Here is a 144,179-nt window from a genome sequence, read left to right as displayed (position 1 = left end):
GATATATGGAGCTGAGGAAAGCTGGTTTCATTAAAGAAGTTCTGATTACAGTGACAGCGAGGACTGTTTCTTTCTAGTGTTTCAGCAAGGGGGAAGGGATAGATTCTGAGTTTGGTCATTGCTGAGAAACTTTTAAATCAAAGCTGTGCAAGGCTCCAGATTTATCAATGGCCAAAGGACATATAAATCTATTCTAAATCAGGGTTTGGGGAATGAATTTTATTTTATTACTAGGTGCTGAATCAGCTGCCTTATCACATTTCAGCTATAGATTGGATAGAAATATTTCTGAAAAAGTCATCTAGTTTGATCAAGAGATTTAAAAACATGGAACATATTCTGAACAATCTCAATGTTTAAGATTAAAGGAAACTTATTGTTTCTAGAGTAAATGTTATTGCTTTGTAGATGTGCACCTCGTATTCTCGTAAAATACGTAACTAGTGTGGACTTTATTACGCTTCAAAATTCAGTTCCCAGGCCTCTTCACTTATGTTGTAGTCCTTTCACATTACTGCGAAGAACCTGGCACCACTTTAGTAAAATGTAAAATGATGGCTTGTCTATCTGTTTAATCCCACCCCTCCTCCACTGCCTCTTCCCCAGGCCTCCAAGGAAGTTCTGTAAAAGGGCTTAGAGAAACCAAACTGCTTCTTAATCCTCTAATACGTATTAAAATACTTCTGTGCTTAATGAGTTTAAATTCCAAAAAACAAAATAAGGTTCTACAAGTCTTAACTTTAGGCACCTCCTTCCCTTCTGGGCGAACTTTTAACTTCTTCTTCTTCTCCTTCTCCTTCTCCTTCTCCTTGTCCTTCTCCTTCTCCTCCTCCTCCTCCTCCTCCTCCCCCTCCTCCTCCTTCTCCTTCTCCTTCTCCTTCTTTCTTCTTTTTTTTTTTGAGATGGGGTCTCATTCTGTCACCCAGGCTGGAGTGAAGTGGCACAATCATGGCTCACTGCAACCTCTGCCTCCCAGGCTCCAGCAGTCCTCCCGCCTCAGCCTCCCAAGTAGCTGAGACTACAGGCGCCTGCCACCACACCCAGCTAATGCTTCTTATCAGTAATTGACACATGGTCAATTCTGATTCTGGGACCAGGATGCATATTCATTTTACCCTTGGTCTGAGTCAAATACAATTAGGAGAGTTAATATTCTGTAGTAAATTTTAAAAATCATAAGATACTAATAACCTAAACCTACACATCAGCAATTTTATACTGTGCTATGTTTTGGACAGCCTCAGCACTGAAGTAGTGTGGGGCAGCTGAAAGAATATGTCTTTGGTTTCAGCAGTCTTTCCTCCTTCACAGACTCTGTGGCCTTAAATAGCTCTTTAGATACTCAGGTTTCTCTCCTTTAAAGTGAGGGTGAAAAGGTAGTTTGTTAGAAGCCAATGAGATAATGGATGCCAGACATCAAATATTAGTGTTCTTCTTTTCATTTTCTTCCATTATATAATTATGAATTAGGTATATTAGTCGTATCACAGAAAACACATATAATGCTCATTGTACTAAGCATTGTGATACACATACACACACACACATATACATGTATATAAAATTCATTTAAGTAGTCAGAGGTCATACAAAGAGAGAGGATGGAAGAGCTCTTTAACTCTCCCTTTCACCAGTCCTCTTCTGCTCTTTCCATCTGCCTCTCTGATATGGTTTGACTGTGTCCCCATCCAAATCTCATCTTAAATTCCCAAATGTTGTGGGAGGAACCCGGGGGGAGGTGATTCAGTCATGGGGGCTGGTCTTTCCTGTGCTGTTCTTGTGATAGTAAGTCTCACGAGATCTGATGGTTTGAAAAAGGGGAGTTTCCCTGCACAAGCCCTCTTCTCTTGTCTGCCCCAATGTGAGACATGCCTTTCACCTTCCACCATAATTGTGAGGCCTCCCCAGCCATGTGGAACTGTAAGTCCAACAAACCTCTTTCTTTTGTAAGTTGCCCAGTCTTAGGTATGTCTTTATCAGCAGCATGAACATGGACTAACATACTCTCCATCTTTCTGCCTTAGCTTTTCTCTGTTTTCATGCCTTCCCCTTTCTGCTGGATCTTCCGAACCCTTAGTCTCAACATGAGTCCTGCTGTGTCTGTGCAGTCCAGGTCCTCACCTCATTCTACTGTGAAGTGGTTCTTAAACCTTGGACTTCATGGACTATACATCTTTTTTTTTTTTTTTTTTTTTTAATAGAGTGGACCATAATAAGTTGTCTAGTTTCTTCTAAAAAATTTCAAATAGAGAAATTACAAAAAACAAACAACTAAGCAACTACTGTCTATCACCACTTTCATGTTTTCTGTTTGTTTGTTTTTGTTTTGTTTTGAGACAGAGTCTCACTCTGTCACCCAGGCTGGAGTGCAATGGCACAATCTCAGCTCACTGCAACATCCAACTCCCAGGTTCAAGTGATTCTCATGTCTCAGCCTCCTGAGTAACTGGGATTACAGGTGACTACCACCATACCCAGCTATTATTTGTATTTTTAGTAGAGATGGGGTTTCACCATATTGGTCAGGCTGGTCTTGAACTCCTGGCCTGAAGTGATCTGCCTGGCTTGGCCTCCCAAAGTGCTGGGATTATAGACATGAGCCACTGTCCCTGGCCCAAATTCATGTTTTTGAAAAAGGATTCATATTTTAATATCAAAAAATAGTTGGAAGAACCTAATGTCAAAATAAAAGGAAGTCCTTTACATTGAATGATTTACCACTATAAAAAATTCTCTGGATGGCTTTTCTCTTCCTCAGTCTCTTTTAAACTGGTAAAAATTTGAATCCAGAGGCTGGTTTTAAAAATTACTTTCTGCTTTTCTTTCTTTTCCTCCTCTTCCTTTTTGTCCTTTTCCTTCTTTTTCTCTCACCCCTCTTATCAAAATGTAATTTCCTTATATTCTGTTTCTTGAAAGCCTGCCTAGTGACAGGAATTAATTTAAAAAGCCAAATTTATGGTGAAAAATAGCTCAAGATGTTACAGTTCCTTTCAAAGTGTTTCTGTCTGTTGACTTTTCAGCTCAAGTAATAAAGATATTTTGTAAGCTCATGTAACTCAAAATTTCAGAGGTCAGATAGGATTGGTTTGATTTGTAAGTTTTGAAAGATGTTATTAAAGAGCCAGCATATCTGTCTCCTCTCATTGTTCTAACCACACAAATCTGGCTCTCCCTCATGTTCACAAGATTGTGGCAAACAGTATCTGAGGGATGTTTCCTCATCCACATCCGGGGAGAAAGCCTGTCCATGGTTATATTTATCGTTATATTTTCATGCTGGCCTTTCTGGTAACAGAACTGTTTAGAAAGTCATAGTGAGCCAAACAGATCTTTCAGCAGGCAGCTGCCTGTACCACCAGAAGTCCCACTTGCAGGGGGAACATTAAGAATTGACTGTTTTGTAATTGGCCAGAGTCCCATCTTTCCAAGACTTCTTTCCATCAACATGTAATTATTGAGTTCCTGCGCTAAATCTTCAATGAAGCATGAGGGGAAGGACGAGTTAAACTGTATGTTATATTTCCTCTCCCTTATCAATGCTGAATTTTAAACCAAACCATCAAAATGCCTATTACTTAAATTACAAATGCTATGTTATCCTGGGGAACAGAATGAATTATTGGAATATTTATTTGCGTTTTTAAAAAATTTGAATTTTTGTAGGGAACCTCAAGAATGGGATTGTTGGCCGGGCGCGGTGGCTCAAGCCTGTAATCCCAGCACTTTGGGAGGCCGAGACGGGCGGATCATGAGGTCAGGAGATCGAGACCATCTTGGCTAACACAGTGAAACCCCGTCTCTACTAAAAAATACAAAAAACTAGCCGGGTGAGGTGGCGGGCACCTGTAGTCCCAGCTACTCGGGAGGCTGAGGCAGGAGAATGGCGCAAACCCGGGAGGCGGAGCTTGCAGTGAGCTGAGATCCGGCCACTGCACTCCAGCCCAGGCGACAGCGCGAGACTCCGTCTCAAAAAAAAAAAAAAAAAAAAAAAAAAAGAATGGGATTGTTTTTTCCTCCTTTCACACCTTAAGAAATTAGATTCTGACTCTGTGCTCCCTGACATCAGGATATTTTTGCTGTAGAACTGAAAACAGAAGGTGGAAGGTGCTCAGAGTAAGCTCTTCCTTGCCTCACCAACCCTCCAGCTCAGCTTTTGTTCCAGGAATAGAGGACCATCAAGGGAGGCCTGTACTGTGGGTGGAGGAGCCAGAACTGACCAGACAAGGATGCAGGAGTATTGGTTCCAGAACCTGAGGAAAAACTGGCATTTGGGGGGTTCATGCTGAGTGGGTCCTTGTGCCCCAAGAGGACCTAAGACCTTCCTATGAGGTGGCTCATAACTGATAAAGGAACTGAATACTAATAATGAATATTAATACTAATGTCAAGGGGAGTGTACTTATATCAAAGGGAGTATTTCCTGATGTTTCCTAACACATGGAGGGATCTCCATATGAGTCAAACACCTAATCTCTCTCTACCCATAACTGTTGGTCCTCCTAGGCAAGGAGAAGCCACTGCTCTGACGAATAGGTTGGGGGAAGGAACCAGGTCTGCATATCCCAGGTCTTTTCCATTCTTCCCTGATCTCTTCTGCTGTCAATTTTCCAGGCTTTGCCCTAAGGAACAGTGACTGCAGTTGCAGCCTTGACTGGGCAGGTGAACCAGTCTAACTCTGGGATTTGATATTAGCAAACCATTCAGTTATCCTCCCCAGCCTAGTTTTCTCAGTATCTAAAGTGATATTTTGATCTCCATCTGCACTGTTCCTGCACCTGTCTCTCAATGGGTCCTCAATTCAAGTAGCAGAGAAAAGGGAGTGCCATGTATTGACCCCTTCAGACACCAACAACTAAGAATCATGGCCTTGGACACTGAGGTAACAACTCTTCCTGCCCACTTTGAATAAACCATTCAATCATTCATTTATTTATTCAACAAATATGAATTGAGTGCCCGAGATGTGCTAAGCACAGTTCTCAGCAGTGGCAATATGCCAGATGGGTGTCTCAACCACAGCAATGATATGGTGAAGACTAGATACCTTTCATGTGTTTGGGGGAATCATGTAAGTCCTTAGATCCCTAATGACACTCCCAAAACATGACTGATGTATGTAATTTAGAATAAATAATACAATCTTTTGCACATATAAGTACTGTAGATCAAATTTATAACCACTACTAATAATTTAAATTTATTTAGAAAGGGTAGCTGTTAATTGAGGGAGCTAGAGGGCAGGATAGGAAGGGAAAAGATAGAAACTTTCCTTGAACTATATAGAGGTTATACAAACAATGTAAAAATTGATAACCTTTTCACACAAAACTATTCTATCACATGGAGGAAAAAAAAATCCTAACCTCAAGTAAATTGGGTTCAAAATGAGAAAAGCAAAATGTTAAAAACAAAAAAGCTAAGATATATCACTCTTTTCTCTTCATACAAAAATTTTTAAAGCTATTGCACAGAGAAATAAATTAATATATGTTGATTCAACAGTTGTCAGATTTAAAGTAGTCTTTAAATATCTGGATGGACAAAATACCATATTTCTAAGAAGGGAGTATATTAGTCTGTTCTCACACTGCTAATAAAGACATACCAAAGACTGGGTAATTTATAAAGGAAAGAGATTTAATTGACTCACAGTTCCACATGGCTGGAGAGGCCTCACAATCATGGCAGAAAGCGAATGAGGAGCAAAGTCATGTCTTACATGGTGGCAGGCAAGAGGGCGTGTGCAGGGGAACTCCCCTTTATAAAACCATCAGCTCTCGTGAGACTTATTTGCTATCATGAGAAAAGTACAGGACATACCTGCTCCCATGATTGCATTATCTCCTACTGCATCCCTCCCACAACATGTGGGAATTATGGGAGCTACAGTTCCAGATGAGATTTGGGTAGGGACACAGCCAAACCATATCAGGAATCTTAATCTGACAGAATAACAAAAACCTCATAATCTCCCTCAAGATATTTAAATGATCTATTGCAGTCCCTATACCATTTTTATTTCGAAAAATCCAAAGGAAAAAGATTTTGAACCACAGAATAATAAAGATTATTATTAGTCTCATTTAAATTCCTTTTTATAGAAACAGGGTCTTGCTCTGTTGCCCAGGCTGGGGTGTAGTGGGACAATCATAGTTCACTGCAACCCTTGAACTTCTGGGCTCAAGTGATCCTCCCATCTCAGCCTCCTGAGTAGCTGGGACTACAGGCATGCACCACCATGCCTTGCTAGTTTTTTAAATTTTTTGTAGAGATGGGGTCTCATTATATTGGCCAGACTGATCTTGAACTCCTAGCCTGTATTAGTCAGGGTTCTCTAGAGGGACAGGACTGATAGGATAGATGTATATATGAAAGATAGTTTATTAAGGAGTATTGACTCACACAATCACAAAGTGAAGTCCCACAATAGGCCGTGTGCAAGCTGAGGAGCAGGGAAGCCAGTCGGAGTCCCCAAACCTCAAAAAAGGGGAAGCTGAGAGTGCAGCCTTCAGTCTGTGGTGAAGGCCCGAGAGCCCCTGGCAAACCACTGGTGTAAGTCCAGGAGTCCAAAAGCTGAAGAACTTGAAGTCCAGTGATTGAGGGCATGAAGCATCCAGCACTGGAGAAAGATGGAGGCCAGAAGATTTAGCCAGTCTGGTCTTTCCATGTTCTTCTGCCTGCTTTTATTCTAGCTGTGCTGGCAGCTGATTGGATTGTGCTCACCCAGATTGAGGGTGTGTCTGCCTCTCCCAGTCCACTAACTCAAATGTTACTCTCCTTTGGCAACACCCTCACAGACACACCCAGTAACGATACTTTGCATCATTCAATCCAATCAAGTTGACATCTAATATGAACCATCCCATGGCCTCAAGTAATTCTCCTGTCTCTGCCTCCCCAGGTGCTGATATTACAGGTGTGAGCCACCACGCCTAGCTCATTTTTAATTTTTGTCTGTGGCTAAAGTCATGTCCCAGAAGCATTTAAAAATTGTCCATTTTCTTCTCATTTACCATGTTTGCCAAATCCAAATGTGAAGTGCAAGAAATAGCTTTAGTTTAGTTAAGATTTTTAAAATACGTTTAAGAAAAAGACATGTTACCATGCCAATTTCTACCATGCTCTAATCACAGAAAGTTGGATTTAATTTACATAATAGATATTGCAAAACTTGTTCCTTGGCAAGCAGCTCTGGCTCTCAGCAAAGTCATGAAGTGGGTAAATTCTCTTTTGGTCCACCTAATTCAAACTTCTTTTTTGGGGGGTGGGGAACAGAGTTTTACTCTTGCTGCACAAGCTGGAGTGCAATGGCATGATCTCGGCTCACTGCAACCTCAGTCTCCCAGGTTCAAGTGATTCTCCTGCCTCAGCCTCCTGAGTAGCTGGGATTACAGGCACCTGCCACTAATCCCAGCTGGCTAATTTTTGTATTTTTAGTAGAGATGGGGTTTCACAATGTTGGCCAGGATGGTCTCAAATTCCTGATCTCAAGTGATCTGCCCGACTTGGCCTCCCAAAGTGCTGGGATTACAGACGTGAGCCACCGTGCCCAGCCTTCAATTCACACTTCTTAATGCCCAGGCCTCACTCCACCCACTATTCCACTGTGGTCTTCTGATTTCCCTACTAGAAAATTTCAAATTTCGGTGGATAACTCTCTTTAAAAAAATAATTGTAGGAATATGCAGATAAGAAATGCAAGTGAGCAAAATGAGATATGAGAAGGCTTCGGTATAATTCTGCATATACATCTGAATTATGATGTCACATTGGGCTATACTTTATTTGTTTTCATGTCTGACTCTCACACCGGATTAATAATTCTGTAGCACAGACTCACTCTTGTTCACATTTGAATCTCCCCTCCCTAGCCTAGGCTGTGACACACAATAGGTGATCAATTTACTTTTGTTAATAATGAATGAAGGTTTATCACATTTGACAACATATTTGTTGTCCCTGTTCATCTATATTGCTACCTCTAATTCCCATTTCATCTTTTCTCAAAAGGCATTTTGAAATTGGATGAGTGAGCAGAATGGAAATGTGACTTCCATGGAGGGCAAGCTGAAAACTACTTTATTCTTTCTCTTCATTGCCCTTTCAAACCTGTTCTATAAAGGTATTTTTTTCTCTGCTTCTTAGATAAAATCCAAGACAGGCCTCAAGAATCTTATCATAACTCTCAGAAAATAAAAAAGACCTCCAGTTACTTCTAGTCCTATCAGCTTTATTTCAATAATCGATACATCTAGTTCCATGTAGAACAAAAAATCCAAACTTAAGTTAAGGCTTCTTCCTTACCCAGTTCAGGCCTCCTCTGGGCTGGAAACTTGCAGTGGGAAAGAGGAATGTGGTAGTTTCCTTTCGATTTCCTTTACTTTCTCCTCTTTCCCAGCTGATCTGAGGCCCTAATTGAGGATGGGGTATGGTGACTCCAAACTGACTTTTTTCCTTTGAATGCACTTGTTGGTTCTTCAGAGGTCTCTGTGAGACTTCACATTGCCCAGCTTTCTCATGAGGGACTCATTCTCTAACTGAACTGTTGTAACAACCCTCACCTTCAGCACCTGACCCAGTGGTGTTCCCTTGCCCTGATACTGATGGGATCCCCTCACTCAGTTATTCTCCTACATAGGATTCCTTCCAGATGGATCCAGTTACAATCCTCATTGCCCACGTGGTTCGTGGCAATCTCAAGCTTTTCTGCCCTCATACATGGCATCAGCTTAGCCTTTTAGCTTTGGCTCCATGGATAATAGCCAAACACATTACCAACTCTAAGCCACTCTCATCAACCTTTCCAAGTGTGTCTCTGAAGCCCTTCTCACTACACTTGGGGTAAAGATCCCCAAGTCTCTCCCCTCCCCAGTGTCTGGGGTTAGGGGGAGAAAAAGACCTCAGCTTGCAAATAATTTTTTTCAACATGAACTCTTACTCAACCTCAACCTCTTAACCCTTTGGTGGATGTTAGGATGGCAGGGGTTTTTGATCACTTTCTTTGCTAGCTCCATGTAGGAGGCTAAGCACTTCACTTGGGAATATGGGAACATTTGTCATCTATTATTTTTGACCCAACCTTTGGAGACAGCAGTCAACATCAAGAGCAAAGGTGTCCAATATTAATATCCTATGCAAACACAAAAGGCAGGGTTCACAGTAGCCTATTGTTTCAAACTCAGACTCTTAAAAATATGGTGGTTAGGTTTTAGTGCAAAATGCTGAATGAATATGTTACAAATAAAGAAATATAGGGTGAAAACAACTACAACAGGCAATGAGTGGACTGGAGATTTTGACTGGTTTCTAGAATATGGAAAGAAGATCAGGTAGTATTGAATAAGAAGACAAGTAACCTGAGTGCCTTCAAGAGAAGGCTACAGTGGAGGTGGCAGCTGTTCTCCTGTGCAAGCTCCAGGGAGCCCTAAGCTCAGGATTGGCCAGAACAAAAGCAAGAGTGGGCAGCAGGCATTTAAGGCATAAAATGCTAGTGGCTACCTTCACATCTATCTTTTCTAACCCTACATTTATCAAGGAATCAGTTCTACCATGCTTAGTCCCAGGTGTGGGGACAAAAATGACTCCATTTTGGGTGCTAATCCACCATGTTGACTTCTGACAAGCCCTAGTCCCATAAATGCCTCCTGCTTCCTACTTTATTTACTGCCCCTAGTGTAAGAAGAGGTCAACAATGATGCTGTCACACAAGTTATGGGCTATGACGCACATGGCATTCCTGCCTGTTCTGGAGGGCTGTCTTTAATTGTCTTGCTGGAACATGTCCACTCTTTCCCTACTGTATATGAGCTTTGGGTCTGGGAGGTAACTGTGTGGAAATCTGCATGTCTTATGACCACCCAAGATCACACTTCTATCTGTAAGTTCCTGCAATAAACCACCCTTTACCGACAAACTGGATTTGTCTAGTTTTGTTCTTTGATGTATTGACTCCTTTGGCATTTGGGGACCACTTTGCATATATGGCTCTTTTATGAACATCAGGGAAAAACCCCACAGAGATGTGGTTTCTAAAGAAAGTCAATGACCTATCACTCTTGGGCTTAGGGCCCCAGGAGTGGAAGTTGGCACACCAAAGTAAAGCTCTAGCCTTTTTGGCAGCAAAATTGGTCCATTCATTCCCTACAGGGCTTCCACCCCAAAGTAGACCCTATAATTCAGTGCATGTGCATGCATACACAAGCACACACACACACATACACACACACCTCCCACTCCCATGACAACTTGCCTGTTTCGGAAAAAGCTGTGTTGGGAGAACAGACCTATGCAGTTGCTTTGGGAAGCACACCAATCACATGCATTAGTCAGTCGAGCCCTTCATGTAGATGTAAGACACCATCAAGAATCATCAGACCATTGCCAAAGGGGTCAGGGTAAACACCAGAGGTTACAAATGGTGGAGGTTGGCAGCAAAAAGTGCTTGGGACCCATGTCGCCCACATCCTGTAGAGAGAAGCATGCTTGATCCAGGGAGCTGCTGAACACAAGGTGAGTCTCCAGCAGGAGACCCTGAATTCCTGTTGCACTCCCTGTGTGTAAAGCGAGCCCAACAATGGCCTTGAATGTGAGAAATAAACATTTTGACCTCAAGTACTAAGAAGTCTGAGCTTAGGCACCAATTGCCCCTAGAAAATACCAGCTGTCAGCATCTGGAGAATTTAACAGTGCCTGCTACTATGAGAAGTTGAATTTGGGTAGAAGCCATCCCAGTGGATGCAGGAGAGCACTTGAGCACATGGGAAAACTCAGGCTCTTTCTCTGGAAAACATGAGCCATCAGTCTCAACAAGCTTGTTGCCAGGTAACCAAGAACAATTTCCCAAAATTAGTGATTGAAAGAGAAGGACCAAGAGGAATAAACAGAATGACTAAATCTAGAGAAATCAAAGTTTATCCAGGGAACCAAATATAATTTTTTTTTTTAAGTCTAGAGAAGATATCGAGTATACCACACTCCCACAATGACATCTGCCCACCTACCTGCCTTAAGAGTAGAAAGGCAGGCCAGGCGCGGTCGCTCATGCCCATAATCCCAGCACTTTGGGAAGCCGAGGACGGTAGATCACCTGAGGTTGGGAAATCAAGACCAACCTGATCAACATGGTGAAACTCTGTCTCTACTAAAAATACAAAATTAGCTGGCTGTGGTGGCGCATGCCTGTAGTCCCAGCTACTCGGGAGGCTGAGGCAGGAGAATCACTTGAACCCGGGAGGCAGAAGTGGCAGTGAGCCGAGATCATGCAATTGCACTCCAGCCTGGGTGACAGAGTGAGACTCTGTCTCACAAAAAAAAAAAAAAAAAAAAAAAAAAAAAAGAAGGGCAGAATTGTCAAGCAGCCACACTTGAATGGTAGATCTTACCCAGCACCAAACTTCACTAATAATTCAAAGACTACAGGCAAGAACCAGACCAGGGACAGATGTGGCATTTCTTTTGAGAGGAGCAGGAATCTGTCAGACTCCAGTTTAAAAAACAGTATCTCTGTCTCCCTTATGAGTATACATATTGTTTTCAGAGTAACAATTGTCTTCTGAACAATGTATGTGAAATCATTGTTTTCAAAGTGTCAGCTGAAGAATCATGAGGGAGATTCATAAATTTGGAAAGAAGAGCCATGTTTCTCATAAAGGGTTGCAGCCTGCAAGTGGCTATTCTGACAGTCTGGGAAGGAAACACACTTCAAGAGAGGAGTGAAGGGAATAGAAATTTGTGCTGAGTCAGTTGGCTAAGCATACATATTCAACAGGTTGAAGGAGGAGCTATGCATATTCAAGAAGAGAAGGCACATGTGTGTGTAGTGGGTAGGCTAACATGCATGCAGCATGCATCCCATGTTCACTTTGGGGTGGACACTTAACATTTAAATGTATTACAATTGCACCCTTTCCATAAAAAGGTGAAGCAGACGACAGGAAGGCCCTCTGTGTGCAGCCTCTGCTATCCACTCCATGGCCAGTGATCTCTTATCAGGAAGGAATGTTGATCAGTTGTTATGTCAAAACCACAACAGAGAGGGGCGGCATCAGGTGGCTGATTTCAAAAGGGCTGGTTTCTGTTTATCCCTTAGGGGAGAAAGCCTAATAGTAGTCAGTGGGGGAGGAGCTCTAATGAGGCGTGTCCAGCGTCACATTCTGTCATGACTGAGAACTTGGTTTTTAAGTTTTTTCTAGGCCAAAAGGTGTCTGTTCAGTTAGCTGGGGGACTAGAGTTTTATTTTTATTTCTCAAAAGGAAGATACTTAGTTGTGTGCTGTCTGTTCACCAACCAGTCATGTTGCATAACTCCACAAACTCTAGGCTAACTTACAATAAGCAATCTTGGCTTGATTCTTCTTCTTCCTTATGAAATGGCGCTGTTGTCTCGCATAAATACATAGGGCTTGTCATCTCACACAAAGAAGATTAAGGACACAGACACACACAAGAAGTGATTTTAGGAGTGGAGATTTAATAGGAAAAAGAAATAGAAAGGAGAACAGCTCTCTCTCTTGCAAGCAAGAGGGTCTCCCGAATGGGAATTCCAGCCTGGAATGGGAGTGCACTGGATTTTATAGACAGGCTTGAGGAGGTGGTCTCCGATTTACATGGGGGCCCACAGAATGGTTGGACCAGGTGTAACACTTATATAGCACAGGGGGAAAGCTGGCCATCCCATCTTAATCTTATTAGGCAAATGGGCTTTCCACTTGGCTGGGGTCAAGTTGTCTGCTCCTTACTGTACAAGTGGCTGGCAAAGAGAAAGATGGAGCTGCCATTTTGAACATGCCTAGTCCCAGGTAGCCTTTTCATATTGGCACAGCTCCCAGCATTCACCCGTGCAAGCTTCCAGCTTGCTTGTCTACATCTGCAGTTCGATTTTACAGGCTGCTCTTTGTTAGAAAAGAAAATGATTTGGGGGCTGATTTTCATTAAAAAGAAAACCTTACTGAGGACTTCCTTACCCTCACTATCTGTCTAAATAATTTTTTGTAACTCTTATATCACTTATATTCTTTTTGTTTGTTTTTGTTTTTTGATTTTTTTTTTTTTTTTTGGCAGAGTCTCACTGTGTTGCCCAGACTGGAATTTAATGGTGCAATCTTGGCTCACTGCAACCTCTGCCTTCCAGGTTTGAGTGAGTCTCCTGCCTCAGCCTCCTGAGTAGGTGGGACTACAGACATGTGCCACCATGACTGGCTAATTTTGTAGTAGAGATGAGTTTTCACTATGTTGGCCAGACTGATCTCAAACTCCTGACCTCAAGTGATCCACCCACCTTGGCCTCCCAAAGTGGTGGGATTATAGACGTGAACCACCACACCCAGCCCTTTATATTTATTTTAGATTCTGTTGAGGAATAGCCTCAATATTTTCTTTTCAGAAGGATGAATGACAGAAAACCTCTGAGCTAATGTGATATTGTGATATTGGCCGGGCGCGGTGGCTCAAGCCTGTAATCCCAGCACTTTGGGAGGCCGAGACGGGCGGATCACGAGGTCAGGAGATCGAGACCATCCTGGCTAACACGGTGAAACCCCGTCTCTACTAAAAAAAATACAAAAAACTAGCCGGGCGATGTGGCGGGCGCCTGTAGTCCCAGCTACTCGGGAGGCTGAGGCAGGAGAATGGCGTGAACCCGGGAGGCGGAGCTTGCAGTGAGCTGAGATCCGGCCACTGCACTCCAGCCTGGGCGACAGAGCGAGACTCCGTCTCAAAAAAAAAAAAAAAAAAAAAGAATATATATTTTGTTCGTTGTCTTTGGCTCCTGGCATAGAGCTTCTAAAATCCTTGTAATTTCCTAAGTGATACGGCTGATGAAGGAGAACCTTTTGTTATTTATCACAAGCCCCTTTCAACTACATCTGGGTTTATGTTAATGGGGTAACTATTGGAAAGCTTCTGAGAGTGGGGGTTGGTTTGTCAAGGGAACCAACCATGCAATTCGAGGGTTGAAACTTTCAGCCCCACTCCCTGACCTTTAGGGAGGCAAGGGACTGGAAAGTGACTGAATCACCAATGGCCAATGGTTTAGCCAGTCCTGCCTATGTAAAGAAACCTCCATAAAAACCCAGAAGGATGGGGTTTGGAATGTTACCAGGTTGTGGAATACATGGAAGTGCTGGGAGAATGGCATGTGTGGAGAGGCATGGAAGCTGTGTGCTACTTTCCACACACCTTGTCCTATACTTTTCTTTCCTCAGTCCTATACTGTTCCTTAGGTGTATCTTTTTAATAAAGATACCAGTTATCTAATAAGTAAATTGCTTTCCTGAGTTCTGTGAGCCATTCTAGCAAATAATTGAACCTGAGGAGGGGGTTGTGGGAACCTCCAATTTATGGACCTGGACTTGAGACAGGCATCTGAAGGGGGTGCAGTGTTGTGGGACTGCACTCTTAACCTATGAAGTCCACACCAATTCCAGGAAGATAGGGTCAGAACTGAATTGTAGAACACCCAATTAGTGTCTCTAAAATATTACAGAATTGCTTGATGTGGGGGAAAAAACGCACACATCTGATGTCAGAAGTGAAGAAAGAGTAGTAGTAGAGTAGTAGAGGAAAAACAGATTTCCCATTCAGCAAGTGCATGCCTGAAAATGCCTTTATTTTGCCTTCATGCTGGAGTAATGGTGTGGGTTGTTATATAACTCTAGGTTGTCTTAAATGATGACAGTAAATATCATTAACATATTTACAAGGAGGTGTAGTCAAGGTCAATCATGCCCCCCCCCCCCCCCCCCCCCCCCCGCCCGCCAATGTCGCCCCAGGGGAGATAGGCCTCATTCCTGCTGTTGACCTTTCCCTTATCGTTATTCTTCTTCATCTTATCATGGATAACCTATCTATGCTGCTATCTATGGCCAACCTTTTCCCTTGGATGCCAGATCCTATTTCTTCCTATTTATTAAAGGTCATTGCTCCAGCTATTGTCCCCTTTCTCTCCTGTATCACTTTATTTTTTGCTCCTTCTCTCCTGGATCATTAGTGCCTGCATACAAATGTACAATGACTTCTCCTGTCTTCAAGAATCTCTCTCTAGATCCTGCACCCTTGTCCAACACTGCCCCATTGTCTGTGTTTCGCGTAGTAGAAAAACTCCTCCAGAGAGTTGTCCATAGCTTCTGACTCTAGTTGCTCTCCTCTCATTCTCTATGGAACCCACTCTAAACAGGCTTCTACTGAAACTGTTCTTGCCAAGCTCACAATTATTCCATGTCACTACATTCAGTGGTGAATGATCAGTCCCTATCTTTCATGACTCATCAGCAAACAAGCTGCAGTTTTAACATTGTTTACCACTTCCTCTCCCTTGAAATATGTCCATTACTAGACTTCCGGGATATCACACTACCCTATTGTCATTTTCTCCTTACTTCAAAAAAAGAGGAAATCTTATGGGGCATGGATTAAAGGGGAGAAAAGTTTAAAAATGAAAACTAGGTGCATAGGGTAGGGATGAGGGAGGTGACTAGGAGAACTGGGGTACCGTGTATACACTCTGTGGTGGCCCTTCCATGATTCCTACCTATTGGTGTTCATACCCTTGTATAATCTCTTCTTCTTGAGTGTGGACAGAACCTGTGACTTTTTTCTTTGATGTACTTATTTATAATTGACAAATACAAAGATATATATTTATCATGTACAACATGATGTCCTGAAACATTTAAACACTGCGGAATGTCTAAATCAACCTATGTACTACCTCACATACTTAATTTTTGCATTGACATTTAAAATGTACTCTCAGTTTTTTGTTTTTTTGTTTGTTTGTTTTTTTGAGACTGAGTTTTGCTCTTATTGCCCAGGCTGGAGTGCAGTGGCATAATCTTGGCTCACTGCAACCTCCACCTCCCGGGTTCAAGCAATTCTCCTGCCTCAGCCTCCTGAGTGGCTGGGATTATAAGCACCCACCACCACACCAGACTAATTTTTGTATTTTTAGTAGAGACGGGGTTAAGCCAGGCTTTTCTCGAACTCCTGACCTCAGGTACCCACCCGCCTCGTCCTCACAAAGTGCTGGGATTACAGGTGTGAGCCATCATGCCCACCCCACTCTCAGTAATTTTTAGGAGTACAATACATTGGTATTAACTATAGCCACTGTGTTGTATGAAAGATCTCTTGAACATGACTCTCTTCTATTTAATAGATTGTGACAAAGATGATAGAATGTCACTTTTGTGATTATATTACATTATACAAGACCCTTTCTCACTAGAAGGCTAGAGCTAAGGATTCCCTCTCCTGAGTTGGCTTTGAAGAAGTGGAAAGCCATGTTGATATGCCCATTGGCAGATATCTGGGGGTGGCCTCCAGGAGCTGAGGGCAGCTGCTAGTCAATAATCTCCAGTGAACTAGGGTCATCTGTCCTGTAGCTGCAGGGAAAAAATTTCTGCCAAGCTTAGAAGCAGATTCTTCCCCAGTCAGGCCTTCATAGGAAACTGCAGCCCAGGTTATATCTTCATTGCAGCCTTTTGAGACCCTCAGCAGACCAGCTAACAGAAACTGTGAGACAGTAAGTGTGCGTGTGTGTGTGTGTGTGTGTTTTTAAACTGTTAAGTTTGTCGTAATTTGTTATGCAGCAGTAGATAACTAACATGTGGAGGATCAACCCAAAATCTGGTCAAGGGGAGTTCCAGAAATAGAAAATAAGAAAATAAAGGAGATAAAATAATAAATTAAATTATACAATAACATTTCTAAAGTATAAAGAAAAATCTAACAACTTATATTGGAAAGTATTGAGAAACATTAGTAGATGGGGAAAGATTAATATCAAGATATGACATTTCAGAATACCATAGATAAATAAAATGGCTTAAAAGATTTTGAAAGGCAGAGCAGGGAGGGTAAATAGTTTTTCTAAAAGGAACGAAAATCAGGTGGGCATCACATTTTCTGTCCTGACGGCTAGATGCTTGCTTTCAAAGTTCTGAGGAAAAGTTATTTTCAACCTACAGTTGTATGCCAACCCATATCATTACTCAAACATGAAGACAATATAAAGGTATTCTCAGGCATGCATAGCTCAGAAGGTCTTCTACCAATCACTCTTCTAAAAAAATATTGAGGATCTACTTCAGCAAAACTTAAAATGAATCCAAGGAAGAAGGTATAAGAACAAGAAAGGGGAGACTAACCCATGATAAAGATTATGCAGCAAATCTAAAAAGTAACCTGCTCAAATTAAACAAGAAGTCAAAGAAGATCAGTGGATTCACCTTGACAAATATCACTAAGAAGCTAAATGACATTAGCAAAAAGGTAAAGCCCTATGCTTCCCATAGGAAAAAACAAAGGCAATTAGAAACTATAAGAAAAACAAACTTACCTAAAAGAAAGTCAGGGTTCAAATATAAAGCAATCTATTATAAAACATGGCATAATTTTGTGCAATTAATACAGTGTAAGAAAATATATTGTTTGACTTTAAAATTTGGAGTATTTTTTCTTCTAGTGTCACAGCTTTTAGTTACAAGTGAGCACATTTCTTTATTTATCCTACAGCATTACTTTAGTTCTACAGTGAATCCTAGATTTATAATCATATTATTGTAAATGTTGCATGGTGAATCCCAGTTTTAAAAATAAATATATATATATACATGGCATGAATAAATGAATTAGAGCTAGTGAGACTAAACCCACAAAGGCTATAAACATTGAGAATATAAAAATAAGTTTAGTTATAGAACTCAGGAGGTGGTATAGTGAGAACTGAAGCCATGTTGAAAAATCCCACAGAAGAATGAAAAATAACTACAATGAGTTGGGTGGAGAGAAGTGGGCTGATGAGGTTTGTGTAAGTGAAGGATTCAGTGGGAACAGAAATCTAGGCTTCACTCCGCTCACCCACCCCTGTGTGTGAGGGGGCCAGCTTAAGGCGTCCCTTTCTAATTTCTACTAGGACTGGGTGAGGAGTGGAGGGGCAGCCATTCTGCAGGAACCCGAATGCAATCCTCCATGATTTCTGCCATCCTCCGCCCCCAAACACTCAAGATATGTTGGGGAAAGCATTGCCTTTCTAGGTGTGGAAATCACAGAAGCCCCATTCCCTTCTTAGTTCCAGAGGGAAGCTCTTGAAAACCTCCCTCCCCTACAGCTGCCTGCATCTTTTCAACCCGGAGCACTCACTCATTCTCTGTCCCTCTCGGGCAGCACAGTTCCCCTCCATCAGCCCAGGCCTAGGCAAAACAAAAGCCAGGAGGAGGGGTGTCTTCTGGGTGCCTGGCAACGGATACTTCCTGCAGAGCCACACAAAGCGTCCTTCATGCTGGCTGGGAACACAAAGGCCAGGCTATCTTCTGGGAGGGAGGAGAGGAAAACGTACTGTAGCAGCAAGACCTAAACGCAAACTGATATTTTCAGAGAGAGATCTCGCATCTTTCCCCCCAACCTCCCAAAGGATCTTTGAGTCTCTGAAAAGAAAATGTATTCCCCACCCTGATGTCCCTCCAAGAGGGCCAGGCCCCAGTTTCTGAGGATGCTCACCCCCGCCACCTGAAGCCACCTGTTGGTTGGTTAGGGATCTTCCCCAGATGTCCTTCAGGACCAGGCATGGGAGCCAGGGTCTGCAGCAAATGAGCCGAGTTCCAGGTTGGGGAGGCAACCCCCAAACTCACTGTGCATCTCAGTCTTGGAATCTTCTTAGTCTGGTCAAGTGACTAAAAAGCCCCAGCTTTTGGGGAGCAGTGTTTGGTTTAAAGGCATCAGGAGAGGAAAAATGTCAGTTTTCACCAAAATGAATCTGGTCCTCTAACTAGGCCAGTGCCCTCTTCCTTCTCACCATTCTCCTTCCCATTTTAGGACTTCTGTAGCTTAGAGTAAAAGGGAAAACGAAAGGAGCCAGCAGAACCTCATTTGGAGTGTTATTTGGAGTGTTTCCACTCCCTGCCCCTCCCTGATTTTCCAGGATCACCATAAACACACCTCATCTCCCCCATCCAGCTGCCGGTTCATCAGTGGATGCAGTCTACCATCAGAGGAGCAAAAACAAGGCCATTGTGCTTCTGTAAACCTTCAGTGGCTTGCTCTGAATCTTCCTACTAAACAGGGTTCCTGGTCTCCACTGGGACCACTGGAGGCCTCTTCCACGGTGCAGTTGCTTTACTCGGGTTCCAGGCCACTTTTTCAAGGACCAAGTGGGATTCACGTCTGGACCAGACAAGAGGGTGCCCAGCCTTAAATGCCCAGCTTCCAGGCCTATGGAAGGGTGTGCACATCAAGCTCCCCAAGGCCTGCACAAGGACAGTCAGGGTTTTTTGTTGCTGTGGTAAATTCCCATCTATCACAGCAGGCAAGACATGGACTACTGAAGTCAACCCATCCATGTCTAGCTCCTGTATTCGTGGAAGTGAGCAATAGCTTCCTTGCCCTGCTCTTCCCACTCTCCTTCACCTGCTTTGGTGGAAAGGAGAGCCATGGGGGTGGAGAGGGAATACACAGAGTTGAGGGAGGGTGAGTGTGCAGTAGAGTGACACACTCACTGTTGATGAGCCCATGCCTGCTTTAGCAAGCCTGGTCTACAGCTCCTGGGCCAGTTCCTTCTGTACCAAAGACTTGAATCCCCGTGTAAATACAGACCCCATCCTTTCTGAAAACCTTTTAGATAGATGCTTAAGGAGGTGATCTTACGTGTCCTCTGGTTTTCAGTGGACCCTAAATCCTCTTCTATTTCTAAAGTTCTCAGAGATTCAGGTGCAGTGTCTGAGAAAGGTCAGGTCATCCTAAGCAAAGACACTCAAATTGCGTCTCTGCAGAATCCATACATTGAAGTCTGATGCCCAGTACCTCAGAATGTGACCTTGTTGGGCATAGAATCTATATAGATACAATTAGTTAAGAGGAGGGAATCACTGGGTTAGGGTGGGTCTCTCCTCCATATGACTGATGTTCTTAAGTAGAAATTTGGAGATAGACACATGCAGGGAGAACACCATGGGAAGGTTGGAATTATGCTGCCACAAGCCAAGGAACTACCTGAAGACAGGAGAGATCTGGAAGCCTTCCTTAGCACCCTCCAAGGAATTGTGGCTCTGCTGACACCTGGATCTTGGAATTATAGCCCTAGAACTGTGAGGCAATAAATTTCTGTTGTATAAGATGCTCAGTTTGTAGTGTTTTGTTACAACAACCCTAAGGAAACTAATCCATCTGAGATATTTCATCAGTTGGCATCATTTCTGGCCTTAATTATCTGTCACAGTGGTACCATCTACTTAATGTTCCCACTTCCCCCCGGCCTGGAACCTGCTTGATTTTCTGATTCATTTCCACCATGGGCTTCCCTGACCACCAATTCCTGCTACTTGGCCTGCAACTTGAACAGCATGGCCATGTTGGAAGACACTGGAGCTGCCCTTGCATTCCTGCAGAAGGGTTCATTTTTTAAGAGACATTCAGAATCTGAGATAGTGGCCTTAAAGATCACCCTCTGTGTCATTTCCTTTTCATGATGCTGCCCTTGGATAAATAGCAAAATCACTCCAATAAACTCAAGTAAAGTTGTCTTTGGGTTTTCTGACTTGTTTGTTAATATCTCACTCAGTGTTTGCCCAGCAGTCCTGAAACATTTTACGGGTTTTTAAAAAGTGTTATTTCAAAATCCACTGGTTTGTCCCAACTCAACACTTAAGAAAATCCTCACTCAGCCCTGTCAATCAATTCTCCAAAAGAGTTAAGGCCTTGTCAAAACAATCTATGGCATACAATTTTATGGATTTTGACCAGCCATGAATTGCCCAAGAATTCACATAAATCCTGGAATTATTTCTCATGTGTAGTTGTTATGAATTCTGTTCCACATCATGTGGTGTAAGAAATGTCACATTTGTTGAATTCCTATAAATCAACCATATAAACTCTGGTTGACAGAAAATTCAATCTCAACCATCTGGGGCTCTGTTTCTCCCAGGTTTGGGGAATGATGTGGGGGTTTCACATGGTTCACAGTGTTGACAAGTAGCCTCTGGTCATGGATCTACAATGGTCACTGTGGAGCTCTCTACATTACATACTTCATGGTCCCTTTATGGGGTGGTTTTGCTTCTTTGGTGCCATACTTGGGTCCAGGGATCTTTGCTGAGGTGGTAGTCATGTGCTTTGTGTACAAGTCCCTCTAGTGCACCAGATAGCCATGGTGTCCCAGGCCCTGGCACCTCCAGGGCCCCATGGGGGACACAGTTGGAGTCCTTGGCGATTGTGGTACCACAAAACCCTTAGTCTTCTACCTAAATCCTCAAAGCCCCATTTGTGAAAGGGTTGCTTCTGACTCTTTAGCTCTAACACTGGATTGAATCATTGTATTTGTCTGTTCTCATGCTGCTAATAAAGACGTACCCAAGACTGTGTGATATATAAAGGTAAAAGGTTTAATTGACTCACAGTTCAGCATGGCTGGGGAGGCCTCAGGAAACTGACGATCATGATGGAAGGGGAAGCAAACATGTCCTTCTTCACATGGCAGCAGCAAGGAGAAGTGCTGAGTAAAAGGGGGAAAAGCTCCTTATAAAACCATCAGATCTCGTGAGAACTCACTCACTCTTACAAGAACAGCACGGGAAAAACCCACCTTCATGATTCAGCTACCTCTCACTGGGTGTGTCTCATGGCATGTGGGGATTATGGGAGCTACAAGATGAGATTTGGGTGGGGACACAGCCAAACCATATCAATCATGTCCCCCAGAATTCATGTGTTTCCTAAAACTTCAGAATAAAACCACATTTAGAAATTGGGTCTTTGCAAATGTAATTAGGTAAGATGTCATACCGGAGGCAGGTGGGCCCTACTCCAGTGTGACTGGCATCCTTGTGAGAAGAGGAGAAGAAACAGACATAAGGAGAGAAAGCCAAGTGACAACGAAAGTAGCAATTGAAGGGATGTGTCTACAAGCCAAGAAATGCCAAGGACAGCCAGCAAACACCAGAAGCTGGAAAAGGCAAGGAAGGGGTCTTCCCTGGGATTTTCAGAGAGAGCGGGGCCCTCCTGACACCTTTAATTTATACTTCCAGCCTCCAGAATCATGAGAGAATACATTGCAGTTATTTTAAGACACCCAGAGTGTGGTGCTTTGTTATGCAGCCCTTGGAAACTAACACAAACCCAAGTACTGGCCTCTCTTCACTCCGTCAGTTGGACAATCCAGAGCAATCCCCCTCCATCAGTCTGGACTTTGGCAAAACAAAAGCCAGGAGGAGACGTGTTTTCTCAGCACCAGGTCACTGCTGCTTCCCGTCTGCTGCTCAATGCCCCGAGGCAGGGCACACTAAGCCCTGGTTTCCCCATGAGCCCACGAGGGCAACACACTCAATGTCTACATAAACTATTCATGTGGAATTCATACAATATTCGTGAAGTTGATGAGGGAAAAATGTTCTTGGATGAGTATATTCAAATGTTTCAATCTCCAGATATATTTGAACCCCATATATCTGGTGTTGTCACTCACTCATGTAAGACCTGAAATCAGAAATTGAGCAAAAAATATTGCTTTGGCCACTGAAAAGTGCAAGTAGGGTCTGTGTGTTTGACTCACCAGGGGAGGGGCTGACACCCCTTCTGCAGGCACAGAGCCTATCTAATTGTACAGGTGATTTTGGTTTATCTGTCTGTCTTTAACGGCCTTATGTTCCCACTTAGGCTACAAGTGGGGACTGGGGAGTAGACAACATGGAGTGTAGGAAAAAGAGGGGTGGAGAGCTGCAGTCTGTGAGGCCCTTCTGTGAGTCAGCGGGCTGGCCAGCAGGAAGCACTTACAGAGGAGGAGAGAGGGCCTGCCCTTCGGCCCTTCAAGGCAGGGCAGCTGCTCAGCTCTCCCAGCTTTTGTCATGAGGACCTGCCCAGACCCTTGCTTTACCTCCCCACAATCCAGCTTTGGCAAATCTACATCCAGTGTAGACAGAGAACAACTTACAGCAGCTCTCAGTTCAGAGACCCAGGGCTGGCCTCATATCACCTTCCCTGCAGCCACTCGCCTGCCTCCACATCCAGGAGCCAGCCCCTCTCACCGCTGGGCCTCCAGCAGCAATTCCCTGGGCGAAACCTTGACCCTGACTCTTGAACCCTTCTTCTCTAAAGTCCCAAAGAATGAAACATTTCTCTCCCTTCCCACCCAGTTTCTTCCCCCAATCTTGAAATTTTCATTTGTGGTTTCAGATCTGCCTCTTCTCAGGATGATCGTGGGAACTGCCACCTGCTGCGTGGAGCTGCATCCCCACTCCAGAGGGGTTGGCCTTCTTGTTTGGTGCCAGCAAGACAATGTGTCTACTATGTATAGCAGAGCAGACAGTAGACTGAGTCGTCTACTGTGATAGACACCATTGTCTTATTGGCACTACATTATTGTAGTTCCCCAAGCCAGAGTGATTTAGTCTGGTGTCACACCACCTGCAAGACATCGATGGACTAGTTCAGATTGAGCCTGGTCAAATCTAGTCCAGGTTTTTTTTTTTTTTAAATATACTTTTTTTTTTTTTTTGGAGTAATTTTAGGTTCACTACAAAATTTAGCTAAAAGTACAAAGATTTTCCATATACCACCCACCCCCACTACACAGGCACAATCTCTTTTATTCATCTCCCCTACCAGAGAAGTCCTTTTGCTAACATTAGTGAGCCCACATTGATGCATCACTATCATCCAGAGTCCAGAGTTCACATTAGGGTTCACCCGTGCTGTTGTATATTCTGTGGATTTTGGCAAATGTTTAAACACATGTATCCACCATTATAGTATCATCCAGAGTAGTTTCACTGCCCTAAAAATCCCCTGTGTTCTGCCTGTCCATCCCACCTTCCTCCCTAGTTCTAGCAACCACTCATCCTTTTAACCTCTCCATAGTTTTACTTGATCCAGACAGTCATCTCTGGAACCATACAGCATGTAACCCTTCCGGATTGGCTTCTTTCACTTAGTAGTATGCACGTAGGGTCCCTCCATGTTTTTCATAGACTGATAGCTCTAGTTGCTTTTTCACCATTTTTCAGTATAAGTTGGGGGTTGGGCCTGCTTGCTCCTCCTGCAAACTTCAGGTCTCAATTCCAACTCATAGTGAGTCTCCCTCCCTCCCTCTCTTCCTTCCTTCATTCCAGTTATCATCAATTTATTTTAGAGTAAGAATTCAAAAATGAGGATACTGTCACAGAAGATGCACATGTATGTTTTTATCTGAACTTAAAAATTTGCTGGTGGAAAATAAGTATTATTTGACACTTGGTTTGACACCAAGGCTGATTAGCATATGTAGCAGATGTTATCTACAGATTGGATCTGTACTTCCTTGCTTTGACGCATATAATAAAGGAATATGCATTATACAGTACCTTGGAAAATATAGACTCTGCAACTATTTTAACTTATGATAAAATACTTAGATGCCATCCTTAAAATGTGTGAAGATGTGTGGAGTTTTTGAGTTTTTTGGCCAGGTGTGGTGGCTCACGCTTGTAATCCCAGCATTTTGGGAGGCCGAGATGGGTGGATCACTTGAGGCCAGGAGTTCAAGACCAGCCTGGTCAACATCGTGAAACCCTATCTCTACTAAAAATACAAAAATTAGCCAGGCATGGTGGTGTGTGCCTGTAATCCCAGCTACTCAGGAGGCTGAGGCAAGAGAATAGCTTGAACCCAGGAGGTGGAGGTTGCTGTGAGCCGAGATTGCACCACTGTTCTCCAGCCTGGGCGACAGAGTGAGACTCCATCTCAAAAAGAAAAAAAAGAGAGAAAAAAAGAGCTTTTCAAATTCTTTCATGGTGTAAATGAGCAAAATGTTGAGGACTGTATTAGTCAGTGTTCTCTAGAGGGACAGAACTAATGGAATAGATCTATACATCTAAATAAAGGGGAGTTTATTAAGTATTAACTCACATGATCACAAGGTCCCACAATAGGCTGTCTGCAGGCTGAGGAGCAAGGAGAGCCAGTCCAAGTTCCAAAACTGAAGATTGGAGTCCAACGTTTGAGGGCAGGAAGCATCCAGCACGGGAGAAAGGTGTAGGCTGGGAGGCTAGGCCAGTCTCTCTTTTCACATTTTTCTGCCTGCTTATGTTCTCGCTGCACTGGCAGCTGATTAGATTGTGCCCACCCAGATTAAGGGAGGGTCTGCCTTTCCCAGCCCACTGACTCAAATGTTACTCTCCTTTGGCAACACCCTCACAGACACCCCCAGGATCAGTACTTTGTATCCTTCAGTCCAATCAAGTTGACACTCAGTATTAACCATCACAAGGACCATCAACTAGAAGCAACTGAGCGAAGGAGCAAAGGTGACTGTGTATTTGACCCATCAGTTACTCTTCAGGACATCATTGTATGACAACACAATGCACTCATTACCCAGAGTAATTCAGAAGATACTCATTCTGGTTCCTACCATATGTTAACTAAGGCATATGAATTAGGATAGTTAAAATAAAATTTCAGAGTGGTCATCAAAAAATTTACTAATTATCTAGTTCCCTAATGGTGGCAAATGTGGATATACTATACATTTATAATTGCCTACTATGGTGTATAAATATTTTGCCATGTATAGAAGAAAATAGAAAGTATCATTGAGGATAAGGAATAGAAAGATCATGGTAAGATTATAGTTTATATTTAGTGGTGTTTGATATTCATCTTTGTCCTATTCTTTTTTTATTTTTTGAGACGGAGTCTTGCTCTGTCTCGCCCAGGCTGGAGTGCAGTGGTGTGATCTCGGCTCACTGCAGCCTCTGCCTCCCGGGTATAAGTGATTCTCCTGTCTCAGCCCACTGAGTAGCTGGAACTACAGTTGTGTGTCACCACTCGTAGCTAATTTTGCATTTTTAGTAGAGACAGAGTTTCACCATGTTGGCCAGGCTGGTACCAAACTCCTGACTTCAGGTGATCCGCCTACTTCGGCCTCTGAAAGTGCTGGGATTACAGGCGTGAGCCACCGTGCCCGGCCGTTGGCCTATTCTTCACCAACCCCTTGAACTTGGACAAGCAGATTCCCTTGTCAGTCCTTTGTCAGGGTGAGGCAACGTGAGAATTGCGTCTGTAGGGTCCAGGCCACAGCAGCACCAGTTGAGATTCTGCAGCACAAGTGATACAGACTTAACTAATGTTTTTTGATAATTTTAAAAATTAAAGGTAACATGAAAGTAGTAATTCTACTACCTAATAGTTGGCGGTTCACTTTGTACACTAAAGCCACTGAGTAAGTCACTATGTGGCCAACCACTTAACCACGGATGGGGCTCAATTTCTCTATCTGTCAAAAGGGGTAGACGGTCTCTGAGGTCACTTTCAGTCCTTACATGTTGTAATTCTTAGTGATGTCATTATAAAGCTGAAGATAAGAAATGATCAGGAATCATTTTATTTATTCAATTATGACTGCACATCAGAAAAAAAATCTTTTAAAGCCCTAGAATGGTTAGGCTGTGTGTAGAAGACTTTAGAAAAATGCAGATCTCCTCGTCCCGGAAATAGTCTTCTGGAATCCAATGAAGAAAGGTATCTCAATGTTGTTCTTCTGAAAAGTGCTCACTCTTTGATTAACATGTTTGCTAACTCCTTTTTCTTAGCTTTCTTAGACTTATCAATCTTTGAACCTGGGTTTTCTCTTCTTTCACTCTTAAATGTTTAATTAAGGGGTAGAAGGATCATTTTGAGAAGAGGAAAGTGCAGTTTGCATGAGATCAAATTATTATCCATTGGATAATCCATATCCTATGGATGATATTAATTATCCATAGAGTTGATTGGGTTGTGGAAGGGCTTAAAATGAATTATGATGAAGGTGAAGTTTGGGGAGAGGCTAGACTCTGGTTGCTGGTGAGTTTGTTGGTGGAGCACTCGGGACAGGGTCTAGGAGAGGCCGCTGTCACTGCTGAGCTGTCCAGCGAGGTGGATAGGTCCCAGTTCTTCTACCTTTTTCAGAAGGCAGATATAAGGTGTTGCTTACGCCGGTCTAGCAGACATTCAGAAAGCAATAAAAAAGAACAGTTTTCATCCAGCCAGTGAGTCCTAGATAGGAACTCCAACAGTAAGGAATTTGAAAGGCTCATCTGCACATCAGAGCTTCCAGATCCCCAGAATCAGTAAGCTGTTTTGAGAACAGATTTCCAAGTGCCCAGGATGACAGAAGATTTTTTTTTCTTCTACCACTTTACTTCTCATCAGTAAATACCATATATTGATGATGACAAAAGTGGCACAGTACCTCAGCCTGTCTAGGCCACTCTGTGTTGCTTTAAGTGGGGCAAGACTCTAGAATTAGGAAAAAATCCTTAATTGCCACTTACAAGTTGCTGTAAAGTTAGAGCAGCCAGGAAAGGGATGGAAGTGCTAAAAACTGTCTCGTGACATTTGCCTTTTTTTCTGTAGAAATTTTTAAGTGTTCTATTTCTTGTGAACCATCACAGAATAGTGACAGCTCTAGATATTAAGAATTCCATTAAAATTTCTTCCCCGAGTGAATACCCTTCCATGCCCAGGGTAACCCCAAGTAGTGTATTCTGTGACACAGACTCTGCCTCCAATGTCAGTAAAAAACAGAATAAAATAAGGATTCTGGACATAGTGAAAATATGACCTGAAGAGGCCATTTATAACTAAAAACAAAAAAAGTGTCCTTACTAAACAGAATTTGGGATCTGGGAAGCTGTGAAAAGTTGGTTGTTGGATGTGATGTGATACGAAGAAAGCAATCTTAGATCAAAGACTTCAGTCTTTCAGATTCACATTTAGAAAGGAAGAATCTTAGAGTCAAAGAAAGGTCAGGCACAAGTGTAATGAATATAGTCAGCCTGGAAGAGTGTCTGGTCCTTCGATAAGAATGCCTCACTTATCTTTCTCTTTGTATCTCCCTGCATTGCAACAGGCACATGGTAAGCATCCAATATTTGGAGGGAGGGATAAGTTTCTAAATGAACGCCTGCGCCCCCTTTCCTCTAGGGCCCAAACACACCTGGGCAGGCGTAGATAGAGCACAAACAAGCAGCTAATAGGTCACAAAAACTGTACAGAGCAGTTGACAGGAGCAGTCCTGAGGATTCAAGTGACTCTCTTTTTCCCTAATAGACTCTGTTACCAACTTGAAGTCTCCCTCCTCTGTCCATTATATTGGAAGCCTGTTCTTCCCTCCATCTATCAAAAGGGGGCAGCAGACAAGAGAAAATTCAGGTTTGTGGCCTGCTGTGAGCAGAGCTACCCCACTCCCATGAATGGCTTAGTGCAGATTTCCCAAACTCTGTTCGTTTAAACGTTAGCAGCATTTTTTTGGGGTGGGGGGGGAGGTGGGGGCAGGGAAATTAACAATTCAAAATTTAAAAGTGTGAGGAAATCTACACTAAAACTGTTTACACATGCAAAATTTCTTAGACAAACTTTTTTTATGTCCTGAGAACAGCATATAATGTGAAGAATTTCTCAAACTTTTTGAACGATGAAACAGCCTCCTCATTTTTTTTTTTTTTTTTTTTTTTTTTTTTTTTTGAGACGGAGTCTCGCTCTGTCACCCAGGCTGGAGTGCAGTGGCCGGATCTCAATTCCACAGAATATCTATTAACATCTCAATGGTCATACGAGCTCTGCAGAAGATGAGTTTGGAAGCTCTGTCCTAGCAAGTCCCGTCCTATTTTCATGCTGAAGTTGATTCTCTCAGCTTTCATATATCGGCTCTCTTTCACAACAGGGAGAGAAGGATCGCGACTTTGACAAATGCCATGTCATGGAGTAGACTCTCTGAAGATGGAGACTGAAGAATGGAAATATACTCCAGTCCTTTATACTTGCCCTTTCTCCTCCTGGTAGCTGTCTCACCACTCCTGGGAAGTAAGGGCAGCCCCCGGATTTTCACCTGGAGTTAAAAGATCTCACCGGGGGCCTCCAGTTGTGTATGGGCCTCTATGAAATGCTGAGTCAGGCCATGCTATTGTAAAAACTGGAGATGCCTGGACCTTTCTGGTTTTTCACCACTGTTTCAGTTGCCAGTCTCCTGTCATATGCTGCTTCTATCCTTATTTAGAAAGGGAGAGCATGGTTTGAATGGATAAACAAATGGACTAAGCATTAACTTGATTCTCTTCTACAGTTGTATTGCTGTTGCCTTGGTGAATAGTTCATATTTATATAGCACCTTAATAGTTTTTAAGATGTTTTCAAATACTTCAACTGATTTTATCTTAACTAAAATCCTTTGAGAGAGTTTATGTTAGAGAATCTTTGCACTCTGGGTCACACTAGCTAAAAATGAATTTGTTGCTTGGCCTTTGAGTGGTTCATAGAACTGAAGGGAAAAATAAGAAGAACAAAGTCTTGGGCAAAAAACAGAATAACTGAGGAGAAACAGGTCATAGAAACTGATAAATAGATGGTATTTTTTGAGTTCTGCCATTGGGCATGGCTGTTCTATTCAGGTGTACTCTAATGCTACCTCTCAAGACTCTCATTTTTGGGATAGAATATCTAATTGTCATTGCAGGTAGAGGGAGGTAAACATTAATTGGCAGGTACATCAAATCAGTACGCAATACGCAATCCCCCCTTGCCCCGACCCTGAAAAAAAAAAATTACAGGAATATTGCCAAGAGGAGAGAGCTTGGCTTCTGGGCAAGCAATTGACAGCTTTATATGAGGGAAGTATATGTCTCCCTGCCTTAGAGATGATGAAACTGAACCTAAAGGGATTATTAGACTTGTCCAAAGTCATGGATAACAAAGTTCCAACATTAGAATTTATATTCTCTTACTCCTGAACCAATAATTTTTCTCTTTTTTTTTTTTTTTCCTTTTTTTTTTCTTTTTTGATGCAGGGTCTTACTCTGTTGCCCAGGCTGGAGTGCACTGGAGTGATCGAGGCTCACTGCAACCTCTGCCTCCCAGGCTCAGGTGATCCTCCCACTTCAGCCTCCTGAGTAGCTGGAACTACAGGCATGCACCACCACAACTGGCTAATTTTTGTATCTTTTGTAGAGATGGGGTTTCACCATGTTGCCCGGGCTGATCTTGAACTCCTGGGCTCAAGTGATCCACTCACCTCAACCTCCCAAAATGCTGGGATTACAGATGTGAGCCACTGGGCCCTGTCCCAGCATTTTTTCTATTATTTCTTTATACTTCTATGGAGTCCCTTGGATGCAGCAACAGCTGTTATTTATTGCAGATGACTATGGTCAGATACTGTTCTAAATACTTTCTATATATTAATTCATTTAATCCTCACAAGAAGGTTATGAGATGGCTTGTCCTTCTCTATTAGAAAAAAGGAAATTGAGGCATTAAAGAGATTCTAGAGCTTGCAAGTGGTACAGCCAGAATTAGAACCAAGACTAGTCCTAGACCCTACTTTCAAAAGCATGCTGCAATGAAACAACATAATTTGATTGGAAGTTTGGTTGAGTATACCCTTTTCTCCTTCCTCCTTTTCTCCTGGATTTCTTTAAATACATATTTAGTGAGCAACTCAAGGTTTCAGACACCATGCCAAACTCTGAAGGAGTATGAACAAGGTGTGCTCACGGTGTTGACACACTAATAGGGAAAACAGATTTGTGAATTATCACAGCACTCTCTGTTTAATGCTCCATCCGTGAGAGCAATATGTGCTCTGGGAGCAGAGAGGAGAGCACTTGGCCCAGTGCTGGGGGAGGGAAGGTCAGAGAAGACCGAAGCGCCTTGCAAATGGGGATGGGTAGGGACTGAGGGGGGATAGAAAAGAGGATATCAGTCAGTCCCTCAGCATAGAAGGGCAAGTGTAAAACACAGCCAGGGCCAGATGCAGTGGCTTATGCCTATCATCCTAGCACTTTGGGAGGCCGAGGTGGGTGAATCACCTGAGGTCAGGAGTTCGAGACCAGCCTGGCCAACATGGTGAAACCCCATCTCTACTAAAAATACAAAAAATTAGCCAGGTGTGAGTGTGGTGGCGGGCACCTATAATCCCAGCTGCTCGGGAAGCTGAGGCAGAAGAATCGCTTGAACCCTGGAGGTGGGGGTTGCAGTGAGCTGAGATTCTGCCATTGCACTCCAGCCTGGGCAACAAGAGTGAAACTCCATCAAAAAACAAAACAAACAAACAAAAATCCCAAAAAAACCCACAGCCAGGCCTCGTAGAAAACCTGAAGCCAAGACCATTGTCATGGGGCCATAGATTCTCGCTTCTGCTTCACTCTGTGAGTTTCCATTGTCCAGCACTCACCCTTCTTTTACTATGCATGTCCCTTTTGCTCCTGCTATTATAACTTCGGCTTACACAAGCTTTGGCCTGCTAGGGCCCTGACCTGAAGCCCCAGCTCATATGATCTATTAACAGCTGGATACAGCAGCGTGACCCTCTCAACTTCCATCCTGCCCTCCCTCCCACTGGAGAGATTAGAAAGCTACATTTCCCAGGTTTCCTTGTAATAGGGTTGTAGATATCAGTTAGATGCACCTGCACGAAGATGAATATGAAGGGAGTGTTTTTGTATTCTGTTTTTTGTTTTCCTCTTTGGAGAGTTTCTGCTGTCCTAGGGAATCAGGCAGATATGAGATTTTCCTGAGGTGGCATTCCAGTATCTACAGCTTCCTAGAGAATGCAGATATGGGAGCAGAAATGATCTGATCTCTGGGTTTAAACAATGCATTCCTGAACTCATGGCTCTATTGGGCAGCTTAGATGTAGGAGCCCAGCTGATGAGTCAGCTCTGTATTATTCTGGGAGTCATTCCTGAATGCTTGGAATCTTTCAGGCTTTCCAATGAAAATATAAGCACCCAATTCTCTGTGCTAAATTTCTTCCTACTAAAAGTTCCTGCACCGAACTCTGATTGATGTAACAATCCCTAACCTAATCAGAGAGGAAAAGGCTCTGAAAGAGGGGACCCTAGCCTGTCCTATCGGCTCCCTGAGCATGAGTCAGCTACTCCTGGTTAATTTAGTTTTGCTGGAGGCTGGTGGGGGGCAGGAGTGGGTGGGGAGATGGGAACCACAATAAGATGTGAGACAAGAGTGTCTAAAAGAATATCAGGTTAAGGAGGCGATGATTGGCATCTCCACCATATAGTTCAGATTGCAGAGGGCAAGTCAGGAAGTGGCAAGAGATGGACCTGGAGGGATCAGACCATGCAAGACCCTGTGGGGCATTTTAAGCCTTGTGAAGAAATTTAGGCCAATCCTAAGAACAATTAGAAGTTGGAGAAAAGTTTAAAACAACTGGAAACCATTTAAGTATTTAGATTTTAGAAAAAAAATATTGGCACCACTATGGAAAATGGGCTTGGGAAAGCAAGAATACCCACAGGAAGACCTGTTAGAGGTTATTGCAGCTCTCCCCGCGGGAGATTATAAGGTGGCCCGGATTTAGAGAGTGGCGGCGGTGGGAATGGGGAAGACTGAATGGAGGTATGAGGTTTTTAGTAAACATGGTCATCTGGAAAGAACTTCTCCAACATATTCATAGGGGCAGATCCAAGTTTTGTGGGGCCTGATGTTTATAAAATTTGGGGACTCTGTTTTAAAAAATGAGAATACAAAAAAAAGAAAGTGAATATTTATTTTGATAAATTACAATTTTTAAAAAATTGAGACAGGGTCTATATAGCCCTGCCACCCAGACTGAGGTGCAGTGGTGTGATCTCAGTTCAGTGGCATGATCTCAGCTCACTGAAACCTCTGCATCCCAGGATCAGGAAATCCTACTTCAGCCTCCCGAGCAGCTGGGACTACAGACATGTGCCACCATGCCCAGCTAATTTTTGTATTTTTTGTAGATAAAGTTTCACCGTATTGTCCAGGCTGGTTTCAAACTCCTGGGCTCAAGTGATCTGTCCGTCTTGGCCTCCCAAAGTGCTGGGATTACAAGCATGAGCTACCATGCCTGGCAGTAAATTACAAATGGTAAAAAGCTGCCGAGTATTACAAAAATTGCATAATCCAGGAATTACCTGATACACTTCCATAATCCTTTTTTCCCTTCATTTTTTGATTGCATGCATGTTGGTCTTTTTTTCACAACACAATGTTTTTTTTGTGACATTACTTTCTATATAGAGAAAATAAAAGAACCCAGTCTGTCCTCTAGCATGGCCCTCTGCCATGGCCCTGGGAGCTGTAGGACAGGTTCACACTGAGAGATGGCCTCTAGCCCTGTGCTTTTCCATCTTTGTGCCACGTGAGTGATAATGTGGGATATGTATGGCATGAGATGGCATAGTGAGGAGCAAAAGAATTCCTGGAAGTCCTTTCTATACCAAGAGAGCTAGTGAGAGCTTAACTGCACATTAGTTAAGTGCTTGTGAGCCATCTGTAAGAAACCAAAACCAGACCCAGTACAGTGGCTCACGCTTGTAATTCCAGCACTTTGGGAGGCTGAGGCAGGTGGATCACTTGAGGTCAGGAGTTTGAGAATGACCTGGCCAACATGGTGAAACCTCATCTCTACTAAAAATACAAAAAATACAAAAAAAAAAAAGAAATTAGCTGGGTGTAGTGGGGTGTGCACCTGTAATCTCAGCTACTCAGGAGGCTCAGGAAGGAGAATCACGGACCCAGGAGGCAGAGGTTGTAATGAGCCGAGACTGTGCCACTGCACTCCAGCCTGAGTGACAGAGTGAGACTCTGTCTAAAAAAAAAAAAAAAATACAAAAAAAAAATTTTTCAAACTTAACTGATCTTAAGTCAGATCCCAAATATTCCATGGCCACCCTTATGTCACACGACACAAAGGAAATGAGATGTTGCTGGCCAGGTGCAAAGCATTAGTGGTCTTAACTGATTGCAGTTATTTCATTTTAGCAAATTTTACAAAACATATCATTATATAAATGCATTGCTGGGTGCCTCCCAGGGCCTTGGAAGGGCTGGAGTGAGTGAGGGGCCCTGCAGCTTAAACTTCATTAGCTTTCTGATTAATCTGCCTCTGCACACACGAAAAAGGACTTATCTAGTTGAGTCCGGTGTCATTCCTAGTTCTCAGTTTAAAGCAACAGAAACCAACTCCAACTTGGAAACTGTAGTCAAGAATAACTCCCCAAATGCTGCTTTGATCTAATCTAGCCACCCCTGAGCACATACCTAACAGCATATATCCAGCAACTCTGACATTAAATATTTTGGCCAGAGCCACTGCCACCATCCTCGCTGGAAGGTGGGGCCTGTACATCCTGCTACTTTGTGCCACAGCTTCTGATGCAAAATCCAAGGTGTATGAACTGCTTGGCAGAGCCTGGTCCTAAGTGAGAAAAGGGAGTATCAGGCTTTTCCAGCTTCTGTTTAGGAGACAGGTTCTTCCTTGCGGAGGGGGATTCCCAACACAGGAAGGGTCTTCTGATCCTGGGCAGCCTAAAAGAAAATAAAAGCCCACGACAAGCTCTAACATGTCCACCTGCACTGAAATGTAAGGAGTTCATCTTCAGAAGCTGAGCATGAGGTCTCACATTTCAGTAAGCTTTGTGCTCCAAATTTTCCCTGAGTTATTCAGATTATTTAAACTTGGAAAGTAGTCATTTTCTGTGCAGTGTCCTCCTCATTGTCTCGCAAACAAAGGACATGTAATGAAAGTGGACCAGAGCTCCCAACCCAATAGCTACTGCTTGTTGTCATGTATGATCAAGCAACTTCTTCTGACTTTATGGTATCAAAGGCAGGTTAATCTCAAGGAAAGGGTTAATCATTGAACAGCTTTTTGTTAATGCCTTCCATCCAAGGGTCAGGGCAATCGGACTGAGGGAGAGTTTTAAGTTAAAAATACTTTATTTGGAAAAATAGCTGATCAAAGGAAGAACAGTGCTCATTCTATGTAGCTGGGCAGTTCAAAGACAGGCATAGGCCAAACTAATAGATGCGACATTGGTGTGATTTAAAGGGAGCTGAGAATTTGAACAGCCCCATCAGTTGCCCAATGTACCTTTGAGCAAATTAGAAAAAGCTGCCTTTTCTTCAAGATTAGTATTGTCATATTCTGGAAAATTTGCTTTATAAATAAGCAAACGTCTGCTGTCTGCAAATGAGAATGACCCACTTAGAGTTGTACTGTGTCCAAATTGCACAATGGTATATGGAAGCCCTAAGTATGAAGAAGTTTTCTCCAGATTTATATTTATTATATATACAATCTGATAGAACCATTAAGCAAAAAACTTTTAAGAGAGTACTTTTTACACATGACTTACCACCCCAACTTATTAGTTATTTTCAGTTGTTCCAAGTTTCCTTCCAGTCTCTACCAATAGGCGCATATATTTATAAAAAGTATTGTAATAGTAATGAATATGCAACTTTCTGTATGGCCCTTTGATTCACCCACTTAAAATAATTGAAAAACTATTTTCTTGCATGGCTACATTGTCTTTCTTTTAGTGACTTATCACATGTTATATAAAGTGAGCATACCATAATGAATTTAACCACACTTACTTTGTAATTTGAGGAACTTTAATCAACATGTTATGACTGATAATATTCTACACCTAAGGAAAGAAGTCATAATGAAAACTTTCAGATAGAGAAGTTATTTAGATAGTATAAACAGGTGAAATAATAAATATCCTTCCAAACAATCATACCAAAATGAATATTTTATTGGAATAAGGCTAAACAAGAAGTGAATTTGTATTTCGAATTTTTTTTGTTTGCATAAAGACCATATTTTCCCATTTGTGTTTACACTGTAATGAACCATTGTAGAAGGTGCATTCCACATCAGTGTGCTCTGCAGGGTGCACTGCAGAGAAGCAATAGGGTGTAGTGAAAAGCATGTGGGTTTTGGAATCAAATGGACTTGAACTGCTGTGCTCTGAAATGTCATGTTCTGCAAAAAAAGACTTGTGCAAGAATGCTCATAACAGTTTTATTTTTAATAGCAAAAAATTGGCAACAGCCCAGATGTCCATCAATAGAAAAAAGAATAAACTGCGGTACATTCACCTATATAACACTGTTCAGCAATAAACAAAATGAACTACTAATGTACATAAAAACACAGATGGATATCAAAACTACGCTCAGTGAAAGACGCCTTACACAAGGCTGCATTCTCTATGGTTCCATTATATGAATGAAGGTTTAGAAGAAGCAAAGGTAATCTATGTGGAAAAATATCAGAAAATTGGTTGCTTCTGGAACTTTTTTTGTCTCAAGAAAAAGAACCTAAACAAGTATTGAACTCTATTTAATAATATGCATTCTGAAGTATTTTAAACTTACTTTGATATGTATAAAGACTAATATGGATCGAAAGATGGATGGAAGAATTATTATATATAGAGGTGAATGAACAAACATGGTAAAATGTTGAGTGTAGGTTTTCCTGTGGGATTCAAAATTTTATAATTCAACATTGGAAAATTTTTTGATCTTGGAAATGTTTCATAAGCTTCTTGGTTTCAATTTCTGCAAAATGGAAGTAACAGTATTTACTTCACAAGGTTGTTGTGAAGCTTTTAAAAAATTGCCATGAAAATAGGCATGCTCTATGGTAGATGTTTACATGCCCTGTGAATCTGCTTGTCTTCTCTTTCATCCCTTCTTCCCTGCTGTGCCAGTTTATATGTCAGGATAGGTGTTTTTGGATTTGGTAGCATTGCCTATGAGCAGTAGTCTAAAGTGGTAGGTAGCAAAAGTATTGGGGTTATGAAGAATGAACTGTCTGCTGTCTGCTGATTATGTATTCCTTGAGTGGAGGAACAGATTTTAATAATGGAAGTGGCTCAAACTCCAGAGAAGAGGGATAGCCTGTGGTTATACTTGGTCTAAAGGAATTGGCAGAAAGCAGAGAGGAAGGACAAAATGTTATAGGCAATCATCATATGGATTTTCACATTTAAAAACTAAATAGTTATTTAGCTCACTAAAAGCTCTATTTGTGAGCACTCATTTATCTAACAAATATTTATTAAGTGTCTACTTCATGCCTGGCATTGTGCTAGGAGCTGGATGAATGTGCAAGATAGAAATAGGTGCCTGCCCTCTTGGAGCATACATTCTAGTATTGCTAAAGTTAATTGGATTTACAGGGATCAGTCTGTTAGCCAGCAAATACTTACTATTTGCTGAGTGCCAGACACGCAGAATACTATAATAAAGTAAACAAACATAGTCCATACTCTCACAAAGTTTGCAATCTAGTAGAAAAGGCAGATTTAATCGAATCACTGCATGTAACTGTATCAAATACACTATAGTGTGCAAAAGACTGGGAAGGAGAAGTACAGGGTTCTTAACAGAATTGAGGCAGAGTTCCCCCCCTCTAGTCTGGGTGAAAAAAATTTTCTCCCCTAAACTTTTCTCTGAGTTAAGAGATTGAGGTAAGTACAAACAGAGCTTGAGACAGCCAGTGGCCCAGGTCAGATCACCAGCAGAATAAAGAACAAAATTAGGAGCACCAGGAGGTGATGTTGTCAGTTGCATTGCTGAGCATTCTTTTTGAATCCTGGTTGGCTTACTATGCCTGTGGATCTCCTGTACGGTTTGGCTACACAAAACAGAGTGAGAACTGTTGGACTGCTTTTAACCATAGTAAAGTATTCTGGAATTAGGTTTGTCTTCTGCCTAGTCAAGCACTATAGCAAACACTCAAACACTCCCATGGGGCCGAGAAGCTGCTAGAAACACAGGTCGTGGGATAATGAAACAAAGCAATGATACAACTAATCCATTGCAAGAACATTTTACCCCTAATGAGGTCATTGGTTCTGAGCAGAAAGAAGTGAGAAGCCAAGAGAATATAGAGAACTTATGGGAAGCATGTGTCTCACAGATAGAAATTGAGACTCCTATATAATTGTAACCCACCCTGGGAACTAATAAAATGAGTTGCTTCAAACCATCATTGCATTACACATTCTTTAGTGGGGACACTGATGTGTGGGATTCTGAACTTCTTACCCTCTTAATCAGAAGGGGCCTGGATTATGCCTGGACGACTTTCATTTTCCAGCACTATCAGCAGACATACAACGGGTACATAATAAATAATAGTTGAATTATTATAGGTTTGTTTCCATTTGCTACCTGTTTCCCTGAAAGATGAGAAAAATATATAATTATCTAGCGATGAGCAAAGGAAATGTACAAATAAGTGAATTGAGAGCTTTGCGGTGATTCAGCTAAAATGTTGAAAGGAAGTAACAAAAATTTAGCTTCTGCTTATACAAGCACAAATTTGTTTTTCTGTCCAGAGAAATGCCTAGGACTAAAAGCCATATTTCATGGCATCTTCTTAAAGTCAGGTAGGTCTGAATGTGTAGGAAGCCAAGAAAATCAGAAAAGGACAACGCTGGGAAGTTAGAATATAGGAGAGTTACAGTTTTAGACTTCCTGGATTCATAATCTCAGCTCTACCACTGATTAGCTGTGAGACTGTAGGCAGGTTACCCAACCTCCATTTCTTCTTCTATAATGTTGGTACCTGCTCAAAGTTATCATTTGAGTTATTGCGCTTAGCACAATTTCCGGCACATAAGTGCTCCATACATGTTAGTTTTTATTCCAAATGATTTTTAAGATGATCTCAATTTCCTCTATGAGGTGTTTTTTTTTTTTTAAATAAACATGATTTGTTGAATGAATAACTGAAGGTAAAATGTCATAATCTTGTAAGATTTTTTAAATAAATATGTTCACAAATCAGAAAAAGATCCTCTCATGCCCTGATTTTGTTTGAGATTACATGACCACCCCACCCACACAATGGGTCACTTAGTCTGGCCTCTCTGAGTGGGGAGTATCCTCCTCCTACCTAGGCAAACATGAAATCTAATAGAAGATTCAGTGTTAATTTGTCTCTTAAAGACAATTCTGCATTAAAAAATGGATTACTTTGCTATAACCTCAGCATGTAAAAAGTCTAAAGAATCTGCGCATTCTGAGTTTGTGTATTCTTGATCTCAGGCTGTGATTTATCTGACAGGCCTTGGAGAGAAAGATACAGGCATTTGCCTAGATGAAAATCAGGTTGAAACAATAAAGGTATTTTATGCTTTGTGTAAGCTGGTAAATACCATGACTTTTGGAATAACAGTCTTGCTGAAAAATTGACACACTTTTCCTTCTGGTATGTCTTTGCATAAATTGTTCCTCTTTCTGCAAGATTAACTGATACCATCTGCGAGTATTCTATCCCCACTCTCAGCTTGCATTTAAATCTGCATGTTTCTTTTCTCTGCCTCTTTTCAAAGGTGCTAGAGTACAAGAGCTACCCTTAGCTAATGGCCAAATACTCCGTCTGAGCTCCCTTTCTTTTAACCCCTTGCTTCCAACTCTGCATCTAAAGGCAAAAACAATCCTCTGACTCACGGCCCTCCCCCTGCCTGTGATAGGCTGCTTGGAATAGCAACAGCCTGTGTCACCGAAAAGGGCAAAGCCTTCGGAAATAGAAACAAAGTTGGTCACAAATCACATTAGCTTTGCCCGAAGTTTTTCCCCACACTCTTCTTTAGCATGCTATTATGGGGAAAGTGACCACTCGTGGGAGCGGGGGTGGTCGGGGCTGTTCGGTGGCGGGGGAGCGGCTGTAACTTCTACGTGACCATGGTACCTGTTGAAAACACGGAGGGCCCCAATCTGCTGAACCAGAAGGGGACAGCCGTGGAGACGGAGGGCAGCTACCGAGCCAGCGGCAGCCGGCATCCTCCCTGGGCGAGAGGTAAAGTGAGCCTGCGGTGCTCGGGTGACCGCAGAGAAGCAAGCTGTACTCATCTCCCGAGTGTACTGTCTCCTGAGTCTGCGTGTGTGTGTGTGTGTGTGTGTGCGTGTGTGCGCGCGCGCGGCGCACGCGTGTGGGCGCGCTGGATGCGTGGAGAGAAGGGGACAGGGTCTGGTGGGACGTGGGATAGCTCTGAGCTGTAATGTTGTGAAGATCGAAGTCTTGGTGGAACCTTATGTGCCAAGAAAATACAGGTTACACATTCACCGCCGGTATGATGGATCCCCTTAATTGTGTTTACATAATACAATGTATGAATCTTTTTCATATTGGAACGGTCCACCGGCAAGGATAGTCTCATTTGTAAACACACACAGGCACACGCATGCCCACACTTTTTCTTTTATTGTCACAAATGGACACCGTGTAACCAGTTGACATTATAACCACTGTTTTGAAAATCAGTATTTTAAACAGGCTTCATAAAATTATTAGTTATGTAATCAATGAGAACACAAACTTCCTTTTTAAATTCCCAGCACGTTTGTGATGAATTTGAGCGTTATTCAGAGCCTGAAACGCTTGCTTTGCTGGGTGCTGCCTTCTTTTGAAACTGGCCTTGCAAACTGGGGTTTGTTTGCTATGTTGTCCTTCTGAAGGTGAAATTTGGAAAAGTTTTAATTCATTTAAGCCATCTTTGATAAATCAGGGGCTGGTCTTCCCTTCCACATTTACAATTCCCACAAATACATTGTACACTTTTTGCTGCCTCTTCCTGTTCATTTAGTTTGTGCTGAAAGGAATTGAAAGTAATTGTAATATGAAATGACAACACACACAGATAATCTTCTCTTTCCTACTACTTTCCTCAGCTCTGTATTCTTAATCAGATATTACATTCCCAAGCAGCATATAGAAATTTCATGCAAAATCCAATACATTAAACGATACAAAAGACATCTGCCTTTCTCTTGGGAATGGTCCTAATACTGACGTTTGCCTTGTGGGTTTGTCTGATCCTGGGGAACTGAACCTGTGACCCCTAACATCGAGGCATGAAGCGGCCCTCTTCAGGAGTGGAGAAGCCCTCCATCGTCCATGTCTTCATCTCAGTCTTCTCTTGCTTTCACACTTCTCGTCAAGAATGAGGCTGGGCGTGGTGGCTCATGCCTGTAATCTCAGCACTTTGGGAGGCCGAGGTGGGCAGATCACCTAAGGCCAGGAGTTCAAGACAAGCCTGGCCAACAGAGTGGAAACCCTATCTTTACTAAAAATACAGAAAAATAAAAAAATTAGCTGGGCATAGTGGTTCATGCCTGTAATTTCGGGAGGCTGAGGTATAAGAATCGCTTGGAAGTTACAGTGAGCTGAGATCACGACACTGCACTCCAGCCTGGGTGACAGAGCGAAACTCTGTCTAAAATAATAATAATAATAATAATAATAATAATAATAAAAGAATATCTGAGGTCATCTTTCAATATGGCCTGCGGTCTCTTATGCAGAGGTGCCCTTTTCCCTAAGTGTTTGCTACTCATTGGCCCACAAGTTCCCTCAGAGCAGGCAAGGGACACATATTTGGAGATAAAGGGAAAGAGTTGCAAAGGTCTTTTCTCCAAATTCCTGGAAACATGAGCTGCAGTGTAGACTGCAGAGCAAGCTGAGGTGGTGATGTTAACAAAAGGACTCACTAAATAGAGTCAGTGATAGTGTCACAAAGAAGATGAAAAGAAACTGCCTAGGAAGTCCTTTTGTAGTAACCATTAAAAATGGACTGTTTATTTTGATACGGCTTTGAAGGTACAATGTGCTCTTAATAGCTTATATTGTACAAATTCACAATTATCCAGAAGAAAGATAATGTGTGTTTACATTTGCAATAGTTGGTGACATGCATAAAATTCAACTTAAAGTGCAGCTGTTTTCGTTGTTGTAAAGAAATAATAAATGAATAAGTACCATAAATTATCTTTCAAATTTAATTTTAAATTAACTTTCATTATGTAGCACAGAAAGCCTAAATGTTTCCTTAAAATGTCGGAGGAACACAACTTCGATTTGTGCTATATATAATATGCATTTACATGAATGCAAACCTTTTATTTCCTACTTTTGTAAATTTTCTTAACTTGTCTTAAATGTCTTTTGGCACCCGAAAGCAATTATACACACATATGTATAAATGAATGCAAAGTGCAGACTTGCTGTATGGTTTTCCTAAGTTACTCAAAGTCTCCATTCATTAATACTGGGATGGTATCTTCATCTATTTTATGAAGGTGTTGAGATTTAATGAGATCATATTTGTCAAATACTCCCTTTGGCTTCTTCGTATTTTCAACTTCTATAGTTGCTTTCATCTAAGAAATTCAGAGTATTTAAATTATGCTCAACAATGATCATGATATGTCTGCATTTGAAGGTAGCAAGCTTTTCCACCTTCCTAGATGGAAAAATCAAAGCACAAAGAGGAATGAGTTATATAACTCAGGACAAGGTAATTAAATCATGTGAGATACTGAAAAACAAAGCAAAACCAACCCCCTAAGGTCTGCAGTTGAACTCCCTTGATGCTACTGTGCACAGTGAAAAATTTTGGCAGGTCTTTCTTGACTAACCCTCTTTAACTGAAAAGAATGCTTTGTTCCAATGACTAGAAGCTAATGAACTTAATTCATTTTCAATAAGCTATGACTCAAAGTGGTTACATTTTTAGGAAATTTTTTCACTTTCATGGACATGTTCCAATTCATCTTAGTATAGGGCAGGATTAAGCTCAGTTTGAAATTCTTGTGCCTAGAGTTGACAACAGATATAAGTGAAGTGAGATACTAGATGGATGGACCAACTCACACAAGCGAAACCTGAGGTCAGAAGATGTGTGATTGGCCCAAGGTCACACAGAGGATGGTGCAGAACTGACCCTGGTGGCCTCTGGCCCAGGAGATTCAATACTGACTTCTTCAGCTCCCAGGTTTCCTTTATTTCATGATCCAAACAATTGGCTGTGGAGAGAGTCCTCTTAAGTTTCCCTTCACCCCCATCTGCCCAAAGGTTCAGAAACCGAGAACAATATTTACCGTATGAGTGCAGGTTGTCAGCACTGCAGAACTCTCTGGCAGTGGGACCCAGAACATGAAGAACGGGACTCATGAACCCAGCTGAAAGGACTGTCCTTCATCCCCTCTGAAGATGCCCCAGTCTGAAATTTAAGAAATACACACTTCTGCTCAGCAGATGAGCATTCTAAGGCAGTCGTTCTGAAACACTTTTAAAGCTGTGAACTCCTTTTTCCTAAATGGGAGCTGGGCAGGTGGTGAGTATGTAAGATGTAAGTGTAACTATGTTCCTGCTGAGTGCTGGTCTCCCGAGTTTAGCTTAAACTGGGCCCCCTGGAATTTCATCCGGCCAGGCTTTCTCAGGCTTCGTCAGTCAGCTCTAGGGGAAGTCAACTTGTAAAAGAGATGGAGACTTGGAAACAAACTCATCCTCAGGGAAGAGAAAGTCAGGCCAACCAGCTTGAGCAGAGGTCAGAGCTTTGGTTGCGAGAAGACAGATTCTAGTAAGAGGCCAGTTACCTTGGGCAGACCCAGGCATCTCAGAGTTTTTGATGCTGGGCCATTCCCATTTTTCCACACTTTCTATATATTAAAAAAAAATCAAGCATCAAAACCCGTGACAAAAATTATAGTGCTTTAAAAACATATGTATTTAACAAGTCAATATCCGACAACAATGATTGTGTCTACTGTGATACACATTTCCAAGGAAATAACAGGTGTTTTTTTGTTGTTTTGTTTTTCTGAGATGGAGTCTCGCTCTGTCACCCAGGCTGGAGTAAGGTGGCGCCATCTTAGCTCACTGCAACCTCCGCCTCCCGGTTTCAAGTGATTCTCGTGCCTCAGCATCTCAAGTAGCTGGCTACTTTTTGTATTTTTAGTAGAGATGGGGTTACCATGCTGGCCAGGCTGGTCTCCAACTCCTCACCTCAGGTGATCCTCCTACCTTGGCCTCCCAAAGTGCTGGGATTACAGGTGTGCTCCACAGTGCCTGGCTGGAAATGACAGGATTTTTAGATATGTTCATTTATGGAGGACCACTTGCTCCTCTGTGTGGTCACGAGACCAGATTTAAACATAAACATCTCCCCTTTCAGTCCAGTCAGCGTATCTCTGTGACTGTACATTTAAACTCACTTGGAAATCACATCAAAAGTCTAGATTTGAGGCTTTTCACCACTCTGAGCATTGGGCAAATGGCTCCTCTGGGATCTCCTGGGAAGGGAAAAGGCTGTCAACATGGTGGGAGATGTTTCTCTGCAAACTCTGGGTGCTATGCGTCATACTCAGCAGTGGGTCCTGCTCCTCTCTCAGGACGTGTCACCCAGAGAGAGCAGAGAGGTTGCCACAGACCCCCTCCCAGGCTCTGAAGCAGCAGCAGACACATGCTGCAGGAAGCCTGCCCTGCCAGGGCCTGGCAGACCCGGATCAAGCCATCCTGAGAGCAGCTGGCCAAGCGGTGGAGCCCACCTGAGCAGGCTGAGATGAGCTGGTGTACACCAGCATGCCTGAACCAGTTTTTACAGCCATTCTAATAGGTTGGTGCCTCTGTTCTAGTTGTTAAATATTCTCAACATCACCTTTCTGTCTGTCAGATTACCAACAGTTGCTGAGGCAGCTGAGAGCCCAGGAATAGGCCTGGTGGTAGCTGATAGGACCTGAATATGAGCCCACAGGGTATCTTCCTTGTGAATTCTCAAGAGGGTGGTCTTTAGTGGTCTAGCGCTTACACTAGTTAGTAGAGACAGAACTCAAAATATACTGAATCTACCTTGGAGCAGCCGAAGGGAGCTGAGATTTGCATGTGTATACAAAAGATGAATCCACCAATTTTAAAATGCAATTTTTAATTGCTGTAGGTATGTAGGATTTTATTATCATTCAAGAATAGTTCGTCTTTGAATCATGGTTTCATAGGGAGCATTTTCTCTGTACTATCTAGCCTTTGGGTTAAAAAAGTTCTGAGAGCTCTAAAAGGCCCTCCACCACTATGCAACAGTTGAAACAGCTATTTACTCAGTGTATGAGCAAAAATGAGTTATATAAGATTTTAAAATTGAGTAGAGTCAGAGCTCCTTCATTCAGTTTTTTTTCTCATGAACAGTTTTCCCCAGAAGGATGAGTTATTGAAAAAATTAATACAATGGAAGCCACTTAAAAGATACCAAGTTATGGTGATGAGAAAGAAAAAGTTGGAATTGGCTCCTTCCCAAGAGGCTATTTGACCAAATATCAAATGTGGATGATTTCTCATCCCTTCTTCCCTTCGAAAGTACTCAATCTCAGTTAACGTCACTGAACATGACATCCTCAAAATAATTCCCAGCTGAAACTGAGTCAAGTATATTACCATTAGAGTAAGTCAGTAATTCAAATGTTTTTTCCTGTATTATTTTGTTTTGTCTTTGCACACTGGCATCATTTTTCTTCCCATGTTATAGCACATTTACTTATTCATTTGCTAAATGACTATGCCTCAGTAATATACTAATCATTCTTTTTTAAAATTTAAGACAGAGTTTTGCTCTGTCACCCAGGCTGCAGCACAGCCTCAGCTCACCGCAACCTCTGCCTCCGGGGTTCAAGCAGTTTTCATGCCTCAGCCACCCAAGAAGCTGAGATTACAGGCACTCACCACCACACGTGGCTAATTTCTGTAAATATATTTTTTAGTAGAGACAGGATTTTACCATGTTGCCCAGGCTGGTCTCAAACTCCTGGCTTCAAGCAATTCACCCGCCTCAGCCTCCCAAAGTGCTGGGATTATAGGCGTGAGGCACCGCTGCCCACCTAATTATTCTAAACTACTTAGTAGAAATAATAATAAGACTAAAATAATTTATTACATCATTCTAGTTTTAGGAGATTTCATTATTTTTGAACAATGATTTATTTCATACTGTTTTGCCAAAATTCCACGTAGAAAAATGCAATTCTTTGTTTGACTTTCAGGAATATATTTTTTAAGTAAAGCAAGTGTAATTTAATTTTAAACTGTTAAATTGTGATTGCCTTGGAAGTAGCTGTTTCTCAGACAACTCATGACTCAGGTCTGCCTGGCATCCCTGGGCTCTGGAGCTGTTAGCAGTGTCCATTACTATTTTATACAAAATGTTTTGCTCCCACACACATCTCCACACTTCATGGAAGTCAGCGTTGGGAGTCATATGTAATGCTAATTAAAAAGCCATGACAGCTCAGCTTCAGATGTGCAAAGTTTTTAAGAATAGGGGAAACGGAAGTTGTAATTAGGGTCAATTTGTGTGGTGAGAGCGCATCCTCACACTAATGAAATGTTTTATTTATATTGGGAAACTAAGCTGCAGAAACCTTCAGGCAAAATCACAGGAGGAATTTTTCATGCTGCAAGCCCAATTATGTAGGTACTGCCAATTTTGAAAGCAAAGGAATTCAAGAATTTATGAAAGACACAATTGTTATGCTGGAAATAAGGTATTATTTTATTTCTGTTGCTATCAGTAAAAGGCTGTTTCAAAGCTTTACCTCTGTATTATGAAGATTTTACCTTCTAGATTCAGATTAAAGGAGCTTTTGTCAAATGATTCTTGTGGGCCAAGTGGTTCTATTACTGTAATCCCTTCAGATCTTTACAACAACCCAATGAGGCACCCCAGTTCACAGATATGGAAACTGAGGCTAAGAACAACAGCCAACATTTACCAATCACTTATTACCAGGTGCCAGGGACTCTTCTGTCTCATTCATTCTTATAACTCTACGGAGGAGGTAATATTATTATCTTTATCTTGTGAATGAGGACACAGAGAGACACAAATCTTAAGGGACTTGTCAAAGTCTAGCCGGTAACTAATTAGGCCTCTGATTCCACACTGTCCTTCACTTTTAAGCCCAGGTTCCTCCTGGAAAGAAGCAAAGGGACTTGTCCTGGGTAACACAGATATTAGAGGACAGCACAGTGATCTGAACCTCACTTTCCTAAATCCAGTGCAGGTTTGTTCTCTTGACCAATATTACCAGCCAGCAGTGATGTTTCTACTTTCTGATCTGTGAATTTGGGTTCCAGTTACACTCATTTCAGGACTTGTTTGCATTCTATTTTAGTTAATTCCCTAATTTTTTATGTAACTTGTATTTTTCTATAAGATTATACGTTTCTGGATAAAATATGTATTTCATGCACCTATCAGAGCTCTGAGCTGACTGACAGTGCTTGGAAAGTTCTGCGCGATTCATAATAGGCTGGAATCATGCCTTTTTCTCTGTATTTCAAGCCTACGCATGAGGGATCACATCCATGCGGCACAAGTACCACCTTCTAGTGCCATTAAATCCAGATGTAACCTAGGAAACATCTCAACACGATGCTGCCAGCAACCACGAAGGCTGATTGCAGTCGCCATCAGATGAAACTTGCCTGCCAGACAGTGCTGGCACATAGTACATGCTTAATTGTTGAAGGAGTCAATGAGTAAAGAAGCGATTGCTGAACTAAAGAGCATTTTACTTCTGCAACTACATATTGAGTACCTACTACATGAGAGGCACAGTGCTGGATGCTTCAGGGTTAAAAAAATGTATCTAAGACATTATTCTTTTTTTTTGAGACGGAGTTTTACTCTTGTTGTCCAGGCTGGAGTGCAGTGGCGCTATCTCGGCTCGCTGCAACCTTCTCCTCCTGGGTTCAAGTGATTCTCCTGCCTCAGCTCCCGAGTAGCTGGGATTACAGATGTCTGCCACCACATCCTGCTAATTTTTGTATTTTTAGTAGAGATGGGGTTTTATCATGTTGGCCAGGCTGGTCTCAAACTCGTGACCTCAAGTGATCCACCCACCTCAGCCTCCCAAAGTGTTGGGATTACAGGTGTGAGCCACCATGCCCAGCCTATTATTCTTGTCTGTAGGTTTTACCAACTTATCAAAAAGATAAAAATCAAAATAACTGCGAGATAACCATTCAGCAAATACTGAGTGGGTAGTAGGAATCAGATATGATGCCAGGCCCTGGAGTCTGGTGATAAACGGAAGGCATCCTCACAGTGTGGATGCTTATTGCCAAATAGCGGAGAGAGATGAGGGATCAGGAATCCTTTGATGGAGGAGATGGCTTGATATTATAGATAATACTATGATAGCAAAGGGGGAAGTTCAGCCAGTCCCTGAAGACTCCCGGAAGACAGGATGGCTAAGTTGAGCCGAGCATGTATAACTGAGGCCAGTAGTTTTACAGAGCATTCTAAGGAGGGAAAATAGCTTGAACATGTTTGGAGAAGAGAGAATGGCACATTCAGGGAGCTTCACATATTTCGGAATTCTGGGAGCACAGAGTTCAAAGCAGGAAAAGAAAATGACAAAGGAATCTGAAGCTGGCAGCAGGCACAGCTTCCTTAGCTTAAAAAGGATGTCACAAAACTTTTGTGAACTAAGTACCATGAAAGCAGGAATTCTTGGGAAGGAGACCATATTAATTTAGAGAAATCAAGAAAATTTCTTTCTTTTTTTTTTTTTGAGATAGAGTCTCACTCTGTCACTGGGCTGGAGTGCAGTGGCATGATCTCGGCTCACTGCAACGTCTGCCTCCTGGGTTCAAGCGATTCTTCTGCCTCAGCCTCCCAAGTAGCTAGGACTACAGGAACACACTACCATGCCTGGCTGATTTTTATATTTTTAGTAGAGACGGGGTTTCACCATGTTGGCCAGGATGGTCTTGATCTCTTGCCCTGGTGATCCGCCCATCTCGGCCTCCCAAAGTGCTGGGATTACAGGTGTGAGCCACACCCCCGGCCTGAGAAATCAAGAAAATTTCTAAAAGTGATGGTAGTGGTGACAGAAGTAGGGAGTTTTAGAAATCCTCATTTACATGTCTCCAAATTCTGTAGCTTTATGGGGTCACCATTCTTTTAATATTAAAATAAAAATAACCGCAGGTCCCACATGGCTAAATCCACATGCCTCCTTCCTCCCCACCAGCCTCCCATCCAAACACACACAGTGCACTTCAGGAGTTTCGTGGTTCTGATCACCCTCCTGCACCAACTTCCTGCTTTTTCTGGGTCCTTGCCCTCCACTCCAGCAACTGGTCTTTTCTCTTATCCCTGCTCCAATTCATTCTTAGATGACAGCAGCCCTCTTTCCTTCACATTCTCGAATCCCATTCATATATGCTCTTTGTAGATTTTTACTAAGCATTTGAAGAGGGCTGTAGTGCAATCGAATATTAGGTAGGCCCATTCTAAACATTCTCTTGTCAAATCCACCATAAGGAGTTTCTTTTTTGGGGGGTGTGTGTGTTTGGTTTTTGTTTTGCTTTGTTTTGAGACAGAGTGTTGCTCTGTCACCCAGGCTGGGGTGCAGTGGCACAATCACAGCTCACTGCAGCCTTGACCTTTTAGGTTCAAGGGATTCTCCTGCCTCAGCCAGCCAAGTAACTGGGATTACAAGTGCACGCCACCACATTCCGCTAACTTTTTGTATTTTTAATAGAGACAGGGTCTTACTATGTTGCTCAGGCTGGTCTCAGACTCCTGGGCTGAAGCAATCCTCCCACCTCAGCCTCCCAAATGTGTGTGTAATCTGTTGGGATTACAGGTGTGAGCCACTTAACCTGGCCAGGAGTTTCTTGTAAATCAACTTGTAAAAAATCCGCAGGTTTCTTGTCATACTGAGCCCTTGGTGTCTCTCTCTCTCCCCATTCCCCACAACTTGTCAACTTGTCCTGACCTTTCCTTCTATTTTTTTTTTTTTTTCTATTTCTGGGCTCTCTCAGCCTTTCATTCTCTCTTTCTCTTTCTCTGTCTCACTCTCTCTTTCACCAAAATCCCCCCTTTGTATTTGATAGAGCACTTCAGACTTTTCTCCCTCCCTCTCTTTCTCTCCCATAGGCCATCTGTCCATTATCAACATGATAATGGTGAGCTTAACCCTAAATGTTCAGGTGGTCATTCGGGTTATTAATTTTAGTAAATTGCTCTTCCTTAAAGGACCTTCATCCACAGGCTTCACAATATAACTTATATTCTTCCCATTTCATTTCCCTAATTAAATAATTTATAAAGCACTATTGGTGATTCTCAACCATTATTGAGTGCAGGAACTCCTTTTAAAATATAAAAACAACTTCAAATCCTCCCAAAACAGTCTTCGCAGTTTTATATTTATCGATTAGAAAATATAGAGTGACAGAAAGTTGCTATGTACTCACTAGCACATTGAATTTTTTTAAAAACAACTTTCCATCCCATTTATATACTTTTGAAATTGTGAAGTACAGATAAGTCTTTTACTATTTTTTCAAGATTAAATAATGTTTAGTGGACTGGGGATCCTTTCGGAGATGTCAGTTTTCAAACATCCATGGCTCACCAAGGCTCACACACATTGAGTATCCCCTTCCTGGAGATGTCAGGGGACTCTAGGAAAGACAGCTGCGGGTTTATTCTCCAGGTTCCCTCCCTCTTTACCATCCGTCATCGAAAATATCCACAAAAATACAGACAGAAGTGCAAAATCACCACACCATTGAAAGCCCGAATATTTGTCAATGAGTTAGGATTTAACAGTAAATAAAATGGGGAGCCTAATGTATAAGATTGGGGCGTAAAATGTTGGATTCCCATAGACTGCCGCTGTGCCTCCTCATTTGACAGTGATGGAACTTTCACCAGGGAAGGAAGGGAAAGAGCTCCTCAGACCCTCAGAGCTGCTTTCTCTGAGGGTCAGAATTTCTTGCCTTAACACCTGATTGATTCTTCAGTCCCATTCCCCCATCCTGTCATTATCACTTCCGTTTCTCTCTCTCTCTGTCTTTTATTTATTTATTATTATTATTTTTTGTTTGAGACAACTTGCTTTGTTGCCCCAGCTGAAGGACAGAGGTACAATCATAGCTTACCACAGCCTTGAACTTCTGGCCACAAGCAATCCTCCCGCCTTGCCTCCCAAAGCACTGGGATTACAGGTGTGAGCCACTGTGCCTGGTCATTTCTCTTTCTGTATCTCTTCAGGGACTCCCATTTCCATGATTTCAACAACTCTGGGCTGAATAGGCAAGACAGTGACTCATGGCATTTTGAAATATGAAACTAGTGTTAAGAAGGGATAAAGTCTGTCAGAGCCACTGGAACAATGCACTCCAGAAGTTTGTTTTGCACCCACTGTTTTTGGCAAGTAAAGAACTGCAGGCTGCTTTAAATAATCCAGGAATGATCTCCCTCATTCATCATCGGGGGATCAAAAAGTGGAAGCAAAATAAATAAATAAATAAATAAATAAATAAATAAATAAATAAATAGATAAAAAGTTCCCTTCTCGGTTCAATGGAACCACACCAGAAAAATGACAGACAGACATCAGAAAGTTGGCTAGCAGCTGTACACATCAATTGCACCTCCAGTGCAAGAGACCTAAGAGGAGTTTCTAACTGAAACCAGGTGGCTAGAATAAGGTGTGTCACACACTGAATATACAACAGCCTTTCCAACTCCCCTCTGATTTTCTACTTTTCCTACATGGAAACTAACTAACTAAAAGATCAGATACACACTTGTCAGTCTCTCTCACAGCCAAGTTTGACCAGTCGTCCACTGGTTCTGGTCAATGAGATATTAAGTAAGTCTTCCAGGGTGCTTCTTGAAAGTTTTCTTCCTGATAAAAAGAGAGAGGCACAGGAGGATAAACCCTTGTCCCAAGCCTCCTTCTATTGTCTCCTGCCCATGGATGTTGGTTGTGAGGGAACATACTTCCCGGAGCTGCGGCAGCCACCTTACACATATGGTGACAAACCAGGGGACAACAGACAACCCTTTGAGGAAACGGGAACAGAAGGATGAGTACAGTGTGAGTCCTTGGAGATACCAAACCCAACCTGGTCTTTTAGTTAATTAAACAATAAATGCCACTATGATGTAAGCTTCTGTTTTTCAGGGCTTGGGGTTCTTGCAGTCTGTGTTAGCCTGTTCTTACGTTGCTATAAAGAAATACCTGAGGCCCGACGTGGTGGCTCACACCTGTAAGCCCGGCACTGTGGGAGGCTGAGGTGGGAGGATCTCTTGAGCTCCGGAGTTCGAGACCAGCCTGGGCAACATGACGAAACCCCATCTCTATCAAAAATACAAAAAATTGGCCAGGTGTGATGGTGTGCTCCTGTAGTCCCAGCTACTTGGGAGGCTGAGGTGGGAGGATCACTTGAGCCTATGAGGTGTGGAGGTGGCAGTGAGCTGAGATTGTGCCACCGCACTCCAGCCTGGGTGAGAGAGTGAGATCCTGTCTCAAAAACAAAAACAAAACAACAACAACAAAAAAACCTGAGACTGGGTAATTTATTTTTTGAAAAGAGGCTTTACTGGCTTACCGCTCTGCAGGTTATTCAGGAAGCATAGCGGTATCTGCTTCTGGGGAGGCCTTGAGAAGCCTCCAATCATGGCAGAAGGCAAACGGGGAGCAGGTACATCACATGGTGAAAACAGGAGTGAGAGAGAGAGTGTGGGGTGGGGGGAGAGAGGCCACACACTTTTAAACCACCAGATCTTATCTGAATTCAGAGTCAGAGCTCACTTATCACCAAGCAGATGGCCCAAGCCATTCATAAGGACCCCCATGACCCAAACACTTCCCACCAGGCCCCACCTCCAACATCCAGGATTAGAATTCGACCTGAGATTTAGTGGGAATATACATTAAAACAATATCACAGTCTTGGAATGGGACATCAATTGCGATAAAAAAAAACAAACAAACTATGTCACAGTCAAAAATATCATAATTGATTTGGGGGCCAGGTGAAAAGAATGCAGCAAATCTAGTTATTGCCAAGTATGTTTCAAATACAGAGGAAAAGGGTGCATTCTAATATTTCTATTTATAGGAAACATAAATAAATTATGGAAAGCATCTGATTTCTGTTCTCAATATAATTTTTTAAAATAGACTCTGTGGCAAAAGATGTAAACCACGTCTGATGATAAGAATAAACTGAGGTGAAGATAGAGCTTGCTGAGAACTGAGATGCAAATAGATCCATGATGTGTAGAGTGGAAGGGAATGAAACTGCAACAGCAGAATCATCATCTGAAATCTGTGATGTGGGGGATGAATATGAGATGCTCTTCTGGATGCAGATAGAAAGGATGAGAAGACAAAGATGAAAGAGGAAATGAATATATTAAACTAACATATAAATAATTATGCCTAAACAAATAGAACAAAAATACTTGAGGAAATCTTTTCTGAATGGATAAAGAACTCAACAAGTAGCAGAAAAATTTAGAAGAAAATGCACCAGACTTATCCTGGTGAAAGTTTTGAATTGAAGAAGGGAAGAAAGGAGGCCGGGTGCAGTAGCTCACGCCTGTAATCCCAGCACTTTGTGAGGCTGAGGTGGGTGGATCACCTGAGGTCAGGAGTTCAAGACTAGCCTGGTCAACATGGTGAAACCCTGTCTCTACTGAAAGTATGAAAATTAGCCAGGTGTGGTGATAGGTGCCTGTAATCCCAGCTACTCAAAAGGCTGAGGCAGGAGAATCGCTTGAACCCAGGGGCAAAGGTTGCAATGAGCTCGGATCACGCCACTGCACTCCAGCCTGGGTGAAAGAGCAAGAATCTGTCAAGGAAAAGAAAAGAAAAGAAAAGAAGAAAGGATAAAAGGAAGAGCAGAAAGAAGCCAGACGCGGTGGCTCACGTCTGTAATCCCAGCACTTTGGGAGGCCGTGGCGGGTGGATCACTTGAGGCCAGGTGTTCAAGATCATCCTTGCCAACATGGTGAAGCCCCGTCTCTATGAAAAATACAAAAATAGGGGGCATGGTGGCCCACACCTGTAATCCCAGCTATTTGGGTGGCTGAGACAGGAAAATCGCTTGAACCTGGGAGGCAGAGGTTGTAGTGAGCCGAGATCACACCACTACACTCCAGCCTGGGCGCCAGAGAGAGACTCTGTCTCAATAAAAAAAAAAAAAAGGAAAAAGCAGAAAGAAAAAGAATGAAAGTCATACACATACACATAATCAGGCAGAAAAAGTGAACCACAAGTCAAAGCACAGGGGAGTACTAACATGCAAATTTAAACACTGCCTCCTCTTAATACCTCCTCAGCCAATAGGAGTGGAAGAATATGAGTTTCAGGAAAGGATGTCTGTGAAATTGCCACTAAATCAAATCCGTGTTTGGAAAACTAACAAAGAAAGATAGCAACATTTCTATATTTTTTTCCATAGAAAATTCAAATAATAATAGATGTTAAGAGAGGCCAAAATTCCTGTTGGTCCGAGTTTTACTGTGTGCTGAGGAGAGGATCAGGGTGCAGGGGAGGGATGGGAGATAGTAGCTAGATAAGCCTTGTACCCAGTATTTGTCACTACAGGGGTGGCCACGCAGGGCCCAAGGCCAAGGAGCAGCATGTTGGACATTTGGTGGGCTGGAAACACCACACCAGAACTCACCCTGGGAAGTGCCCTCTGGGAGGTTATAGGAGGTGAGCCTTCTGCTAAGCTCCTGCATCTCCTTCCAGGGGCATCCTGTAACCTCTGCTGAGCACTGGCCCCCCTGATACAGACGTTCCTGCTCCCAACATGCTCCCAGTCCAAGGCAGGATACAAACCTAATGAAATATAATCCAGGGTGCTGTAAGACCTTGGACGTAAAGGCAAGAGAGAGAAGGGAGATTAAAGCTAACCTGGCCAGGTGCAGTGGCTCACGCCTGTAATCCCAACACGTTGGGATGCCGAGGCAGGCAGGCAGATCACGAGGTCAGGAGATTGAGAACATCCAGGCCAACATGGTGAAATCCCATCTCTACTAAAAATACAAAAATTACCCAGGTGTGGTGGCATACGCCTATAGTCCCAGCTACTCTGGAGGCTGAGGCAGGAGAATCGCTTGAACCTGGGAGGTGGAGGTTGCAGTGAGCTGAGATCGTGCCACTGCACTCCGGCCTGGTGACAGAGCCAGACTCCGTCTAAAAAAAAAAAAAAAAAAAAAAGCTAACCCAAGAGGGTAAGCCTATGGAGGAGGGAATATTTGAGCTGGCCCTTTAAAAATGAATCAGGGGAGGCCCAGGCAGGAGAATCAGTTGAACCTGGGAGGCAGAGGTTGCAGTGAGCAGAGATCACTCCACTGCACTCCAGCCTGGGTGACAGAGTGAGACTCCTCAAAAAAAAAAAAAAAAAAAAAATTGAATCGGGTTTCCTTGGGCTGTGAAGGGAGGCGAAGGACCCTGTGGTGAGGGGAATAGCGTGAGTCTCAGCACAAAGCTGGGAAAGAGCACAGAAGATTCTGGAAACAGCTAGTGGTGCAGATGGGCTGGAGAGTTGGTACCTGGAGAATGTTGTGAAACCTGAAGACCTGGTCCACTGAAACAGAGCTGCTAAACACTCTGTCTGAACAACTGGAGAACAATTCCATGCATAGGGCTGAAGTTTAATAAAATATAAATATAGTTGTGACAATAAAATACTTTATGGTCCTTGAAATGGTGCTATATCAGCTAGCTAAACATAGTGCTAAAACCTTCATAGAAATGCTAACGGATGGCTATTCAATTGCTAAATATTTATGTGAAGATAAAGTTCTAGATGCTAACCATTATATAACACTACAGATTAACCACAGTCTGTTGATACAACTGTGGGGAGTAGAGGTGTAAGGATCAGTATTCTAGAGTGTTGTTTTCATTCATTCATTCACTCGGCAAACATTGAGTGTTTTCTTTGTGCCAGAAGGCTAGGGGTGAAAGGACAGGTCTCAGCAAGGCAGGGTTCTTGCCTTCAAGGAACTTCCAGTCTAATAGTGAAGACAAGCAGGTCAATCAAAGAGTGCCTTAAAATGAGATGGACTCTGAACACACATTCTGTGCACAGTGGGTGCACACAGGCTGGGGGCAAAGTAACGCTGAGGACTGAGGAGCGGGCTTCAGAGGTAAGGTGAGGTGCTAGTAGAGATGACTATTGGAAGATGAGTTGGGATCAAAGGCATTCAGGGGGAAAGAGCAGAGGAAGGGCAAGCCGTAGACGCAAGGCCATTTTTGGACAACTGCAAGTTTTTCTTGAACAAAATATGAAGTGGGGGTGGGGGAGTCTTTTAAATTTGTGAAGTATTCACAGTTGGTCAAGCTACATAATTACCTGGCTGCCTGCCAAAGAAAGAAAAAGAAAACACCTGTGTGTGCATGCTTTTCAGCTGGCTGTAGGATTTAGTCAGCTGGCAAGTGTTTATTGCGTGCCCATTATGTCCATATGCAAAAAAAGGCATATGGGGAAGAAAGAGAAGAAGAAAGCAGGCAGAAACTCAAATATTGTGAAAAATGGATTGTTTTGTGTTGAGTGCCAGCTACAGTTGTGGTTTCATCTGACTCACTGTGACCAGCAGACAATGCAGCTATTGTGGTGGTGGCTGGCGCTGCAGTCTCGTGGCGCCCTTGGTGCTCTTGCGCTGCAGGTCTCAGCACCTGTTTGCATAAAGCTGCTTGATTGAATCACAGCTTTGATAGGAATGGTTTTACTTTATCAGCTTAATAAAGAATTGTCATTGCATCAAAAGGCAAACTGGAGATCTTCCTCCTACTGCTGCTGCTGTACTTCTAGCAAAGCAGTGTGGAGACAGAAAGGTGTGATGCTGTTCCTCATTCATCAAGGGTCACAGCTAACACTCCTATCACAGCAGACAGAGTGACAAGAGAAAAGCATAACAAATTTAGTTAATCAAAGTTTGATGTGACATGGGAGGCTTTCAAAATGAAGATCTAAAGACTCAGGGAAAAATGGCTGATTTTATGCTTAAGTTTGATGAAGAAAGGATGGGCGTGTCGAAATGTGATTGAATAAAAGGATATGAGTTAATAGTAATAAACTGACAGAGAAACCCAGCAAGGCCTGCCCAGATTATTTTGGGCCTCACTGTGTGGCATTTCTTCCTCCTGGGCAGAGGGCAGGACTCCCATGAAATAAGGTTTTCAAGGGAAAAGGGAGAGAGTGACCTTTCTAGGTTTTACGATTTGCTTTGGGGCAGAGTGGTTCTGGTTTCTGTGACCCACCTTGGGGAAAGGAATTCTGCTTTCCATGACTTGCTTCACGGGAAAATGGGCGAGGGTCAGAAAGACCTTGTTTCTGGCTGAAATCTTACAGCCAGCTGAAAAGCATGCACACACACGGTTTTTTGTTTGTTTGTTTTTGTTTTTTGGCAGGCATCCAGAGGCCTTTCCTATGTTCCTATGTCTAGTTCAAAGTACTCAGCACACCAATGTGCCATACTTTGGGGTATCTTGTTCCGAGCCCCAACAGTAGGAAGAAGACAGGATAGGCATAACCAAACCACCTGTGGGTACCACTTACAAGTCCCCAGGTAGTTTCCACTTCTGTGATGTCCACAGAAAGCCAAGAATTCCCTTTGGCACTCTTTGGGAGACCTGGGATGTGAAGGAAGGGCCCCTGTGAAGCAAAGCCATGAGCAAAATGGCCAGGAATGCTCTACTTCATCATTATTAAGGGCAGACTGGCCTCAGGGCTGGGTATTTTTTGGAAAAGCATTAATTATGAATCCTCATCTTCCTCTGTCCTTCAGCACTGGCAACTTCTCAGTCCATGTGGCTGCCCAAACTCTCACCTCTGTGTGCAGACAAACACAAATGCCACCTTCCTGCCAGTGCTTCAACCTACATTCTGATCTCTTGCTTCCTGTTCACTGCCAGATTTCTTAGAAAAAGGTATCTCTACTTTCCAGCATCCATAAGATAGCATCTTGTTCTTCTTGTCATCGCTAATCAACACTCCTTATGCCTCTCTTCATTGTTATTCCATGGTAAAATAGCACCAGGAAAACTTCCTATGGTGGAAGTCTTGAGGTATCAAAGCCACAATCTCAGAAGCACTAAGGACTAGCCTTATACGGTGAATTAGAATTCAAAATCCCGAATGGGCAGGCTGAGGATCAAACAGCAGTCCTAAGTATCAGTAGGAGGGGAACGGGGAAAGCTAGTTTGCGGCAGTATCCCTTAAAGCATACAATAGGGAAGATATTAAAATTCAGACGACTGAGACCATAGCTAAATTCTGTAGCGTATAAATCCATGTTGGTAAGCCCTCCATGTGGGACTAGGGTTCTAGAATGATCTTGTGCAAAGTTTTAACCTCTTAAAGGCCAATTGCCCAGAGATAGGAAGGTAGAATAGAAAGATGGATAGCAAGCAACAGATATATGTTATCATATAGAAAATTGAAAAAGGTTTTTATGATTCATATAAAAATAATTCTTTAATGTCGCTGCAGAATTATACTCCATGGGTTTCAAGGGGAACATTGACAAACTGGGATGGCTTCCAGACCCTTTGCACATATTCCCATTTGTCAGTGTGCTATGAGTCCTGGCCCGAGAAACCAGGCAAATGATCTAAGTCCAGAAAGCAGCATCAGGGATTGGTTCCCTCTTCTGTCAGGAGCTCTTTTCTCCAGACAGAGAAGCCAGCACTTAGCAAACCACTTCAGGCTCTCTAAGGTAGGATAATGGAGCACAAAAGGAAGGGACTCTTGCATCTCAAGGCATCTTTCTCATTGTAGGGACACAGTATTTTCCATCTAATGAAAGAGGAAAACAAGAAAGGAAAAGGAGAAGTACAGGGTGGCAAGGACAATCTTCTGCTATTAAAGCAGTTACAGCATTGATTTCCCTGTGTCCTTAACTCCACAGCCCCAGGTGCCCTCTGTCACACTACATGCCCTTCTCAGGTCCCTCACTCAGTCTGGCCTCCCAAGTGGTCCATTCTCCAAATTCACTTATTTCTCCAATCAGAATGTCAGAGACCAATCATTAATTGCCAAAACACACACACTAATCAACACAGCAAACATAGATAAAATGAACAATGACAAGTGGAGATAAGAATAATACAATATTCTTATCCAAATGTGGAGATTTGACCTAATTCTCCTTGTGGTAGAGGCATTCATTGTTGAGGATTTTAAGATCACATGGGAAAAAGAATATGGAAACCGTGGACATGAATGAACCTATAAGAGAGTACTTTAAAGTCATTTTGCATGCCAAAAAAGTCACATAAAATTAATAAATAATAGGTAATAAAGGTATCACCAGAATGTTAAGTTTTTTGGCCCCATTTTACTGGGAACACAATGAAAAGTCATAACTGTGACCGACGAGGCCTTATTTGAAGTGCCCCCTCTGTACTTATCCAAATTCACTTTAAGCCCTTTCTGTCCTACCTCTCCAGGCTCATGGTGTGCCCCACATGTTATATGCTGGCCATCTGACAGTTCCTACAACATAATGAGAACTTTCCTGTTCTAAGGCCTTGGAAATTACTTTCTCCTGGGCCTGAAATACTCTTCCCTCTGCTACTTTTTTGTTTTGTTTTGTTTCTATTTTGACAAGTTGCAAACATATAACAAACATCTGTGTTCCTACCACCAAAAATTTATATATATATATTATATATATATATATAATATATATATATATATCAGTGAAACAGAACAAATGTGGTATCAGAGCCATAATCTCAGAAGCACTAAGGACCAGCCTTATACAGTGAATTAGAATTCAAAATCCCAAATGGGCAGGCTGAGCATCAAACACTAGTCCTAAATATCGTAGTAAGGGAAGTGGAAAAGCTAGTTTGGGGCAGTATCCCTTAAAGCATATAATAGGGAAAATATTAAAATTCAGACAACGAGACCATAGCTAAATTCTGTAGCATATAACTCCATGTTGGTATATATGCTATATATATAGCAGTGAAACAGACCAAATATGTATATGTGTGTGTGTGTGTGTGTGTGTGTGTGTGTGTGTGTATTTCTTGCTGTACCCAGGTAAATGCCTGCCATGTAACGGTGCCAAATATTTTGTTTTCTGATTAGCTAGATAAATTGCTGATGTAACTTCAATTTACTAGGTTTTGTTCAAAATGCTCATAAATTTGCTTTATTTCTTGTGGATTATCGCACCTTTATTTGCTCCTCCATCTAAATATTCAGTGCTTTTATTCCCCTTATTTTTGGGGCTGCCAATTCCCATTTCCTACCAGGATCCTGCAGATGGAAAATACCTTGAGCATTTGTGATAGAGTTTTAGATCACCTCACCTTTATTTGACCTGCTTATTTCACTAGAGCTGAATACCATTTTTTTTTTTTATTATACTTTAAGTTCTAGGGTACATGTGCACAACGTGCAAGTTTGTTACATGTGTATACATGTGCCCTGTTGGCGTGCTGCACCCACCAACTTGTCATCTACATTAGGCATATCTCCCAGTGCTACCCCTCCCTCCTCCCCACTCCCCACAATAGGCCCCGGTGTGTGATGTTCCCCCTCCTGAGTCCAAGTGATCTCGTTGTTCAATTCCCACCTATGAGTGAGAACATGCAGTGTTTGGTTTTCTGTTCTCCCCCAACGCCAAAAAGGCAGCCTTAGCTCAGCCTATGAAAACTGTGTGCCGAAGCACATTTCTAACATTTGAGTTACACCTCAGTTCTGATTCTTCTCCATCTCTTTTGCTGGCGCTACTTTTCTAAATATTGGCGTTGCCTAGGTCCCAGTCTTGATCCTGCTTCTCCTTTTCCCCTATTCTATCTTCCTAAGTGATCTCACCCATTCCTGTGGCTTTAAATACCAAATGTGTGCCGCTAGTTTCCAAATACATATGTCCAGGCTTGACCTATCTTTAAGCTCCAAATCTGTATACCCAATCCCCTACTTAACATTTTTATCTGAATGTCTCACAGGTAAAATAAATAAACCATTTTACTAAGTCCAAAATGAAATTGTTGATTTTTGCCTCTCCTCTTACCACCACTCACAACCAGGTCTATTCCTAATCTTCCCTATGTCGGTACGTTGCACTACACAGTATATAGCACAATGCCCTCTACATCTCAATGGGTGTTGGCCCCATATAGTACTGTATTGAGTATATGGAATATTGTAAATCTCCCACCCAACTGCTCAAGCCACAGAGCCATCCTGGGTTCTGACCCACTTCTTACCCTCCATCTCCAATTCTTGAACAAGTGTAATAGTTTTTTTTGTTTTTTGTTTTTTTCGTGAGATGGAGTCTTGCTCTGTTGCCCAGGCTGAAGTGCAGTGGCACGATCTCAGCTCACTGCAGCCTCCACCTCCTGGGATCAAGTGATTCTCCTGCCTCAGCCTCCCAAGTAGCTGGGACAACAGGCATGCACCATCATGCCCAGCTAATTTTTGTACTTTTAGTAGAGACGGGGTTTTGCCATGTTGGCTGGTCTTGTCTCGAACACCTGACCTCAGGTGATCCACCCACCTTGGCCTCCCAAAGAGCTGGGATTATAGGCGTGAGCCACCACACCCGGCCTTGAACAAGTGTAGTGCTTTTTAGCTCCAAAATAAGTCTTGGAATCTGCCTATTTATCTCCAGTTCCACTCTTAACACCCGAGTCTAAGCTACCATTATCTCTTGTCCAAACCAAGGCAAAAACTCCTCCCTGCTGCCAGTCTTGCCAGTCTTGCCTTTTGAAGAACTAATCTCTACATTGCAGGGAAGGTGGTCTTTATAAATAAGAAACCGATAGCATCAATGCCCTCTACACCTCTCAATGGGTGTTGGCCCCATTATACTTGAAACACAATGAAAAGTCATCACTGGGACTGACAAGGCCCTACTTAAAGTGCTGCCTCTGTACTTATCCAAATTCATTTTAAGCCCTTTCCGTCCTACCTCTCCAGGCTCGCGATGTGGCCCACATGTCATATGCTGGCCATCTGACAGTTCCTACAACATAATGAGAACTTTCCTGTCCTAAGGCCTTGGAAATTACTTTCTCCTGGGCCTGAAATATTCTTCCCTCTGCTACTTTTTTTGTTTTGTTTTGTTTCTATTTTGAGAAGTTGCAAACATATAACAAACATCTGTGTTCCTACCACCAAAAATCAATAGTTACTAACTTTTTGACATTTTTCCTTGGATTTGAACATTAACAAAAAAACAATATAAAGGTAAAGTCTCCTTGTTCTGCCTGTATTCCATCCCCCTTTCTCCTTACTCAGAATGAGTAAGGGATATTGTTGATTCCTTACACTACATACATTTCTTCCTTCCTTCTGTTTAGCAAAAGCTTGACTTTGTTAAGGCATTCACACACTGCCCACTCCCACCTCCACCCTCTGCCCCAACACCCTCATGTGTTCAGCAGAGCCATTTGCAGCACGATTGTGGCCCAGGGGATAAGAGGGCAAGTTTCCTGGAGGCTGTGTTTCATTTTGACCCAGGCTATCCAGCAGGGAGCCTGTAGCACTTTTAGAGGCTCCTATTCTCTCTCTCCTGCCCTCAAAGATTTGCCTTTAGAGAACGGGGATGGGACCAGAAGAGTCAGGCTCTTTGAATTTCTGATCCACTGCCAAGGCATGAACCAAATGATATTCTTGTTTGTTCGGTCTTCACCATGTGTCAACTTCTTATCTCAACATCGCTGTCTGATCTAAACCAAAAACATCAACATCATAAATAGAAGGCAACTGGACTTCCTACATGTCTCCATGCCTCTCCTCCCAAAAAAGAAAGAAAAATGATTTCTCCTTCTATATCAAATCATTTTTTGGTTAGTGTATTATTTTATCACAATTGTGTGCGTGTTTAAACTCAGTGCTGTGAAAGACTTCTACAAGGTTAAATCTCCTCCCCAACACAAAATGTTTAAAATCTCAACTGAGAACTGACCTCCCTGTCTCTTCTCTCTGCTTGTAGGTTGCGGCATGTTTACCTTCCTGTCATCTGTCACTGCCGCTGTCAGTGGCCTCCTGGTGGGTTATGAACTTGGGATCATCTCTGGGGCTCTTCTTCAGATCAAAACCTTATTAACCCTGAGCTGCCATGAGCAGGAAATGGTTGTGAGCTCCCTCCTCATTGGAGCCCTCCTCGCCTCACTTACCGGAGGGGTCCTGATAGACAGGTATGGAAGAAGGACCGCAATCATCTTGTCATCCTGCCTGCTTGGACTCGGAAGCTTAGTCTTGATCCTCAGTTTATCCTACACGGTTCTTATAGTGGGACGCATTGCCATAGGGGTCTCCATCTCCCTCTCCTCCATTGCCACTTGTGTTTACATCGCAGAGATTGCTCCTCAACACAGAAGAGGCCTTCTTGTGTCACTGAATGAGCTGATGATTGTCATCGGCATTCTTTCTGCTTATATTTCAAATTACGCATTTGCCAGTGTTTTCCATGGCTGGAAGTACATGTTTGGTCTTGTGATTCCCTTGGGAATTTTGCAAGCAATTGCAATGTATTTTCTTCCTCCAAGCCCTCGGTTTCTGGTGATGAAAGGACAAGAGGGAGCTGCTAGCAAGGTTCTTGGAAGGTTAAGAGCACTCTCAGATACAACTGAGGAACTCACTGTGATCAAATCATCCTTGAAAGATGAATATCAGTATAGTTTTTGGGATCTGTTTCGTTCAAAAGACAACATGCGGACCCGAATAATGATAGGACTAACACTGGTATTTTTTGTACAAATCACTGGCCAGCCAAACATATTGTTCTATGCATCAACTGTTTTGAAGTCAGTTGGATTTCAAAGCAATGAAGCAGCAAGCCTTGCCTCCACTGGGGTTGGAGTCGTCAAAGTCATTAGCACCATCCCCGCCACTCTTCTTGTAGACCATGTCGGCAGCAAAACATTCCTCTGCATTGGCTCCTCTGTGATGGCAGCTTCGTTGGTGACCATGGGCATCGTAAATCTCAACATCCACATGAACTTCACCAATATCTGCAGAAGCCACAATTCTATCAACCAGTCCTTGGATGAGTCTGTGATTTATGGACCAGGAAACCTGTCAGCCAGCAACAATACTCTCAGAGACCACTTTAAAGGAATTGCTTCCCATAGCAGAAGCTCACTCATGCCCCTGAGAAATGATGTGGATAAGAGAGGGGAGACGACCTCAGCATCCTTGCTAAATGCTGTATTAAGCCACACTGAATACCAGATAGTCACAGACCCTGGGGACGTCCCAGCTTTTTTGAAATGGCTGTCCTTAGCCAGCTTGCTTGTTTATGTTGCTGCTTTTTCAATTGGTCTAGGACCAAGTAAGTACTTTATTCTTTATTCCTTCCCTCTCTCCCCCGTGAATATTAATGTATTGCTTTTGACCAGTCAGAGCATCCTACTGCTATAGCACCTCATGCATATAAGTGCTAGAAGGAAGACAAGGATAACATTGGTCATCTGATGTTCCTTCTAATGCAGATGGTATGCTTGGCTTATATCTGCTTCTGAAAAGCACAGGGCTAGTATTCAACTGAAAGATAAGTTTCCCATTATCTGTCACATGAGGATACTTTAATTCCCATTAATTGAGGATGAACCAGACCTGGAAACATATTTATTGCCCAAGGGAATTACATTGCTTTATGAAAGCAAAATTTGCTTTCGTAAAATGGTGTAACGTTTTCCTCCATATCATCTCTGAGTTTCTTCCTATGTAGAAGAAAAAAATCAAGTGTTTAGATTTTCTTAAAGACACAATAGTGGGTGCATTCCAGTGATAGTAAAGAAGGAGGACATTATGAGTTGAGAAGGAGAATGCATTATTATTATTATTATTTTTGAGTACATCTTATTCAGGAGAGTAGCCTCCCATGGCACTTTACTCTTGTCCATTAAACAGAAGCATGAAAGTCTAGTTGCTATCATTCAACATAATACAAACAATTTACAAGGACATAGCTATGAGGTTGTTTTATTTTATGTAACTAGTCTGCTCTAATGACAAAGTATAATCACCTCTCTTGGGCAAACTTTTTACAGATGGATTTACTAGAATAGGCTGTTTGTTGCAGTTATCTTGTCTATTAGCCTTACATCTAAAGCCTGAATGTCTCTGTAGGGAGGCTGTGAAGGGTCTTTTGTATACCTCACTAGAAAAAAAAGGAGGACTTAAAAGCTTAAAGGTAGCCTCTATCACCCCACTTCCTACCCCATTCCTCTCTATCTTTCTCTTTATTCCTCTCCTTCCTTTCTCTTTCTTTCTAAGTCCCTCCCTCTCTATCACAAAGTTGGTTTTGAAACTTGTTGACAAGGATCAAGGAGGCAAACAAATTGACTCAAATAATGGGAAGCATTGGAGGCTTAGGCCAATAAGAAGACATAGGCTGTGCTGAAGAAGGAATTTCGTGGGGAGATGTAGGGCTCTGGTTCCAGGTACTGGACAGGGTTTCTGGAAAGAAGGCCATGTAAGGGGCTTGCTCTAGTCATCCACTGCTAACTCATTAACTATTAATTCAAGCAATATGTATTGAGTGACATATTTTTTTTCATAACCAAGAACTATGCTAAATATTAGGGAAAGGGTAATGAACAAGACAGACACTATCCCTATCTTCAGGGAGATTGTAGGTGAATGGACTGAGTTATACTCTCTGTATCTGCCTCTTTCTGGTCATCAACCAGCAGGTTTGGCCTGCTTAATCTCAATTAATAACTAGACTTGCACATGGCTGATATGGCCTCTCCTGCTCTAACTCTACCTCCTCATTTTTCAGCTTCTAATCCCACTTCTAAGTGCACTCAGTCTCTAGATATTGATTTGTTCAAATTCCAAAGAGAGAGAGAAGGGTTGGGTGAGATCTGATTGACGCTACTCTTTGCTGTGCCAAGTCAGAGATGGAAGTTCAGGCCTAAAGAGCTGTGGCAAGATTGGATCATGGTCCAAGACATGGAAGACCAAGACATGGCCCTTCCTCTGCACTGTGAGTAGACATATTTCCCCCATAAGACTGCTTGGGCAGATAGAGTAAACATTACAATACCACCAGCCTCTGATGCCTCAGACTTGCTTCTGAACGTTAAATCTGCTTTTTAAGAGCTAACAATGATAATTACCATTAATGAACAGTTTCCTGGAAACAGATTTCTACCATTATTTTGGGATTCAATTATCTTGAGTGTGTACCTATGAGATACTTATATGGCTACTATGAGACTTTAAGCTAATGAAATTTGAGCTAACATCTTATCTATTTACATTTTTATTTTAAGAAACTCTTCAAAGCAGAAGGACAAGATATAGGTGCAGTCTTGTACCAGGGAGCAACTTAGATTTGGGTATGAAACTTCTCTATGTTAACAAGTACAATAAGCTTTGCTCATTTGATAAACTTCAGGTGGTAGTTATTGTTCCATTGGTTTCTTCTGCAAGCATCTCTTGTTCTTCTTGTATATTCATCATAAAACTAAAAATATTTCCTTTTTACATTAGTTTTCTTGGTCCAATTTTTTGAAATGTCAAGATTAGCTAAGAGTCTAAGAAAAAGCCACAGAAAAAGAAAGGGATACCCTCTTCTTTCTAATTCAGAAAACCTCTCGGGTTGAAAGGGTATATGTCATGGCACATATCATAATATGAGAGACATTCATCTTAGGCCTCCTGAACCAACCTACTCATGGTTAGAGTCCTTTCAATCTCATGCTACCCATCTCTCTTTAGTTTTGGGGTAATTTTGAAAAATGCAGCAACTCTTCCAGTCTCTAACACATCATTTGATACCTTATTGTATTAGAGCAAGAGTTCTCCTTTTCAGAAAACCAAATTTTATTTTTAAAAAAATTACTGGAGGCAGGGCATGGTGGCTCATGCCTGTAATCCCAACACTTTGGGAGGCTGAGGATGGTGGATTACTTGAAGTCAGGAGTTCAAGACCAGCCTGGCCAACATGGTGAAACCCCGTCTCTACTAAAAATACCAAAAATAGCTAGCATTGTGGCACACAATTGTAATCCCCGCTACCCAGGAGGCTGAGGCAGGAGAATCTCTTGATCTCTTGAATCCGGGAGGCAGAGGTTGCAGTGAGCATTGCATTCCAGCCTAGGTGACAGAGTGAGACCCTGTCTCCAAAAAAAGAAAACAAAACAAAACAAAAAAAAATTCTGGCAACTGTTTGTCTTTCAATAACATTCTATGCTAATTCTTTTAAAATACAGTTTAAGCTTTAGATTCCACTAATATTTATCGACATCTAGTATGTCAAATACTGTGCTAGGCAGTTTTTACATACTTTGGAGTACTTCATTTTACCTTCAAAACAAGCCTGAGAAGAAAGGATATTCACTGCATTTCACAAATGAAGATACTGAGTCTCAGAGAAATTAAGTGACTTGCTGAAATAAATGAAAATATGTTTTATCTTCTGAAATTCAACATTAATCTGAAGTCTAAGACAGATATAGGCAGTCCTGTGTTGGTCTTAAGAGTAAATGTTAGTTTTAGTTCAGTCTTCTTCTTGAAAGTCCACTAGAAGGAAGAATGAATAAAAATAGTGTATCATTGTCCATCCATCAGGATACTAATGGATCATTGTGCATTTCTGCAAAATGGAGAAATAGTCTCTCCTTTTCTGAAGCTCTGCTAAGTAAGTGAACATGTACTTTTTATAAGGCTGAGTTATAGGATAAAAGAGAAGAAGGGTAATAACAAGAAGAGCATTTTTGCTGTGCATTTACTTGCATAACTGAATGTATTAAGAAAATGTTGGCCAGGCACAGTGGCTCACACCTGTAATCCCAGCACTTTGGGAGGCTGAGGCCGGCAGATCACGAGGTCAGAAGATCGAGACCATCCTGGCTAACACGATGAAACCCCGTCTCTACTAAAAATACAAAAAATTAGCTGGGCGTGGTGGCGGGCGCCTGTAGTCCCAGCTACTCCGGAGGCTGAGGCAGGAGAATGGCGCGAACCCCGGGGGGCGGAGCCTGCAGTGAGTGGAGATCACGCCACTGCACTCTGGCCTGGGCGACAGAGCGAGACTCTTGTCTCAAAATAATAATAATAATAATAAAATAAAATAAAATAAAAAAAGAAAATGTTGAATGTAGAATTCAAGCTCAGCAGATGTAACGAGGACCAAAATAACAATGGCTTAAACAAGTGAGAAGTTTCTTTCTCTCTTACTTAATAGCTGGAGTTGGGTAGTTCTGGGGGTTGTGGAGGTGTCCAAGGTCAGACATCTGAAGTCTATAGTTTTTCTGTACATTATTTAATCCTGGTTTCTAGTCTATCATGATGGCCATTTATATAAGATGCATTTAAAAATCTCATGCATATTAATATGCATTTAAAAATCTCATCATCATTTACTAAGAGCTAATGGTCCCTTGGGAATAAGTGAAAATGCACAAGTGCAGTCAACTAAAGAGAGATGGGGTATAGTAGGGCCTGGGTAATCTGTAGACAGCCTGAGCAACTGCAGCAGGGAATTAGAACCACTGCGAGTGATAACGATAAGAAATTTCCTATAGGGATTCGGCATCACACAATTGTAGGAGAAGCTGAGAACACAAAGGTCTAGAAGGGGACGATTGGGGAAGAGGGAAAAATTTATTAATCAAGGCACAGAGGGAAGCTGGTGAAGAAGCATGTGGAAGTCTGCGGTCTTGGCATCTGGTGGTGGCCTTCTGAAGCTTCTGCTTGACAGCAGGGCAGGCCGGAGGAAAAGCTGGACTCAAAGTAGAGAGAAGCAGAGACGACTCACTGAATCCGGTAGACAAACTGGAATCCATGCGAGGAAACTGCAGCACGCGCATCTTTCGCCACATCACTCCAGTGAGGCCGGCGACCTGCAGAAAAACTGCTGCCTTCTCCCAGAGCCCGGTCTAGTGCTTGGAGAAGTTATAGGAGGAGAGCTGGCCAAACCCAAAGGGCCCGCACTCCACCCAGGGGAACCAGTGATCGGCAGCGGGGTGTAGGAGCTGCGGTGGTGGCTAGGGCCCGGCACCAACGCCTCCAGCACAGCACTGTGGGGTCACTTTGGCTTTCCAAATCATGCAAATTTCTCTTCTTTCCAACCCTCGTCCAGAGCTACCCAGGGAAGAGAATTCTGGGAAATGTCCTTCTAGCTTAGCTACGCAACACAGCACAAAATCACCACAGTAACAGACTCTGGCCTAAGAGAGAATACATGTGACTACGGGGGAAAAAAATTTCAAAAAGTCAAGGGCCCTAAATTCAGTCCATTGCTGTGATAGACTTTAAAAATCAAAATGTTAGTTATTCAAATATACGACTAGCTTCCATTCCATCTAAAACAAGAGGTGAGGTCATTTCATTAAGGTCTCCTGGCCTTCTGTTTCTTTAGCTATAAAACTGAAAAACACATTTGCTAATGCATTGTAAAGGCTTTCATGCTTGTTTTCTCAGGAACGTTAATTATCTCCCTTGAGCTGATGACTCTCGCTTATCTCCGGTTCCATCGTCTCACATGACTTCTGGTTCCTTTTTTCCCAATGAGTGCTAAACTTTTCCCCCTGGAAGCTTCACTGTCAGCCAAACACAACACCCCCAAAGCTGAATTCCTTTTCCTTTTATACCAGGATTCTTTACCACTTCCATTCCCTTTCCAGAGGGCAGTCACTCTTCCTGCCACTCGGAGTGATGCTCTGGGGCTTTTCCTCAGTTCAGTCAATCATCACAATGGCTCTTGCTTTTATGGTTTCCTTCCTATTTCTGCCATCCTATGCTACCTCTTATCATCTCATTGTCAGATTACTGGGATACCCTTCCAGAAGTCTTTGTCTATTCCAGGCCCTTCTCACACCCATCCATCCTCCAGACCACTGTCAGCCTAAAATGAGTGACCAACTCTCCAAAGCAAAGAGTTTAATAGGGAGTAGCAGGGGTGTTGCAAACCTGTGATATGCATGCTGTGATGGTTCATAGACATATCTGGGGGTTGGGACAAAGGAGGAGCTTTTAAAGACAAAAAGAATTCCACATAGACTGTAACCAAAAGTTACAAAGGCCAAAGGTAACAGGGGTTTGTTATAGGAGTTGGCATTAGCCAACTTATTGGTTGGTTGAGACAGACTTGCTAGGCAAGTGTCTTTGTGAAAACAGATTATTTGGAATACTGCAGTCTTGAGGGATTTCCTTGCAATAAGTCCTGTTACAGGAAAACCGTGTAGTACCTGCAGAAATCTCTCATGATAAGAGCTCCTTCTTTCTTGCCCTCCTGACTCCATTTTGTTTGTGTTTTGACATAAGTGACTCCATTTTGGTACTGGCAACTTTCACATCAGTATTCCTTAAATACTATTTTCCTCATGTCATCAATGTTTACAAATCTTCAAAGATTTCCTCCTTTCTTCCATGACATACAGGTCAAATGCCTTTCAAGATGAAAAGGAGATTAGAAATGATCTGGCGCAACATTTTTCTTTTCTTTTCTTTTCTTTTCTTTTCTTTTCTTTTCTTTTCTTCTTCTTCTTCTTTTTTTTTTTGGAGATGGAGTTTTGCTCTTGTCGCCTAGGCTGGAGTGCAATAGTGTGATTTCGGCTCACTGTAACCTCCGCCTCCCGGGTTCAAGAGATTCTCCTGCCTCAGCCTCCCAAGTAGCTGGTATTACAGGTACCTGCCACCATGCCTGGCTAATTTTTGTATTTTTAGTAGAGTCGGGGTTTCACGGTGTTGGCCAGGCTGGTCTGGAACTCCTGACCTCAAGTGATCTATCCACCTCAGCCTCCCAAAGTGCTAGGATTACAGGCATGAGCCATTTAATAGAAAAAAAAAAATAAAAGAAAGTCTGGGAGATTGAGGACACACAGATTTGGGACTAGAACCTTAGGTACCTGAAAGCTAATCCATGTTCTTTCTGCTTCTATATCACCTATGTTTCAGGCAAAACCTCTGGTTTTTCAAGACCCTCCATTATCTCACCCAGCTCTATTAGGGCGTCTGTACTACCATAGGGCCACGATTTACTTGTAGTCTAAGTTTTGTGCTCCAGGGTCACCAGAGACTCCACGTAACAGAAAAGTGAATGACGCCTCCTAGGACTGTGCAATGAGGCAATACTTTGTCAGTGTGGGTTTATTCCCCACTGCTCCACACCCAAGTCAATACACACAAAGCACTTGTTGCGGCCTCTTCCTTCCCCCTCTCCTCTATCCAGATCCTTCCTCTTTTTGAAGTTTAATGGAAGCTTTATCTCCTCTTTGAATCCACTCCATTTTTTAGAGGTCTTTATTTATATGAACTACTACTAGTGTGTTTCTAGAGTAATTCGGTTCTGGGCTACAAAGGGTGTAAATTTAAAATCAGAAAACCTCTGTTCTAATCCCAGCTCTTCTACTTACTGGTGGTGGGACCTTTATGTGATTTTTCTTCTCTGAGCTATTTCTAATCTATGAAATGGGCATAGTAATATCTGTCCTATCTCCTAGAGTACAGGTGCACATCAGATGATCTAATGTATGCGAGAGTGCTTTAGACGCTATAAAGTATGAGAGTATGATATAATGTAAGTTACAACGTGAGAACACATCTTAGTTCTTAGCAATAGTGTATTACTTCTGTATGTTTATTTTGGTTTATTAACCAGAATGTAGTTACGGACTGTAAGCATTTTGAAGGAAGAAACATCTCACATATTTTCTTTCTGTCCCTGTAAGTGAGCACTGCATGAGTCTGTTTAAAAATCATGCTGGTTTATTTACCTTTGTGTTTTTAAGAGAGAATGAGGAAAAGGACTTAAAAATACGATGCAGACATAGGAAAGATCTCAAACTGGGCTTCTTTACTTGTGTAAAGATCTGGCTAGTGGGCAGGCTAGGAACTAAGTAAGCTAGAAATACTAGGATGCCAAAAAAACTTCTGTTCCTGCCAGATACCATCACAAGGCTTTTTGCAGAACAATCCATCACTTGGACATGATTTTAAAAAAATCTCTTTCTGATTTTGGCTGTAAGAAAAGATGCAGGAGATTTAGTAGTGTTAAGAAACAATTGGTGGGATATATTTAGGCATTTCTTTGTTAAGGCATAAATACTTATTTGAGAATTTTGGACACAATATCTAACAGTTGTTGTGGATGCTTTTTGGATCCTCTGCTTTTTGCTACAACATGGAGAAGAGGAGCTTCAGAGAACTACTTAGACCAAAAGCAATGCCAGCAAGATGGAAAATCTCAAGGTTGAAGGAAGTTTGGATCTAGGAAAAGGAAATACTTCTTACATCTCATGGACTGTCCAATTTACAATTGCAGGTGCAAGGACTGGCCTGGGTAATCACATGTGAGGCTTGGAGTCATGCTGTCAGAGGCAGGAATCCAAATCACACCTTCTAAAGAGAACAGTCATTTCACATTCTTATCCTGAGGCTATGAATTCCCCTCGTGTTTTTAAAAGAGACCCAAATAATTCTCCATTTTTTTTCTTGCCAAGAGTCAATCCTTTATGTCCATATTCACATTTTAGTTTCTTTTTCTTTTCTAAAGAAAATATACCATAGTAATTTCATTTCAACCCCCTAATTGTATTCTAGGGCATTGGTATAAACTATATAAACTAGTTGGAGCTTAAAGAAGATTTTTATTAGGAACAAGCTTTTCATACCAGATCATGAATGCATTACCAAACTTATTAACCTGATGCGATTAGTGCTCAGGTATTTAGAGAGTTTATTGCTTGTAATACAAACAAATCCTTTGTGTAAATAGAGGTATGAAGGGAAAAGTACTTACTGTTCTAAAGTAATATTGAAAGCAAGATTAAACCATCCTTATTAGACCTTCTTAAATATGGACTGGCTTGGAACAACATTCCTTAATTGTGTTAGATCACAGCATGATTTTCTTCTGCCAGGAAAGTGTTTCTATTCTTAGGTTAAAGCGGATGTCCTACATCATTTTACTTTCTGGTCCCCTGTTCCCCTAACTGCAAAATAATGGGGTTGCCCCAGAATTTAGAATTCAGGAGGGAGTACTCATGTAATCCTATGTACTTTTTTTTTTTTTTTGAGATGGTATCACTCTGTTGTCCAGGCTGGAGTCCGGTGGCTCGATCTTGGCTCACTGCAACCTCCGCCTCCCGAGTTCAAGTGATTCTCCTGCCTCAGCCTCCCAAGTAGCTGGGATTACAGTTGTGCACCACCACCATGCTTGGTTAATTTTTGTAGTTTTAGTAGAGATGGGGTTTTACCATATCGGCCAGGCTGGTCTTGAACACCTGACCTCAAGTGATCCACTTGCCTTGGCCTCCCAAAGTGCTGGGATTATATAGCCATTGCACCCAACATCTTATGTAATTTTAGAATGCATTTAAAATATTATTCTAAGAAGAGGTCCATAGGCTTCACCAGCCTACCGAAGAGGTTCATGGCCCCAGAGAGGCTAAGAGCCACTCCCTTCCATTTTTCTGTAGCTAACATTAAAACTCTTACATCAAATAAAATCAGGATACATACTTATTAAGCACTCTGTTGTCCATATCTTATCTTTCACTTCAAATATGTTCAAAATCGTACCTCAACTCTCCACTGTTTCTGGGGTGCTCTTGATAATCACTTTAGTTCCCTTTAATAACAGAATTTTTCTGACATGGTTCTTTCACAACATAGAATCACAAATTCTTGACATTGTGAAGACACAGAACAATGCGAAGATTTTTGTATTCATGCTTCACAAGTAAAGTCAAGATGAGCCAAAACCCAAGGCATAATGTTATTATTTCATGAGTTCATGTGAGGTGATACTTGTGTAGAAACCCAGCCCTCCTTAAAATAGCCACTGTAACTCAGAAAAATATGTGTGACTTTTTAAAATGATAATTATTAGGGCTTTTTATCCAAAAATTCATATGCCCATAAATTAATTAATTGACCTCTTCTTTCATCTCATGGTGAATAATTTTTCACAGTGAGCAGACGGAAGGCATTCTTCCCAAGGTCACATATGAAGTTAGGTAATAAAGCTGTGACTGTCATCCTTCAGCTACTTTTGTATTCACATATTCAAGTGACAGATGACACCAAATAATCTCCCCTGATCTCTTCTACCAACTCTGAGGACTCAAATGGGCAGAAATTCCAGCAAGAAAACATCTTAGAGTGAGCAAAAAGAAAAGATAGAGAGAGAAGTGGTAGGGATTCATTGATTCACTCACACATCCAGCACATGTGTCTTGCCCACCCACGACATGGCAGGCACAGTACCAGGTGCTGGAGATCCTTATCTTATCTTCACGAGCTAGTGATGGGGACAGGCAAAAAGAAAAAAAAAATGAACACACCTATGATACAGTTTCAGGAGACAGAAGTGTTAAAATTTAGGTGGAGGTAAGAGTGATAAAGAAAAATACAAGAGGGTAAGTGAAAGGGCATACTTGGAGGAGGGTTATTTCCAATATGATAGTGACAGAAGGCGTTTCTGAGGTGGTAACATTTGGACCAAAGTTTGATGAAGAAAGCAGTGTGACAATCTCGGAGGAGGGGGTCTTGAAGCAGGGCTAATAGCAGGTCAGATGGCTTTGAGGACATGAGCTTGAAGGGTGAGGAGAGCTGCAAGAAAGCCATCGTGTTTGAATTTGGACCAGACTTTGCCATTGGACTGCCTGGCCTTGAATCTGGCACCACCGTGTAGGACTTAGGGCAAGTCTGTTGCTCTCTCTAGCTTTCAGTTTTCTTATCTGGAAAACAGGGCAGTTGTATTCACTTGATGGCCTAATTGTGGAGTTAAATGAAGGAATCTGTATAATGTGCCCCTAGTTCAGTGCATGGTGTGTGGCATGGACTTCATACACTTAGTCATTAATGTTATTAAATGTCTGGCTGTGGTCTAGACATGAGGTGAACAGTTCTGATAATGCCAGCACTGACTTCAACAGGCATTTTGCTTAAGTCACTCTGGGACACAGAGGAAGTGCTTCAAGCCCTTTATTGATTTACGATGTTGTGGTCTTCTTTCCCTCCCTCTACACATAAATCCAGCTGAGTCAGGACCACAGAGACCAGATTGTGGCTTTGAGAAGTCTAGTTCAATCCTAGGTCACCTGCAGTCCAGAGGGCTTCCTAGGAAACCAGACAGGTTTTACAGAAAATCATGAAGCTTTGGTAAAAGAAGAGGAAAGGTGAGATACAGGCTGAGAAACAGACAAATGTCCATTCTTCTTTTTTTTTTTTTTTTTGGAGACAGAGTCTCGCTCTGTCACCCAGGCTGGAGTGCAGTGGCGCGATCTCGGCTCACTGCAAGCTCTGCCTTCCAGGTTCACACCATTCTTCTGCCTCAGCCTCCCGAGTAGCAGGGACTACAGGCGCCCATCACCACGCCCAGCTCATTTTTTGTATTTTTAGTAGAGACGGGGTTTCATCATGTTAGCCAGGATGGTCTCGGTTTCCTGACTTCATGATCTGCCTGCCTCGGCCTCCCAAAGTGCTGGGATTACAGGCGTGAGCCACCACACCCGGCCTAAATGTCCACTCTTCTAAGTTGGTGCAAAGAATTTAGACTATATGTCCTGTGCAAACATCAACTCTGCCCTGTTCACATTGGCTTCTCTAGGCCTAACATGGCACCCGGCCCACAACTGGGGATCAATAAATATTTGTTGGATGAATAAAAAAATTCTTACTAGAACTCTTTCAGCTTCCATAATTAAGGCAGAGCTCCCTAGTCTGGGGCTGGATATCCTGATCTCCTCTGGTATGACTCTGACCTAATATCCAGGGAATGAGAGGTGAATATGGCTTGTGTGGAACCTCACACACATTTGGCCAAAAATTATTTCTGAGTAAAGCTACTAAATTGAGGATGCAAGGCCATCTCCAATATTTGGTGACTGAAGAAGTTTCATGTTTTAGATTCACTAAAATGAAGACCATTTTAAAAAGTGTACTGTGTTAGACAAAATTTATTTTAAGTTTTTCCATGTTTTTCTCCAAATATGAGACCCAGCTTCCTCTGACAAAAAGATTGAGAATAGCCCATCCCAGGTAGGATAATTATTCCTACCTTGGTTTCATGTAATTGAATGTTTTTAAACTTGACTCTTTACCAAAAAGATTGGAGGAAATTCCTTCATGGTTCTCCTAAGAGAAATATGTGACAATCTAAAGCTGGAATCTGGGAGGGAAGTGTTTTTGCTTACCTAATTAAACATTAGAGTTTATAGAAATATTTCAATGGATCATCTCAGCCTTAAGAATCACATTAAATCTCTCAGATGTGAATGGGCAATCTAAAGTTGATAACAGTACTCAAAGATCTTTGTAGAAAAATCATACCATAGCCACAAGTAATCAAGCTGTCAATAAGTGTAAGGGGCTGAGATTTTACCCCACTTGCAAGCTAACAAGTTAGCTTGTCACAGTTTAATGATGTTGACAAAAAACACAAGAGTCCTTGGTCAGAGACAAAGGGTAGTTTATTATCCATAGCAAAGCAATAGCCAGAATATCAACACTTGCCCAGGTTCTCCAAGCCGCAATACAGATTAACGTGAAGGGGGTCAGATGACACCTGCACATATTTTCTTTTTTGAGGGAACACCCCAGCCTAGCAAACCCACATTTTTTATAATAGAGACTAAGTCATCCTGATGTCTTCCCCAGAGGGAGACATTTTATTTATTTATTTATTTTTATTCTTTGTTATTTTTTCTTGGAGATGTTATCTTTAGCGGACAGTCAACAAACTTGCCGTTTGTTCCAGAGGGTGACACTATCTCTATCTCCAAGACTATTTATTATGCAGCCTACAACAAGGCTATTATACAAACAGCCTTGGAAAGACAGCTTAGAGCTGTCAGTGCCTTTTCCCACAAGACATGAAGAAATGTGAGAGACCCCTGGAGAACTGGCTCCCAACCCAAACATACTAAAACTCAGATGTCTTTCTTTCTATTCGAAACAACAAACTAGAATTTTGAAAAACTCAAAGACCATAGAGCCTAACTTTTTGTTCTGTTTGGTTTTATGGAGCGGAACCAGCCTATTGGAGGGTGGGTATCAATGTTGGAAGCATGAGTCATCTGCCATAAAATTTAAACTTAGATTTAAACAAATAACTCTGGCTCTTAAAAAAAATTTGTTCATGTGATATTTGCACAGCTAAAGATTATGACAGTTCCAAGGATGTGGAGCAGCAGGTTCTAATTTGGAAGTTTACTTAGTGGCTTCATTTCAAGACCTACTGGGTTTCAGGCAAAGAGGCTGACATTGCAGAAGCACAGGTGTTTCAAAAAAGATTCTGGTATTCTTCAGATTTTCTCCAAGGCTCCAGGTCCTAATATGCAGAACCACCACAGTCAAAGGCTTTTTTCCTGCTCATCTGGCTCTTCCACCATTCTTATGGGATAATTACATATCTTTAGAGAAAAGGCAATTTCAGACACTGTTATTTTTTGAACAAGAGAGGATTATTTATTTTTTAAATATATATTTATTTCCAACTTTTATTTTAAGTTCAGGGGTACACATGCAGAATGTGGAGGTTTGTTGCAATAGGTAAATGTGTGCCATGGTGGTTTGCTGCACAGATCATCCCATCACCTAGGTATTAAGCCCGGCATCCTTTTGCTATTCTTCCTGATGCTCTCCCTCCCGCCACACACTCCTTCGACAGGCCCCAGTGTGTGTGTTGGTCCCCACCACCCACATGTGTCCAACAGTGTAAAAGTGTTAACAGGAGAGTTTTATTATTAAATGCAGCCATTATACAGTAATAGTCACGTAATGAGTTTACGTTGTGCATCTACCTTTAAGATCTTTCAAATCTTATTTTTCCCTTTAAATCTTAAGGTTCAGTTATCACCAATATTTACACAAACACTGTTCATTTTTCTCAACTAATTAAGTCAAAGGTCATTTAGAGTGACTGGAATGGTGAATTATTATATGGAAAATGGCATCCATGTGGTTTTGCACTAACTTTGCATCCAAACAACCAGGAAAACCTTAAAGAAATATGTGCACTTAGCTAATTAAATCCTGTTTTTCCTTTTGGAGTTAGATGATGCAGCAGTAATACCTAATAGAACCAAAGAGTTTAAAACTACATTTTTGTAGCATAAGCACAGCTAGAATTATGGCAAAATGACACCATCAATCCTGTCACCATGGGCAACTGCTCACATGATACATCGGTGTTTAACTTACCTCTCATCTAATACTCTAATTATAGTTCTATGACCTTGAAAATGATAAATATTGGACTGTAAAAGATGTTAAAGTGTCAGGCTAAGGTTTTAATACTATCTTAATAAACACAAGTATTCATGTGTTACTTTACTGTTTTCCATGACTCAACGTTAAGAATTTTTCAAGGATAATTTGCAACACTTGAAACTATAATACTATCCTAATTAAAGTATCAATAATGAAAAATGTACATCAAATATTATCTCCGAAGCCATGACATTTAAGTTATAGTTCAAACTAGAAAAGACTAATTTCTTGCAGCGCCTTCCCTTTTGGCTTGGCATTTTGAACTATTAGTTCAATGGTCTTCAAACTGGAGTATGCATGCTCCAGGGTAGGGGTTCCCAACTCCTGGACCATGGACTGGACCGGTACAGGTCTGTGGCCTGTTAGAGACCCAGCTGCACAGCAGGAGGTGAGCTGTGGGTGAGCAAGTGAAGCTGAGCTCTACCTCCTGTCAAACCAGCTGCAGCATTAGGGTCTCATAGGAGGGCAAACCCTAGTGTGAACTGCCCGTGTGAGGGATGTGGGTTGCATGCTCCTTATGAGAATCTAATGATAAATGTCATGTACTTGAATCATCTCAAAACCATCCCCCCTGCCCCCGTCTGTGGAAAAATTGTCTTCCATGAAACCAGTCCCTGGTGCCAGAAAGGTTGGGGACCACGGCTCTAGGGAGTTTACTTTCTGAAGCGTTCTTCTTCCATGATAATTCAAAGCAAATCAATTTCCAGAGACTCAGGTTCAAAAAAATCTGTTCTTTGATATTTCTCCTTCTGCATCTCCCCAGTTATAACTGTTCTCCCATTTGAAAAAAAGCACACTTGTTACTGTCAGAAATATTATTTTGATACATATTCAAAATTGTAAAAACCTGAGAATGCTAATCAAAAAGACAACTGGAAATATTGGTGTAGGTGTTCAAAAATGAGTCTAAAGCTTAGATAATCATCATTTTAGAAGTCAAGATATTTCTGATAATTTATCAGCACTATATTATTACAAATAACTTCTATTACTTAATTCTTTAATTCTTCTATTACAAAAATTTTTCAACTCCCCATATTTTAATTATTCTTGAGAACAATAATTTTCATCCATTTAAAAAGTAGAACTGTATCATGTTATTCTAGAAATAAGTGACATTCAACCACAGATACAAAATGAAGAAAAAAACTCCCCATCCATCTAATTGAGAGGTATTTCTAATATATTTTCATTTTTCCTGTTTAATAATCATTTCTAAAATATGTAAGATACTTTTATAATTTTGATCCATTTATAGTAATTATTATGTTAATAGTTTAATTCAGACAAATTCTTAGAAGCTCTTAGAGTAAATAAAAAATTTCAATTTAAGGTCATATTTTAAAAAATTATTATTATTATAATTAATATTATTGTTTGAGACAGAGTTTCACTCTTGTCACCCAGGTTGGAATGCAATGATGCAATCTCAGCTCACTGCAACCTCCACCTCCCGTGTTCAAGCAATTTTTGTGCCTCAGCCTCCCAAGTAGCTAGGATTACAGGCATGAGCCACTATGCCCAACCTAAGGTCATAGTTTTTTTGAGAGATGTATGATGGGATGATCAATAAAAGACTTTCCAGATTAAAAATGCAGTACAGTAGAGTAAAATACTAAGTTCAAGTGAAAAAGAAACAATGTAAACTTTCTATTAAATACCTTGTTCCTATACTACTTATGTATTTATTTATTTATTTACTTTCTAAGAGACAAGGTCTTGCTCTGTTGCCTAGGCTGGAGTGTAATGGTGTGACTGATCATAGCTCACTGCATCCTCAAACTTCTGGGTTCAAGCCATCCTCCTGCCTTTGCTCCCTGAGTAGCTAGGACTACAGGCATGCACCACTATTCCTGGCTATGTTTTTTAAATTTTTTTGTAGAGAAAGAGTCTAGTTATGTTGCCCAGGCTTGTCTCAAACTCCTGGTCTCAAGGGATCCTCCTGCCTCAGCCTCCTAAAGCACTGGAATTGTAGGAGTAAGCCACTGCACTGGCCTGTTCCTAAAATTTTTTAAATGGATGACAATGGCTATTAAATAGGCATGGTATTTGAATTCCACAGGAAACATTTAAAAGAGTAATACAACTATTCTACGTTAAATGTTAGAATTTAAATAAAATACAAATTGCATCCTTTGCTATTATTTAAATTTATGGTGAAAAATGTTAGCTGTTGGCTTATAAATTAAAGAAAATTGTTTTTTAAATTCCAGGCCGCTCAAGCAAGAGAGTTTGAAGATCACTGCCATAGTTCTCTCTTATCCCCAATTGGTGCCTGCTCACAAAAGAGTTCCATTTTTGACTCTAGCATTCATTATTGAGGGTTACTCCATTTAGTCCAATTTCCCTTTGTATATTTTTTTGAAAAATCATTTCAGTTGGTTTTGACTAGAAATCTTTAGGCAGAAAGATTAGAGAACATTGAGCCTTTATTTAATTGCCTTTTTTAGTTTGTAATTTAAGTAATCCAAGATAATATTCTTGAAAAAGTATTTCTTTTACAAAAGGCCATGAGTGGATATGACTCAGGGAGACTTCGAATGCAAAATAGAAAAAGAAATTAAAGCAACCACATGACTGCCAATGTTGGGGATGGTATCCTATAGTGGGGTTTATTTATTTATTTATTATTTATTTATTTTTGGGGAGACAGCCTAGCTCTGTCTCCTAGGCTGGAGTACAGTGGTGTGATCTCGGCTCACTGCAACTTCCACCTCCTGGGCTCAAGTGATTCTCCTGCCTTAGCGGGATTCCACAGTAGCGGGGACTACAGGCTTGTCTACCACGCTTGTCTAAGGTTTTGTATTTTTAGTAGAGATGGGGTTTCACAATGCTGGCCAGGCTGGTCTCAAACTCCTGAGCTTAGGTGATCCGCCCACCTCAGGCTCCCAAAGTGCTGGAATTACAGGCATGAGCCACCTCCCCTGGCCTATTTTTTTTTTTTTCGAGACAGGGTATCACTCTGATGCCTGGGCTAGAGTGCAGTGGCATGATCATGGCTCACTGCAGCCTCGATCTCTGGTTAATAACTTAATTCAGAAAAACTCTTGGAAGCTCTTAAATAAAAAGAAATTTCAATTTAAGATTATATTTTTAATTTGATTTTAAAATTAAAAGATCACTCACTGCAGCCTCGATCTTCCTACCTCTGCCTCCTAGGTAGCTGAGACTACAGGCATGCATCACCACACCTGGCTAATTTTTGTATTTTTTTATAGAGACGAGGTTTCACCATGTTGCTCAGGCTGGTCTCAAACTCCTGGGCTCAAGCAATCCACTTGCCTCGACCTCCCAAAGTGCCAGGATTACAGGAGAGAGCCATCACACCCAGTCGTGCACTTATTTTTAAAGAACCCAATTTCTCCACTTCGGCAACTTATGAGGCCAGAATTTAAACATCTGGTTGGAAGGGATGGGCACAGTCCCTCCAAATTCACATTTTAATTACTCCTTTGCAGTCAGAGAGATAGGTGTGCCACTTACAAAGGCAATAAAAACCAAGGATTTTTCACTCCTACAAAGTATAGGGCCTGGCTCCTTTGCAAATCAAGTTGTTGAAAACTCTGCAGCCTGAGTGTAGAGCTTCCTCCAAATTGTTAGTTCTCTGGCAAGACTTTCAAGACCTCTGTGAGCCTTTCAAACCCTGGGCTAGCATGCCAGGTGGTTTAGGAAGGACTCAAGCCAAACGGAAAGTGTGCCTGGAGAGCTGCAGAATTTAAATCTGAAGGCATAGAAGGTTAAATGAAAGTTTCTGTGGGAATTAACTGGGGCAGGAACCTGAAATAGGTAGGAGGGTGAAACACACAAGTGGCAGGGCTGCCATTTCCATTAAATACCCTTATTAATCCAAGTCCATGTCCTCAACCGGACACAGAGAGACTTCAACGTACTTGCCCTTCATGATCTTTTTATGACATTCTGTGTAGCCATAAGCACTCTGTGGATTTCATCTGGATCAGGCAAGTTCTGATAGGCAGCCCTGATGATTTAATACCATGTGAAATATGAGTTTCCTATTTGTTTTTTTGTTTTGTTTTGTTTTGTTTTGAGACCGAGTCTTGCTCTGTCACCCAGGCTGGAGTGCAGTGGCCGGATCTCAGCTCACTGCAAGCTCCGCCTCCCGGGTTCACGCCATTCTCCTGCCTCAGCCTCCCGAGTAGCTGGGACTACAGACGCCTGCCACCTCGCCCGGCTAGTTTTTTGTATTTTTTAGTAGAGACGGGGTTTCACCGTGTTAGCCAGGATGGTCTCGATCTCCTGACCTCGTGATCCGCCCGTCTCGGCCTCCCAAAGTGCTGGGATTACAGGCTTGAGCCACCAGGCCCGGTCGAGTTTCCTATTTGTAAACAATCACCACTCCGACGCCCCCCCACAAATCCAAAACTTCCTCCATCATTGCAACATAGACAAGACCTTCAAGATTCGTGCGGACCCTGACATTTATAAGGTTATGAATTGCTGAGGCAGTCCTGAAATGATGGGATTGAAAGTGGAGTAATAGGAGTCAAGGAGAATCATTTTAGTGCTTGCTGAACTCCAGTGACTGCGCTCACTGTAAAAGAGTTCACTGTGTCTCTGTTACCAGTGCTCTGTGGATTCCTGATGTGCAAATAGGACAATGTGCATCCCCTTTTGGCATGTCATCGGGGTAGGGAATAAAGAAGATGCCCAGAGAGAGTCACTACTTCTTTACTGTGGTAGTGAAAGGGAGCCCTCCCCTGTGGCAATAATTTAATTTTCCTTGGGGAGAAATTGGGCCATCTCATTGGGAAAAGGAATTGGTGATTTTAAGAAAACTCCCACCTGTTACTATAAACATAAACACACTAAATCCCCATGTAGTGATTCATACCTCTATGAATGAATAAGTGTTTCAGTCCTTGCTTATGAACTGAAACTGAGTTTCTCCACTGCTTCTGCTTTAGGTATTGACAGCATCTTTCCAGAGAACATCAAGGCTGGTGAGATTCTGGCACTGTCTTGCTTCTAGGTCAGCCATGGAAAGACTCTGACCCTTTCAGTGAGTCTATCTTGCTGCACATGATACTTTCAGATTTATGTTTCCCTCTCTCTGGAGCTGAAAACCTGTGATTCTACAATCTGGAATCACTGTTTAAATAATATTCTTTCTTTTTTGGGGTGAGGGACAAGGTCTCACTCTGCTGCTCAGGCTGGAGTGCAATGGTACGATCATAGCTCAGGGCAGCCTTGATCTCCTGGGCTCATATGATCCTCCTGCCTCAGCCTCCCAAGTGGTTGGGACTATGGGCATGTGCCACCACGCCTGGCTTTTTAATTTAATTTAATTTTATTTTATTTATTATTTTAAGTAGAGACAAGGTTTCGCTATGTTGCTGGTCTCTAACTACTGAGCTCAAGCAATCCTCTCACCTCAACCTCCCAAAGTGCTGGGATTACAGGTGTGAGTCACTGTGCCTGGCTCAGTATTCTTATTTTTAACTTGACAGGCTCCACATTGGGAGGTTGAACTATCCTTGTCAAAACATTTGTCAATTTTTGTGACATCCAGTTTGTCAATATTAGATAAACCAAGCCATCAATTCTTTAATTCCTTCATTCAATCAAAAAAGAAGTAGACTCTTTCCGCAACAATACAGTTATTTTTGGAAGCATCAGGTGTAGGGCTTGCTTGACAAGTTTCTTTTTGAACAGAGACTGAGGGAAGTCTCTTTTTCAATATTCAACTCACTGCTCGCTGACTGGTGAAACTACTGGAGGACTTGGCTTAGCTGTTATATTGAATGAATGTCTAGGACAGGCTTGCAATGTGGATCTCGAGTTTTTCTAGACAAGCCCCTGGCAGTTCAGACTGAGCACATACAACTGGTGTTTTGTGCAACTGTCCCATCTTCTTGTTGGCGAGGTCCACTTTCTATCACAGCAGGATCAACTCATTTTCATTTGAGGCCAAGATGGTTCTGATGAGCCTAGCAATGATTCTCCCCAAACCTCACTAAGTAATTCCATGGCCACCATGATGAAAGATGAGGAGGGGAAGAAGGAGGTTTGAAAGGTGATGAGGTGAGGATGGAAGTTGAAACAAGAAACCCTGAGCTATCTCCTCTACTAAAAGAAAACGAGAGTGCCCTTTACCCCACCACCTCCTCATGGCTTTTAAAGCAAATGATTGTAGGGACCCTCAGCTTCACCTGGCCAGCATCAAATACTCATGCCAGGAAAGGGTATAGGGAGGTTGGTCCGTGGCATATATTATTTAGCTTAAAATTCAGATTTATATAATTTTATCTTGCATTTGTCCAAGGACAAGTCTTCATTACAAAGGCTTCACCAGAATTATGCAGATATCAGTCTACTCAGAGCTGGATCTTCAGTCTTGCAAAGCTCAAGACAGGGTTACCTGAGCACGAAACTGGTCTCATTAAAAGTAAAGCGATTCCACCAAGGATATAATCTGCAAGAATCTAGTGAAGCTCTTTCAGCATGGATAGGGGCAGGGGAAGAGAGCTGAGGTAAGAGTGTGGCAGACATGGGGTTTCCTAGTTTTGAATTCCCCATTAATAAGAACAATAATAATAATTATACTACTTTTTATTATAATTATCTTCCACGCATGAAAGGTAACCCTGTATAGATTCACTTGGAGAAGATAAGAAAAAAATAGATTTTTCCAGTCTTCTGCAATCAAATTTAGTTTTTTCTTCCTTTAAAGCAGCAAATTTACACCCAGCAGATGTTTTTTCTACAGGGTGTAATCTTGTCAGGAGAGGCAAATTTTAAGTTAGAGGCATGACTGACTGCTGGATTCTGGCACAGGCAACCCAGGTGGTTGCTGGCCAGAGCGGCCTCTCCCTGGCTTCTCGTTTCTTCTTCCCGTCCCTTCTTCTGGGATAAAATTATGTAGTTGGTTGATATATCAGTGCTAGTTTTCTAAAACACAGTGAATCAGCCAACAGTGAGCCTGAGCTGGGGCAGTGCTGAAGGCCTTCTTTCCACTGAATCAAAGATGCTTACACTCCACATTTATTTATTAATTAATAAATATTTATTGAGCCACCATCAAGAAAGCACAGTGATAAAAAAGCATGAATTCCAGAGACTACTAGGGATAATGCCACCTTTGTCACTTACGTGCTCTGTGACCTGGGCAAGTTAACTCTTCTAAGCCTCCATTTCCTCTTCAATAAAAGAGGTATCGTAATAGTTCCTACCTTGTTGGGGTTTGTGAGGATCAAATGAGATGAGGTTGTAAAAATGTTTGTAAAAGCCCACAGTAAGAACTCCTGGCTGTTTTTCATTAGGCAAACTGGGTTTGATAGGCTGTGAGCAGAAGACAAGTTAATTTGCTCCTTTATTGCCCCGTCTGATCCCATCAGCCAAGCCCCATAATGTTCCCTGTCACTCTCAGATAATAAAAAGTCCTCTGATGAATTTTGGTGCCAATAAGACTCTCCTTCTAGTAATGCAAATGTCCAGTCTGGTAAAATAATCAAATCTTGTAGCTCTATTTAATTTAGAACTTCTCTCCACCCAGCTTGCTTCAGGCCAGGACGCCCAAGTCGGAGAAGGGAGAGTAGCCGGCTTCCTCATGCCCTCCTGGCTCCATTTCCTACCCACTCATTAGCTGTGATTTCTGACTCCTCCACGGTCAGGGGGAGAGAGACAAGGAAACAGCCCAGTCCTACAGCAGGTACACCTGGGCTCTGGCACTGAGGCTCCTGTGCTTGGCAGATGTCCCGAGCTGGCTCTCTTGTTGCTGCCAGGCAGGTGGCCCCCGCCTCTGCCCTGTGGTTTGCATTTCTTGGGCCTGTGTCAGATACCAGCACTTCATGCCCCTCACCCTATCTGTGGGGACCATGGTCCAGCTCTCCTAATGTTTCTGTGAGTCCTTTCTTCCTTGGCTGGAGGTGAGGAGGCAGCACGTCCCTGTACTGTCCTGGCCTGCTGAGGTAGGAAATGGCCCTGCTTCCCCACCACAAATGCCGGCAGGATGAGGGCAGGGAGAGATCAGGGCACGGCACTCAGATTCAATGGATTTTCGCTAAGTGTGCCGTCCGCCACCCACTCTTCCCTTTCTTCTAGTGCCCTGGCTGGTGCTCAGCGAGATCTTTCCTGGTGGGATCAGAGGACGAGCCATGGCTTTAACTTCTAGCATGAACTGGGGCATCAATCTTCTCATCTCGCTGACATTTTTGACTGTAACCGGTAAGAAGTCTTTGTTTTCCTCTAATGTCTTTGGTCCTCATAGGACAAATGTTCGGGAATCACACCCACCTAAAGACCATTTTTTCGTGAAAAATTTCAAACACACTTAGAAGGAGGACGGCCATGACCCTGAAGTACCCATAACCCAATTTACACAGTTTTCAATCTAAATCTATTTTAACCCCACCTGCTCTTCCCCCTACCCAATTATTTTGAGTCACATCCCATATGTAATGTTGTTTTGTCTGTAAAATTTCAGCATAGACCTTTAAAAGACATTCAAATATAGCTACAATGTCATTATCACACTTAAAAATATAATCATCCCTTAGTATCAAATACCCAGTCTGTGTTCACGTTCTAATTGTCCTATAATTGTTTTTTATATGTGATTTGAATCATGACCCAAATACATAACTTACAAGTCACCGAAATGTGTCATAATTTGTAGGTTTTGTCTCCATCTCCTCCATCTCCCCACCCCCACTGTACCTCATATTTCTAAAGAAATTAAAAATCTATTAAAAAACAAATGATTTATTTCATAGCATTTTCCAGTCTGAATTTTGTTGATTATAGTCATGTCACGTGTCCCTTTCTTTCTTTTTTTGTTTTTTTTTTAGACAGTCTTTCTCTGTTGCCCAGGCTGGAGTGCAGTGGCATGATCTCGGCTCACTGCAACCTCCGCTCCCGGGTTCAAATGGTTCTCTTGCCTCAGCCTCTGGAGCAGCTGGGATTACAGGTGCACAGCATCACACCCAGCTAAGTTTTGTATTTTTAATAGAGACAGGGGTTTCACCATGTTGGCCAGGCTGGTTTTAAACTCCAAGTGATCCACCTGCCTCAGCTTCCCAAAGTGCTGGGATTACAGGCATGAGCAACCATACCTAGCCTTCCTCTGTCTTTTATGTTTCTTGTAAATTGCTATTAGATTTAGATAGAGGCTTGAGGAGAAAGGGAAACCAATCCACAATAATAAAAGTCATGTTTAGGTGTTAGGCAGAATTGCTTGTGATAATAACGAACTTTTATTTTCAAGGGGAATCTCATCAAATTTAATGATAGAGAGAAGCAGAAGCGAGATTCTTTTTTTATTTTTTGTTTGTTTTTGAGACAGAGTCAAGGGTCTCACTCTCTTGCCTAGGCTGGAGTGCAGTGGTGCGATCTCGGCTCACCACAACCTCCACCTCCCGGGTTCAAGGGATCCTCCTGCTTCAGCCTCCCAAGTAGCTGGGACTATAGGTGCGTGCCACTACGCCTGGCTAATTTTTTTGTATTTTTAATAGAGATGGGATTTCACTTTGTTGACCAGGCTGGTCTCGAACTCCTGACCTCATGATCCACCCGCCTCAGCCTCCCAAAGTGCTGGGATTACAGGCGTGAGCCACTGCGCCTGGCAGGGAGATTCGATAAGGTCAGGCTCATCGTTACTTTCACTGAAGCCTGAAATTCATCCGCGTTGTATAGAAAATTTGAGGATCCCTATGTCGGAAATAAGGCAAGGCATAAAAAAAGTGTTACAAACAAAACAAAACATTGCTGTTTGTCTGTTCCATTCAGCAGCCCCATAAATTAGATTGATATATTATAATAAAATAACCCAATATTAGGGATCAAATCAGAAACAGAAGCATTTGCCTTGTTTTCCTAGCTCCAACTTGTAAACATGGGCAGAATAAGAAGGGAGACCCTTGGGGATTACAAAGAATGATAGAGCTAAAATAAATAAATAAAGCCTAAATTTATTAAAAAAAAAAAAAGAGAGAGAGAGGCTTGAGGAGATTTAGATGTCATTTGTTGGTGAACTCTGTGGCAGCTGCTGCCGTGTGAACTGCCAACAGGACGCACGTGAAGCCTGGATGTCTTGCTGTTTGTCACGTTGGCCTCCTTTGATGATCATTTCCCAGACCTACTCATTATATCATTCCTTCTCCAGTTTTATCTGAAATGCCTCTCTAAAGAGAAATTTCTTCTCATTAGCTCTTTGGCTACCCTGAAGTGTGGATCATATAAGAAAGGTAAAACACGTGCTTGAAACTTTCTCTTTATTTTCCAGTTTTCAAAATAATGTGGCCGTTCCCCAGTATCCACCAAAACTGACCAATGAGTCAGTTTCTCTTTATTTAATATACAGATGAGGAACGCGCAGCATGACTACGAACAAGAAAATCCAGACCGTGGGAAATTCTGTGAAACAAATAACTCATTTTCTTCATTTCATATATATTGTCTTTATAGATGGAATTTTCGAAAGTGGATGTTTGCTCAAAACGTGCATATATATAAACACATATATACACACACATACATACATATATATTTAGTATATCCACTTTTGGAAATTAACCTTTGGAGTTACTATTTAAGCATGGTTTGGGTTTTTATATAACATTTTCAAATGTTTCTAGCCTACCTTTTGAGAAATAGCTCAAGATTAAAGGAAACAAAGAAACTGGTCCTACTCAGATCACATACATAAACACGTGCCCTCCGCCTTCACATGTGCACACATGTACACAACACACACATACCCTCCATCTGCTATTTGATGTGGAGAAAGAAAAATGTAAAAGAAAAAATGGAATTGATGAGGGATGGAAAAGATGGCACACATCTCTGGGAGGGTGATAGCTAATACACTGGAGGAGCCAGTGAAGCTTTAGAAGTTCTGTACCGGCTTTTAGAACAAATGTTAGGAAAACAGATCCACTTACCAAAAAAAGCCTAGAATGATCTAAAACCTTTAGATGACATTTAATCGGAATGCTTGACATTTCCTACTTATTTTCAAAAATCAATTTTCCAAGTGTGGGATAGAGGGATCTAAAAGATGTGAGGTTCTACTTGGCAGCAAGCCCTTAAATACCAACATTTTTATGCAATTTCAGCTGTATCAATAAAAGCAGAATGTTCCAGATAGATAACTGTACTCTGCAGTGGTCATGACACAATTGTAGTATTGCATTCAGCTCTGAGTAAAATATCTTGAGAGAGCCATTTAAAAATTGCAGTGTGTTCACTGAAGGAGGGCGACCTGAATGGCAAGGGCAGTAACCTATGCTGTGGGAAGAATGGCTGAAGAGTTCAGGATGTTTGACTTGGACAAGGGGATTCTCAGAGAAGGGCTGAGGTGCATTCAAATATTTGAATGGCTGCCATGGAGAAGGGGTGGGGAGAGCTGAATTCAATGTGTGTCCTTCCAGAGGACAAAGCACAGCCTCTGAAAGGCAGATTTAGGATCTAAGCAAGGAATAACTTTTTAGCAGATGCAGCTATTTCACAGGGCAATAAGAGGCTTTGTGAAATGGTGAGCTCTCTGTTACTCTAAGTGCTTAAACAAAACTGGGGACAATTTGATGAGACAATCTTTGGGATTCTGACAATTTCTATATTCTGGTTTTATGCTCCAGAGAAGGAAGAAAACCCAATTCTACAAGGCCTTTATTAAGCAATCACTTGGGCAATACCCTGTGCCAGCTAGAAAAGCACAGAGAGACAGGAGTTTAATTAAAATTGCCAAAACAACTGCAGTGCTGTTCCTCCTTCCTGCGTCTCCCAACCTCAGCACAAGTCACCGACAAGTGGTTACTATGCTTCGATTCTTTGACGCTGCATTTACAAACACTGCCTCAGTACACAACTGCTCAGTCAGTTTTCCTGCCTGACCAACTGTGGTTTGTGGCTGCAGCTGTTAAAGGCTATTTGTAAAATCTTGTTCATAGTTGGTTTGAGCCTATGTTCAGAAAGAGCCATCTTCTTTCCGACTACTCCTTGCCACACTAGACCTTCTGCTGCTGAGTCAGGGGCCACCACAATGCAAATAGCAGACTCAAGTGCATTGGGGGCCACTGCTCCCCACTGAATGTGCCTTGACTTGGTCCATGACTACAAAGGGACTGTATCTTTGGCCGGAAGGGGTCAGAGGAAAAACTAGGTTTGCAGATGAGAGTCATCAGAATCTTGAGGATCCTGCTTCTTGTGATGCATCTTGGCAAGTTGATGCCTTTTACTGGATCCATGATCACTTTTTTCTCTGAATCCAGGAAGAAGCATTACAAATACACTGTAAGCTATTAAAAATGATGAAATATTGCCAGCATGAAATGATTTCTTTAAATCAGAGCAAAGAAGGGTGAGCTCATTCCAAGAAAAATCCATCTGTACAAATGTCATTAAAAATGTCCACCATTGGGAATGATAGTAAGAGGGGGAAAAAATTGTCCACCAAACAGAAACTAAACTGCTACCGTGACGATTCCCAAGAGGGGAACTGAGGAGGGGGAGAAGAGAGACTTTACCTTCTACATCATATGTTTCCATGTTATTTGAGGTTCCTTTTTTGCATGTGCTTTTTTATATTAATAAAGACACATTGCCATTTTGAAACAGAAAGACATGCCCACCAAGAAGATGAGATTGGGTGTAAATTGTGATAGTTACAAGACTGCTATTTACTTCACCAGAGAAAGCTAAGGTAGTCTGTAAAAGTAACACTTTCAGAGCTGGCTACATTTTAAATTTGTGATTGCTATTTTCCTGGATACTGCTGGCATGTTTGAAAATACATACGGTATTATGTATGCCCTAAGTGGCTGTTCACAAATGAGATCAAAGCCACACAAAACACATTTATAATCGATTTCTTTTGTCCTTTATAGATCTTATTGGCCTGCCATGGGTGTGCTTTATATATACAATCATGAGTCTAGCATCCCTGCTTTTTGTTGTTGTGTTTATACCTGAGACAAAGGGGTGCTCTTTGGAACAAATATCAATGGAGCTAGCAAAAGTGTAAGTATGACATGCATTGGTTTCTGAACAATACTCTTTGGTCAAAAGTGCAGCTTTTGTATGCAGCAAAGGAATAATATCTGAAATTATTTTAGGACATTCCCTTTAGTGTAAGACTATATCTTAGTGCATAATTCCAATTTCCCTGCCTTATCTTTAATTTGGGTGATGCAGCTAAGGAAGAATAACCATTTCTTCCCAACGAGTGAAACTTTTTTTTTTTTCAAACTACAAAGTGAATGCATTTGATTGGCAAGTGTGAAATTTCATTTATCGATGAAATATTGTACTGAATTTGAATAAAATCTTTACAATTGGATTTTTTTTTTTTTTTTTTGAGACGGAGTCTCACTCTGTCTGTCGCCCAGGCTGGAGTGCAGTGACACAATCTCGGCTCACTGCAAGCTCCGCCTCCCGGGTTCACGCCATTCTCCTGCCTCAGCCTCGCCCGGCTAATTTTTTCTTTTGTATTTTTAGTAGAGACGGGGTTTCACCGTGTTAGCCAGGATGGTCTCGATCTCCTGACCTTGTGATCCACCCGCCTTGGCCTCCCAAAGTGCTGAGATTACAGGCATGAGCCATCGTGCCCGGTCTACAACTGGAATGTTTTTAACATGTTAGTGTTTTATAATTATCATCAAACTGTAATGCTATTATTCATTACTGTGACCAACCAATGTATAGGTGCAAGGTTACAAGCTTTTTCCTTTTACACGAAACAAAAAAAAAATACGTCATTGTAATTAAAAAGCATTAAACCACACTTTCCTTTTTTGTAATGTAATAATTTTTAGTAGAACAAAGTTTAATATTTTCACTGTCTGCATTTCTTTTCTGAAAGAGAAACTGTTATTACTGTTGTTTTACTTGATTTTTTTCTGAAATTAATTTTGTTGTATAGAGGATGTAATTCTGCTGTGCTAAGGATTAAAACTATCTCATTAAAAAAATTTTTTATTTCCGTAGATTTTTGGGAAACAGGTGATATTTGGTTACAGAGTAAGTTCTTTAGTGGTAATTGTGAGATTTTGGTGCACCCATCACCGGAACAGTATACACTGAACTCAATTTGTAGTCTTTTATCCCTCACCGCCCCCGCAGTGCTTCCCCCACCCAGTCCCCAACCAACGGGTGAACGTTTTAAAGCTCTACTCAGTAACCATCTCAGAACTTCTTCCGTCTCTCCAGCTCCCCCTAGCAGGTTTTCTTTGTTTGGGGTTTGGGGTGGGTCCTGGAAATGTAGATATACCATGTTCACCCTGGGCTAGGAGCTTAGGCCTCAGCCTTTCCATTTCTATCAGACTTATGGCTCCTTCTCTGTGCCCTAAACACTTGCTAAGGCTAAGATTAGCAGAAACACTCTCAGGCTTAACCGTCTACAGTTGTTCTAAATAGTGCACTTTTAAGGTAATTTTAAGAAAGATAAGCTTCTTATATGAATAGGCATTTAGAAAACTCGTTAAAAAATTTCACAAGGAGAGATTATTTAAACAATTTAACTTAGAAGTGGAACATTTAATTTAGAAGTGGGTGGCAGAAAATTCCCTTTCCTTTTTTAGTAGCTCTAATTGCCAAAACCATGTCCTGAGGGAAGAGGTGAGACATAGGGGCTAAGAATGAAGGCGAACTTGTTACTCTTCCTAGGATTACATAATTTCATTTAGAAATGCAGGGATACTTGTTCTTGGGTTTTAATATAATGGGAGGAAACTACATTTTCACAATTTGTGATTTTCTTTTAAAAATACTTTGAAAACAGTAGAGGGAAATGTATGATTATAGATACTGTGGGCATAGCGATTCTTCAGCATTTACTTGAAGGAAGAATAAACCTGATAGGTGAATTGTTAGTAGGTATATGTGTGCATGTGTATTTATATTGAACCAACCATTAATCCTGGCTTATTGGGGGTATGGTAAGTAGGATTGTGGAAAATTTTCACTTTGCGCTTTATACACTTTTAGATGGTCTAAATTTTAAAAATATTTTACTTTACAAAAAGCAGAAAAAAATTCTCCCAGTTTAAGCTTAAGATAAATATCAAATTATAAGGCTTTTTTTTTTTTAATACAAATGAGGCCCTGTTTTGGAAAAAATAAAATGAAAATGATTCATTTACAATGGGAAATAAAATTGTGAGGAAGGCTGGCCATATCCTTGGACTAACCAATGCACTGCCTGACTCTATCCAAGTGGAGGTCAAAATGATTGGATTTCTTGGTGTGCATTAGACTCTGAATAATGGCTATCAATTACAAATATGATTTAAAGCATCAGTGGCCTCAGACTTTAATAACTCAATGTATCCACCTGTAAACTGGCAACATTCCTCATGGATTCAGTTTTTTCCATAACTGAGATGCCAGGACATTGATGACTTCCAAATCTATTGATCTTCTTTCATTTCTCATCCTTCCTTGTGCCTGTTTCACATCAATTATCCATTGCTGCATAACAAAAGCATCCCAAATGTAGCAGCTGAAAACAATGGACCATTTCCAATGATTCTTTGGTTTGGCTGGGTGGTGCCTCTGCCTGTTTTGCCTGGGCTCACTCACGTGTCTCCCTGGGCAGGAGGGCCCACAATCACCGGGACTTGATCACATAGGTGGCAGTAGGTGCCAGCTGTCAATGGGGAGCTTCAGTTCTCCTCAGTGGCTTCTCATCCTTGAGGAGGTAAAGTGGCTTCCTCACATGTCAAACTCAGGGTAGCTTTCCAAGGTAGTGAAGGCAGAAAGAAGCTGCAAGTCTCTCTGAGGTTTACATCAGGAATACACACATCACTTTGACCACTTTCTATTGTCAGCACAAGTCCTGAGGCCAGCCCAGATACAAGGGGTGAAGAAAGAGACCTAACCTCTTGATGAGATGAAGGGCAAAGAATTTCTGACCACATTTAATCTACCACACCTACTCTTTCTTGAAGTTCTTTTAGCTATGTGAAACAATCTTTCCTGGATGGCCTCCTAGCTCACGACTCTAATCTCCTGATTTCTCCTTCTGTTCCTACATTTTACCCAGCTTTGAAGATTCAGCTCTACATCCTTATGCTTTTAGACTCAACTCAAGTACTCATCCTCGAAGTCCTGAGTAGCTCTAGCCCTGGAGAGTAATCCTTTGTCCTAGATTTTCAATATCTTCTCGCCCTCTTTTCTTCTATACTGCGTTGGCTAGAACTCTTGTGGTTTCACCTTGTTAATTAATAAAGTTTTAGTTTCCAGGAATGCTCTGTCCATTATCTTTCTTATGTAACTCCTACAAAGCCTACCTAGCTTAATATTGATTTCTGGTAGATGATTAAAAAGTATCCACTGTTCAATTTTATAACTTGTTTTGTTGGCTTCGTGGTAAATCCACTTTGTGTATATGCACCTTTGAACTACTCATCTACTAACTCAGGGAGCAAAATTCCTGTAAACATTTTGTGGCCGGGTGTACTGGCTCATACCTGTAATCCCAGCACTCTGGGAGGTGAAGGCAGGCAGATCACTTGAACCTAGGAGTTCGAGACCAGCCTGACAACATGGCAAAACCCCATCTCTATCAAAAACACAAAACATTAGCTGGGCGTGGTGGCTTGTGCCTGTAGTCCCAGCTACTCTGGAAGCTGAGGTAGAAGGATCATTTGAGCCTGGGAAGTTGAGGCTGCAGTGAGCTGTGATCGTGCCACTGCACTCTAGCCTGGGTGACAGAGTGAGACCCTGTCTCAAAAGAACACAGAAAAATAAGAGTAAAATTTTGTGAATTCTTGTGAACAAAATAACTAAAAAATGGAGGCAGGGAGAAAGTAACAATTAATTAATTGAATGAAACTATATAGGCCTCCTTTACTATCACAACCCACTGTAGTCTCTTAAAAAAGTCTAACTTGAAAGCAGAATGTTCTGCATAAGATTAAGGACTTTCACATCCCTTTTTTCATGTAAGGTTGTCAGAATGTATCAAATTGCAAACCAAATGAAAATTCAATGACAGAACTTAAGAAAATCTAATCTTTCTTTCTAGTAGGCTTCCAGAATAAGATATTCCTTAAGAACGTATGATGTGGGTATCTAAAACGCAACAGAACTTATTAATTCAGAATTTGGGGTGGGGAAAGAATCTGTCTAAATTATTAAAATTCTGACTTATGAAATGTTTTTGAAAGAATCACATTTCTGTTACTTTTGAGTCATGCAATTACTCAAATTTAAATCCAGACCCTCTCCAAGAACGTTATAAATTGCAAATTAGGAGAGGACCAAAAGTCAAAGGTATGTTGACCTCTAAACAGACTACAGGAGAACTGCAAGGTTTGTAATGAAGAACAAAAATACAGGCAATTAAGAAAGATGAGATGGCAAAACAATTTTACATTTTAAAGTCATTACAGCAGTAGTAATACCTACTAGCTATAAACCATGAGGAAGCCCAGTACTGAGGACAAAAAGGAAAAGGTGCTTTTAGAATTTTTTTTCCAACATTTATTTTAGAATCAGGGGGTACACGTGCAGGTTTGTTACAAAGGTTTACTGCATGATGCTGAGCTTTGGAGTATGAATGAATCTGTCACCCAGGTAGTGAGCATAATACCCAATAGGTAGTTGTTTAGCCCTTGCCCACCTCCATCGCTCTCCTCTCCAGTCGTCTATTTTTGCCTCTTTATGTCCATGAGTACCCAATGTTTAGCTCCCACTTATAAGTGAGAACACACAGTACTTGCTTTTCTGTTTCTGCATTAGTTCACTTAAGAAAATGGCCTCCAGCTCCATCCATGTTGCTACAAATGATTTGGTTCTTTTTGATGGCTGTGCAGTATTCCATGGTGTATATGTATCACATTTTCTTTATCCAATCTACTGCTCACGGACACCTGGGTTGATTCCATATGTTTGCTATCATGAATAGTGATGCGATGAACATATGGGTTCATGTGTCTTTTTGGTAAAACGATTCATTTTCCTTTGGGTATATACTCAGTAATGAGATTGCTGCATCAAATAGTAGGTTAACTTTTTTTGGGGGGGGCGGGCAGAGTCTCGCTTTGTCGCCCAGGCTGGAGTGCAGTGGTGCAGTCTCGGCTCACTGCAAGCTCCGCCTCCCGGGTTCACGCCATTCTCCTGCCTCAGCCTCCCGAGTAGCTGGGACTACAGGCGCCCGCCACCTCGCCCGGCTAATTTTTTGTATTTTTAGCAGAGACGGGGTTTCACCGTGTTAGCCAGGGTGGTTTCGATCTCCTGACCTCGTGATCTGCCCGCCTCGGCCTCCCAAAGTGCTGGGATTACAGGCGTGAGCCACTGCACCTGGCCTTTTTTTTTTTTTTTTTTGAGATGGAGTCTTGCTCTGTTGCCCAGCCTGGAGTGCAGTGGCCGGATCTCAGCTCATGGTAAGCTCCGCCTCCTGGGTTCACACCATTCTTCTGCCTCAGCCTCCCAAGTAGCTGGGACTACAGGCACCCGCCGCCACGTCCGGCTAATTTTTTTTTGTATTTTTAGTAGAGACGGGGTTTCACCGTATTAGCCAGGATGGTCTCAATCTCCTGACCTCGTGATCTGCCCGCCTTGGGCTCCCGGTTAACTTCTATTCATGTAATACTGTGAGCCAGAGGCTTTTCTGAGCTGAACCAACAGGTTGAGAAAAGCTTTTAAAATGACAATGTGAGCAGCCTGGCTTATGTAAATTGACCAAAGTATCTATGAAGGATATACGTTAAACAAGGTTTCCAAGAGAGAAATGTCAGAGACAAAAAAAATACAGTAAGTTATTAAATTAGTTAAGAAAATGTGAGGTGGTAGAAAGCCCATGGAACCCGCTTGTGCACAGAAGCTGAAGTGAACTTGAAGAATGAGGAAGGACACTGCTGAGTTAAGAGAGTCTTCATGAATTTAGAATAAAACAATGAATCAACTTTTGTCACCAAGGTAATAGTCCTGATGTAGAAATCCCAATGTCTATTTCTAAGAAAGTAAACTACAATATCAAATTAACTTCAACCATGATACTACACATTGCCTAGCATTTTCCTCTATATTTGGAGTTGGGTTCTTCTACCCCTATTTCTAAAAAGCTGAGAAAACAAATATTCTTCCAAGGATGTTAAGTTTCTTATAAAATAAACAGTGACTCAGCTGAGAGGTCAGAAAAGATTTCTGCAATAATGTAATTTGAAAAGATTTTATTTTGAACTTCTGCCTTGCAAGCTACAAACTCAAAATGGGATGTGATGTTTGCCATATTTGCTGTTTCAGCTGTGATTTACTTTTCCCCCAGCTTAAGTGGGCACAAATGGAGAAAGCAAACAAGTTAATGTTTTTAAATATTTCAGTTCTGAGGCAAACTTATTTTTCACTTTTAGCAGTTAATTTGATGTGGCCATTTCTTCATTCATTCATCTGCCCAATTCATTTACTCAATAAATATTTATTGAGCATCTACTATGTGCCAGGCACTGATGTAGGTTCTACAATAACATTGTCAGCGAGTACAATCACCATGAGATTTCCAGTATGCTGATTAGATAGTGACTAAAGGGCTACTTTCAATTGGGCAGATCTGAGAAGGTTATTCTGAGATGTAACATTTAAGATAAAACCTGGGTAATAAAAAGCCAACCTTGGAAGATAGGGGAGAAAATCCAGGCAGAAAAAACAGCTAGTGCAAAGGCTAAGTCAGAAACACACTTGACTTGTTCCAGAAATGGAAGGAAGGCTGTAATCTTTGACGAGTTAGGAAGCAGGTAGTAGTGTGCAGGGCTTTGCAGGCTGAGTGAAGAGCTCGGTTTCATTCTAATTGCAGCAGAAGCTACTGAAGGATTTTAAGCAGGGCAGTGACATGATCTGATTTACAGTTTAAAGTGTGCCATAGTGAGTGTCTGCAGCCATCCAGCCGAAGGAGGCTGAGAAAGCAGGCAATTGTAGTGCTGGGTCTCTTTTTCCATCACGCCCAGGGACCTTAAGTGGCCTTCAATCACATGTGGCAAACACACATATCCCTAGTCTATTAACTCTGCTTCTCTCCTAGACAAACGCTCCAGATCACTTTCTCTCCGGAAACCTCCTCACATCCTCATTCCTCACCGATGGCCTTGCTTCTGACTTCACTGAGAAAATGGACATAATCAGGTGGAAACTTCCACCACCTTCCACATACACGACCATTCCTCCATGGCCTATGTAGGAATTCAGTCCTTCCTATGAGAGGCCCCTTCACCCCCTCTCTCCTCTCTCCCTTCTCTGGCACATTCTCCAGCAATTGTCCCGGCTCACTGCTGCATCACCTGCATCTTTATCTACTCCTCATCAGCATGGAAACCTGCTGTGATTCTTTCTCCATCTTTTTTTTTTTTTTTTTTTTTAAAGATCTTTTGGTGCCATTTTCTCTCCAGCTTTTGCCCTATTTCTTGGGTACTATTTATAGCCAAGTTTTTCTAATGCATCGTCTGTATTCACTGTCATCACTTGTGCTTCTGCTCTTCCCACTCTCAAGAACCTGCTTCAATGAGACTTGTTATGGCCATCCCGCTCCTGAAATTACTTTTTAATGTTCCAGTTACCTCCATGTTGGTTAACTCTGTGGTCAATTCTCACTCCTTATCTTAGACTATCCCCAGCATTTGACTGGAGATAGTGCGTTTGCCTGGGGATAGTCCTCCTTCCTGAAATGGTTGCCTCACAGCCTTCTGGGACCCGTCCCCTGTTGTCTCTTACCTATGGGTCTCTCTTCCTCTGCTTCCTCTCTTAAAGTTGGTGTGCCCTGGGGCTTAGTCCCCTGACTGCTTCTCTATCACCCTCACCGGCTAGTTGATCTCAGTCAATGACAGTTTGTATCTCATTAATATGCCAGGGTCTGAAATTTATGTCTCTAGCTATCTCTCCAGAATTCAAGGCTTGTTTATTCAACTGCTTACTCTACATGTCTTTCCAAATGTCTAACAGATACCTAATACCTCGCATGTCCTAAATTGAACCTGTGATATCCTCAAACCTATTCTACTCACAGCCTTACCCACCTCAGTGGATGTCAACGTTATCCTACTACCTGCTCTGGCCACAAACTTAGGAGTCTTTCCTGACTCTTTCTCTTATACTCCATGTTCAGTCCACCAGGAAGTTGTGTTGGCTCTTATTTCAAAATATATCCAGAGCCTGAACACCTTCCCAGCTGCCCTGGTCTGAGTCACCATGATCTCCATCCTGAATTACTGCAATATCCACTTATTGGTTCTCATTTCTGCCTTTGTCCCCTCCCATCAGTTCTCTACACAGTGGCCAGAATGACCCCTTAAAATGCAACCAAGGTATTCTTTTTCTCCAATCCTCCAGTGGCTCTCCAGCAAGAGCAGAAGCCTTCCAATGCCCTTCCAGCCCTGCACAGCCTGCTAATCTGCCCTTCTCCTCTCACAGCCACACAGGCCAAAGGCTGCATCCCAGACACATCAGGCACGCTCAAGGCTCTGGATCTTGGCACTTGTTTCCTCTGCCTCAAATTATCTTCCCCTAGATATCCACCTGTCTTGCTGCTTCACCTCCAGCAGACTTTTCCTGTCCCTCTATTTCAAATACCAGTTGTGTATCCAACTCTGCACCCACTTTCCAATCCTTCAGTTTTAACCAAAGCAGAAACACTATATTTTACTTGGTCTACTGTCTATCTCTTCCTGCTATATTTAAATTCCATGAAGCCAGGGAATTTTGTATATTTTGTTCACTGTTGTTTCCCAACACTCGGAACAATTCCTTGGCATATAATCAAAGCTCAGCATTGAATACATGAAAAAATATGAACGAAATGGATCTAGGAGTAAGGCAATGAAGCAGTCAAGATGACACTGCAAGTTTTAACTTGAGAAACTGGACAGGTGGTGAGATGGGGAAGCCCGAGAGACGACTAGGTTTCAGGGCTCGGGAGAGAATAGAGCTCGGATTTGGAGATATTAATTGTGAGATGTCCATTAGACATCAAATAGAAACATTAGTAGTAGGCACTTGGATATATAAGTCCGAAATTTGGAGACTCTAGGGGTTAGAGTCAAATGTGAGTGGCCATCAGCTAAGTGGTATTTAAGTCATGAAGCCAGATAAGCTTATCTGGTCAGAGAACAGAGAGAGAAGGGACTAGGCCCAGTTTTGTGCCAACCTTAGAGACCGAGCAAAGAAGAGAGTGTTAAAAGAGACTGAAAAGAAGCCAGCAGTGAGGCTGGAGGAAAGCCAGATGTGTTGTAGGAAGGTGGGACTGGAGAGACCAGCCACAAAGACAGAGGTAATCATAGGCTTGACAGACTCAGGCTCAGTGGAATGAGAGGACAGACGCCGACTGATATGGTTGGAGGACAAAATGGAAGTGAAGTGAAGAAGCTACAGTCCACTCCTTGCATCAGTTTTGCTGTGAAGGGGAGCAGAAAAGCAGAATGGTCATGCCCTAGACTCATTTCCAATCACTGCTTCATTCACAAGCATTCCACTCACCCTCTAACCGCTCATCTCTCCAGCCCACTTCCTCAAGTACTGGCACTTTAACAAGTCTTCAGCCCCACCACAACCTGGAGGCTCACGCTTTCCCTTCCTTCCTTACCCTGCTTCCTACTTTCCATGGCCCACCACCCAGGCCACTTCTTTGCATTTCACCTTCTCCCTTTCCCTTCTTCTCTCTCCTTCCATCACTCAGGCAAACCTTAACTCTGACCAAGTCAACTCTTAGTTCATTTTATCCCTGCATTCAAGGAGCTAAACCTGGCTGAATCAAACACACAACTATGCTGATCAGCCTTGTTTTAAACTTACCAACATAATCTCAAGTAGCTCTTGAGGAATATCGTGCGATATACCACATTTCCCTGGTGAGTTGACATTCCTACTTTCAAAGACGATTACTTCACACCAATACTTTTCCCAAGCCTCCAGCACCCCCTCCCACTTCCTCACTCTAATTATTTTGCTTTTTAGTTCACTGAGAAAGTAAATTGAGACCATCTCGTCCTCCTGCCACAAGATCTAACCTGCCTACATCTATGCCCACACATTCTGCCTTGCTACAAAGGTCAATGCTTCCATTTGTACACTGCATCAATTTCCCCCTCCTATGGGATTATCATCATGCACACACTCACAAAGCTGCAGTATTTCCCATCCTGAAAAAACACCTTCCTCAGATTCCCTCCAGATACCAACTCGTTTCCCTGCCCCCACTTCTCAGGTCTCTGGGATTCTTTGCAGGGTTCCCTCCCTAACTTCATTCCATTTTCTGATCGTCACTGCTTTAGAGAGATGCCACCTGTGTAACAGTCTGTCCTCTCCCACCTAACGAAATCCTTTTTTCTCCTTCTCCGTTTATTTCTCATTAGCACTTTTACTACTTCAAATTATATGCTTGTCTCCCCTCTAAAATCTAAGTAAGCTCCTTGAAAACAGGAGTCTTTATCTACTCAACCCATACCACCTACATACTGTGGCCACTCAAATCACTGGTTAAATTACAGAAAAAGGTATTTGAAAAGGGAGGTTCAAAGGCAGCTCTTCATTTTTAATAAAGGTAAAATACAATAGCATCTTTTTGTGTTGATGGAAAGAATCCTGTAGAAAAATTTGTTAATGTGGGAGTGAGGGATGACGTAGAAGACAGAAGAGATATAAATATAGGCATATTGCTGGAGTTTGAGAAATGGAAAAAAATAAGGTCTGGGATGCAACCTCCACTGGTTCTCTGTATGTAATACTATCCTTGGAATCCTTCCCCACAGAGCTGACTGCTGGGATTGTGTTCTGAGAAGACACCGTTACCCCTTGCATGAGACTGACCAAAGTCTGCGGCATACTGAATTTCATGATGCAGCAGGCTTCCTAATAAAAATATGTATTTATTTTGCATAGCTAAAACATTAAAGCCCCAGGGTGGTTTAAAAAATAATAGCCTACACTTTTTTTTTTTTTTTTGTATGTACTGTAAACTAAGAATGACATTTTCATTAGTGCCTCTTTTTCTTTCAGGAACTATGTGAAAAACAACATTTGCTTTATGAGTCATCACCAAGAAGAATTAGTGCCAAGACAGCCTCAAAAAAGAAAACCCCAGGAGCAGCTCTTGGAGTGTAACAAGCTGTGTGGTAGGGGCCAATCCAGGCAGCTTTCTCCAGAGAACTAATGGTCTCAACACCTTCTGAACGTGGATAGTGCCAGAACGCTTAGGAGGGTGTCTTTGGACCAGTGCATAGTTGCGACTCCTGTGCTTTCTTTTCAGTGTCATGGAACTGGTTTTGAAGAGACACTGAAATGGTAAAGACAGCCTTTAATCCCCTCTTCCCCAAAAGGAACCTCAAAAGGTAGACGAGGTACAAGGTCCTAAGTGATCTCTTTCTTATTCTGAGCAGGATATCAGGTTAAAAAAAAAAGTTACTGGCTGGTTTCATACTTTCCACCTTCACAGAGCAGCCTTTGAATAGACTATGTCCTAGTGAAGACATCAACCTCTGCCTTAAGCTATGTATGTACGGAGGCCAGTCACAGCTTTATTATTCAGACACACAAGTGGTCTGGACATAAGGGTACAGGTTTTGCCAACCAAGACACTGCTTGCAGTGGGTCTTATGCAAAAAAGAACCAGAATACACAGTGTGGACAACTGCCCATGTATTCCATCTAGATTAGGAGAGGGTCCTGGCTAGGATTTTAGTGGTAATTCCTAGTTACATTCAACAAGTATAAAGATTATAGAGCTTATTTTATGAACTATGAACTACAATTTAATGCAAAATATCCTTTTATGAATTTCATGTTAATATTGTGAAATATTAAAATTATTCTGCAATAGTTGAGAAAAATGAGCATTTTTTTCCATTTTAAAAAAATGCATAGAAAAGACAATTTTAAAATCCTGGGACCATATTTATTTAGAAGTAGCTGTTAGTAAAACATTAGAAAAGGAGTCAGGCCATTAGGTTATTTATCCAAATCTCTAAGCAATTAGGTTGAAGTTATTAAGTCAAGCCTAGAAAAGCTGCCTCCGTGTAAGGCTTTCATGACAATGTATAGTAATCCACAGTGTCCTGCAATTCTTCACACTCCTCAGGAATATCAATACCTCAGGTTACGGCACACAGGCTACACTCGATGATGACTTTCAGTGACCGAAGACACAATAAATGACATTCAGACATCAGGACAATTCCCTCGTATGTTCTTCTCTATGATGGCGGCCTGTACAAGCAACGTGGGTTTCACCCACACAACGATGAACTGTTCTCTACTTCTCCAGTTGATTTTAAAGACTTGGTAAGAGGTCTCACTAATAAAATTTGGGTATGATGATAGAAAATCCATAATCAAATCTTGAACCAAGTAACATATTAAATTACTAATACTGTAAGTGATGGAAGACACAGAAAAAACGTAAAAGCACGAACAACCTAACTTGAAAAAGAATTTTTAAATATGATTAACCTAAAGAAAAGAGAATCCTAAGAGCCAGCTCCTTCTTATTTAGCTTGGAATTTTCCCATTGGTTCCCAATAAACTGTCCCAATGTCATATAAGGCAACATGATCTACTATATTCCTTTATAACAATGTGGAGAGACTATAAACCTATGTAAGTAGTAAAACTATAAGATCAGAGACTCAGGAGACTGACTAAAAGGGCTGATCTGCAGTGTATTATCTGTATTAAAATTGCAGGCGAAGCTAAAAGGAAAGGAGATTTGAGATCTCAATTCTATCACAGTGTATTTCACATGCAAGTCAGAGCATGCATTGTTGTTTGTTTTTGGAAAGAGAAGGGAAGTGTGTTCTGCCCCACGTTTCCTTCCGTGTTTATAGTTCAAACACTATATATACTTTAGTTATTTTTTGGTTTAGCCATTCATTATAAATGGGCAGGAAACTTTATCAACCTAGCCGGTTTATTACTAGTGACCTCGACTTTAGTATCTTGAGTATTCTTTTGCATTTTTATTTTAATATCCCGAGTCTGTAACTAAACAATTTTGTCTCTAAATTTGTATCCAATGTTCATTGCCCCACACCAAATCAAGCTTTTTGATTTTCAAAAATAAAAAGGGGGAAATACTTACAACTTATACATATATATTCACAGTTTTTATTTATAAAAAAAATTTACAGTACTTATGGAGAGCCAGCAGAAGACATCAGAGCACTCACTTCTTCCCATCTTTGTTAAGGTTAGCGAATTACCCATGGACACTGCTAGGTGAGGCTCACTCAGCAGCCCTGAAAACAGACCCGGTCACACTGTCTTTACCCTCTCCCTTCAGATAAAGCACTTCGATTAGCTATTGATCTGCCCAGTTTTCAAGTCATGCGAATACTGAAAAGGTTGTATCATCTGGATCTGTACCTTGGCTATATAAGCATGTTTTCCCCCTATTCTACATTTCTTTTTTTGGTGAACATTGCAAAACAGGAGGTGACTTATTACGGTTAATTAAAACTAAATGAAAATGTCAAATCTTTAAAACACTGAGCTTGTAACTCATGTAATTTTATTCTCTATATTTATGAGTTTGGCTATCCTACTGATTCTTAAAATAAAGGAAATAAACTTTTTTTTTTTTTTTAAAAAGGAAATATAAAAGTCTAACAATTCCAATGAAATCTTTCCTAAGAAAGAAAAGTGTAATTTCGCCTTTGCCTTCCACTTTGGAGTAAGAAGCAGGTTAGGGAAGGCATTGAGAAGAAAAAAGATAAAAATAAAAATAATAAGTGTTGTTCAGTGCAGTGCCTAAGCTAGGTTTTCAAGATTTATTTTATAATACGGTAAGGAAAATGTACTATATATGGAGGTTAGGATGTTGCAACTTTTCCACAAAGCTTTGAAAACATTTTGGAAATACAGGTTTTTGTGGAACATTGTGTTGGAATATTGTCTCCATTAAGTTTCTCCTGAGAAGCTAACTGAACTCTCCACTCAGCTTTACTTCTAGGTATAATCACTGTTGGTTACACTAAACTCCTATACCTAAGTGATAGGGCACAACTACGCTTGATCCTGTATTACCACATCAGGGCTCCTGGGTGAGCCAGAGACACTGTTTCATAAATGCGTATTTATTATAACTTTAAGAGTAGCAATCTCATATACTGAATAGTCACTCTTTAACTCCATTAAATAAGATACAGCAAGGGGAAGGACAATATCGCACAAAATGGCCTTCAAATTCAAGAGGGGCTATTTGATAATTACATTGTGGCACAGAGGCAGCTTGTGGGCACTTCTTGTTAAAACATCTCCATGTTACCAACTTCTGACAAGACTCTTAGTATAGGCTTGGGCACCAACCCAAGATTAAAGTCAAGAACCTCAATCACTTCTCTACAACTACAGGTGTTGAGTCTTTCCAGAAAAACAAAGATCCAAATGAGGCACCATTCATCACAGCTTCTTTCTCATGGCCATCTAGTGGGTAAGAGGTTTCTCTTCTTAAAACTACAATTTCTTAACCTTTACAAGTTATTTAACATTTTCTATCATATTAAATTAGCAACATAAAACATTATCCTTTATCTATAAACTTCTGGTCTGGTTCTCTAGAGTTTATATACACGTTTTTATTTCTAATCTGCAAGAAAAAAAAATTCCTATTTGTTATTTGGTAACAGAGCATTAAAAGATACTATACACATGTGGCGCATATATATGTATATATATATATACACACACACACACACAAAATACACTTCAAAAAGAAGCCAACACACTTTAGCCAAAGTCTTAAACTTGCATAGATTTTAAAAAAAAAGTATGAATACAATTTTTGTTAAAATAGAAAATGGGGAATAAAAGTTACAGAATGGATATGAAGAGAGATCTTTTCCAAACTTTTATTTGTGCACATTCAATTGAAAAAGATAACTTTTACAGGTTCTTTGGTGCCCATATTCAGCATACAAAAATGTAAAAGACTATTCACAAATAAAACACATTAGCTCAAAATGGAAAAAAATAACAATGACAACAATAAAACAATCTAAGGTAGTGCACACTGTGACAGCTCTGCTTATGGGGACATGAGAATTACTGCGAAAATAAATAGAATGTCCTTTTGTAAAAGCAGCAATGTCATGTCTTGTAAACTTCCTTTTATATTACAGCAAGGTTTGGAATAAAATCCAAAGGGACTGGAGCTTACACTGTAGCCGTGAATGAATAAAAGAGTCTATCTCCTCAATTACTGTTGGTCCAGTTTTCCTTTTGAGTCCAATGTGCAGCAGGTTTAAAAGGTGCTCAGTTAGAGATTCTAACCAATTAAGTGGTGAATTATAAAATTTCTTTCCTGCTTTCAAACACAAATGGGTAAATCTGTTCCACAGCAGTAGCAACAGCCTTTACATTGGGCCCTGTAATAAACACAACGGAGGAAGGAGTGAGAAGAGTTGGAAAAGGGAGCACTAGGAAAAACTGATTTTCCAGAATTAAAAATATTCAAGTGGTATAGAATATCACGTTAACTGTTTAAAAAAAACTACACATATAATTATACACATAGCCATAATAAGTAAAAATAATACAGATTTTGTTCTGGGCAATTAAAGGACACATGAAACACAAAATGAGGTTATTCACTTTGTTTTAGGGCACCAGACCGAAAAAAAAGAGTATATAAAAAACTGCATACAAACTATCATGGACTAATACAAAAAGTACTGTAATATAATATGTACATGAAAGGAAGGAGTAACAAATGGGACTAGATAACAGCTATCCTTTTGATCACTATCATCTGGCTTCTGGTTAGGCTACAACAGAGGCTCAGGAATATGCAGGAACACAGCAGAGTGAAACAAAGCTGCCACCAAAATGTTGGGAAACCAGAATGCTGTTTTAAAATATATGGTTTAAAAATCCCCAGATTTACCACCACTGGGTATCCACATGTTTATTACCAATCTGGTCATTTCACCCTCAGAGCTTATACAAGTCAATAGAAAACAAAAAAAGCACAAGGCTACGAGGTGACCATGCATTATGTTAATTCTTGAACAACTTTATAAAAATGTAATCTTTCATTTAAATTGCTAAAAAGAAACATAAAAAAGGACAATGAAAACTATTTTCATAAAATTTATTTTGAATAAAAATGGCTTCACTAATACACACTTACCTCTTTTGAAAGACCCAGGAAACTAACAAATCCACCCACTGTAAACACTCTGAAGGTCCTAACCACATCCTATCTTGGTGAGGTCCTTCCTGACTCACTTTACCCCCACCCTGCTATGCTTTGCTCATGGGAACCAATTCAATATTACTAACATTTCATAGGATATTCCTGATCTAAGTAAACAATGCATACTACTTAACCACGTCAATTGTCTTCAGTTTATTATTGTTTTGTTTAATATCTAGTAACTCAGTAAATACAGAGTTTTACATATGCATTGTTTTATTATATACTTAGTAGAGATAGATCAATAGGCTTTGGGCCTGCTCAGACATCCAGCCTCCAAAGTGTGGAAACAGAGAACAGAAAGAAGGGAACAAACAGACCTGTCCCCTACCATCCCATATTTAAGATTCAGGTGGGATCCTGGGAATACGCTTTGAAAGTCCCCAAGGAAGATGGGAAAACCCATGGGATGAGTCAAAACTAAAATTTATTTGTTGAGAGACTAAATTGTTATTTTCCTCTATGGACTGAATAAAGAAAAAACAAAGCTCAAGGACATTGAAGACATTTTCTTTAATTCTTTTTTGCCTAAGGTTGGGCCTGAGTCCCAAGCAACGCCTCTGCACAATTTATAATCATAGTACCATTAAAATGTCACACAGCATGCTAATGCTACCCTTTGACATGAATGCCTAGTTTTCTGAAACCACCCTTTCTCCAAATAAAGATGCAAAAGATATAGCAAGATAAACATAACAAACAGGTACCAATTATATTTAATATTTTGCTTATGTAAAACTAAAGTTTATAAAATGAGTTTCTCATGAGAATTTTAAATATAAGGTATCATAAATTTACATACTATGGATACATATACCAGAATATATATACATACACATATATATGTGTGTGTGTGTGTATATACATATATAAATTTTTCTTTTTTTTTTTTTTGGACACAGAGTCTCACTCTGTTGCCAGTCTGGAGTGCAGTGGTGTGATCTCAGCTCACTGCAACCTCTGCCTGCCGGGTTCAAACGATTCTCCTGCCTTGTAGCTGGGACTAAGGTGTGCACTACCACGCCCAGCTAATTTTTTGTATTTTTAGTAGAGACAGGGTTTCACCACGTTGGCCAGGATGGTCTTGATCTCATGACCTTGTGATTAGCCCGCCTCAGCCTCCCAAAGTGCTGGGATTACAGACGTGAGCCAATGCACCCGGCCCACCAGAATATTTTTAAAGCTCCATACTGGAAACTACTCAAATGCCCAATGAGAATGAATGATATATACAACTACACAGAACATAATATAGATGAAACCCACACTAAGATAATGCTGAGTGAAAAAAGACACAAAATAGTATGTGTAACGTTTATAAATAGTACAAAAGTAGGTAAAATAAATCTACAGTGTTAGAAGTCAGGAGACCGGTTCCTCTTAAAGGGCAGAAGTAACTGAAAGGAACAAATCAGACATTATTTCTATCTTGGTATAAGCATCTTGTATCATTCAATCCATAATTTACAAGTTTGGTTTCAATATCATAGAATACCTGTTACTGTGATACTTCCTGTCGAAAAAATCTGTAACGTAGCTCTTAGAGATTTTATCCGATAGCACACAGCAGGATGAAGTTCAGGTTCATAACTATACAAAAGAAGCCACAATTAATATAAATATTTACACCCTGACTAGTAATTTCAAATTTGGTAATGTATCAAGATAAATTGCTTCAAAGACTTACCTGGCATGAGGTCTATTGTTCTTTGTGAATTCTGGCAAACGGATTTCAAATGGCATGTTACACACTGCCAGAACATTAACAACCTTAAAATCTGTAAATATTACCTTTAGGAGAGAAGTAAAACTCAATAAATTTATTTTGAAACAAACAAACAAAAAAATCTGCTCATCATGGCAATCCTTAATAACCATCAATCCTTAAAACCAAGAGCAAACAAGATAAAACAAAAACATTTTAAGTGTATGTTTAGTACTGTAAGTTATGTAGCATTGAAAGCTTTAATTCAATTTTTTAAAAAGCCCAAAAACTTCATTAAAAAAATAAAACCAGAGGTATTTGCATGATTAAAACAGTATGGGTCTTTCTAATCACATGTTTAATTTCTTAATACTTTTAAGTGAAATATTTAAAACTACTGAGAAAGGACAGAGAATAGTGAGGGAAAAAATTTAAGTCCAGGTCATCCTGCTAGAGTAAAAATGGAAAACATGTCACCTTAGAAAGTCAGTAAATACAGAGTGTACACTGGGCTCCAAAAGTCAGATGTTTTTCTCATATGGAATAAGGCAAAATGACATTTCTGTGACAATATTAGTTAGATGTTTATTTTCTTTCTGGGGATAGAGTGATAAAATTGTTTTTAACTAACTGGGATTTCTCTCAACACTTCTAATGTTACACTAAAAGAAGTTCCAAGGCCGAAAATAATGCTCTTAACCTTAATAACTTTGGTCACTCCTACCAACATCTTCAACTGTTTCATCTCATCTTTTCAAACATTCCTCCTAAAACCACAATTTTGGGTAAGCTAACTATCCTTCAACTCAGCCTTGCACACAGCAGTTGCGCAAAGCCAGGAAACTGCAAAGTGGCAGCACTCTCAAATCACAGTACAACTCAAGACTCTCTCTACTGCCACCCTCCCTCAAGCACCAACCCCCACTCCCCACCAGCCATTCAGTCTCTTCCTATCACCCTCTACTTCAGAGAGACTGAGTCATCAGAGGGAAACGTAACTTCCTCTCCCCACTTCTACAAACTTGTCTCAATCCCAAACAGCCTTGCCCTCATCTTCAGGGACCATTCCCATCTTTATCTTTCATTTATTCATCATTTGCAAGTGACCTAGCAAGTCCATAATATGTAATCATTTTATTCAAAGGTATATACCTCTATCAAGTTATAGTGAGGAGGCTGACATGCCGGTGACAGTCACGTTACATGTGTGAGAGCCTGCCAGCTGGTGTGTCCATGTCAAGGGGCCTCTGCCATTCTCTATTCACCACTCTGACCTGGCATTCTTGAGATAACCAAAAACGATTTTGTTTGTGTACATCAGAGGTGAAAAAAACTTAGAGATGAAAAGGAAATTAACTTGTGAGGAAACAAGTCTCTTTATGGGAAAGGAATTAGGGAAAAAGCTAGGATCCTTTACAAATACCCACATGGCCAAATTTTGCTACAAATTTTCACACTGAAGGGCAGTATTAAAAAGCCTAGAAAAAGTTCAATCATAAGAATAGTATGTATAGTGATTTCTTGAGTCTATTACAATTTTTAATTCTACAAAAATAAATCCTTAAATATTTATAGTTTAGATACTGTTTGAAAATGTTACCTGAAAACCTAGTTTCTGCAGACTGCGGGCTAAGCGTCTGGCACCAAATTTAGCTTCTTCTTCACTATGGTATTAAGGAAAGAAAAAGATTATCAGTTATACAGGAAACAAATTTTATACTGAGGAACACAACAAACTTCACATATGATTTTGCTGTTAAGTCTAGGAAAATGTCCGTTCCATGAGGGAAAAAGCAAAAAATAAAAACAAAAAACCCAAGTAGCATTTACCTTGTTGCTCCAGTGCAAATAATTTTTCCTGAGGACCAAATTGTAGCTGTAATTCTAGGTTTTCTAAGCTTCATTAATACTTTCTGGGGGAAAAAAAAATCTGATTACCTCATAAACATTATTTTTCACTTATGGTTCTGTTCTATATAGTCATATTAATGTCCAAATACTACTCTCCAAGCTTATCCAAGACTGCAATAACTGCTCTCCAAATCACCCATTTTGAAATCAAGTATAATACTGAACACAAAGAACATATTAATCCAAAAAGACATTTGATTAATTAAAAATACAAGGTGTATAGAAATCTCTCACTCTATATACTTGAAATCAATGTACTCCAAGTACATAAACAATTCAACTCTCATTCCACTCCAGTCACATAACTGGAACTTGCATGGCTCCTCACACACACGAAATCTGTTCATGCCTCAGAAGCTTTGCAGTAGCTGTTGCTTTCATTTGGAATAGTATCCCCTCAATATTCCCACTTCATTCAGGTCTCTTACCAGATGTCACCTCCTGAAGAGAGGCCCTCCCTAACCATTTTCCCTGAAACACCCATCACTTCATCGCTTTCTAATTCCTAACTCTGCTTTCTGCTGTTTCATGGTACCCATCACTACTTTATATTGTATCCTAGAGTTGAGATGCTTATTACATACTCTAGTTCAATATGGGCATCTTGAATAAAGGAGAAATGTTGGAGCTGGAGATGTAATTAGAAATTCATTAGCTTTGGAAGGCATTTAAAGCTATGGGTTAGAATGAAATAACTACAGAGTGTGTATCAATAGGTCAAGGACTAAGCTCCAAGAAAATATGCAAATTTTAATTTTCATTCCAACCATTAATGAAAATATTTGTTAGATGCCCATTCTGCGTAAGAAAGACATAAATGCTCACTAACATATAAATGAATCAGATGTTTCTGCTTAAAATTTTTGTTACATTTTGTGTTCTTCATTCTCTGTCATATGCCATATTATCAAACTAGAAAGCTATTAAATCTGGGCAGACTTAAAATTTACCAAAGATCAAGATAAAATTTGAACTAAAATACATCATAAAATTTCATATACAAGTGACTGAGAAACACTTGACTGAGTTTATTCCACATTTAATTGTCTCTCACCGCCACCAGCTTGTCTATCATCTCAGATTTTTCAATTAACCTTCCTTAAAAAAACTATTTCCTTTCCATATGTCATGGTGAAGTACCAAAGCAGTGTTAGGCATAGTCCTCTCTAAACTTTTGAGCAGACATATTGATTACTTTTCTAAAGGAAAGATGGGATTGCTGACAAACTTGAAAATCTTTGTGGGTCACTGAAAATTTTAATTGAATTTAATTCATCTTTACTTAGTTTCTAGTACTAAGAATTAATGATGGCCAGGCATGGTGGCTCACGCCTATAATCCCAGCACTTTGGGAGGCTGAGGTGGGTGGATCACGAGGTCAAGAGACTGAGACCATCCTGGCCAACATGGTGAAACCCCATCTCTACTGAAAATACAAAAATTAGCCGGGCATGGTGGTGTGCACCTGTAGTCCCAGCTACTCGGGAGGCTGAGGCAGGAGAATTGCTTGAACCCAGGAGGCAGACGTTGCAGTGAGCCGTGATCGTGCCACTACACTGCACTCCAGCCTGGCGAAAGAGTGAGACTCCGTCTCACACACACCCAAAAAAGAATTAATGAAAATTTACATAGGTATCCTGGCACCTCATTTTTAAAGCTAAACAGAGCCTTGAGATGCATTCTTAATTTTCATAATAAATGTGTAAAATACATATCCATCTCATCAATCTTTGGTTTATAATGATGTCCAATGTCTTTTATAATGTTAATCTCAAAACACTAAGGTTTTATTATTACTTATTAATATTCAGGCTTTAAAATATTACAGGTTTATCAAAAACTAAAATTCAAGATGTCCACGTCAAGATATAAATCATATTATTTTCAGCAGTTTGTTATGAAAGAAAACTATCTACTTTTGTTAAAGAAGAATATGATAATTAAAATACTATAAAAATTATATATAAAGGCATCATTCAAATACAATTACATTTTAATAGGTACATGTGAGAATATAAAGGTCCCTTTCTTCAGTTAAAATAAATTGAGAGAACAATAAAATGTCTCTGTAACCAATGAGTTCTTTGCTGATTCAGGTACCGACACTATGTACAAAAGCTTGAACCTCCATGAGAGGAGGGACTGCTTTTACAGGGCTCACTTCTATATCCAGGACAACCAGCACATGGTAAGGTGATCATAAATTATCTGTAGAATGAATACATTTTAGTATCACTCATAGAACTATAAAATTAGGCTATGTAGTACAAATACGAAAACTCAAATACTTACTCCAACATCACGTTTATAAATTACATTTGCTCCTTCCAAAGCAATCTTCCTTAAGTTTAAATGGCATCTTGTTCTAAAAACACAGACTACATTTGTAATTAGAATGTCCAATGCAACATCACTGTCTGCATCCATTGGGGTGGTTTTAAAATTTAGCTTTCCACCACGAAGATCACATCCTGAGAAATAAAACAAAATAAAGTCATTAAACTTAAATGTTCTGTTAATTCACTTTTCACAAACAATCTTGAAATTGAAATGTAAAAAATGAATCTATATTATTTATTTTTCAAATGTTACTAGAATCAAATTATGTCCCTGGCTGGGCACAGTAGCCCCCGTCTGTGATCCCAGCACTTTGGGAGGCCAAGGTGGTTAGATCATCTGAGGTCAGGAGTTCGAGACTAGACTGGCCAACATAGTGAAACCTGGTCTCTACTAAAAACACAAAAATTAGCTGGGCATGGTGGTGCACGTCTGTAATACCAGCAACTAGAGAGGCTGAGGCGGGAGAATCACTTGAAACCGGGAGGCGGAGGTTGCAGTGAGCCGAGATCGCATCACTGCATTCCGGCCTGGGCGACAGAATGAGACTTGGTCAAAACAAACAAACATTAACAAACAAACCAACCAACCAAATCATGTCCTTTCTTCTCTTCACTAAAAATGTCATTTTTTAAAAAACTAACATGACATCTAATATACTTCAAAATCTAGGCCTAACTTTCATTCCTTGAATTAAAAAGTAACTTTTACTTGCCAGGAGCTTGCCAGATTCATCTCCTGCTATTCCCCTCTACAAACACTATGTTCCAGGTGTACCACAGTAATGACAACTCCCCAAACGCGCCACATTCAAGGGTTGGATTCTGGCCCCAATGTCTAACCCTTAGTGGCATATAACCCATCTCATGCAACTTGCTGGCACTATAAAAAAATATGGCATACTTCTATTTCAAGCAGAGTAACTGACTTAAATTTAAAGCAGCAAAAATATGAATAACATTTACTAACAGAATTTTCTCATTACTAACCATTCATTCATTATTTTCTTTCTGAACACCTCTAGACTGAAGATAATGGAGGCAAAAAAATGATTAAGGCAAAGTCTTTTGTCCTCAAGGAGTTTGCAAACTTGGGTGTATAGGAGGAGCTCTATCAAATAATTTGCATAATACCATTTTTATCAAGATCAGAATCTCCCAACATATATTTGCCCAGACTCTTATGATTTACACAAACAAACAAGCCCCAGTTTTTACTTAGTATGTGACCCATGACCCAGATAAAAATATTCTTTGTGTTTTCACACGTCAAAAAATAAACAGGCAATTTGGCTTAACTCACAAAAAGATCAGAAAATGGTAAAAACATACTATAGTTGTCTTTAAAGTTCCTTGCAGCCACAATGTAAAAAACTAGTATTCTTTATAATAAGGATTCGTAATATATAACTAAGACAGCGAAGGGGCCCAGAGTCTAAATAAAGAAGGTCTTGTTTCTCTGCCTTTCAGTTTCTGAGAGAACACAGTGGCAAACCAGACCAAGACTTCTGACACCTCTATGGGACCATATGGCATTCAATTCTGTGTATCAATTGTACCTCAACTTCATTATATTTTTTCACTCTTACATTCCCATATTCCCTTCAATCTGTGTATCTTTTTGTTTTTCTGCTCTTTGTACATGTTTGAGCTACCTCAAATAATTTTTATGTATGAGGAGTGAGGCAGGGGTGACAGCAGGAACTGATGGATAGATATATAGGCAGACAGATTAAAAAGCAGAGGCACAGGGCCAGTTTATTACCATTGGTCTTAAGCATGTGCAATGTCTGACTCACCACTTACTAGCTATTAGAACTTGGGCAAGTTATGTAACCTGTGTCTCAGTGTTCTCATATGTAACATGGAATAGATCATGCCTACCACAGAGCAGGGCTGTGAAAATTATATAATGTATGAAAAGTACTTAGTATATATATCTAGGATATTGTAACAGTAAATGATAGTAAGTATTGATGAAATAAGTTCAAATCAACAGGCAGATCAGAGGATTTCTTCTGATCATGGGAAGTAATCACTACTTCCCATGATTACATTAGAGCCCAGTTACTAAGCCATCTGGACAGCAGCAGGTTTTCTGCTAGGCTCCTGGCTGCTTACCCCAACATCCATTCCACCCTGCCTTCATAATGACCACAGCTCAGATGTTTAGCTGGGTACAATGTGGCAGAAATAAAATACTATAGACGTCAAGCTCCCTGGCAACAACTGGTATAGCCAACTGGCCACCTGAATATGTTCTGGTCAATGAGACATAAAATAAAATTGTTATGTACCTTCTGGGAAGTCTACTTACAGCAACCAACTAAGCCAGCAAGGGCTCCTTTGCCTTTCCGCCCTTTTTCATTCTTGCTGTCTAGAGGTTGGATGTGAGAGCTAGAGTTCAAGTAGCCAATTTTGCACCACGAGGCAATGAGGATGACGATGGTAGAACAACAAGATAGAAGCAGCCTGGGCCCCTGACGCTGTGAATCTCCTTATTCTCCCTGTTCTTCTTAATTCTAGACCTCATGAGGATGAGAGAAAAATTAGTTTCCCTCATGCTGGATTTCTGTGATACACAGCCAAACCTAATCCTAACTGTTGCACATCCCTTAAGGATAAGCTACCACAAAGCAACTACTTAAGAAGAAACCTCATGCGAATCAACTATCAAATTTACTATTTTACTTGTTTTTATATAAACAGGAGAAAACAAATGGACTGAGATTTACTACTTTGAGTTCTACTCTACTCTGAATTTACTATTTTGAGTTCCATCTGAAGGGACAACACTAAGGACGATATAAGTAAAACTAAGTCAAGAAAAAAAGGGTAAAGCAAATCTGTGTGAATGCAAAAAAGGAGCCTTGAAATTAATTCAAAATTGATGATTTTTCAGCATTTCAGCAACTTGAATTTTAAAAATAAGGTCATGGGAATAGTTCATCGTAAGTTACTAAGTATTCATATTTTATAATATGAGTAACCTGACAAGCAGGCTCAGAAAAGATTGCTTTAATAAGAAGTTTTCAATTAAAGATGCAATATAAAAAGTCAACACTTTTTTAAAAGAGGCAACCCACATGAGAGACCACATTTTTCGAAGCATGAAAAAAGGCCCACTTGCAATCAGTTCATCTGTCTTGCAGAACAAGAGAACAGAACTGGATATTAACAAAGATTTAGTTTTTAAAGCTAAACATATTATATCCCTTTTCAATAGGATAATTAGAATGACAGCCCAATGAAACAGACAAATCTCAACTTCTCTTTTTTTTTTTTTTTTTTTTTAGACCAAGTCTCACTCTATCGCCCAGGCTGGAGTGCTGTGACACAATTTTGGCTCACTGCAACCTCCGCCTCCTGGGTTCAAGCAATTCTCTGCCTCAGCCTCAGGCGCCCTCCACCATGCCCAGCTAATTTTTGTACTTTTAGTAGAGACAGGGTTTCACCATCTTGGCCAGGTTGCTCTTGAACTCTTGACCTCGTGAGCTACCCGCCTCGGTCTCCCAAAGCGCTGGGATTACAGGAGTGAGTCACCGCACCAGGCTGACAAATCTCAATTTCTACAAAGCATCTGACTGCCTAACAGGTCCCTTGTATTTTTTTAAGTGTAGTGACATAATTTATCGAGGAGTTAAACAGGTCTATCTGACTAAATATTAGTAGTTCAGAGGCTTAGGTTATTCTTGAAAACACACACACCACTTTGTTTAAATTAAAACAAGAAAAACAAAAGAGCTAAAGGAAAGATGGAAACTAATTCCCAGAAGGGAATATTCCAAATTGTTTATGACTATGATGGTACCTACACTTAAACATCAGAATCATCTATTTCCCCTACTAAATTCTAAGCTTCTTGAGGTGAAAGACTGTTTTATCGGTCTATATATTCCCATGGCTCAACATCGTATCTAACACATTGTAAATGTTCAATTATTTGACATATGAATGCTATGAAATCCAACATTTCAAACTCCTAACTATATTAAATTTCTCATCTACCTACAATTCCAAATTATTTCTTTTAATTCTAAGCATGAAAAAAAAAAAAAAACCTGTTAGCAAGGCTGAAACTATTTCCAAAGCCACCTATTTTCACTGAATGCAAAAGAGTTAACGATCTTTTTTTCCTACAAGCCCTTTGACACAACATTCATGAAAATGCATATACAGTATACTTCATTATATTTCATGGTGGTTTACAAATGATTTTTTTTAACTGGTTGTATAGATTCCAAGGGGAATGTGTTTAAGCAACTCCACCAAAAATACAGCATTTGAAAGCGACATTTAAACTCACAAGGCTATTAAGCCTGATAACCATGGCACTACCATATATTTCAGATACACAAAAAGGCAAAAAGAACACAATGAACATCTCTGTACCCATCATTCCACTTAAAAAGTAAACATTACAATACAACTGATGCCTCCCCATGCAGTTCTTCCAAATCACATCCTCCTCACCTTTCCTCCAGAGAAAGCCTCTACTTTCAATTGCAGTCTTATCATTCTCATGTTTCTCTTAAACTTATTATACATACACAGTGTTATATCCCTAAATCCAACTAATTCTTGATTTTTAAAAGATTATTGATGAATCTGGTTTGCTAATACTTCCTTTAGTTATTGGGTAGAATTAGCTTATACTCTTCCTTTCTCGTATTGTCCTTATCTGGTTTGAGCATCAAGGTTACTATACTAGACTCATTACACAATTTAAGATGGTTTCTTTTTTCTTTCTTTTTTAATTCTCTGGAAGACAGGTTAGCAGATGTTACCTGAAAATTAACTGGAATTGTTTGTTGTTTGAAAAATTATTAAAGACAATTTCTAATTTTTAAATTAGATTGAATTTAAATTTTTAACAGTGTTAAAATAATTAATGTCTGCTTTCTTCAAGTCTATTTTGCTAAATTAAATTTCCATTTCTTCTATATTTTAAAAATTTACTGGGCATACAATTCTTCATGGTTGTCTTAATAATCTTTTAAAGTCTCTGTTGTAGCCACTTACCCTTTTTTCATTGCAGCATCATTAACTCCTGTTTTTTATTGCTCTTGTCAATCTTACTTTTCCACTTTGGTTTCTTCCCAGAACAAACTATCAGTAGCTGATCCTCTCTATTGAATTTTTTGCCCATGTCCATTGTTTCCTTCCTTCTACAGATTTAATATATTCTTTTTCTAATTTCTTACATTAAAGTATTTAAGTTGAATACTGAACACTTTAGTTTTTAACTGTCTTTTCTTGTATAAACATTTAAGACAATTATAACCCAGTGCCTTAGGTGTGACTGAAGCTGGGTATGTGTTTTCATTATCCCTTAATTCTAATGATATTATAATTCATTTTTTCTTAGACGAATAATTTATTTAGCAGTTCTCTGCATTTACTAGTAATTGAAGAAATGCTACCTTAAAAGAATAAGACACCACTTACTTATATTGGCAAATATCAAATGGTGTTGAAAGTGTGAGTAAATCAGCTTTCTCTTATAGTCTGGTACAAAGACTTTCTATAGGAGATACTCTGGCCGTGTGTATTCAGATAACTTAAAATGTGAATATATGTGGAACTACAGTCAACAAGTAACGATAAGAAATAACTGAACTTGGCTGGGCACAGTGGCTCACGCCTGTATTCCTGGCCCTTTGGGAGGCCGAGGTGGGCGGATCACAAGGTCAGGAGTTTGAGACCAGCCTGACCAACATGATGACACCCTGTCTAAAAATACAAAAATCAGTCGGGCGTGGTGGTGCACGCCTGTAATCCCAGCTACTCAGGAGGCTGAGGAAGGAGAATTGCTTGAACCCAGGAGGCGGAGGTTGCAGTGAGCTGAGATCACACCACTGCACTCCAACCTGGGTGACAGAGCGAGACTCCATCTCAAAAAAAAAAAAAGAAAAGAAAAAAGAAATAACTGAACTGACCAAAGTATAATAAGATGACATACTGCAATTTCATTTATGACTAAAACAACCTGCACATACAATGAAAAGGAACTAGTTAAATAAAGTACAGTACAGTCTTATATAATAGACTACTAAATGGAATTTATAAATTATAAAACTAGATAGATGTAGAGATGTAGACAGAGGTCCATAATGTTTGTGAGAGTAGAAAAAATTATATGTCTAATTATGAGTTCATTCTGGCTTATGAATCTACATATGCACTTACATAGTTATATCTGCCAAAATGTTAACAACTGTTCTATTCAGAGAATTGGCACAGCAGGGTGACTTTTTTTTGGGGGGGGGGTAAGGTCTGGATCTTTTAAAATAAAAAAAAAACAAATAAATATTATATATAGTTTAATATAAAAAAACAGTTGTTCCCATTTTGATTTAAATACAAATACCAATTATTTGCCCACTGCCCAAGTCCTAATATTAAGACATAGCTTGATCAGGTGTTTTGTCCTGTTTCTCAAGGAAATGGCTTAGTGTGATTTATCAAATATTTTCTTAGAAAAAAGGCAAACTTCAAAACTGTAGCTGTCTTCCCTTCAGGAAGTGGCACATTTCTAGCCTTCTATTAAAATGCATCATAGAATTTAAAGCACATTCTTCCCTACTCAATGATTCTGTGTACAAGAACACATCATCTGTATTTTTGGTCCTCTTTCTAGTGGTATTCAAAAACATTACTCCAGCAACTATAAGGAATTGAAACCTTAACTGGAAGACATCGCCACCTTCTGGCTTTTACAACAAATTGCATCAAAGACTACTACATTTAAAATTTTCCACACCAGGAAAGATACTTAAACTGAAAGGCCACAATAAACCCTGTCATAAACACGAAGCAAAAATAAATCTAAAATCTAATTGAAAGACAAGAGAATAAATAAACCTGAGAATATAGAAAAGAAGAATCTAACTACTTAAAGTGGACTCAGGTTGAAGCTGAGGATACAGAGGAATGCGCCTCAAGGTTCTAACCACAAAATTACCATCTATGATCAATGGCAGAAGCAGGGAAGGACTGATAATAGACCAATTTGCAAACACAATATGAACCCACATGGTCTCCTAGAGATGGCTCTTTTCTAAAAGAAAGACACACCATACAAAGCAACCTCATATCCTTTATAAAGCTCCCAAAATAGCAGATTAGGAAACAGACATTTTGTGTCCCAATCCCAACACATTACTTGACAGTCTCTCAACACATGCCTAGGATCAAGATGAAGAAAAGCTAACATTTGCCTTTTAGAATGATGTTCTTTTGTATCTGTTTGATAGTATAAAATAAGCCTTATAAAAGGGGGCTCTGACCTAGTGTTCCCGTTTAGTTATGTGACACTGGGCCACTTACTTAACTGCTCTCTAAATCTTCATTTTGTCATCTATAAATTGGTGAAAATATCACCTGTACCTCCCAGGGTGCTTTTAAGGATTAAATATTATTATGTATGCCAACTATATAGCATACAGTATGTGTTCATTAAATGGTGGCTATTACTGACAGACGGATTCACCAATAGTTGAATATTAATTGTATTATTTAATGAACTGATGCAAAACTTGAGAACAGTTACGGGGGGCGGGGGGAAACACCAAGATCATAATGGGTTAGGCAAGGGTCAGCACACTACAGCCAATGGGCCAGTGCCTGTTTTCCCTGTTTTGCAAAAGTTTTATTGGAACACAGCCATGCCCATGTGTTTCCATAATGACTACGCAGCACAACTGAGTAGTTGTGACAAGAACCAAATGAACCACAAGCCTAAAATATTTACTCTCTGGCCCTTTAAGAAAAAGTTTGCTGATTACCGGACAAGCCCAAAGAGGTACTACCAAGAAAATAAAGTTTATCACTAATAAATGTAAGACCCACATTTTTAATTAAAATGACAAAATGTCTGTATAACATGGTCCTTGATTGGATCCTGGTTTTAACAAATCAGTATAAAAGATATTTGAGAGAAATTTGAGTGATTTGAGTGGATCTGAATAGATTTGAGTGACATGAAATTATGAAATTACTGTTAATTTTTTAGAAGAGAAAACAGAGTGGTTATGCAGACAGACTTTTTTTAGAGATGTACACTCAAATACTTGGGGGAATGTCATATCTGCAATTTAACTTTAAAATCTTTCACTGTTTGAACTCAGTAACAAATACATTGAGATACAATTTCAGAAGATTCTTGATGTCTGGAATCTTGCCATCAAACAAATTTGGATAATCTATTCTAAGATACAGCACAGACTTGGATAGTAGTTATCATAGTATTTTAGGACCAAAAAATGCTGTATTACTGCTTCACCTCTTAACGATTATTAGATCAAGATGACAGAGATTACATCAAACTAAAAAGCTTTTGCACAGCATAGGAAACTATTAACAGGGTGAAAAGCCAACCCACAGAACAGGAGAAAGTATGTGCAAATTATATATCTGATAAGAGATTATATCCAGAATATATGTAAGAAATTCAACCAACTCAGCAAAAGAAACAAATAATCTGATTAAAAAATAAGCAAAACACCTTAACAGACATTTCTCAAACGAAGATACACCAATGGCCAACAGGTATACGAAAAAATGTTCAACATCACTTATCATAAGGAAACCGCAAATCAAAACCACAATGAGATACCACCTCACTCCAGGTAGAATGGCTATTACAAAACAACAACAACAACAACAAAAACACCTATGTATTGATGAGGATGTGAAGAAAAGGGAATACTTTACACACTGTTGGTAGGATAGTAAACTCATACAGCCACTATAGAAAACAGTATAGAGGTTCCTCGGAAAATTAAAAATAGAACTACCACATGATCCAGCAATCCCACTACTGAACACATATCCAAAGAAAATGAAATCAGGATGTTGAAGGGATTTCTGCACTTTGCTATTTACTGCAGCACTACTTACAATAGCCAAGATACGGAATCAATCTAAGTGCCCAACAATGGAAGAATGGATAAAAATGTGAATAATCAACTGTAAGAAATAATGAAATCTTGTCATTTGTGACATTAGTGAACCTGGAGGACATGATGTTAAACCAAGCCAGACACAGAAAGACAAATTCCTCATGATCTCACTCATATGTGGAATCTTTAAAAAAAAAAAAAAAAAAGAAGGTGTTATCATAGAAGCAAAAAGTAGAAGAGTGATTAAGAGAGACTGAGGAGAAGAGGATGAGAATAAAGGGAGGCTGGTCAATGGATATAAATTTACAGTTGGATAGGAGGAATAAGATACGGTGTTCTATTGCATATAGGGTGACTATAGTGAACAGTAAGTCTTGTATATCATAAAATAGCTGAAGACAGGCTTTTGACTGTTCTTGCCACAAAGAAATGATAAATGCATGAGGTGATAGATGCCCTACCCTGATTTGATCACTATCCAACAAATTTGTACCTCATAAATATGTACAATATGTACAATCATGTGTCAATTAAAAAATAAAAAACCAGCCTGGGTAACACAGAGAGACTCAATTTCTACAACAAATTTTAAAATTAGCCAGGTATGGTGGTGCACGCCTGTGGTTCCAGCTACTTGGGAAACTGAGGTGGATTGAATCTGGGAGGTTGAGACTACAATGAGTTATGATGGCGCCACGGCATTCCAGCCTGGGTGACAGAGTGAGACGCTGTCTTAAAAAAATAAAACAAAATAATAATAATAATAATAATAAAACCTTGGTGACAGATATATGAGTGTTTATTACACTAGTCTCTCCACACTTCTGCCTACAAGTTTCCATAATAATTTCTAACAGCTGTTTAAGATTAGGACTTTATTTAATAAAAGGTTAAGACAACATGGGGTTCAAAATGTACTGTACTACTTAAACAAACACATACTCACATAAACCTAGGTTAGATAAGACTGTCCAGACCAAAGAAAGTAATAGCCTTTGCTATTAAAATATCTGCAATATCCAGAATTTATCAAATTATTAAAGATATTATTTCCAAATATCCAAAGGAAAGTACGATGGTGTGAGATATAAAAACAGCGAGCTATGTGAAGAAAATCTTAGGACATTTAGCATAAGAATGGAAAAAGAGTAGTTGTTCTCAAATAACTGAAGAAAAAAGAAAATTGACAGAGTCAATTGAGGTCACAAGAAAAATCTCATGAAGCCACACAAAAAAACCACACACTTACACTGCAAAGTGGTGGGCTCTCCAGAAGATACGTGTCCAAAAAGGGAAGGTAGGGCTAGATAATTAACCAACAGTTAGGAGTGGCACAAAACAAGTCTTCCATTAGATGAAAGATGAGACTAGACTGATGGTTTTTAAGATTCCCATCTAATTCTAAAATCCCAGGAGTCTAACATATTAGATGAAGATACATTCTAGACAAATGTAGGAATTATACAGTAAATTTCCATTTTAATTCTAGAAGTATTCTGTGAGTTTAGATAAATTATCATCAATTCTGAACTCCCCACTTTCCCTTCAGCATGCATTTGTGTTCAAAGGGGCAGTAATGGGAGAGAGTTAGATGCACTAAGGTCTAACAGTTGAAAACCTTGAACTTGTTGGGCAGGATGACATTCTATCATGAGGACATTTTTGTGTCTGGCCCAAGAGCTTATACTTTAGGAGTCAGTCCACAGGGTTGGCATTTTTGTAGTCTAGCCACATGAAGAAAACTTTACAGTTTGCCTGGCCATAAAAGAACCTTGTATCTTCCAAAGAAAAAGACTGTATACTATACCACCCGTAAAACACTTAACAAATGCTTAAGTGAAAGCAAAAGTATTTGATGTACAAAAACCATCATTACATTAAGTTAAACAGAAAGTTGAAGTATCTTCATTACATATGTCTACTTACTATCTATGAGACTCAATCAAGATACTCAGTCTGAAGACTGTTAAGCAGGTAGCATTCATGTGAATAATTTTGTATCAAAGTGAATTATGGTTAAAAAAAATCTACATTAAGAAAGCTACAAGGTACTGTTTTTTTAATGGAAATTAGTCAACAACTCTGAGGTTGCCAGCATCTATTTACTAAAAAAAAAAAAAAAAAAAAGGGTATTTTATGCTTTAGTCAATGACATTATTTGTAATGGTGTTTAAAAGATGATGGGGAAAGATTTAAATGATACTGATTTTCTGAATGACTGCTTAAGAAAAGATAAGTTCAATGGTTTACGCTCTCATGAAAAAATTCTGGTCGAAAAAATGAAATATTTTGCAATATAAGAAGATATATCTTATATTGAAAACCTATCTCATCTTAATAATGTTTAAACAGTAGCCTAGTTAATATTTTCACTGTTTCGACGAATACCAAAATGTATCTATAAAGTAAGAAAACTTGGATGCTGGCTGGGCACGGTGGCTCACGGCTGTAATCTCAGCATTCTGGGAGGTCAAAGTGGGTGGATCATTTGAGGTCAGGAGTTCAAGACCAACCTGGTGAAACCTCGTCTTTACTAAAAATACAAAAATTAGCCAGGCATGGTGGTGGGCGCCTGTAGTAGCTACTGGGGAGGCTGAGGGAAGAGAATTGCTTGAACCCAAGAGGTGGAGGTTGCAGTGAGCAGATTGTGCCACTGCACTCCAGCCTGGGCGACAGAGTGAGACTCTGCCTCAAAAGAAACAAAACAAAACAAAACAAAACAAAACAAAAACACTTGGATGCTAAGACAGTAGACATGAATTGTAATGGAAGCTACACGACAGTGGACTAGTTCTGAACTGCTCGTGTTCTCATTTGTAAAACACAATACCATTTACCTCTCATGATTGTTTTGAAGAAAAAAAACTCACAAATTTTGATATGCTCTATTAAAGTAATGTATTAGTCAATGCTAACAATAATATTAACTAATATACTATTGTGGATAAAGGAAAAAAGTATATTTTACTGACTACAACCTTACATTTGGAAATTTAAACTCAAAGATGAGAAATTTGGCATTTGATTCCTTGTTATACAAAAGCAAGTTTTATTTTGGATAAGATTTCTTAATATTTCAGATAAATTGTCCAAATATACAAGATTTAAGGAAGACAGCATGTCATTTTCTGATTACATAAGAAATACTCAAATAGTCACCTGGCCAGGTGGATCATGAGGTCAAGAGATCAAGACCATCCTGGCTAACGCAGTGAAATCCCGTCTCTACTAAAAATACAAAAATTAGCTGGGCGTGGTGGCAAGCGCCTGTAGTCCCAGCTACTCGGAAGGCTGAGGCAGGAGAATCACTTGAACCCGGGAGACGGAGGCTGCAGTGAGCTGAGATTGCGTCAGTACACTCCAGCCTAGTGACAAACCGAGACTCTGTCTCAAAAAAAAACAAACAAAACAAAAAAAAAAAAAAAAAGAAAAGAAAAAGAAAAAGAAAATAGTCACCCATAATCCTAACCGTGATAACTGCTTTTTTCCTATGCTCATATAAGCACATGGTTCTAAGCTCTAAATCCACATATTTATCTGTGCATATGAAACATGATTGGGATCATATGCACACGCTGTCTTACCTAGTCACCAAAGGATTTTATAAAAATCTTGGACAACCTGAGATATGAAAAGTGGCAATACTGAATTAACTGATTTTCCCTGAATACTAATGAGGGTGAATTTTTCAAATACAGTCAGTCATGTGCTGCCCAACAATGTTTTGGTCAATAACAGACCCATATACAACTGTGGTCCACAGTATTAAAATACTGTATTCTACTACACCTTTTCTATGTTTAGATACCCCAATACTTACCATTATGTTACAACTGCCTACAGTACTCAGTAAAGAAACATGCTGTATAGGTTCACTGCCTACAAGCAATAGGCTATACCATATAGCCTAGGTGTGTAGATTCTACCATCTGGGTTTATATAAGGATACTCTATGATGTTCATGTGATGACAAAAAACTCACTTCCCAGAACACATCCTTGTCATTAAGTGATGCATGACTATATTACTAACCATTTGTATTTCTTTGTTAGCTGCCTCCTATCTTCCGTTCATTTTCCTTCTAAGATTTCTTGTTGATTTATGGAAGCTCTAATATGTAAAGAATATTCACCTTTTGCCTGCTTAATCTAATTCATTCTGCTGAAAATGATTTATGCCCACTTCTACATGTGATCCACTCCCACTTGTTCTACAGCTCAGCATCACCTTCATTCAATCAATTCTATAACAATGAACTGGAAATCTAAGCATTAAGACCCATACTAGGAGATAGGGACCTGGCAGTGAACAGACTTGGTTCAGGAAACAGCAGATGTTCTCAGCTGAGTTAGAAGTCTGAACTGCTCAGGCCTGAAGAAAGAATCAGCATGGCTACGGTGGGAAAAGTGAAAAGGAAAGTGGCATAAGACTAGGTAGAGATGCAGGGAGGGGTCAAATCATGCCTTCTATGCCATGTTCAGAATTTTCATGTTTATCTCAAAAGTAATGGTTAGCTAAAAGAGAAGCAAGACTGACATCACATATTTGCATTATAAAAATCTATCACTACCACTCTGCAATGGGAGGATGGACTGAAAGAGAAGAATGGGTAAGGGGGTCTAGCACAGCAGTCCAGGCAAGATGACAACAGGAACACAGTGGTAGTACTGTTTGAAAATGCAAAGTAGCAGACAGAAGAGAGATAGTTTTAGGAGATAGAGTGAACAGAATTTTGTGATTGATATGGAGATGGAAAAAAGGGAGATGGAGAATGACTGCAGGTTTGTGGCCTGTTTACTAAGATAGTAAACACTGGAGAAAGGGCAGGCTTGCAGAGCAGATGAGAAAAGTAGGAGGGGTTAACAATTCTGTTTTGGACATTTTGAACTGAAGGAACTTGTGAGACATCCAAGAGGAGATACGGAGCAGTTAATCAGCTAAAAGTCCATTGCTCAGGACAGGTCTAGGTTAAGACTGGAAATGAAAATTTGGAAATCCTAGTACAAAAGGTAATTAACACCATCATGGGTGAAATTTAAAAATCAAAGGAACTCAGAAATCTGATCCTCAATATTAACCTAGAGTGTCCCTATTCTAAGTCCCATTTGGTCAATGGTAATGTTACTATACATACTTCTATCACAGCAGTTTTCCACACTACAAACTACGGTGAAATCTTTCCTATTTGTAGTCTCCTTGGTAGACAATAAGCTCCTCAGATGCATAATCAGATCTTATTTCTCTGTACCCCAGCCTAGGCACAGTTCCCAATGCACCATACACATTCAGTAAAATGTCTGCGGAGTTTAACTGTAAGCTTGAGGTTATTAAAAAGCAATGTTTACTCACACACCCACACGACACACACACACACACACAGGCACACACACACTCTCTGTATTCTCTTTCTGTCTCCCTCTCAAGTTGAAGAGCTCAGCAGAATGCCTGGGTTAAATCTAGACTCTACCACTTATTAGTCATATGACTGTGGGTAAGTTAACACCTTTGTGCCTCAATATCCTCCTCTGTAAAATAATGCAGATAAACAGAACCGATCACAGTGTTGTGAAAATTAAATTTCATATAAAGTGCTTGGCACAGTACTTGCACACGATAAGCATTCAAATGTAGCTGTTTTTATTGTTACTATTATTATATCTCCTTTCTTCATCTTCTATGGACGGAGAAACGTTCACAAATGGAAAGGATTTCTAGCTACTGACTGTAGTCCTCAAGCTTTGCAACACAAAAACAAATCATATTCCTTCAAGTTTAAAAGCAAGTGGTAAAAATAGAGAATACAACTTTGATGTATCTGTTAAGTGAAATGAGTACTGAAAAAAGCACTAAATTTAGCAATGAATTAAAAAAAAAAAACCACAAAACTCCAACAATAACAAAACCATCAAATCAAAGCAAATAGCTGTTGATCATGGCATTCTTTTTTGGTGGTGCTCAGGGGAGTGGGAACAGGGAAGGTGGTGAAGGAAACAGGAAAAGATTGACCAAATCTACTATATGTTATGAAATAGATATTACACTAAATTAAACTTCATTAGGTGCCTGCAAAAAAGCAGGAAAATTAGAAGCATAATGGATTTGGATATTAAACTGTGATACAAGTTTATGCTGTTCACTTCATTTAAATTGTAAGGTATTTGCTTTCTTGAGCAGGTCTTATATGTGTCCCTACTTCCCATATTACGGACTATAATTTCAAAAGCTAAAAAGTTTCATCTCTTTACAGAGAAGCTTGATATTTGTCCTAAGCTACCTATAAGTGACTATAAATCTGTAAGACTAATGTAGCCATTAAATTAATGCTAACGAAACTGCCTAATTTTTAAAAGATTATTTTAATTTGCAAATGTAAATGTTAATTCACTATGGTAGCTAAACGACTGAATAAATCTTCTCATAAGTTGGCGTCAGAATTGGCAGGCATCAAGATCAAGCTTCTCTATATTCTGATTTATTTTAAGGGTGTGAATGCAGCGCTCAAACTTGAAGCACTGATAACTCATCAAGAATTTAATCAAGAGAAAGTACTGCATGGGGAAAATACACAAGTGAAACTTCCTCTTTTGATAGTTTCAACTGTTTTTACAGGGTTACTCCTCATATAAAATGCTCTAGCATAGACAACCGGTTTAAGGTCTATGTCGTACACAAATGCCATTTTAAGAAAAGGAAGGTCAGATTATGAAATTAGCTGCTTGGGAAAATAAAACAGAGTTCAGCCGGGTGCGGTGGCTCACGTCTATAATCCCAGCACTTTGGGAGGCCAAGGCGAGCGGATCACAAGGTCAGGAGATCGAGACCATCCTGGCTAACATGGTGAAACTCCGTCTCTACTAAAAATACAAAAAATTAGCCAGGAGTGGTGGCGGGCGCCTGCAGTCCCAGCTACTTGGGAGGCTGAGGCGGGAGAATGGCGTGAACCCAGGAGACGGAGCTTGCAGTGAGCCGAAATGGTGCCACTGCACTCCAGCCTGGGTGACAGAGTGAGACTCTGTCTCAAAAAAAAAAAAACAAAAAAACAACAAAAAAAACAGAGTTCAAACATTTCTGGTTTAAAAAACAGTACAAAATATACTTAAACAAAACAAATATGATTACATAATGAACACTCTTTCCACATGTAAGAACCATTAGGAATTTGTTATTTTACAAATAACAACTTGTCAAGTACAAATAACAGAACTTGTCAGATCTGAGTAACTGCTTGAAGGGTACGTCACTCAAAAAAGATAAACACAGAGAACTTGGCTAGAGATCAGAAGAAAGCTATACATTTTTAAAACCTGAAATTATGGTCTGTGAGGAAGTTAAGAACACTAGCACAACAGGAGGGTGAGAAATTTAATGATAATATACAAGTAAAAGAATGGGTTCTTACACAGAACACACAAGAGTGATAAGGAAGTTTTCTGATCGGAACATTGGTTCTTTTTTTTTTTTTTGAGACAGAGTCTCGCTCTGTCGCCCAGGCTGGAGTACAGTGGCGCTATCTTGGCTCAGTGCAACCTCCGCCTCCCGGGTTCACGCCATTCTCCTGCCTCAGCCTCCCGAGTAGTTGGGACTATAGGTGCCCGCCACCATGCCTGGCTAATTTTTTTTTTTTTTGGTATTTTTAGTAGAGACGGGTTTCACCATGTTAGCCAGGATGGTCTCGATCTCCTGACCTTGTGATCCACCCGCCTTAGCCTCCCCAAACGCTGGGATTACAGGCGTGAACCACCACACCCCGCCAGTTCTTAACTATTAAGAAAAAGACAAGGCCAGGCCTGGTGGACTCATGCCTGTAATCCCAGCACTTTAGGAAGCCAAGGTGGGCAGGTTGCTTGAGCCCAGGAGTTAGAGACCAGACTGAGCAACACGGGGAGACTCTGTCTCGGCAAAAAAAACACAAAAATTAGCCAGATGCGGTGGTGTGTGCCTATAGGCCCAGCTACTCAGGAGGCTGAGGCAAGAGTGATTAAGCCTGGGAGGTCAAGGCTGCAGTGAGTTATGATCACACCACTGCACTCCAGTCTGGGCTACAGAGTGAGACTATGCCTTACACAAGTAAATAAAAAGACAAAAAGACAAAACAACAGAAACAAGATAATAACCATGAAGATGCTCAAACCTCACAGATACAGATTTAACTGACCTTGACAGGGCCCTAATTTTGAAAACATTTCCAAGATGTTTCTAATGGGTAGTCGGTTGAGAACTACTGGGTTGAAACACCATCATAGGCAAATAAAATAATAGAATTTCCCTTTCTGTAAGTCCTTAAAAAGGGCTCTATTCTTCTATCAGTACTGTTTATCAGAGAACATTAAGACTTCTACACTCTGTTTACCATCCTTTGTTTCCCAAACTCCATTTCATGCTCTAAACCGGCATAATCTGTCTTCTGCCTCTACACAGTACAAAATGTTACAAATGAATGGCTCATTGCTGAATTCAATGGCACACTTGAAACTCCCTCCTACTCTAGAGCATAAAGCACTGGGAACCTCTGATTCTTCAACTGCTCCCTTGCCATGTCCTATCACTGGCTTCTGAGGAAGCTTTACTGAATTCTCTCCCCATCTCAAATACTTCTCTGTCTGTTCCTCAAGTCAGAAGTTCTTAACTGAAATCCATGCCAGACCCTGAAAAGCTCAAAAATAGGTTCCAGAGGTTAGGAACCCCCTGAAATTGCATGCACACTAATCTATGTGTACCTGAGCAGGCCATTGTTTTTTTCATATTACCAATGGGTTTAAGATTGCTAAAGGTTATAAACCACTGCCTGAAATCCTTTTCCTCTTTAAACTTTCCAGGCCTCAGTTGCTATCTATGAGCTTGTGGCTGGCTCCTACATCAATCCTGACCTACCACATATCTGAATCCATATTCCCAATCATCTATTAGGCATATCTATTAAAATCAACACATCCAAACAAAACTCATTAAGCACCTCAAAAAATCTTGCTCTATCTCCTTGTAATTTTGTGAATGGAGTGAGCCACAATTAACACTCGCTCACCTGAACCAGAAATTTCAGAATCATCCTTCATCTCTCATTCTTCTCCTCTGCTCAGTTAACTTTTAATCTAGCTTCTCTTCTGCACCCAAAGCAACAATGTTTTACTTTAGGCCAGCTCAGGTGTCATTATGGCTGCAGGCTTTTAATGGAACTCTCTGCTTGCATTCTCCATGCTCTAATCCATCTACCAAATAGCTACCAGGATTATCTTCCTAATTGTCTCCCTATCTGAAGAAGCATCTCTTGGCTCTCTTAGAATGAAAAACAGAATCTCATCTGCTTGCCTTGGAATGCAGTGGACTTCTCACCCCCGATCTTCCTTATATAACCTACCTTCCAATTCCAACACACCTTAACATTCTCAGCTTTACACAATTCCTCTTTCAGTAACAGACCGTTTCCTGGTTTTATAGCTGCCTAAATTGTCCTTTAGGCACTCCTTCAACTAGGAAACTTTTACGCATAATTGCACATTTCGTATGCAACTCACGTGAACCAAGCTCTGCGGGTAGACAATGGGAATACAGCTCAGAACAAAATGGTGAGGCAAGGAACTCTCATGGCAGTTGTATTCCAGTGGAAGAAAAAGACAACAAATAGGTTGACAAAATAATCAAGAGAATGTAATCTATGTTATAAAGGAAACGAGATAACGAAAGAGAACACTTCAGGAGGAATGATCCAGGAAAGGTCTTTCAACTTTCTTAAGAGATAAGAAATAATTCTTGGCTGAGTGCGGTGGCTCACACCTGTAATCCCAGCACTTTGGGAGGCCAAGGCGCACGCAACACGAGGTCAGGAATTCAAGACCAGCCCGACCAACATGGTGAAACCCATCTCCCCTAAACACAAAAATTAGCCGGGCATGGTGGTGTGCTCCTGTAATCCCAGCTACCCTCCTGGGGCTTGAACTCGGGAGGCGGAGGTTGCAGTGAGCAGAGATCGCACCACAGCATTCTAGCATGGGTGACACAGTGCGACTCCGTCTCAAAAAATAAATAAATAAATAAAGAATCTTAAAATGAGATCTTAAAGGATAAGAAGGATAAGAAGTAGCCAGCCATATGAAACACTGGGAGAAGAGCAACCCTGCAGAGGCCACAGTAAATGAATGGTATTGTTGGTGTTGTAAGTGTTTACTGAACTTGCAGACACCAAGTTCCTTGAAGATAACTGTTTAATTTAAATACGTGTCTTTAGAACTTGGCTCAATTGCTGGCATTTGGTCTTAAACTCAATAAAAACTTGATGAATTAAATGCATACCTTAAGAACAACTGAGAAAATGGTTTGTGGGGTTGGGGGCAGGTATGTGTCTTTCACTACAGCAATAAGAATCTGAGTAGCCTCAACCAACTCAAGTTCTCCAACAGTATCCTATTCTTACCTTATTTCACTTTCTGGTACGTTATACTTAGTGCTCCCACACTTAACAAGTTACTAATCATTTTAGGCCAGACCCCCAAATCCTGAAGAGCAACTGTGTTCCAGGAGCTTTTACAAATACAAAAATATATTTCAGATGTAAGAAGAGAATTATTTTAATTGAAACACACCTACTGACCTTCAGCATTTTTTATATTCCCTTTTCTCATCCTCTGAAAGTTACTATCTCCTTTACTTCATCCCCAAGGATTCTAACTCACCCGTGTTCTATAGCCTATAGGTAATTCCACTACAGCTGGTCATCAGAGAATGGCCACCCTGTCAGTCACTTCCAAGATATCAACCATTCAGTTAAACAAGGTGTGATGATAAAGCCATTTTTCCTCTATTCCCAAAGAGAGAGTAAAAGTATATAACCAAGACAAACAAATTCGGAATATGGTTTCAGGCATTTGAAACTCTTCTAATTTTAAGAGGCCAAAACCAAAGGCCTAGAAAGAGTAAATCAAGAGGCACATATTCTAAATGTACAGACAAATTAAATAATTATCCGAGTTGTTTTATACTGCACACTGAAGTGGAAGTTTCAAGATTACTGGTCACAGCCAAGGAGTAGTGCTGAATTTCTTAAAATTTAAAAAAAAAAAAAAAACAAAACAAAAAACATGGCTGTCAGCCAAAGGCTTTCTCTGCTATCCTGGGACCTACAGATTCCATTAGCAATATAGCTTTTAATCTGTTGAGCCACTCAGCATCCCTTACTGAAGGCCTCCCCCTACCACCTCCCTACAAAAGAAGAGTAAAGAACAGAGTACCTGTAAGATTAGCACGCTAATTTCTGTTGAGGAAGGTCTAATGAATTAGTCATTGTGCCTTCAATATGGTTGGTTGTGATCCCTGCAACCACCCTAATCTGTAACTAGCAAAGATCCTGGAATGTGGTCAACCCACAAGCAATTAAAGTATGCTCATTACAACTTTCCTAGGTTGTACATGCACACAAGTCACTGGAAATGCCCAAGGAACACACTGCAGCCATAAGTAGGTGAGAGGAAAAACACTTGCGGCTCACCAGAAGTATCTGACAAATTAAAAAGGATGAGGTGGTTCTTGTTCTACAAAAGCTTCAAGTTCATTAACTGAGTTTCAAACAGTAACAGGCTCTATAAATGCTGTCCACAGTCATAAATCTCCATCTTCCTATTTGCACTTTTGGGTTACACATTGACTTTATTATGTTCATATCTGAAAGACAGCAACATCTGTCCCTGAAAAAGAGTGTGACAGAAAGAACACTAGGTGGTCGGGTGCAGTGGCTCACGCCTGTAATTCCAACACTGGGAGGCTGAGGCGGAGGGACCACCTGAGGTCAGAAGTTCAAGACCAGCCTGGTCAATGTGGTAAAACCCCATCTCTACAAAAAATACAAAAAAAAAAAAAAAAAAAAAATTGGCCAGGTGTGGTGGTGTGTGCCTGTAATCCCAGCTACTCAGGAGGCTGAGGCAGGAGAATCGCTTGAACCCAGAAGATGGAGGTTGCAGTGAGCCGAGATCGCGCCACTGCACTCCAGCCTGGGCAACAGAGCAAGACTCCATCTCCAAAACAGACAAAACAACAACAACAACAACCAAAAAAAAAAAGAAAAGAAAAGAAAGAACATTAGAGAAACATTAACAATGTGTTAGACAGACTTTTGTCTCAAAACAGGCAAGGTTTTATTGTGGACTATAGTTCTGATAACCTTGGCAACTTGTTTTCCTAAAAATTTCCTAACACAGGCCAGACATGGTGGCTTGTGCCCATTGGCCATAATCCCAGTACTCTGGGAGGCCCAAGACAGGCAGATCACTGAGGCCAGAAGTTCAAGGCCAGCCTCGTCAACATGGGGAAACCCCACCTCTACTAAAAATATAAAAATTAGCGAGGCGTAGTGGTACATGCCTGTAATCCCAGCTACTTGGGTGGCTGAGGCACAAGAATCACTTGGACCTGGGAAGTGGAAGTTGCAATGAGCTGAGACACCACCACTGCACTCCAGTCTGGGTGACACAGTGAGAGTCTGTCTCAAACGAAAAAAAATTTCCCAGCACAGTCCTCAGGGTATCTAAAACTAAAGGAAATATATATCTCTATCTATTTGGTGCAACACTCATGATCATTTCCTCTCTTAAACAGGAAAACAAAAGTCACACCTCTAAATACAAGCATATTTGCCAATCTCCTTAGTGTGTGGAAGCTTAGAAAAACCAGCTGAAACAGATAAAACCAGCACAACATGGAAGAAGGAAATATAACACTTTACCCTGTACATTTAAAGCAAAATATGCTTTTAATAATAAATTTTATATAAACCTCTATAGTATATATTTTCTAAAAATAGATTTCAACTAAAAATCAAGACCTGGATATTAGCCAGAATAGGAAAGATCAGTCTGCAATTCACTTTGTTTAGGCAGAAACATTTATTTTTAGTCAGCAGTTTCCAATGTCCACACAACTAAACTAAAACATTTGGTCTTCACTTTTTAAAGTTAGCTATTTCAGCAGCAGCCCAAACAAAACTGTAATTATCAAATTATTTTCCTGATTAGGTAGCTTCAGTATTTGTTTTTAGCCTTACCATAAACAAATAATTTTGCAATCCTACGAAGTCATTCTTGAGCCACTTGAATTACTGGAGCAGAGCAGCAATTTTAGCTACTACTAAAATTACAAAAAAAACTACTATTAGAACATTTATAGTGGCACAGAAAGCTCACAATACATGGCTTTACACTGATATAAGTTTCAAATTTACCATCAACTAAGATTATACAAGTAAAAAATGGTGCCTTCTAAAGAAAGCCTAATTCTGTTAAATGAAACCATTGGGGTCTATTCCTTTTATTCAGAAGTATCATACAGCTAAACAAGTCAAGTCCACAGGGAAACAGTATTTCAATAGCTGCAACACAGTGCCAGCCCAGGCTTTGTTGGCCTTCCTTTTCCAAGAAACAGAGATGTCTCTCTTTACTTAGTCCATCTGCCATCGGTGATAACCAGATGCCTGTGTGACAATTCAAAACTTAAAAAAAGTACTTCCCCCTCCTAAAGCCTAACAGCAGAGATGAGTCCAATAGTCAGTGATCAGAAATAAAAAGAATTTCAATGCTCTAGTAGAAAGCCTCTCAACCAAAGAAACAAAGCATCCAAGTGGTCCTACAGTTCACCTTTAATATACTATCCAGTGCCACCGCTACTAGCACCTGCTAACACTTTTTTAAGCTTTTAACTAAAGTTCTAAGTGCTTTATGCTTAATTCTCACAGCAACCCTGTAAGGTAGTAGTAGTATTAACCCCCTAGTACAGAAGAGGAAACTGGGCCTCCGGGCAGTGAGAAAGCTATTTAATATTTAAGGCCATGCCATTAATTAAAAGCACAGCCATGATGCTGAACACAGGCAGCCTGCACCCAGAGTCCGTACTCTTTAAGTGTTGTACCAACCCCAATCTCAAGGAAAAGTAAGTGATTCTCATCAAAACTCGTCTCACAATGAAAATACTTGTAATTTATCAGGAGCGGGAATGTTAACACCTGATTCTTTGGAACCATTTTATTAATAGTAACAAATTTTTTTACTGCTTTTAAGACTTAAGTCCTATCTAGTGAGTTAAAAAAACCAAAACATACCGTGGGCCAATGTCTACACACAGATGTCTATCTTGTGCTAAGCACAATTCAATGCTGAAGTCATCCACATATGTCCTAAGAAAACTCTGTCCTTAAAACCAGTTCAAAAATCTGGTTTTCAGTATTTTTTTTATTAATGGATGGTAAAAGTAACCAACAGCCAATCTTCTGTGCTGTACTTTTTGGTGAAATTTTAAACAGTTTCATTATTGACTCCCACATACAGGCACATCTGAACTGCCCCAGAAATCACCCTATTGAATTTTTTTTTTTTTTTAACATTTAATGGGATCCATAGCAGCATGCTTCAACCCACAAAACCAGCCATTTAAACCAAATTCTCAACTTTATCCCCCTTTAGTCACAGATGAGTAGAATTTCTGATGTGACCTGATTCCTTTCCACTAAAGACATACTTCCGGAATCTTGCTTTTTCGCAACTATACAAACATACAAACTCCATCTGTCTTCTACAGAAAAGACTGACTGGTTAATAATACAAAAATCAAATCTGTCTACATAGCCTGGAAAAACCTTAGATATGTATAGTCTCTCATCCTTTTGAAATTTCCCAAAGTGGTAGTCACTTGACAAGAGCAAATATCGTGTCTACTCAAGTGAAGGGAGTCCATCATTACCTTTATTGTTTGAATTGGTTAGAAGAAGGCTCTAATCATACTTGAGAAAATGTCATTGCTTATAATTTGCATGCCCACAGCCAGAATACAAAGTTGAAATTTTAGGCATCAAGAATTAGATTTCAAAAAGGTTCCCTTCATACACTAGCTAAGCTCTTGAAGTGAAATAAACAAACATGTATCTCCTTCTATTAACAACATAATCTTCAAAATACACACACAGGGCAGGAACATACAATATGATGGCAACTCATACTCCTGATCCTCAAGAAACTTCTAATTTAGCAGGTATGATGAAGTCCATTCACCAATAACGACAATACCAGGCAGTATGTAATAATTTAAAATTCATATCTGTGTGTGTCACGTTTTGTTACACACATAGGACATTTCTGTGCTATCTACAAGTGCACAAAAAGCACCTGAAGGGAAATACCTTTTTCATCCAGCTTTGCACACCTGACACGACACCAGGCATACAGAAGGTGCAACAAAATGGATGTAAGTTTCAGGGAGTCTTTATTAGTTTGAATGTCACCATACAGCTAAAATTTGAAAACACCAGAGATTTTAACTCAGAGACAATGTGGAAACATTCTACTATAAATTCTTCTAAAAATCAGTTGCAATGTCTGTATTTTATAGCAATAATTTCATCACATGGTCTATGATGAAACACAAGGAAATCAATCACCTAGGTTATTACTGGTCCCCTTTATCTAAAACCAGTCCTCATGTTCACTCAACTAGATTATACAATATTTTCTGATTTTTAAATAATGTGCCACGTCCACGAGAAGAACTAACTCTCTCCAAATACATTCAGCTATACGTTTCGTAAGTATTTGTTCTACTTCATAGCAAATTCTGCATTCTATATGTGTTCATCCACAAAAATGTTGATGTGACAATTTTCTATGTTAAGAATAACTTGGGGAAATCAGTGTAAGTAGTTCCCTCAAATTTGGCAGAATATAATTTCAGTCAAGATTGATTTTAAGAATAATTTTTTTAGAATAACAATCATGAAAATCTAAGGTTCAATTTAAAACACACAACAGGCTCTGCAATACTTTTTTTAAAAGTGACTGTCTACAATTACAGTATTACCATTTGGACTTCTAACGTCTTTCATTCTGCTAAGTTCAAAAATTTTAATATACCTTATTTTAATATAAGCTCTTGAGTTTCAGCACAGGCTCTTAACCTGTTGTATTCACAACCAACAGTTATTCAGAATGAATATAGAACATCCAACATGACAACTCCAATTTTCCAAATAAAGAGGAGGGGTACAGAAGGAAAATGCAACAGATAAAATCACATTAATGAAACGCATATGCAGGCGAAAGACACGTTGAAAATGCCGTAAGAAACAGAAATGATACAGCATAAAAAATCATTTTTGATTGGGACATGATTAAGAAAAGAGAGTAACTAAACCACCACCAAAGTTGGGAGTATTGGGGCGTAGGAGGGCAGGGAAAGCAGACACTGGATTGCTCATAAAGGTGGAAGCTAGGGCTTGACCCTCACTCAAACAATGAAGAGACAGACAACGGCAAACAAGGTCTAGGTCAAGTGAGTCTGATGGCAGCCCTAAGGTTGAGGGATACTTCGTCAAGTCTCATATGCACAAAGATAATCCCAGGACTCAACATCCGCAGCCTCAAGTATGATTATCTCAGCATATCTTTCACAGAACTGCTACAAAGATTAAGCAACAGTCTTTGATTCATTAATCTATCTTTTTCTTCTTAGAGTCTTAAAATGCAACTTAAGTTTCCCAGTGTTCACACTTTCCATCCTGTCCAATTCTTTACACATGAATGAAATTCCTTTAACAGACACTGGACCTCAATTCCATATTAAAAGCTTAGATGAAAACGCCTGAGTTAAAACTATATTCTGGCTAGCCCTCATTCAGGAATAAGTCAACCCAATCAAGGGCACACAGCAGTAGGTCACTAGTTTCTGATACTGATTTTGAGGGCAGAGGGTATGTAAAGAGGCTGGGGAAAGGATGACACCTTTTTGCTTAAGAGAAATCAGGTTTAACAAAAGGGGCGGGGGACAAACAGAAGCTGTGGTTGACCTAATTGCTCCTATGATTTATCAATTTTATTTTCATCTTTAATCTTCAACTTTACATAAAGAACTTTGTATGTATATGTGGCCTTTTCATTGTGCTACAGGAAAACATCATTTACTCACCTAAATTGATTCTGAAAAGTATAAAACCATTAAGCAGCTTGTGATGTAAGACTAAAGAGATAACATAAACTGGTATTTCACTGGGCATACCAAACTGTGAATAAGTCTTTCAGCCAGATAGTGTTAACAGTCACTTCTCAATTGGAATGAACTGCCATTTTCTCAAAGAGACTGCGAAATTATGCCAGGATGGCTGAACCTTCTTTTATGTCTCCTTTTAAATTTTCCCAGAGAATCCACATTGCTTACACACACACACACACAAACCACCAAGCTTACTCCCTTTTCTTGAGTCACAGTTTTAAGGCACTGTTCTAAACCCTACATACAGAAGCTCATGCACTTACTGCCAGTGTCGCTTTGGAACTGCAGGTGACAGATGCAGTCAGAGAGCTCACAGATGTGGACTGACTGCAGTTTGTGTCTTATTGCAGTGAGCACATTGACAGAGCCTGCAGATACACATCTCGGCAGGAGAGATTTTCTTTTTAAGCCTTCATGCCCTATTAGATTTACTTTTAGGGCTTTTATTGGCTATTTTTATCACTTATCCCGACTCTCATCCCTGCTTAGCCCTACCCACAATTCATCTTCTGTTCTTCAGTTCTAGATCCTTCTCCACCAATCCTAATTTTGGTCAAAAATAATAAAAAAATAAAGCGGGGCTGCCGGCATTGCCAGAACCAGAAACCGACGAAGCCGCTTTTGGGGAACTACTAGAGAAGCCGCTGGAAGTTTTCTGAGAAGCAACGGACCCCTAGCATCTTTGCACGGTCCCTCTTCCCCTGGGTGATGGCTCCAGAGACAGATGAGGAATCTCCCTTCCCTGTCTTTCCCAGTGGTGGCTTAAACGAAAGATAACCCGTCTTTTTTTATCCTACACTAGGTTCGATAACGCTCCCAGGTACGGACGCCCCACCCCCAACCCGTTATCCCTAACAAGATCGCCAAATATCGCCCGGTCCTTTTCAGAACTGAGCCCTCCCTCGGCCACCGGACCGGTTTTCCCCACCTCAGCGGCTGCCCTCCAGTCGCCCGCCCCCAACACATCCCACCCCAAGTCTGGCCCGGGCTCCGCACATGCCCACCCCGCGCCAGACGCCCCGCACCCGGTGCTCAGGCCGCTCAGCCGCCCGCGCTCCCCGAGTCCAGGGTCGCCTAGGGGGTTACCGTGGGAAGAGGGAGCGGTGGCTGAGGACGCGGCGGCAGCGCTGCTGCCGGTTGCGTCGGATGCGAAGGAGAAGCTGGAGGACAAGGATGAGGATGAGACGGGCGCGCTCCCCAGTCTCCATGGAACTCCCGCCCCGGCCCGTTGCTAGGAGCCCCCGAGGCTCGGACTCCGTCTTCCTTGCTTTGTTGTTCCGGGTGCGAGGCGGCCGCCGCTTCCCCGCGACAATAAATAGACGAGACGCTGGGTAGCATAGAGACAGCGCGCGTGGGCTAGAGCGCCGCCGGACAGGGCGCTCCTTGGTGCCTCGCTAGCCATTCATTTCCGGCTCTCACTGCTCCCCTCACTTTCCCCGTCCCCCGCCCCCAACCTTCCTTCCTCCTTCCTGGTCCCCAAATCAGGCCGCTCCTGCCCACCCCGCTGGGCGCGGCGTAGGGTGAGAGGTGGGATGGGGGCGGTGCTAATGGGCATCGGACTAGACTTTTTTATTTAAGAACCGCTTGAAAGGGTTCTGAAAACACCATGAATCCCTTGTATATTTTTAGTTGATATCTAAACATGTGTAGTAATTTCTGGCATACAACCGAATATTTAGGTGGACTTTTTTGTCAAAACCGTAGAACTTTCTCATTAGCTCATTAAATTTATACAAAAGGTTCTCCCCATCCCCCATTATATAATTGGTAAAGCTAGTCCTTACCGACCAGACGAGACTTGTCTTCTGCCTGAAAAAACTCCTTCGCTTTTTCAGTCAAAATGAACCCGTTAATTTATGATGCTGCGATAAATTTCCCTAGTGAGATTCCTCACTAGGCGAACTGGAATCCTGGTCTTAGAGCGACAGGGTATGACAGATGACAGACAGAGGGAAGGAAACGGGGAGAGATGGAGGCACAAGGTGTGGCGAGACGGAGGGATAACGCAGGAGCGTATGCCACTTCTGTCGCCTGTTCCTTCCACATTCCTTACTCTACGTGGGTTTGCGATCGGGACTGTCCCTCGGGAACCGAAAGGCGGCTCCAGGAAGGATGGGAGGTGGGAGAGGGCGGATGCTGGCGAGGACTCAGGCCGCCCGGGGTAGGAGGACGTCTAGGAATGGAGACCCTCCGCGGCTCTGCGCCCAGGTAGCGCTGCAGGGGCCGGCGGACCCCGGGGGCGCACACGGGCCCGTTTGAACCGTCGCGCTGGGGCCCGAGTGCGTCCTCGGGGTCCTTCGGGGGTGGTCTGAGAGGCGCTGTCCGCGGGAGCGAAAATCGCGTAACGGCCCTGAGAGGGCCACGCCACGCCGCGCGGAAGCCCCTGGCTCCCAGCCCCACGCTTCCCACTCTCAGGCCGGCATCGGCCTCTCCACCAGAGCTCGGCTGCAGTCAGAAGCCTCTGGCGTTAGTTGAGGTCAATGGCAGCCCTGATTTAATTATTAAAAGACCATGCCAGCGGGGTTCATGGGTACCTGGCCTCTGATTGGTGGGAATCAGATGAAAAAATGAAAATGCCATTGCCTTTTTAAAAGAGAAGACGTGGGCTGAATTCTTGGGGTTTTGGCAGTAGGCAACCATTTGGGTATTTTGTTATTTACAAGATCTCCAAGGATGCCTCTTGATTTTTTGCTTTCCCCTCTGAGTGTTCAGAAACATATCTGAGCATTTGAAAGCTCTGTAGAATGATGGAGTTTGTTCTCATTTCTGTACTACTTTTTCAAGGTATAGTAATTATAGTTGGGTCAGGTTTAATGAAAAAAGTGAACAAGAGGCTGGGTTAGAAAGTAATGGCTGTGTGGTGGTGGGGAGAGGACTTTTAGGAGGTAACGTCTCAGCCAATTTCTAAAAGGGATGGGAGTGGGAAGGATGTATATAAAGTGTTCCAGGCAGAGGGAACAAGATATGCTGAGTACTTGCTGTGCTGGGGTATTAGTGTGGCTAGGGCATCAGGAAACAGAGCAACGGAAGAATGACAGCCATTGAAATTGGAGGGAAATCAAGGTCTTGAACTTTCAGTGCCTTGTAGACCGTGGAAGGAGTTTGGACTTTCTTCCAAGTGCTAGGGAAAGTGGGGTTTTAGGCTGGAAAGTAACATGATTTACCAAGGAAACGGCAGGGGAAACAGTGTATTCCAGCGGCTACTGCCACTGCTGAAAAGTCAACGTTACAGCAATGGCGACCAGTTCTAAGGTCGTTAGGAGGCATTCTCTTTCAAGGGGACCAGCCAAATACCTAGAAACAGAAATGTCAATTACTTTAGACTCCCTTTTGTCATGAATCAGCCAATAGTTTGCTTCCCTACACTAGTTCCTCATTCCGGAATTGGGTTTGGTTTTGCTGCAAGCACTATTCTCTATTAATTATAGACCTATTATACTATTCGGGTGATGGTTAACACTAAAAGCCCAGATTTCAACCACTACACAATGTATCCATGCATCAAAACTGCACTTGTACTTCTAAATTTATACAAAATAATAATAATAGACCTATCACATTATCCCATACACCATTCTTCTAACCAAAGGCCATCAGCTTCACCACTCTTATAATGTGACCCATTATTCCCATGCCAGCTAGGAGACAATGCATTGTAAAGTTAGAATATGTAGTATATGTTCTTATCCAAAACTATTGATCAGTACAGAAATTGATTACCTAGAAATAGGGAATTGTGATTGCTGACCCTTGTATTAAGGTTTTCTAGAGGGACAGAAGTTATAGGATTTATCTATCTATCCTATTAGGATAGATACATATAGGATATCCTAATAGGATAGATAGATATATCCTGTTATATATGTATATATCTACTACTTAATAATATATATATATGGGAGTTTATTAAGTAGTAGTTAACTCACATGATCACAAGGTCCCACAATAGGCTGTCTGCAAGCTGAGGAGCAAGGAAGCCAGTCTGAGTCCCAAAGCTGAAGAACCTGGAGTTCGATATTCAAGGAAGCATCCAGCATGGGAGAAAGATGTAGGCTGGGAGATGCAGTCTATAAGACAGTCTAGCCTTTTCAAGTTTTTCTGCCTGCTTTTTATATCCTGGCCATACTGGCAGCTGACTAGATGGTGCCCACTCAAATTAAAGGTGAGTCTACCTTTCCCATCCCACTGACTCAAATGTTAATCTCCTTTGGCAACACCCTCACAGACATACCCAGGATCAATACTTTGTATCCTTCAATCTAATCGAGTTGACACTCAGTATTAACCATCACAACCCTAAAATGTAGAATTGGCTTAGTAAAGGAGGTGGGGACAGTGAGGAGTCATCCATCCCAGGCTTGGAAAGTAGCAAGTTTTATTGGTTTTATCGGTGCTACTAAAAATGTGACGTACAGACCAAAGCCAGTCTGCAAGCTCTACTAGTCAACAATGAAATAGATATAGAAATTGAGAGGAGGATTTGGAAACTTTTAATAATTTGACATCACAGGGCTATCTAAGCATGCAGTTTTGTATTTATGAAAATATTTGTCTGCAATGGGTTGATAATTAAAAATCATCCAAAAATTGATTCTTCACCCTAGACACTTTGAAAGACACTGGTGGATTATTTGTTATGCCCAGTAAGGCTCTAACTTTAGGGAAATTGGCAAAAACAAAACAAAACAAACAAACAGGCTCTTGAAATATGTTGGCTACTTTTTGCTTCAGTGCCGTGAGATAAACTAACTCAGCATGGCCTTTCTGAAAGAAACCATCAATAGTGAGATGTAATTTACAAAGCATTGTTGAGGAGCTCTTTCGCTAGAGGTTTAATATCTACTCTGCCAAGTGAAATAACGAAATTTTCTGCTGTCCATAAGTTAATACACTAAGTAGGAATTAGCAATGGATTCATGGATGCTTCATTCCTCAGAATTCTTCCCAAATATCTTCTGCTATGCTTCCTTATCAATAGAAAAAGGTAATTCCTCCCATTATACCAGTTGAGTGGTATACAACTTAAGGGCTGGCATCCAATACGATAACCTAGCTTCATAATCCCAGCCTGTTCTCTTCCTCACCCTTGGAGAGCCTATGACAAAAGCCATTATCCAGGGAGATTTCATGGATCTGCCAGGCTAGTTTTCAAGAGATTAAAACAGGAAGGGCAGGGTCTATATTTGAACTTCAAGTCTTAGTGAGATTTCTGATAACAAGCTAATGGATTTCCCCAAATGGTACTGACTGGCAGCCAAGTGAAGTTCTAAGGTATTGCCAGAAATTCCTCCTCAGCCTGGCAAAAGGTACCTACTGTTGTGCTGTCTTAAAGGCAATGTCCCAGTCTCCATTCCTTGTAGAAAGATGGCTACCTAATGGCCACCAGGATTCCTTTCACTACACCTCTAAGGCAGGATCTTTGAGACAAGGAAAATCTTGACACTTTGCTTGGCTGACAGAGATCTTGATTCTTTGTTGTAGAAGTGAAGTCCTTCTTACTCTTCTTACTTTTGTCCAGCAGGATATGGTATATGCTCGCAACCACTGTATGTTGCTTTTCCTATTTCTGTTTTCTCATTAGTTTTTGTTAT

General features: G+C 40.8%; 2 protein-coding genes across 3 annotated transcripts; one reads left to right on the top strand and one right to left on the bottom strand.

Annotated features, from left to right (window-relative positions):
* Nucleotides 1–39,291: 39,291 nt before the first annotated feature.
* On the top strand, nt 39,292–105,718 carry SLC2A12 (solute carrier family 2 member 12). Its single transcript, XM_025383197.1, has 5 exons — nt 39,292–39,594; nt 62,351–63,691; nt 85,654–85,776; nt 90,435–90,567; nt 101,530–105,718. The coding sequence occupies exons 1-5, from the start codon at nt 39,480–39,482 to the stop codon at nt 101,681–101,683; spliced, it is 1,866 nt and encodes a 621-aa protein (XP_025238982.1). The 5' UTR covers nt 39,292–39,479; the 3' UTR covers nt 101,684–105,718.
* TBPL1 (TATA-box binding protein like 1) lies at nt 105,359–141,078 on the bottom strand. 2 transcript variants are annotated; one of them, XM_025383199.1, is made up of 9 exons: nt 140,373–140,821; nt 139,675–139,915; nt 138,784–138,786; nt 112,629–112,807; nt 110,256–110,338; nt 110,026–110,089; nt 108,408–108,511; nt 108,216–108,310; nt 105,360–105,890 (listed from the first exon to the last, which is right to left on the bottom strand). In XM_025383199.1, exons 4-9 carry the CDS (start codon nt 112,761–112,763, stop codon nt 105,811–105,813), a joined length of 561 nt encoding a protein of 186 aa, XP_025238984.1. In that variant the 5' UTR covers nt 112,764–112,807; nt 138,784–138,786; nt 139,675–139,915; nt 140,373–140,821; the 3' UTR covers nt 105,360–105,810. The 2 variants fall into 2 exon arrangements, with proteins under 2 accessions (XP_025238983.1, XP_025238984.1); XM_025383198.1 differs by lacking the exons at nt 138,784–138,786; nt 139,675–139,915 and having other exon boundaries at nt 105,359–105,890; nt 140,373–141,078.
* Between the last annotated feature and the right edge of the window lie 3,101 nt (nt 141,079–144,179).

The sequence above is a fragment of the Theropithecus gelada genome, chromosome 4 (assembly GCF_003255815.1).
Source record: "Theropithecus gelada isolate Dixy chromosome 4, Tgel_1.0, whole genome shotgun sequence".
Taxonomy (NCBI): Eukaryota; Metazoa; Chordata; class Mammalia; order Primates; family Cercopithecidae; genus Theropithecus; species Theropithecus gelada.
The sequence above is the reverse complement of the archived record's forward strand: the minus strand, read 5'-3'. Positions and strand labels throughout refer to the sequence as shown.

Coding starts and splice junctions, on each gene's coding strand:
- SLC2A12 (XM_025383197.1), top strand. CDS start 39,480: ATGGTACCTGTTGAAAACACGGAGGGCCCCAATCTGCTGAACCAGAAG. Junction 63,692..85,653: donor TTCAATTGGTCTAGGACCAA/GTAAGTACTTTA, acceptor CCTTTCTTCTAG/TGCCCTGGCTGGTGCTCAGC. Junction 85,777..90,434: donor GACATTTTTGACTGTAACCG/GTAAGAAGTCTT, acceptor TGTCCTTTATAG/ATCTTATTGGCCTGCCATGG.
- TBPL1 (XM_025383198.1), bottom strand. CDS start 112,763: ATGGATGCAGACAGTGATGTTGCATTGGACATTCTAATTACAAATGTA. Junction 110,339..112,628: donor TTTATAAACGTGATGTTGGA/GTAAGTATTTGA, acceptor TTTTTCCCCCAG/AAAGTATTAATGAAGCTTAG. Junction 110,090..110,255: donor ATTTGCACTGGAGCAACAAG/GTAAATGCTACT, acceptor TTAATACCATAG/TGAAGAAGAAGCTAAATTTG.